This window comes from Eschrichtius robustus, chromosome 8 (assembly GCF_028021215.1).
Source record: "Eschrichtius robustus isolate mEscRob2 chromosome 8, mEscRob2.pri, whole genome shotgun sequence".
NCBI classification, from domain to species: Eukaryota; Metazoa; Chordata; class Mammalia; order Artiodactyla; family Eschrichtiidae; genus Eschrichtius; species Eschrichtius robustus.
In genome coordinates, this window is record NC_090831.1 from 117,742,731 (window position 1) to 117,858,688 (window position 115,958).

The following is a 115,958-nucleotide window of genomic DNA, read 5'->3' on the forward strand; positions in this document are numbered from 1 at the left end:
CTGCAGTGGCTTGAAGCAGGGTCTCAGTTCCCTGACCAGAGATTGAAGTCAGGCCGCGGCAGTGAGAGCGCTGAATCCTAGCCACTAGACCGTGAGGGCCAGTGACCAGTGAGAAGGCCCTGGCTTGTCTGCTTTGTAGAAATAAATTTCAGCAAAGAAATGGAAAATAGTGAAACAAAGTGTTTTTTAGGAGGAAAAATGTACCTGTGAATAGGCGCACACGGGCTGGCTCAGAGAGAGAGTCGTGCCTCCGTGGTGGTTTGAATCACTTATGTGGGCATTTCTTCTGGGTTTCCTCTGGCCAATCATCTTGCTTTGCCTGGCTCTGAGTCCGTATTTGGTTTAACTCCGGGTCCTTCCCTGTGTGCCCGTGCATCTCTTAGCCAAGATGGATTCTAGCACAGAGGCCTATGGGAAGGTTGATACCATCTATTACGGGGTGGCGCCCCCTCCCTTTTTGGCCCCTGAGGAGCCTTTCTGCTCCTGTGTAGTTGGGAAAGTCTCCTTGACCTCAAGAATGGAAATATGTGGTCTCTTTATCTTTTATCTGGGCGGCACTCAAGTCCTCCCTGCCCTTATCTTTATGGCCCCTGCCATTATCTTTATCTTGGAGTATCTGTCCACAGGGGACAGTCTCCAGCTGCTCAGCCTGGGGCCTGTCTATCTCCTGCCTCAGAGGGTTGTCTGAGACCAGTGGGAAAGAACAGGTAAATTGCTCTTAGGAAGCATGGCACCTGAGGATGAGTCTTGTGTCTCTGAACTCCCCAGATAATCAAACTGAAGAGTCATGTAATCCCTCCCATTTTCCCAAGTCAAAGCCAGTTTGTGATCCAGAATCTTCCTGTCATTACTCAACAGCTGCCACGAGGTGGGGCCAGACCACTGTGAGACCTGGAATTCCTGCCCTGCTCTCCGTGCAAGCTCGCCCGTCATTGATTTACTCTTGCAATAATGTGGCCCGTATGTCACAGAAGTGAAATTTTAGACACCATTTATCATGCTATGGCAGCCTGAATATCCTTTAATCTCAGAGTTGCTGTGTGAAGAGTGTAGTGATACTTCCATTTTACTGATGACAAAGTGGAGTTTCAGGAAGGTTAGTTAGATATCTTGGCCAAGGTTACTAAGTGAGGAGTTAGGATGTTGATGCTTTTAGCTGGCATGTAGCCAAGAGTCCCGGGAATTCCCAAATCCAGCTCTGCCAATCACTCCGATTACATGAGAGGAGCAGCAGGGAAATGGGGTGTAGAGTGTGTGTTACTTTATTAACAGCTAGAGCAGCGTCTGAAAGCTCCCAAGGTGGAGCTCTGGTACAGCTTGGTTTGGAGCATGCGGTAGACCTAGGCAGAATCCACGCATCAACTTGCCATTCAGTTCATGGTAGTTATTGCTAATTGCCTGCAGGCTATTAGTTCTCTCCGTTTCATTGCCAACAGAACCCCTCTGTTATTGGGTATGTCAATATTAACTAAAAATAAACTGCATTTCCCATCTTTCTTTCAGATAAGAGTAGCCAGTGAGACACAAGAAGAAGACATTGAGTGGGATTCTTTAGAAAGCCCTTGTCTCCTTTTCTTCCTTCTGTGCCTGAACTAAGATGTTATGGTTGGAGCTCCAACCATGAGCGAAAAGCCAAGAGAATCTCAATCCTGAAGTTTTTGAGTTCGTGAAAGCACACCAGTGACTACTGTGCTCCAGAGAGAGCAGAGAAAGTGAGAAAGGTAATATCTTTCTGTGTTTAAGTCACAATGCTTGGGCCACTGTGACTGGACGCTGAACGCAATAACTAACTGATAACTTACCTGTGAGAAGGGCTCTGAGTCCATCTGCCCATCTGGGGATGTGAAGCGAGGAAGTGGACAGAGGGAAAGGCAGCCTGCCCTGTGTTTAGGTTCGTTTGTCATGAAGAGGCAGAAAACAGGAAGCGCAAGAGAGGAAACAAAAGGAAGGACGTCTCTGCTTCCTGCATTTAAAGCATATCCTGTCCCTTTTGAACTGTCAAAGGGAGGAGGGCAGAGAGGTAATGCCAGGGGAGATGAGGTTAAAGATGGTCTCACACAGCTCTTATTTCTGTTTCTCTACCTTTCAGTTTTGCTCTTGCTACTAACCCATCCTGCTGCAGAGTCTCTGTGCGTTCCATTCAGAAAGAGAATCTGAGTTGTCTGGTGCTCGCACAACAGGCGATGTCTGGAGATGCCAGTCTGTTGAAGGACTGGCTGTCTTGGGTTAGTGCCCAGCCCAGGTCCAGTCAGCACCGGTGCCAGCATGGAATCTTGTGATCAGGGACATACTTGGGTCACTTTCCCCAGCAGGGACCTGTGGGTAGGGATTGCTTTAGAAGGTGCTCGACCCCTTTTTGAGCTTTATTTTGTCCACTAATATGAATTATGGAAGAGGAGGTGTTAAGTGAAAGCTGATAGAGCGGTGAGACATGGGATGACAATCAGCCCTGTTCCGTTTCTCTGTAATGGAAAAAGGAAGAGAACGCTGAGCAGCCGTGACACTTTGAGGGTCACTGTCTGGCAGAGACGGGGGAGATGGTGTGACACGGAGATTCCCAGAGAGCGGAACGGCGAGGGAGTATGTGGGGGAGAGAGGCCAAGCCAGAGAAGAGGGCAACAATGATAGCCAGAGCCTGTGTGTGGCTGTGAGACATTATTGGCGCCTTTAAGACATTCCCTATGGCATTCTTTTCACAGTTTCACCTGGGGTGGGGACCTGGGGGAAGCAGGCTCACAGGAAAATTTCTGTAAATTTAGCGTTTTATGTTGAAAAAAATTATGCATGCCATTACTTTATACTGCCATATTTTTCATAATTCCAAATATTGATTCAAATTGCCTATTCTTCTCCAAGGACTTTGACTAAAGTTGATTTTCCAAGAGGATGTGTTACGTACCTCTCAGTGTGTCACCACATACCCCTAGATTACATGTATCCTGAACTAAAAAGCACAATTCTATAGGGAGGCCAAATAATTCAGAGGGACTTTGTGGGGATTTGAAGGTCCTACAATTGCAAGTGGTTGTAGAAGTCAGCAAAGCGTTGCCAATATGTTGCTTGTAGGTTGGACTGGAGTGGTTAGAAATTTCTGGTGAAGGTATTTACACTGGACAGAGGGAGACAATGAGAGCCTGCCATAGCAGGGCCATCAGAGACTATTTGGTTGCCAGGTATAGAAACTCACAGTACATGGCTGCAGGAAAGGATGATGTTGATGGTGATGGTGATGCTGGTGATGGTGGTGGTGATGGTGGTGGTGATGGTGGTGGTGGTGGTGGTGATGGTGATAATGGTGGTGGTGATGGTGGTGGTGATGATGGTGGTTAGTAGTAGAAGCAGTGGTGGTAGTAATTGTAGAAGTAGTATTTTGGTGAAGAAGCAGGAGAATCACCTGAAATTCTGTTGTGTATTGGTCTTAAAAGAAATAGGAAAAATACTGGTAGCTAGTCTCTTTACTTTTTCTTCCTTGGGTTTGAATAATCTCTTACTCCTGCTTCTTTCTATATGTCTATCCTGTTCTCTTTTGGGCCAACAGGTATTTTCAGTAAAACCTTAATTTCTGCCTCTCAGTAACATGACATGATCCCACAGCCTGAATATGATTCAGACTCTGTGTCTCAAATCCTAATTTCCGGGAGAGAGAATCCAATTGGACCAGGTTGGATCAGCTGTCCAGTGCTGGTCCAGTCAGCTGTAACTAGTGAGTTAGGGCTGTACTGGGGTCCCTTACAGGATTGGGCCCGTGTTCCCTGGGCATGGGGTAGGGGATCCATGGAGGAAATGGTAGAAATCTCTAGGACAAGCTTTGGACTTAAGAGAAGTATCCATCTGTGAGGGGAGGATGGTAGAATTTGATAACAGGTGGGATCTGAGCTTTCCTCTTTGGGACACGTGGTGGAGAGTGAACTTTGAATCTGTTGAATGAATGAACAAGTATTTAGTCTGAAAAAGCAGTTTCTGGATTTACTGACTTCAGACTCTGTGAACACTGGATTACTAGTTTGAAACTAAGTTAGCACTAGTTCGACTTGGCCAGTATTTGAGTGACCTTTAGCAAATCATTTTTCTTAAGTTTGTTTCCTCATTATACATGGGGATTAAAAATTCCTGCTCTATTTCTTTGTATGATCAGAGAGATAATACAGATTAAAGTGCTCTGAAAACTGCAATGTATTATACAAATATAAAGTTTTATTACTAACAGGTGAATACTAAGTAACATATTATTCCTAATAACTCTCTCCTTGGACTCACACCGGTGTTTGCACGTATTCCTGTCTGTGGGGGTGAGAGGTAGGAAAGGATGAAAGGTCATGTAGAACTGCTGAATAATAGGTATTTCACAAGAGAAGGAAATGCTGTAATGCCCAGTATAAGTCTCTTGTATTTTCACCTTTCTTTGAACATTTCTGGGCAGGGAAATTACTCTCACTCTAAGCAACTTCTCCGTTGCCAGATAGCATCTGATGTGAAGAGCTTATTTTGGGAATGAAAGAAGGAACTCGGTCGCAATAAAAAGAAAGAGGTACAATTTATACAATTTTGTAGGCTGTGGAGGCTGTGAGAGATGCTTTGTGACAAGAAGGTGTGGAGACGGCATGTGCTTGGGAGTGGGGGGTGGGGAGAGATGGGGAAGAAGGACTGCTGAGGAGCCATGGAGAGCAAAGTCATGGGCTGGGCTGCTTTTCCCCCTCAGCCCGTGGTTCCCCGTGGGAGGCGCTGATGCTCTGCACTTGCCTGTCGGTGGTCCATGGATGCAAGAGAACGCCTCCTCCGGCCCAGGCTAGTGAGGCTCTTCCTGGGGGTGCATGAACTGAAGGAGAAGTTGTTAACAGAATGTAAGCTAAGGCGACCGCTTGCTGGGTTTTATTTGACCTTATTTTCAGAAAAGACAAGTTAGGGAGGGAGTGGGAAACCGACACTGGATATCAGGTACTTATTATCTCAGCTTAGGTGCAAAATAATATATGTCACACATATTCTCACCCCTAATGTACAGAGAGGTCAATTGAGCTTCAGAGCATTGAAATGACTGCCCAAGGCCTGTGGAAAGTAAGCAGAGAATCCAATATTTAAACCCCAGCTAGTTTGTTTCCAAACCCCATGCTCTTTCTATGACACCATACAGGGAACTACTAAACCACCAGCTGAAGACTTAACATGGAAACAGTGTCCAAGAGATGATTTAACTTGATTTCAATGTTCTATCTACCTGTTTCAGATTAATAAGCTTATTTAGGAATACTTTCAGGATTATCTAACCCACCCACAGTCCATTGCTGGTAAAATCCAGACAGATGAGTATCTTTTCATAAGGATTTTATTCCAAGAGGGGAGAATCCATTGCCATGTTCAGTGCTAGGAGGATGGAGAACACACACTGGGGCTCAGCTGTCCCTTCTCCACTCAGGAGGTCAGAATAGGCTCCTCACGTGGGTCTGGCTTTGGGGAGACTCTGAGGGAACTCAGCCAGCAGGGACTTGATGAGAGGCTAGCTTTCCCCTGAGCACTTTGGGGTATGTTCACCCATAAGACAGAACACTATTCTTGAATGTACTATTACTTCAGTAGTTCAGAAAAGAGGAAACGTCAATGTGAATTGAGTGTTTGGAGAAAATTTCATGACCAAGTGGATTTTAAACTTGGCTTTGCAATAGGAGAGGGGTTTTCACAGAAAACAGAGGACAAGAGGATGTAGACACAGCCCTGGTGGAGGGCTGCCCTCAGGCAAAAATGCAGAAGCAGCCATGAGCCAAGTTGACTGGTGCATAGTGAAAAACACTGGAGTAGTGGAGTCAAAATGACAGTGAGGGCCTTAAAGAGAGAAAGAAAGGCGCGATTTATCGTGAGAACTAGACCATGGCTATTTTAGGTTTTAGAAGCGAAGCCTGAATAAAGTTTTGTTTTGGGAAAGTTGCACAGGGAGAGACGGGTGTTCTCGCCCAGGATTGACTGTGATCCACTGGCTCTTTGGTCTTCAGGGAATGCCCGTGGAGGATCTCAGGGTAGCAGGGTTCCATACTTTTGGGCCACTCCAGTGGACATGCAGCTTGTACAGCTCCCAGTGTTCCCTATGGATATGTCTTGTTCTGTTTGGAGGTGTGGGAAGAAGTAATATTCTGAGTAAAGACTCACAGAGACAGATAATCCTGCACATTGAGTCCTAGGTAGAGAAATCCTAGGCTCAGAAATCTATTTCATGTTTATGACAGCCTGTGCAGTGTCTTGCCTGCGATGGGTCCCTGTTGCTGGTGGAAGTCTTCTTGTTAACAGAATCTCCGTGATGCGGCGGCTCTAGGGTACTTTTCCAATAATGTCCTGACTTTCCCACACTGTCTTCCCTTGTCTTTCTGCTGCAGTTTCTGAAGCAGGTCCCATTCTTTCTTACCTCTGTGCCTTGCTTATGCTGATCCCTTAACCCCCCAAATCTTAACGTCTCTCCTTCTTTCCCACTCCCATCTATCTTGGCCTTTAATTTCTTTCTTTCCTGTCCCTCCCAATTGGGAGTGTTCTTTTTCCAATGACATTTGTCAGTGCTGCCTTGTCTTTTGTAGCGTAGCCATTTGACTTCTTACACGCTCTTGGCTGTGAGGTTACGGAGGCATCACTCACATTTGTGTTCCAGTGTAGGCTCGACCAGACTGCCTGCGCTTGCATTCTGGTTTCACCTCTTGTTAGTTACACAGCCTTCGGGCAGTTGCTCTTTGTGCCTCAGGGTTCTCAGCTGTAAAACTGGGGTGATAACAGTCACTGCCTCATAGTGTAATTATGAGGAGAAATTGAAATCATGCCTGTGACTCATTTAACATAATGCATGGGCCATATAAGTGTTCCATAAATATTGCTGTCATTGCTATTCTGATAGATGCTTGTTTATAGCACACGTATAATAACTAAACATTGAATTGACTTGTGTTTAGGAAGTGGTTATTGTATTTTCAGGGGTTGGAAGGAGGGAGGAGGCCCAGGAGCTACTGCATGATCCAGACATGGGGCCACGGGGTCTGGGGAAGGGGCTTGGCTGGAGAGTTCTGAGGAGGAGGGTTTGTCCTCACATTACTGGTTCTCATAGTTGCACGGCCCCAATGGCTCCCAGACAGACATGTTTTCCTGACATCCTCAGGCTCAAGTAAGGCTGTGTCACCAGGGTCACAAACCACTCTCAGCATCACAGTTCTGTACATTGGTCTGTCCTGAATCATCTCTTTTTTAAATCCAGTGGCTACACTTTTCAAACGCTCTAGTCAGGCAACATCATAGAGTCAGTGAGTAGTACAGGGCCTTGGGCAAAGTATATAGCTGCCAAAAATTTTTCTTTTTTAAATGTTAACACGCATGTACTACATTCCGTTATTAGACTAATGCAAACCTCACAAAATTGCTAGGTCCGAGGCTCCCCGTCTGTTAAGATGAGGGGGCTATATGTGGTGATCTTTGAAGTTCTTTCGGGCTAATACTAAATGGTCTGCGTGGGCGCTGATGCAGAGTGGGCAAGTATCCGCATGGCAGTTCAGACCCTGGCAGCTGTCAGGCCGTTGTGAACACTGGTGAAATAATGTCGGCAAAAGGAATCAGTACCCAACAGGCCTCCATACACCTTAGTTTTCCTTTTCTTCCTCTTTTAGCTCAAAATTCTTTGTCATCGTGATGCCAAACAAACGCAGTAGATCAGGGGTTCCCAATACCTGGTCTGCAGGTCTTACTGGTTCCCAACATTTCTCTTTTTTCTTTTAACATTTTGTTTTATATTGGAGTACAGTTGGTTAACAATGTTGTGTTAGTTTCAGGTGTACAACAAAGTGATTCAGTTATACATACACATGTACCTATTCTTTTTCAAATTCTTTTCCCAATTAGGTTGTTACAGAATATTGAGCAGGGTTCCCTGTGCTATACAGTAGGTCCTTGTTGGTTATCCATTTTAAATATAGCAGTGTGTACATGTCAATCACAAACTCCCTTTTTATTTATTTAAATTTTTTATTGGAGTATAATTGCTTTACAATGTTGTGTTAGTTTCTGCTGTACAATGAAGTGAATTAGCTCTATGTATACCTGTGTCTTCTCCCTCTTGGACCTCCCTCCCACTGCACCCCCCGACCAGTCCCACCCATCTAGGTCGTCACAGAGCACTGAGCTGAGCCTCCTTCTCTGTTGGTCGATGAAATGAGAAAAATAAGGACAAGAAAGTGAACTTTTCAAGAAGATAAATTCATTCCATTTTAATAGTCTGTGTCCACAATGAAATGATAATAGATGGTGACTTTTGTTTAGTTTTTCTGGGTGATACACAGGTTATAAATTTAGGTCCCTTAGCCTAAGTTTTTTGAATTTTCACTGATCCATAAAAGCAAGTGACCAGGAATAACAGTAGTTGAGCAGAGCTTTTAAAATGATCCGTGGTAAAAAATCAGGTTTTTTTTAAAAACAAAAATTTCCATTATGTCACAGACTGAGACTTTTGTAAATTTAAAATAAAAATAAATTACTAGAAAAAGAAAATTAAAAAGCATATACATACACAAACACAAACTCCAGTTTTTAATTATGAGGGTCAATGGACATAAATTACCATGACAAGTGGCAATAGAAGCTTGTAAATATTTATCCTCGGGTTTGGTACTTATTTCCTTGGGACTGGCAGTAATGGGCTCATGGATCACTGGCATCTCTTGGAGTGGCACCCGGGCAAGGACACTGCCTGCTTTGAGGGAGGGTCTGCCTAGCAGTAGAGTGGAGCTCTTAACCCGGGGTTTGTGCATTTAATGCAGAGAGCAGGTGAACTGGGAAGGGGAAAGGGTTTATGTTTTTTTCTTTGCTGAAATACTGACATTCAATATGTCTTTCAAAATATTATAAAGTTAGGCCACAAATCACAGTAGTGTGAGCAGTACCTAAGACTTTGATTCCAAGAGAGGTCACGGATACTTTTATATCATATGTTGAAGATAATCTCAAAATACTGTTTACACTATTTTGAAACTGCAGTAGCTATTAGACCAGCTGCTAGATTTGTTAGCTAATACAATATATCATTAAAGAAGCACATACATTACTACAATTTAAAAAGTATTCTAGTAACTGTAATTCAGTGAAATTGGTTTCTTTTGTATGCTTATTTTGTATTTTTGTATTTTGTCTCATGCATTTAAAAATGTAATTCTAAAAAAATGTAATTCCAAGAGAGGTACCCTAGGAGGTACCGGATGGCCAAAGGGTCTCTTTAACACAAAAAAGCTTAAGGATACCCCTCCTAGAGGCAGGAAAAGAAGAAAACTATTTTGAAAACATTTTCAGAATTATTTCCTTCAAACACAGATCAGTGGATGAGATTAGGGGTCACTGGGAGAGATGGGGCTCTTCTGGGGTACCAGGATCATTTTTTTTTTTTTGCTTTACCTTTATCATCTACACTTTGTGTCAGTCTTGTTCTGCTACCAGACATTCAGTGCCCCAGGGGTCAGGGTGGTTACTTCTTGCCCCAAGGTCTTAGGGATGACTGCCTCAGAAAGACCTTGATTACTAATTAACTAGCAAATCTGATCCTGAAAAAGAGCTGGGCAGTCATTTGCTTTTGAACTCCATTAACATCAGTACAGTGACCAGTCACCAGGGCTGTGGCTGCTTTCTGTGGACGGTGCTCTGCCCTGATTGCCAGCCCATCCTTCAGAGAGCGGGAGCAGCGGGGGGTATGAGGTATGTACCTAAACTGTGTGCTTTCTTACAGCTGCAGATGTGTGTGTGCAAGTGTGCGTGGACTTGTGCTCAGCTCTTTCAATCAAATGCCTTTGTTAATTGGTTAAACACAGACAAAAAAAAAAATCAACAACACACCACAGAATTACACAAACACATGTTAAACAAAATTCAGCTCTTTTTTTCTTGGGATGTATGTGTTTGTGCATGTCTGTGTGGTGATGAATGATTTAATATTCAGGGTGAGGTAACTGGTAGAAATTCTTTCTGATTCTTGAGATGAGGTGGGGGAAGTGAGGGGATGGAGTTAGAATTTGGAAGTTAGATTAGGGCATTTGGGGATGTTCCTTCTAAAAGGATGTGGAGCTGTGACTGAGAAGTGGTATTTAGAGAACCCATCACGGTCAGGAAATTGAGAAATCTATATATTTCTATCCCTGTGAGTTTGGTGCCTTTATTGATCAAATAAAGAATTATTATGGGGAAGAGTCTAAAAGTGTGTGTGTGTGTGTGTGTGTGTGTGTGTGAAGTACTGGGGTGTGTGCACGCTTTGGTGTGTAGTGATTTCCTGTGGGGTCTGGAAGGAGGTTATGAAGGGAAAGACTCGGCATCTGAACTGTCTCCTATCCAGATGGAACGAAAGTGCCTAGGGGAAAGGGAAGGTGACGGATTGTTGCTGGCTCCTCTCTGGTAAAACGAAGTAAGAGAGGGTGGTATCCTCACTAGTGGTTGAGAGTCTAGCTAAACACACGTGGGCATTCCTTTTCTGATGGGCCGTGGAGGTGAGAAGGGAGAGTTGCAACTGGGGAAACAGGAGACCAAGATCAGTCCCCCAGGTCTCACTAGAAAAAGCTTCCATGGGTTCCTGATAGAGGGTCTGAATGGCAGCTTTCATGTGCTAAAAGGACCTCCAGATCTCCAAACTGTCTATTGCTCTTGGTCACGGTGTGGAGCAGTGTGTATGTGTGGTGGGCAGGTAGGAGGAAGAGGGAGGGGTCTTTGGTTTGCTGTGCTGAGAAGGACCAAATGATGGGGAGGACCTTCTGTCCTGTACCCCCAACTGAAGATAGCTCATCGCTGTTTCACTCATGCTTCCGCAGATGCCAGTGATTTTTATTATCCGGCATCCCTCACAAATGGGAGTTTTGATGGGCTAATAACGTTACTCTATAAACTGCTCCCTGAGCATGGAATACTAAGGACTAGATGGCTCTAGAAGAAGAAATTGTCCATCTAAAAATTTCCAAAACTGCAGAACGTGATGGAGCAGATAAGCCTTTGCACACCCTGCTGCTGGGGTCACCGTAGGTCATAGCTGTCTTCTAGACACAATCCCTTTGGATTCAGATGGGGAAAATGAGGCCCAAGTTTTTCCAAGGCCACACAGCTAAGTCGGGTCAAACTGGCTTTTAGATCTTTGCACTTTGGATGTGACCAGACTAGGGAGAAAAAGATCGTTAGCTCCTTTTTTCCTTCCCATTCTCTAAATATCTGGACGACAATGTACAAAGTCAGTAAATTTTGCCCAGGAGTTTTGAGGAATAGCCATGACTTGCTGGGGTCCTCTTTGCAAGTTATTCTCAGCCTCTGTAAAACTAACCCTCTCTTTTCCACGAGAGCTCTTGCCTTGTGTTATCAAAGGATTTTTGAAAGAAAGGCTTAGAATGCATATGTAAATCAGCTAATGGCTATAATTCAGAAAAAAATGAAAATTGATTATCCAGTTTTTCCTAATGAATTCAGATAGCAATCTCAGTAGTTTGGGCCCCACCTGCTTTATCCATCTACTTTGCCTAAATGATTATAACAGTACCAGGAAAATGAGCTTTGGCAATTATTCGTATAACCATTTTAATTCAAGGAAAAAATTACCGTTGGAGTCTGCACAATTTATGTACAGTAATAATTTGCAGCTTTTCCATGAGATTTTCCCTAAGCAGCCTAATTAAAATTGCAACCCTCATTCACGTTCCTCGTCCTTACCCCGCCCAAGCTTTATTTTTCTCCACAGCACTTACCAAAGTCTAACCTATGGATATTCATTTATTTTTTTGTCTCTTTTTTTCTACCCACAGGAATATAAGTCCCATGAGGGCAAGAATTTTTACCTTTTTGTTTGTTGTTGCATAACCAGCTCCTGGAAGAGTGCTTGGCACATTGTAGGAGCTTAATAAATAATTGATGAGTGAATAAATAAACTGCAGTCAGATCTCCTGTTCCTCCAAAGACAAAGGATTGATAAACATGGGGAACTCATTCTCCTGGCTGTCACAGAGAATTTAAAACAGTCCTGTGGGTTGCAAACTTCAAGTGAATTGACTACTACAACAGATGCTTACAAAACAGCTTTGAAACCCCCCAGGGGCTGTGGAGACAGAAATGTTGCAGAATTCTTTCCTTTTCTTTCTGTAAGCTTCCTACCCGGAGGTTGTCTTTGGAAGGACACAGGCATCTCCCATGCATCCTCCATCCTCTTAAATTAAAAACTTTTATCATCACGAATGTGTAAGTTTTCTGTACTTGCATCGTATGTGGCAGTGAGCTTTGGATTCAGACTGCCTGGGCCTCAGGCAATCTGGAGTCTCTGAGGCTCAGTTAGCTCATTTGTCAAATGGCGATAATACAGTCTCAGCTTAGAGGGTGGCTGTGGGGACGAAATGAAATAATGCACCTAAGTGCTTCGCCCAGTGCCACACACGTTCTAAGTACTTGGTTAATGACCCAGATACTATTTTACAAAAGCACAATCTCACTAAAAGCCTAAGCTGGAGTACACTGCGGGCATTATTACATGGAATACAGAGTAGTGCTTACAAGTTCTGGCTGTGAAGTCCAAAGGGCGGGTATTCAAATTGTGGCTTTACTCCTTATCAGCTGTGTGACATCAGGCAGGTTATGTGGGCTTGCTAAAGCTTAACTTCCTCATCTGAAAGCGAAGATGGTAGCAATAACTCACTGGGGGTTATAACAAAGATTACATGCAATGGATTATATAAACCTCTTAGAACATTACTCAATTACTGGTAGCGATTATTATCATTAAAATTGCACAGTTTATGTGTCATATGAAATAGAATATCCAAAGATTGATGACAGACTGCCAAGTAACAGTTTTTTAAAACATTTTTTCTTTGATCTTGATTTTTTTCCAAATTGCATTTCAAATTGAGATTATAGGTTTCACCACTGAGATCCATATAATTTGGGAAGTAAGGTGAATCAGATGATGCTGATGAGGTTTTTTTTTTCCTTAAGGTTTAAGGAAATGTTTCTCTTCTATAGCTAGAAAATAATTATCATTGTTCCATAGAGCCAGTAGCCATATTTGAATATGATGCAAAAGGACTTTTGATAGGAGGCAAACAGATTTTTAAAAATGCAAGTGATATTTTTTCAAAAGTCATATTTACCCATGTATATTAATTATCTATTGCTGCATAGCAAATTACCCCAAAATTTCACAGCTTGAAGCAATGAACATTTATTATCTCACAGTTCCTGTGGGTTAGGAATACTTTGCTAGGTGGTTCTGGTTCAAGGTCTCTCATGAGGTTGCAGCCAGGATGCTGCCCAGGGCTGCTGTCATGTGAAGCCTTCACTGGGGCTGGAGAATCTGCTTCTGAGATGCCTCACTCACATGGCTGTTGGCAGGAGGTCTCAGTTCCTTGCTGGCTGTTGGCCCTTTCTATAGGTCTGCTTGAGCGTCCTTATGGCATGGCAGCTGGCTTCTCCAAGAACTGATCCAAGAGAAAGAGGAAGGAGGAAGATGTAATGCCTTTTGTATCCCAGTCTTGGGAGTCACACACCACCCGCTCTGCTGTATTCTGTTTGTTAGAAGTGAGTCACTAAGTCCAGCCCACTCTCATGGGGTGAGGGATGGGGGGCTTGGCTCCACCTCTTGAATGGAAGAGTATAGAAGAATTTGTGCATCTTTATTTAAAAAAACCCCACCATATCATGATTTTGAATAATATTAAGTTTTATTTTATTTCATAATTTACTCCATCCTCTCTCTATAGATATCTAAACTATTCACAATCTATTGCTGTTATACATCATGTTACAGTGAAGAACCTGTATCTGTACATACATTGCTTTCCACACATGCAAGTGTATTTTTTTTTAACATTTTTATTGGACTGTAATTGCTTTACAATGGTGTGTTAGTTTCTGCTGTATAACAAAGCGAATCAGCTATAAGTATACATATAAACCCATACATATATCCCTCCTGCGTCTCCCTCCCACCCTCCCTATCCCACCCCTCTAGGTGGACACAAAGCACCGAGCTGATCTCCCTGTGCTATGCGGCTGCTTCTCACTAGCTATCTATTTTACATTTGGTAGTGTATATATGTCCATGCCACTCTCTCACTTCATCCCAGCTTACCCTTTACACTCACCGTGTCCTCAAGTCCATTCTCTACGTCTGCGTCTTTATTCCTGTCCTGCTCTTAGGTTCTTCAGAACCTTTTTTTTTTTTTTTTTTTTTAGATTGCATATATATGTGTTAGCATATGGTATTTGTTTTTCTCTTTCTGACTTACTTCACTCTGTATGGCAGACTGTAGGTCCATCCACCTCACTACAAATAACTCAATTTCGCTTCTTTTTATGGATGAGTAATATTCCATTGTTTATATGTGCCACATCTTTATCCATTCATCTGTCGATGGACACTTAGGTGGCTTCCATGTCCTGGCTATTGTAAATAAAACTGCAATGAACATTGTGGTACATGACTGTTTTTGAATTATGGTTTTCTCATGGTATATGCCCAGTAGTGGGATTGCTGGGTCGTATGGTAGTTCTATTTTTAGTTTTTTAAGGAACCACCATACTGTTCTCCATAGTGGCTGTATCAATTTACGTTCCCACCAACAGTACAAGAGGGTTCCCTTTTCTCCACACCCTCTCCAGCATTTATTGTTTGTAGATTTTTTGATGATGGCCATTCTGACTGGTGTGAGGTGATACTTCATTGTAGCTTTGATTTGCATTTCTCTAATGATTAGTGATGTTGAGCATCCTTTCATGTGTTTGTTGGCAATCTGTATATCTTCTTTGGAGAAATGTCTGTTTAGGTCTTCTGCCCATTTCTGGATTGGGTTGTTTGTTTTTTTGATACTGAGCTGCATGAGCTGCTTGTATATTTTGGAGATTAATCCTTTGTCAATTGCTTCATTTGCAAATATTTTCTCCCATTCTGAGGGTTGTCTTTTCATCTTGTTTATGGTTTCCTTTGCTCTGCAAAAGCTTGTAAGTTTCTTTAGGTCCCATTTGTGTATTTTTGTTTTTATTTCCATTTCTCTAGGAGGTGGGTCAAAAATGATCTTGCTGTGATTTATGTCATAGAGTGTTCTGCCTATGTTTTCCTCTAAGAGTTGTATAGTGTCTGGCCTTACATTTAGGTCTTAAATCCATTTTGAGTTTATTTTTGTGTATGGTGTTAGGGAGTGTTCTAATTTCATTCTTTTACATGTACCTGTCCAGTTTTCCCAGCACCACTTATTGAAGAGGCTGTCTTTTCTCCATTGTATATTCTTGCCTCTTTTATCAAAAATAAGGTGACCATATGTGTGTGGGTTTATCTCTGGGTTTTCTATCCTGTTCCATTGATCTATATTTCTGTTTTTGTGCCAGTACCATACTGTCTTGATTACTGTAGCTTTGTAGTATAGTCTGAAATCAGGGACCCTGATTCCTCCAGCTCTGTTTTTCTTTCTCAAGATTGCTTTGGCTCTTCGGGGTCTTTTGTGTTTCCCTACAAATTGTGAAATTTTTTGTTCTAGTTCTGTGAAAAATGCCATTGGTAGTTTGATAGGGAGTGCATTGAATCTGTAGATTGCTTTGGGTCGTATAGTCATTTTCACAATGTTGATTCTTCCGAGCCAAATACATGGTATATCTCTCCATCTGTTTGTATCATCTTTAATTTCTTTCATCAGTGTCTTATAGTTTTCTGCATACAGGTCTTTTGTCTCCTTAGGTAGGTTTATTCCTAGGTATTTTATTCTTTTTGTTGCAATGGTAAATAAGAATGTTTCCTTAATTTCTCTTTCAGATTTTTTGTTGTTAGTGTAGAGGAATGCAAGAGATTTTTGCGCAGTAATTTTGTATCCTGCTACTTTACCAAATTCATTGATTAGTCCTAGTAGTTTTCTGGTAGCATCTTTAGGATTCTGTATGTATAGTATAATGTCATCTGCAAGCAGTGACAGTTTTACTTCTTCTTTTCCTATTTGGATTCCTTTTATTTCTTTTTCTTCTCTAGTTGCTGTGGCTAAAACTTCCAAAGCTATGTTAAATAATAGTGGTGAGAGTGGGAAACCTTGTCTTGTCCCTGATCTTAGTGGAAACGGTTTCAGTTTTTCACCATTGAGAATGATGTTGGCTGTGGGTTTGTTGTATATGGCCTTTATTATGTTAAGGTAAGTTTCCTCTATGCCTACTTTCTGGAGGGTTTTTATCATAAATGGGTGTCGAATTTTGTTGAAAGCTTTTTCTGCATCTATTGAGATGATTATATGGTCTTTTTGCATTCCTGGGATAAACCCCACTTTATCATAGTATATGATCCTTTTAATGTGCTGTTGGATTCTGTTTGCTAGTTGTTGAGGATTTTTGCATTTATGTTCATCAGTGATATTGGCCTGTAGTTTTCTTTTTTGTGACACCTTCGTCAGGTTTTGGTATCAGGGTGATGGTGGCCTTGTAGAATGAGTTTGGGAGTGTTCCTCCTTCTGCTATATTTTGGAAGAGTTTGAGAAGGATAAGCATTAGCTCTTTTCTAAATGTTTGATAGAATTTACCTGTGAAGCCATCTGGTCCTGGGCTTTTGTTTGTTGGAAGATTTTTAATCACAGTTTCAATTTCAGTGCATGTGATTGGTCTGTTCATATTTTCTATTTCTTCCTGGTTCAATCACAGAAGGTTGTGCATTTCTAAGAATGTGTCCATTTCTTTCAGGTTGTCATTTTATTGGCATATAGTTGCTTGTAGTAATCTCTCATGATCCTTTGTATTTCTGCAGTGTCAGTTGTTACTTCTCCTTTTTCATTTCTAATTCTATTGATTTGAGTCTTCTCCCTTTTTTTCTTGATGAGTCTGGCTAATGGTTTATCAGTTTTGTTTATCTTCTCAAAGAACCAGCTTTTAGTTTTATTGATCTTTGCTATCGTTTCCTTCCTTTCTTTTTCACTTACTTCTGATCTGGTCTTTATGATTTCTTTCCTTCTGCTAACTTTGGGGTTTTTTTGTCCTTCTTTCTCTAATTGCTTTCGGTGTAAGGTTTGGTTGTTTATTTGAGATATTTCTTGTTTCTTGAGGTAGGATTGTATGGCTATAAACTTCCCTCTTAGAACTACTTTTGCTGCCCATAGGTTTTGGGTTGTCGTGTTTTCATTGTCATTTGTTTCTAGGTATTTTTTGATTTCCTCTTTGATTTCTTCAATGATCTCTTGGTTATTTAGTAGTGTATTGTTTAGCCTCCATGTGTTTGTATTTTTTACAGATTTTTTCCTGTAATTGATATCTAGTCTTATAGTGTTGTGGTCGGAAAAGATACTTGACACGATTTCAGTTTTTCTAAATTTTCTAAGTCTTGATTTGTGACCCAAGATGTAATCTATCCTGGAGAATGTTCCATGAGCACTTGAGAAGAAAGTGTATTCTGTTGTTTTTGGATGGAATGTCCTATGAATATCAATTAAGTTCATCTTGTTTAATGTATCATTTAAAGCTTGTGTTTCCTTATTTATTCTCATTTTGGATGATCTGTCCATTGGTGAAAGTGGGGTGTTTAAGTCCCTTACTATTATTGTGTTACTGTCGATTTCCCCTTTTATGGCTGTTAACATTTAACTTATGTATTGAGGTGTTCCTCTGTTGGGTGCATAAATATTTACAATTGTTATATCTTCTTCTTGGATTGATCTCTTGATCATTATGTAGTGTCCTTGTCTCTTGTAATAGTCTTTATTTTAAAGTCTATTTTGTGTTATATGTGAATTGCTACTCCAGCTTTCTTTTGATTTCCATTTGCATGGAATATTTTTTTCCATCCCCTTACTTTCAGTCTGTATGTGTCCCTTGGTCTGAAGTGGGTCTCTTGTAGACAGCATATATATGGGTCTTGTTTTTGTATTCTTTTAGCCAGTCTATGTCTTTTGGTTGGAGCATTTAATCCGTTTACATTTAAGGTAGTTATTGATACGTATGTTACTATTACCATTTTCTTAATTGCTTTGGGTTTGTTATTGTAGGTCTTTTCCTTCTCTTGTGTTTCCTGCCTAGAGAAGTTCCTTTAACGTTTGTTGTAAAGCTGGTTTGGGGGTGCTGAATTCTCTTAGCTTTTGCTTGTCTGTAAAGTTTTTAATTTCTCCATCAAATCTGAATGAGATCCTTGCTGGATAGAATAATCTTGGTTGCAGTTTTTTTCCTTTCAACACTTTAAATATGTCCTGCCCCACCCTTCTGGCTTGCAGAGTTTCTGCTGAAAGATCAGCTGTTAACCTTATGGGAATTCCCTTGTGTGTTATTTGTTGCTTTTTCCTTGCTGCTTTTAATATTTTTTCTTTGTATTAAATTTTGGTAGTTTGATTAATATGTGTCTTGGCGTGTTTCTTCTTGGATTTATCCTGTATGAGACTTTTTGCACTTCCTGGACTTAATTGACTATTTCCTTTCCCATATTAGGGAAGCTTTCAACTATAATCTCTTCAAATATTTTCTCAGTCCCTTTCTTTTTCTCTTCTTTTTCTGGGACCCCTGTAATTCAAATGTTAGTGCGTTTAATGTTGCCCCAGCGGTCTCTGAGACTGTCCTCAATTCTTTTCATTCTGTTTTCTTTATTCTGCTCTGTGGTAGTTATTTCCACTATTTTATCTTCTAGGTCATTTATCTGTTCTTCTGCCTCAGTTATTCTGTTATTGATTCCTTCTAGAGAATTTTAAATTTCATTTATTGTGTTGTTCGTCATTGTTTGCTTGCTCTTTAGTTCTTCTAGGTCCTTGTTAAACGTTTCTTGTATTTTCCCCATTCTGTTTTCAAGATTTTGGATCATCTTTACTATCTTTACTGTGAATTCTTTTTCAGGTAGACTGCCTATTTCCTCTTCATTTGTTTGGTCTGATGGGTTTTTCCTTTGCTCCTTCATCTGCTGTGTATTTCTCTGTCTTCTCATTTTGCTTAACATACTGTGTTTGTGGTCTCCTTTTCGCAGGCCGCAGGTTTGTAGTTCCCATTGTTTTTGGTGTCTGCCCCCAGTGGGTAAGGTTGGTTCTGTGGGTTGTGTAGGCTTCCTGGTGGAGGGGACTAGTGCCTGTGTTCTGGTGGATGAGGCTGGATCTTGTCTTTCTGGTGGGCAGAACCATGTCCAGTGGTGTGTTTTGGGGTGTTTGTGAACTTATTATGATTTTAGGCAGCCACTCTGCTAATGGGTGGTGTTGTGTTCCTGTGTTGCTAGTTTTTTGGCATGGGGTATCCAGCACTGGAGCTTGCTAGTTGTTGAGTGGATCTGGGTCTTAGTGTTGAGATGGAGATCTCTGGGAGAGCTCTCGCTGATTGATATTACATGGGTCTGTGAGGTCTGTGGTGGAATAATGTCTTGAACTTGGCTCTCCCACCTACGCGGCTCAGGCCTGACACCTGGCCGGAGCACGAAGACCTTGTCAGCCACATGGCTCAGAAGAAAAGGGAGAAAAAAAAACAGAAAGAAAGAAAAATTAAATAAATAAAGTGAAGTTATTAAAATAAAAAAAAATATTATTAAAATAAAAAAATTAAAAAGTAATTAAAAAAAAAAGAAAGAAGAGAGCAACCAAACCAATAAACAATTCCACCAATGATAACAAGTGCTAAAAAGTATTAAAAAAAAAAGCAAAAACGGACAAACAGAACGCTAGGACAAGCAGTAAAAACAAAGCTATTCAGACAAAATCACAGAAAGAAGCATACACATACACACTCACAAAAAGAGAAAAAGGAAAAATATATATATATATTTTAAAAAAAGAAGAGAGCAGCCAAATTAATAAACAAATCTACCAATGATAATAAGCTCTAAATAGTAAACTAAGATAGACATAAAACCAGAAACAAATTACATGCAGAAAGCAAACCCCAAGTCTACAGTTGCTCCCAGAGTCCACCACCTCGATTTTGGGATGTTTCATTGTCTATTCAGGTATTCCACAGATGCAGGGTACATCAACTTGACTGTGGAGATTTAATCTGCTGCTCCTGAGACTGCTGGGAGAGATTTCCCTTTCTCTTCTGTTTTCGCACAGCTTCTGGGGTTCAGCTTTGGATTTGGCCCCGCCTCTGCATGTAGGTCGCCTGGGGGCGTCTGTTCTTTGACCAGACAGGAGGGGGTTAAAGGAGCAGCTGATTAGGGGGCTCTGGCTCACTCAGGCCGGGGGGAGGGAGGGGTACGGAATGCGGAGCGAGCTTCCAGCGGCGGAGGCCGGTGTGACGTTGCACCAGCATGAGGCGCGCTGTGTGTTCTCCCGGGGACGTTGTCCCTGGTTCACGGGACCCTGGAAGTGGCGGGCTGCACAGGCTCCCGGGAGGGGAGGTGTGGAGAGTGACCTGTGCTTGCACACAGGCTTCTTGGTGGCTGCAGCAGCAGCCTTAGCATTTCATGCCCGTCTCTGGTGTCCGCGGTGATAGCCACGGCTTGGGCCTGTCTTTGGAGCTCGTTTAGGCGGTGCTCTGAATCCCGTCTCCTCGTGCACCGGAAAACAATGGTCTCTTGCCTCTTCGGCAGGTCCAGACTTTTTCCTGGACTCCCTCCTGGCTACCTGTGGTGCACTAGCCCCCTTCAGGCTGTGTTCACACAGCCAACCCCAGTCCTCTCCCTGGGATCTGACCTCCGAAGCCACAAGTATATTTATGGACTAAATTTCTATAAATGGACATCCAGATTACGGGTGTAAATAACTTGAGTAGCTTTTGCCAAGTCTTTATTGAGCATATAGTGTTTACAGTTTGACTAGTAAATGGTGGGTGACTTTTTCTTCATAGCGTGTAGCACAGTATGTTAACAGCCATTTGGGAAAAATTTAAAATTAGTATGAAGAACAGTCTCCTATTTCACAGCTGTCAGCAACCACCAAAGAGAAGGAGACATTGTCACTTCCATAGGCATTCTGATAACTCTGCTCCTTGCCAGTGAACATGAGATCGCTCTTGATCTCATTAGTTAATTTAATTATATCAGGCATGGAAGGCTATTAATATTTATGGAGTTTTACATGCAAGATTAGTATTATGGAATATCTTATAAAGCCTTTGGGAATGTGATGTATTGGGGAAGGACAGGTATGAAAGATTAGAGCTGGGTCATTTACTTTAGAAAAACCAAGGCAATCCTTGTTGTAGAGAAGGGTACAACCCCATTTCCTTTTGCATGTTAAGAGGGTATTATGGTGACAAATAGCGTTTTCTCATCAGTGTGTGAAAAAGCCTTCTTCTGCCTGAGGACCATCTGGAGGTTGTGTGAGGACACATCGATTGGGTGGATAGTGAGGCTGCAAGAAAATATCAAACAACTAAGTTGAGCTGAGGATTTAAGATTCGCGAGCTGGGGAGTTTTGAATGAAGACTTCAGGGAAGAAGAGAAGGGATGTGCTTTTTGAGTAAAAATAGTGTGATTTACAAGGCAGCCCGGGAGAGGAGCTGTGAGTAGGCTGGTGGAGAATCGGACTTTGAATGGGCAAGATTGCTGCTCATAGCTCCTCCTGCTTCCTCCTAGATTTCTGCACCTGTGTCTCAGGTACCATGTGAGTCACCTGACACATGGGGCCATAAAGCACTTAGCAGATAGGAGCTCATATCAGAACAAGTTCATAAGGACAGCTGCCAGGAACGTGCATCTTCCACTTTACAAAGCACTGAGTAAGGTGGGGTGCCACCCTCACGAGAGAGGGATTGACACATTTCTTAGGAACATGCTGTTTCGTACCCAAGAGTATTTTCTCTATGGTAAGTAATAAATAAGGATATGTAATGCTTTATTATTTAAGATGTTTTTATTTGACTCTCACAATAAGAAGATGATGATAGTTAGTAATAGATATTCTTAGTTCCATTTTTACACCTCAGAAAACTGAGATTCAAGAGTGTTAAATAAATTCTTTGGCGACCACAGCAGGAAATGGTAGGGCTAAAAGCAAGCTCAGATCTTCTCAAGCTGTACTTAGCATGCTCTCACACTGAGAAAGAGAACTTGGGCATATAATGAAGAAGGAAAATGCCAGTGATATGTTTAGCACAGGGATCTTCTATGGAAGAGAAGAGTAAAGAAGCAAGCAATTTGGGTGACTCATTCAAACATGACATATAAAAGCTGGTATGAATTTTGTAGATCTTCTCGTTCAACCTCTTTAATTGTAAGTGAGGAAACAGAGAACCAGAAAGCTTAAGTAAATTTCTGAAGGTCATCTGGCTAGTTATTTTCAGAATGAGGAATAAAATTAAGGTCTTCTGATTTTCAAGAAAGAGCACATCCCTTCTCTTCTTCTTTCTACCGTACATTGCCTTTATTGGGTAGAAGGAAATAGTGGTATTGGAATTTAAGTCCACTTAAGGCAGGTACCATCATTGTATCCTCTAAAGTACCTTCACGGTGTACTATAATTAGGAAGTATTCAGGTTATTTTGTAAATATTCAGTCAAGGAATAAAATGTTATTGGTCAGTAAGTATTGATTATGTAGATTCTGCTTGTAGGTATTTAGGAAGGAAATAAAGAGGAAGAAGCAGGCATAATTCTCACACCCTAAGAGCTTACAATTTGAGAAAGAAAAAGGGTGTTGTAAACCTAAGAAAGTAGGCATACCTTTGGGGGAAAAGCCTTAGGAAAACTTATCCTTGGTCACAAATGAGCTGAGGTTAGAGAGGGCGCATTGATATACTGGAGATACTGGAAGAGTTGGGAGGGGTGCTTTGATGGGGTTGAAAACTTTCAAGGAGCCACCCATCCCCCACTACTCCCTCCAAATGTATTTCATTTTTCTTTATTACTGTCTCCTACTTCATTTTTGTCCCTTATTGCACTGTCCTTAATTTACACCTGCTGTTCCCCCTCCCCCTCATAGGATAATGTCATTCAATGTTATTAAATCCACTGAACTCAAGGTTTCCCAAGTGATTCTCAAACAGGAGTGGAGGGGAAGTGAAGATCAAAGTGATCTAGGGAACTTTTAAAACCTACATAGAAGGGTTCCAGATGGTAGACTGTGATCACAGGATTTTACCTTTTTTCCTTTCCAGACTTCCCTTGACATTCTAATAAAGATGTACTAAATGAAATGAGTCTGTAACAGTATGGACGAAGAAAAGCAGACAGAACTATTGTGCTGGGGATTCAGAGCAGAGAGCAGCTCAGCTGATAATCAGCCTGGGAAAGGGGGTCTGCAGTGGAGGTGGGGGCAGTTCTGAGCTGGGAGTAGGTGGGTACAGAGAGCAGGAGAGGGATGTGGGGCTGTGTTCAGCTGTGGTTGGGCTTAAGAAGGGGCTGTGAAGAGTGCTGTTTTCCAGAAAGTGCATTTACTAGGATATATTCTGGTAAAGAATATAAACTATTCATTTATAAAGAGATGGTTTTCAGCTATTTCTTTGTATGTTACAACTCACATGAAGGCTATTACTGGTTATGAGCAATCGTTACAAAGGTCACATGGAGAGGGAAGTAGCTGTATATTCTTAAAAAAAATCTCCCTGGAGATATTGATGTACCTACCACTCCTGCATACTTCAAAGATTGATTTAAAGAAAGCTTGACTTGGATCCTTTTGTAAAATAAATAACTGCCCTCTAACTTATATTATTTTTTAAATCCAAATTTTATTTTTTCTTTCCTTTTCACTAGTGCCCCTATGATTACTGGTGAGGTTCCTGGGATGAAGGCACACTGTTTCCCATTCCTTCCCCACCTTTCCTCTTGGGAAACAGGAACGAGGACCCTGCAGTGCGTGCATGGCCAAAGGATCCTGTGGTGGTGTTTCCACTCAGTCTTGCTCCCCAATCAGCAAACTTAGAGCACCTGCCAGGTAGCGTGCACTGAGGCATGGTGGAGTTCTTGCCAGCGCTGTCCACATCAGAGAGCACAAGGAAAAGGAAAAAAAAAAACAATTATTAAGAAAAAGATACAGTGATAACAGACTTAGAGAATGAACTTATGGTTACTGGGGTGGGGGTAGGGTGGGATAGATTGAGAGATTGGGATGGACATAAATACACTGCTATATTTAAAATAGATAAGCAATAAGGACCTACTCTATAGTACAGGTCTGTAATAACCTAAATGGGAAAAGAACTTGAAAAAAGAAAAGATATATGTATATGTATAACTGAATCACTATGCTGTACACCTGAAACTAACACAACATTGTCAATCAGCTATACTCCAATATAAAGCAAAAATTTTAAAAATGATACAGTGATTAAAAAAAAAGGAAGGTGGCATCACTAGGCTAATTGAAAGGGATCTGGATTTCCAGAGGCGGCAACTGCCAGCAGAAGAATGGCCCTGGACCCTCTGCCCTGGCTCCACTCAGCTGCCCCAGGGCCAAGGGAATCGGTATCTGAGGCTCTCAGGCTGAGAGGGACGACTTGGGGAGGGGTAAGAAACTCGTACTCACTTTCCTCTAGTAGCTTCAAAGTTAGTAGGGAAGACAGATTCTCCTCAGGGTTATAAATCTAGATAGAGTGCTTGGGAGCGAGAGAGGGAGGGTTATTAATTTGAAGTCCTGGGGGAGATATTGTTTGACCTGGTAAGTGGAGAAGGTGCTGTCGGGGAGTGTGTGTTCCGAGAAGCTGGGCCCTGGAGCGCAGACTGGTAGTGAATTTCAGCTCCACCATTTGTCTGTGGTTGCTGACGAGTTTTATACCGTTTTGACCTCTGTTTTCTCGTTTATAAAATGGAGATGAATATCTGCCTTTCAGGGTTATACAGATATCTAATCAAGCTTGGAAAATACCTGGCACATAGAAGACCAGAAACTTAGTGATAATGATTATTAAGAGTCAGATGGTAATAGATGACACGCCATTTAGTCTCATAAGCAATGGAAACCATTTTAAACTTGTGAGGCCTCAAAAGCAGTGGCCCATTAGTGTAGATAATTCTGCTCCTTCCACTCTTCTCTCCTCTTCTTTTTCCTTACACTTTTCAGTATGTCTGATTCTAGATACGGCTAATGTACAATTTTTCATAAGTTGAGGAAATACAAGCAGCTAGTCAGGTCAATGAAACTCACTTTAGGAATCATTCCAATCACACCACTCAACTTGACAACGGATTTGTTTACTTCTTCTTTCGACAAGATATTTCTCCCTCTCTCTGGTTTGTGTATTGATTGTGACTTAGCTGTAGGTTTCACTCCCTATTGAGCAGTGCATTTCTGCATTAAAGTATGGCTCTACATAGTTTCTCATGCTTTTGGAGAAGTGCTATATCTGTGTCCACATTCTTGTACAAAACGTAAAAGACAGTGTGCCCTCCCCTAAGAGACAGTGAGGTCCTTCTAAAGAAGGACAGTAGTGGGGTCAGAGGAAGGAGGTACATGCAGTCATATCTGGGCCATCCAGGGGAAGGACGTGAAGGGAGTGATGGGGGTTTATTTACTTGCTGCCCATGGAGGGTAGAACCACAACTCAGTCCAGAATCAGAATTGATCCAAGCAAAGAACCAAGTCCAAGGATGGAAGCACTGAGGAAGATTTCTAGAAAGGACTGCACATGAGGCATAATCCCCATTTGAGTTTGTGCATGGTGGTCTGTGCCTTCCTGGTCAAAGACTAAGGGAGTCTGCACAGAGGCCCGGGTGACACTGATAATCCCAGTGGTCCCTGCTTTAATAGCTGTCAGGTTTTTCTCTCCTCAAGTCCTGTTTCTGTGTCGATCACAGTACTCACCCTTAGGAACGTGGTATTTTATTTCTTCGTTCAGACATGTGCTGTGTTGCTATGCTCTGTATCTGGACAAATGATATCAGTATTCATCCCTCTGAGCAGTTGAGTTGACCTCTGGGCTCTCTGGGTTTCCCTGTAACCTCCCATAGCATGGAAAGAGTAAATGTGGATGACTTTGCCGAATCTTTCCTCACTAATAAGAAGATACTTCAAAGCCCAATTTATGGTGGATCTTTGAATATAAAGGATAATGTTTTTAGGTTTTGAACTTCATGAATCTTTACTTAAAAGCCAAATTTTGGCTTAAAATACTCTAAATTTAGCATCCCAACAAGATGAGCTTCATGTGTTCGGTCTCAGTTTTCTGTATACTTGAAGAGCACACAGGATTCCTAGCGCATTGCAGAGATACTATAGTTTGTTCGGCAGGGAGCCAACAGCGAACCTATAATAGACGGGTTCACTGCTTTTGAAACATGATTGCATATCAGAATCATCTGTGGAGGTTTTTAAAAAAAATCAGATATCCAGGCCTTAACCCCAGAGATTCTGATTCAGTAGGAGTTGGGCAGGGGCAAGTGCCGAGTGTCTGATTTAAACTTCTTGACAAAATATTCTTATCCCTAGCTAGGGTTCATAATGAGTCTAACATAGATAAATATGTAATTTCTGTATTTTTTTTGAAATTAAAAATCCTCAAGGACCCCTTGGGGCTCCAAAGGCAGCACTGGTCAAGATGATCTATAAGGTCCCTTCAGTTCTAGAATTCTAGGTTAAATTTCACAGACTCTATCCAGATTATAGTTTCTAAATACTATTGCCACTAAAAGGAGCCAGGACTCCGTAGAAATGTTTGATTTGAGACGAGGGGCAGGAAATGTGCAAAAGGAGCCTAGGTTATCATGTTAAACCAGCAAGCGGGGAAAGTACCAAAGAGTACCAAGAGCCAACTTGAAGAGACTGTCAATGGGTAGAGATGGGAAAATATGAGCGTTAATAATAATAATAATAATAATAATAACATCAATGGATTAATACAGATGAAGTGTGTTTAAATCTATGAGTTCATAAAGATATTGGACCAAAAAATCTCATTGATCCCCTTTGGAGGATGCTAGGGAAACTACTCCTTATTTTGAAAACCAGTAAATAAAGAGTCAGACGTTTATCCTGCCTTTCCTATACAAACTGTACCTTTATGAAACAAATGATAGATGAGGGGAAATTTCTTTCTATAGGAATATTTCATTTAATAAGTGAACAAAGAATGATAAAATTACAGTGTCACTGCATCACAACTCCTAATGAAATAATGGATCGAAGAAATGCTCGCCAATGGCTGTGAACATTTTTTTTGAAAAAAGGAGACTGCTAGATTTTATGTGTCTCTTGCTGGAAGATGTTGTACCATCTGTGCAGCATTCATGCTAAAAAGAAACCAACCTGTATCTGTCAAAACTCTAGATCTAATAATTTATAGGAAATACAAGGATAGAGAAACATGTTGGCATGCATGGAGATGCAATCAACAAAATCCAGATTGTGGGCAGATCTACAGAACAAACCTTACGGGTTAAAAAAGACTTAACAGACACAAATCAGTCATATATAAATCTTACTTGTATCCTTATGAGAGTAGAACAAACAAGCTATAAAATACTTATCAGACAATGAGGGAAATTATTTTAAAATACTTTAATTTGATGATTAAAGAATTATTTAAAAAATATTTTAAGTGTGATAACAGTATTTTGCTTGGCTTTTGTGAAATTTCTTATTTTTAAAAAAATATGCTTAAATATTTTCAGATGAAAAGATATGAAATCTGAGATTTGCTTCAAAATAACCCAAGGTTAAGGAGAGACATGAATAAGAATAGACATAAGAAAAATAAAAGTTTTTATGTTACCTTTAAAAAAGAAAAGAATAGACAGAATGAGATTGGCCACTTGATAATTTTTTAGTCTAGTTGATGGGTACCTGGGCGTTTATTATGTTATTCAGTCCTCTTATGTATACATTAGAGCTTTTCTGTTAAAAAAGTTTGCTAACCACATGTTCAATAAAACTCAAACCTAAAATTGTTTTGTCTTTCTTTGTAGATGGCAAGAAAGAAGTTGAAAAAGTTCACTACTTTGGAGCTTATGCTCAGCGTTCTTCTGCTTGGGGTGTTCATCATCACTATTCCTCTCTTTGTGCTTTCAGCCAGAGATTCTTTGGAATCAGAAGGTAAGAAGGAACTCTCTGGTGTTCCCCCCTCCACATATTGCTCTTATCAGAGCAAACACCTCAGAAGTGGCAGGGAAGTGATGCTTTCATCTTCACTGGCGTGAATGTGTGTGTGTGTGCGTGTGTGTACTATATGTGTGTGTTGGGGACCACCTGACTCAAAACTGTGACAGCACAATAGGTATTCATTGTAGGCCTAACTCTGACACTTTCGTTTCCCAGTGTAGCACAGCGCAGGATTCCGCAGCCGGCACTTGAAATATATTTGCTGAATTTCATTGAATAATTGTACTTTTGTTAACAGTAGTAATCAGCAATACCCTCATATGAAATGTAGTCAGATAAGTATATAATCAATTAAAGTACCTGAGGCCCAAGTTTGGTTATTTAAAAAAATAACAGCTACCAGAGTTTTTCTATTACAAGTTTATTGGGAAAAAAAAAAAAAAAAAAGTTTATTGAACTGTTTTATTTTAACAGAAGGGCTGGATTGTGCTGAGTCATCCATGATTTCTTATCTGGGCTTCAACTAGGAGCAGCTTCCTAGGTGGGGCAGCTGAGGAGGGGCCAGTATGTTGCCCGAGGAAAACCTTTGCCCCCTCCCCCTACCTCATTCTCGGTCTCGGTCACGCCATTTCTACTCTTGTGGGAAGTTAGATTAAATAATCTCAAAGGTTGTTCAGTTCTTAAAACTCTGTGATCCTGAAGACGAAACGAAAACCCTTATGCGGAAACTGGCACGAATATAAAGTCCTATTACTCCACCACTTTTGAATTGGAAACCTTTGGTGAAAAGAAAACTTATCAGAAGGCTCATTGTTTTGTCTTAATATTATTAGCTTCTTGCAGAGTGCCCTAAAGAAATCTAACTTCCTTATGTTAGAATGCAATAAATGTGCCTTCTTTATTTTACTGCTTTTTTAAAACATTAATACATTAATTATTTATTATTTTTGGCTGGGTTGGGTCTTCGTTGCTGTGCGCGGGCTTTCTCTAGTTGTGGTGAGCGGGGGCTACTCTTCGCTGCGGTGCGTGGGCTTCTCATTGCGGTGGCTTCTCTTGTTGTGGAGCATGGGCTCTAGGTGTGCGAGCTTCAGTAGTTGTGGCACACGAGCTCAGTAGTTGTGGCTCGTGGGCTCTAGAGCACAGGCTCGGTAGTTGTGGTGCACGGGCTTAGTTGCTCCGCCGCATGTGGGATCCTCCCAGACCAGGGCTCGAACCCGTGTCCCCTGCATCGGCAGGTGGATTCTTAATCACTGCGCCACCAGGGAAGTCCTATTTGACTGATTTTTAAGTCTGAATCCATCAATCAACTGGCATAGATTCTAGCTGCCAGTTTCTAGTTTGGTGGCCTCCCTTTACATTTTTTGTCCTATGAGATTTTACATTTGTATAAGAATGCCATCACTCAGAAGTGTTCCTTGTCAAGGGATTGCCTGTTGACTGAGCAAGGAGAATTGAGGTTACTATGATTAGGGTAACACTCAAGAGAACAACATATACTGCACGTGATCTGTGTGCAAACATTTCGTGAACCAGCTGCCTGGGTGGAAGTACAGGACCAAAGCAGAGTGTACAGACTTCTCTGTAAAGGGCCATATACTTAATACTTCAGATTTTGTGGGCCATACGGTCTCTGTCCTAACTACCTAATTCTGCCTATAATGACAAAAGCAGCTGTAGACAATACATAAAAAATCTGGGTGTGGCTGTGTGACAGCAATATTTTATTTACAAATCAGGCTGTGACCTGGTTTGGTCCACAGGACATAGTTTACCAACCCCTGGAGTAGACAAGGTAGATTTGGAGCTCACTTTGGAAGGTGAGCTTCCAATCTAATGTTGGAGTCCAACTCCTTGCTCTTGTATGCACTGTCTCCTAGGGGAGGGCCTTGCTGGTGGAAGGAGATGGTGCAGGTGTATGTAGAGTTAGATACAGTCAGCAAGAACAAAATGAGGCTTTATAAAGTGAATGTGTACATTTCAAGGTCATAGAGTGAAGCCCGGTCAGTAGTGGAGTCCATAGAATTGGAGGTGTTGAGAACTATGGGGGTATCGAATGCCTGTGATATTAATTCTGTCATCTTATGTTTGCTTTTGGGATTATCCCAGGTCCTGGGATGACAGTTACTCCAGATCCTGGGAAAAGTACCACTCCTGGTCCTGCCAAGTGCCCAGTGGTAAATGAATTGGAGCGGATAAACTGCATCCCTGACCAGTCACCAACAAAGGTTTGAGTTACAGATCTTGTTTTCATTTAAGAGTTTATGCCATTGGATAAGGGTTTGTGTTCTTTTTTTTTTTTTTTTTTCTGTTTGTAGCCCCCAGAGTTGTTTATTGTTTGCATTGCAATTATTGGTGGCTCAGGAAAAGAAATCCTGTATTCATGCTTATATGACAGCTCAGCCTTGGGAGAGGAAGAACTAGAAAATTTCCTTATGTTGACAGATTCAGCAAATAAAAGTACATGCTGTCCATTTAGGTTTGAATTTCAGATAAACAATGAATAAATTTTTAGTATAATTATGTCCCGTGTAAGACTTGGGACTTACTTATACTAAAAGTATATTTGTCTTTTATCTGGCAACACTACTTGGTTACTAGTTCTCTCTGACTCTGTTTCTGACTCTGTTTCTTGCCCTCTCTCTGTCTCTCTTTTTTCCTTACACAATTCTAAAAGGTTATCTAGGATCTACAATAAAAAGTCATCCATAGGCATAAAACAGTATTTCAAATAAGGATAAAGTTTCAAGAGCCAAGTTTTGAAGGAAGAGGTAATAAATACCAGATTAAAGATAGTGCAGGCATCTGGGCATTTACTTTTGGGCAGTGTTTCCTGATCATCACCTGAAGTCCAGCTGAACATATGATTTAAAATGCATTGCACACACCATATCAGTCATGTTTCACGTTGCGAGTGAATAAAAACGAAATGCAGCCTTCTGAGTGAAGTGCACTGACCTGAGATGGCAGATTTGTATCAGACACAGAAAGGATGCTTGCTGCATGCAATTCTTGGGCATGTGGCACTCTCACATTTATCTCTGTAGCCATCCTATTGTTCATGGGCTGGAATAATCTGTGATGTTCTTGAGAGTTACTATTTTGGTTTGTCTAAAGGTCCTAATACCAAAAGACATTTTATTTCTGCATTTTTTTTCTTTCATACTTCTGGAGGCTAGAAGTCCAAAATCAAGGTGTCATTAGGGTTGGTTCCTTTTGAGGGCTCTGAGGAAGAATCTGTTCCATGCCTTTGTCCTAGCTTCTGGTGACGGCCACAATCCTTGGCATTTCTTGGCTTGTAGCTACATTACTCCATTCTCTGCTTCCATCTTCACAAAGCATTCTCTGTGTGTGTCTGTGTTCAAATTTCCCATTTTTATAAGGACACAGGTCACGTTGGATTAAGGGCCCACCCAACTCCAGTATGATCACACCTTAACTAATCACATCTGCAACAATCCTATTTCCAAATAAGATCAAGTTCTGAGGTACTGAGGATTAGGACTTCAACATATCTTTTCTGGGGACACAGTTCAGCCCATAACTTGGACAGAGTCACAGAATGTGAACTGTGGAAAGTGAGAATGGTTACACAATTTGAGCCACAAATTGGCACAATTGTGCCAATACTCACAATTTGAGTATTGACTGAAATAGCATAGGTGCTGAGTCAGAGAGAACCAAGACGGCAAAGAAATAACAGATGAGAAATCAACCGTAGTGATAGACTGGGGTTTTGGGGAAGCTGGAAGTTAAGGCAGAAAAAAAGAACCAGAGCCAGATAAATAGCTTGGAGTAGAGAAAATGCCTGGGAACTGTAGTTAGGAGCAGAGTGTTTGGACAAAACTAGTCAGGAAGCTCAGAGGCTGTGTTGAAGGCAAGAGAGAGCACCAATATGGTAAATAGTCAAGGATCAGGAAATCCCCAGGACAGGACAACGCAGTGAGAGCACAGAAGGGCGGCAGCCTGGGCAGCAAGCCTGCCAGCGCTGGGAGGAACCCCAGTGAGAGCCGTTCATCTTACCAAGACTATTGCAGTATTCAGTCCCCTTCATCTGGCGTCTTACCCTGACGGAATGAAATGCGACTTTCTCTTGGATTAATGAAGAGACATGCCTGCTTGGAGTAGGAAGGAATGTGTCTGAACAGAAAAGGTGGATTCAGATTTTGGAAGACCTTGGATTTCGGGTAGAGGAGGTTGGCTTTTTATGTGATACATAGCAGCTAGGAGCAGCCACTTAGGGCTGAACGAAATCACGAAATGGGAAACCAAGAAGAGAGAGAATAAAAGACAGAAATAAAGGAAAAAAGAAGATAGAAGAGAAAAAGAAAAAAAAGCACTTCAGTATGGGGCCAAATGTCATAAAGTTTGGTATTTTAGAGATAGGTTCAATAGGTAGAGGAGATAAGCTAAGTAAATAAATAACTAGAATATAAAACAAAAATTTATAAGATATAAACAAAATACTGTGTGGATCACAAAGCAGAAGAGATTATTATCAAGGAGAAGGTGACAGTCTGGAATTAATGATAAGCAGGATTTTGACAGAGATGAGACGAATGGAAAGTGAATTCAGGATAGAGGAGACAATGCACACAAAGTGACAGAAGAGGAAATTGTGGGGCACATACATGACATATTGAATGGTCCCATATGGCCAAGATACAGGATCGGTGCCAGAGAGCATATATTGTTTAAGACTATAAGGTAGTTTGGAGCTTGATGATAGAGGACCATTAATTAATGTGCTGCTTTGCCAATAGGAATGGGAAGTCGTGGTCTAGATATGCTGTACCTAAACAGGATGTTTCCAGAAAGTTGATCCACACCCATTTACTTGCCCCTGTCATAGTGTGCTAGGAAACTACTTGCTCAGAAGCCCACCTGGAAGAATAATGCATCCTCAGTCTGTCCACTTTCCTGCAACAGCCCATCTTGTTATTGGCTACGTGAACTTCAAATGTCATTATTGCCTCAGTAATGCTTCTTTGGTTTTATAATAAGACCGTTTAATACTGTGGTATCAAGATTGTAGTTCAATAAACAACCTTTGCCTTTTTTCTAAATGTTATACCCAAGTGAATTAATCTATGACCTTTGCATTCATTCACTGGCCTGCTCCTCTTTAGCTCAGCCAGAAAGAAATACTCTGGGAGCACTTTCAGTGATCTGGTTTTTCATAGAAGGTATTTCTTAGGTATTTTGTTGTGTGTTTTAAGTATCCTGGGTGCCATATGCTGATCTAAAGTGTTGTTGAGAGGCTGTTTCAATGGATAATGTTGTGTGTGTGTGTGTGTGTGTGTGTGTGTGTGTGTGTGTGTGTGTGTGTGTGTGTGTGTATATATATATATATATATATATATATATATATATATATAATGTGTTTGTTGAAGGAAAGTATATGGCTATGTGGAGGAGGGGAGTGGGAAGAAATTATGAATATGACAGCAGGCTAGGCAGAATGTTTTACTGCTGAGGTCATTGCTATATCATTTTATCATTCCTCTCTAGTTCTCTCCTCTGGGATTAAAGAACTAAGAGTATAAATTTCCCTTCAGAGGATTCTTTGTTGTAAATTCCATTGTTTCTTATCCCAGTGAAGGGAGGGAATCCTGTGTCTAAGACAGGACACGTAAAGGCTGTGGAGAGACACTGGACAGTACAGAAAGAACAGGATGGAGGGATACAGGGTTAGAGGAGCCAGCACCCAGACAGGATGGTTGGCAGGGCTGAATGAGCAAGGTCGACTGTGGTCTCATTCCCTCCAGTGGCAGGAGCTGGCTAATTCTGATTCACTCAGGCTGACTCTCACTGCACCTGGGACACTTCCTTTTCACCTGTTTGCATTTGTCCTTGCAACTTTGCTCTCTGTCTTTTATAAATGCTGCAGTTGCTGAGGTCCTGAATTTTTTTTTAATCTTAGATATGCTGCTTCCTAATGACCTACTGATGCACATATTCTAAGGCATATGTAGTCTTATCAGTAAATTATTTTCAACTCACTCTGATTTGTACACATTTCTTGTTTGTGTTATTCTAGATTCTACTTCTTATTTTTATTATACGTGCTGCAAGTATCTTCTGCTGTTATGAGGCTGTTGTGTTCACCTATTTTATGCTGTCTTGATGAACAGATATTTTATATTTTAATGGAGTCAAGCTTATATATTCCTATATTACATCATATCTCAAGGAACAATGCCAGGAAGATTAAAAGCCTAAAGGCAAAAAAGAAAAAGTTTGACTTTAAGAAGAAAATAGAAGATCTAATATAATAATAATTAACTTATTTAGTTTAAATTTATTTCTATAAATTTTCTTGGATTTCTACTTACACAATATTATGTCAGAAAATAATGATAACTTGGCTTCATCCTTTTCAGTTTTACAAATTTTCTTTATTTTCTTGTCTTATTAGTCTTATAGTGTTAGGACCTCCAATATATATTTAATTATAAAACATCATAGACATGGTCACCTACTCTTTCTTCTGATTTTAAAAGGAATGTTTCTAACATTTCACAGTTAGTGAGATGCATATTATAGGCTTTAGGTATCTACCCATTATCCAACTAAGGAACTTACTTTTTATTCCCAGTTTGCTAAGAATTTTATCATGAATAGGTGATTAATTTAAATGATTGTATTGTGTACTTCCTTTAATAAGTTATGAAAAATTATACAGTGGATTTTCTAATAGTAAAGAATCCCTGTGTTTCTGGAAGAAACACTACTCGCTTATTATTTATTTAATGTGTTGCTGATTTCCATTGTTAAAATTGCGTGCTCTTTTCTTTTAGGTTTTTGCATTTGTATTCATGGATAAAACTGGATTCTAGTTTTCCTTTTTCTCTCATGTCTGATTTTGATATAAAATACTTCCTTTTTTGTTTCTTCTCCTCTCTCTCTAAATGTTAAGAAGCATTGGGGGTTGGAGGAGAAAAGGACTCCAGTGGAGCAGAGCTTGACTAGGTCATAAGCAGTGTCTTCAGCATCTGATTTCTCACTATCTCTGAGTTCAATCCAGTCCTTCTCTTTGTGTTGGTGCAGGAGCCTGTATGTATCTATTATGTAAAAAGCAAAATATCTTTACTTTTTTGTCTACTTTATCTATCAATTACTGAGGGAGTTCTTTAAAAATATTGCATTATGTACTTACTACCTTTTTCAATTTTACCTTGTGATTCTTTAAGGTTTTTCTGTAAATATTTTGAGTCTTTATTATCAGGTGTGTATCAGGTTTGAGATGTCATATCTTCCTGGTGAACTGAAGCTTTTGTCATCATGTAGTGACGACTCTATGTCTCTCTAATAATTAATATTTACTTAAAGTCTATTTGTCAGCTATCACTATAGCTGTACTAACCTTTGGTAAGAATTCTTCTCACATAGCTGTTTTCCCCTGTTTTAGTGCTTTTGTGAGCTTAAATTTTGGGTGTGCTGCCTGTAAACAGCTTCAGTTGAATTTATTTCTGTAAATGTAATCTGATTATCCTTGTTTTTTAAATTAAGTATTTAAGCCATATGATAATTGACATGAAAAACTTTTTTCTATGGTCTCATTTTGTGTTTTCCATTTGGTCTGTTTTTTATGTACTGCTCCCCACTCACGCCTACCCCCATATACATGTTTTCTTTCCTTATTTTTTGCATTGAGAATTTTTCCCCTTAGTTTTCCCCTCAATACTGTATTGGAAATTATACACTCTACATTATTTTGGCAGTTTCTCTTAAATTTTAATTCTCATGTTCAACTTCAAAGGCCATTTTGTTGTGTCTCAGGTTTGGGTTTAATTCTTTTTGGTTGCCTTCAGTCCTATTCATGTTGTCATTTTTTTTATAGCTTCTCTCTACAACTCTTTTCTGAGGTTTCACCTACTCTTTACTCTCTTGTCTATTTGCCCCGCTCTCTGCTTCTCCCCACATTGCTCCTCATAACTGCTTGGCTCCGCTGCAGGGCCTGGGATTTCCAGGTGGCCAAGAGGCTGTTCACTTTTCATGCTGCTTTGGCCACTCTTTGATCTTTGCCCTTTCCAGTCCAGTGAAGAAGTTACTGAGCTCTGAGGAGCACGCAGAAGCCGTTCTGCTTAGCGCTCTTTCCAGCACCTTTCTCTTTTCCGGTTATACTGAAGTTTCCTCTGAGTGGGTTTTGAAAAGAAAAAACAAAAACTGCTGATCGGTTGAGTTCACAGTGAAGCCTGATTCCATAACAATAGAAACCACACAGATGGACACTGTTTTTAGATCCTTAATATTGGTTATTAGCAAAAAAATTAGCATTTGATTAAATCTAATTGTTCATATAGCTAAGCAGTTTTTTTTGTCTTACGTTTGTAAAGCATTGCCATATCCTCCTAAAAATATGCTCAGCAGATACTCAACCCAGACTATAGAAAAAAAGAAGCGGATAACAAGAGAACTAAGTTTTGGTCCTTGTCTTCTCAATAGCTAAGTGACCTTTGGCAGATCACTTCACCCCTGTGAACTTTTACCTCTGTGGCCTGAGGTTCTTCATCTGTAAAATAATATAGCAGGGTATGTTAGTTATCTATTGCTGTGTAACAAATTATCCCGAAACTTAATGGCTTAACACAACAAACATTATTTTCTCACAGTTTCTATGGTCAGAAATCTGGCCTTGGTGTATCTGGGTGCTTTTGGCTCATAGGCTTCCAGAAGACTGCAATCAAGGTGTCTTCTGGGACTGAGGGATGATCCTTTTCAAGCTTGTGTATTGTGATTATTAGCAGAATTCAGCTGCTCAAGGATTGTTGGGCTGAGGACCTCAGTTCCTTGCTGGAGACCTCCCTCAGCTCCTCACCATGTGGGTCATCCTGCAGTCCAGCACCTCACTTCTCGCAGAGTGAGAGCTCCAACAGAGCAAGTGAAAGGGAGGGAGCGAGCAAGACAGGAGACACTCTGTAATCTAATCTTGGAAGCCACAACCCGTAATTTTTGCTATAGTATTTTATTAGTTACACTCAAGAGGAGTGGTTTCCTTGTACTTTTTTTGTATTTAACCTGATTGCTTCTTCCAAATTAGTTATATGAGAAAGAGATTGTATCCATTTTAGTCTCCATGTGATTCAGTCATTAATTGTAGTAAAAGGCAGGTACCTTTCTTAAGTAAGAATCAGAATCTATTTGGGTTTCAAGGAACAATTACTTACTGCCTTGGGAGGAGTTAAGAGACTATATATACACACATATATATACACACACACACGTATGTATACACTATGTATATATGTATAATATATATGCATATATGTCACCTATACTATATATACCCATTTGTAATATACACATTTAAAAGTCAAAGCAAAATTGCCTTGATTTCAAAGCTTCTGAATAAAGTTAATTGCAAAGTTTTTTTTAAAGCCCAAAGCCAATATCAGTGAAGCTTCATTTGTCATTTTGGGTTACAGGTGATATAACTATATAGTAGTTTAGAATAGTTAAATAAACTTACCAGGTTTATTGTGATGACAGGTAGAGAATGCATTGTGATCATATACTGTTATATGATAACAACAACAAGGAAGGATGGTGGCCAGAAAAGTGAGTTTTGAGTGCAAGCACTGCATTGACTGGGATGCAGCACAATTTCTTTAAATATCAGGTCCCTTATTTGTAAAACAAGACTCATGAGACCGCATGCTCAAATTAAATTTATCAATGATAGTGTTCTACACATAGTGGAGTTACTCTAACTAATCTCTTATTTCAGGCCACGTGTGACCAGCGTGGGTGCTGCTGGAAACCTCAGGGAACCATAAGTGTGCCCTGGTGCTACTATTCTAAGAGTCATGGCTATCAAGTGGAGGGCAGCCTTGTGAACACACATGCAGGTAAGCCAGACTCAGCCTTGAGGAAGGAGCTCCAGATCCTCTGCAGGTTGGCTCTGTACACTGCAGAAGAGAGCTGTAGCAGCAGGCGGGGTGTTACTCTGTACGGCTACCACAGCGTGTGACAGGAGGTGGGCACTGCCCTTGAGCAAGGACTAGAGTCTATTTTGGCATCAAGGAAAAATATCACTCTCTGTCTTGGGAGTTGGGAGACATGTCCTATTCCTGACTCTGTCATTATGTACCTTTGTAACCTTGTCCAAACATTGTAACTTCTTCGTTCCCCAAGTTTCTAACTTTTAAAGAGAGGGATTTGAACTCAGTAACCTCTGAGACTACTAACAACTCTAATATAATGTAATTTTAATGATATGGAAACAATTCCAATTTTATCCATGCTTTATGAAAGTTAGCTAGCCAGTGTCAGTGTTCATGGACTAAACATCCCCCCTTCTTTCTCCCACCTCAAAATGCAGACATAATAATGGACATGCTGGGGATACTTAGGGAGGCTCTTCGCATAAAGGAAGAGGCATGCTCCTCTTCCAGGGCCTCTTGGCCTGATGGGCTTTTCTAATAAGGTCTCGACTCTCACCTGGCTTGTCACATAACTGGGGAGATGGCATCAGTGCATACGACCACCTGTGGCGTAACATGAAGATAACTGAGAAGGAATAATGGATGTGAACACCTTGAGGGCTCAGAATATAAAGGGTATATGAGTGATGGATGGGCTGGTGTAACGAGAGTTAGGCCTTTGAGGGATGTTTCCATTCAGATTTTGGAGAAGAGAGGCATGGTTTTTGAATAAGGCAATGACAATACCTAGCTTCAGAATCTGGCCGAAGGCAGTATGTGTGTATGATGAGGTACACATCTGTGTCTCCTCTTCTTATGGGAAGTAAAGGCTTTTCGCCAGCCCCTTTGACATAAAGCTTAATTGTATGTGGCTGTTTGTGAATTTACCAGCTATGAAAACTCTTTACCCCCTTCACATTAGGATTCACAGCCCAGTTGAAAAGGTTGCCTTCTCCATCTCTTTTTGGAAATGATGTCAACAATGTCCTTCTCACAGCGGAATACCAGACGTCTAACCGTTTCCACTTCAAGGTTGTAGTTTGTTTCTTTTTTTCTTTTTTTCATATTCTTTTCCATTATAGTTTATTATAAGATACTGAATATAATTTCCTATGCTCTACAGTAGGCCCTTGTTGTTTATCTATTTTATATATGGTAGTTTTTATCTGCTAATCCCAAACTCCCAATTCACCCCTCCCTACCCCCCTTTCCCCTTTGGTAACCCTAATTTTGTTTTCTGTGTCTGTGTGTCTTTCAGTTTTGTGAATAAGTTCATTTGTATCATATTTTAGATTCCACATATAAGTGATAGCATATGATATTTGTTTATTTAAAATTTTTTTGGAGAAGTTCTTGTTCCCAACCTGATGACTGCAGTTACTACAAAGGAGAAAAATTTGCTAATGGAGGTATTTTTCTCTACTGTCATTATTCTTACTTAGCATGTGTATGTTGAAAGCATCTTAGCAGGTGTATGTTGAAAGCCTTCCTTCAGTGTGATAACTTCCTAAATGTATATTATAGAGTTCACTGGTGAGCTTTGGCTTTCATTTATTTTCCCTTTATACCATGTGAAATGATACAGGGAAGGAAAAAAAGAATTATCACAACTTTGAAAATTCTAGAGATAGTTTATGTCTGCAGACTTGTAGTATATATTTCTACCTAAAAGCTAACTTATGTCCAAGTGTTAAACATCTGAATTTGGTGACATAATTTCAGACATAATGTCATTTGCTGCACAGGTTCCTGTACCAGGAGCACAGATGTTGGGAAACGCTGGTGTTGGTAGGCGTGCTTCTGTTTTAGAAAAACAGAGACATTTTCATTTTGACTGTCTTTCCCTAATCTCTCTGGACAGTTAACTGACCAAAACCAGGACAGATACGAAGTGCCCCATGAACATGTGCAACCCTTCAAAGGAAATGCTGCTTCTTCCTTGACCTATAAAGTTGAGATCTCCAAACAGCCATTTAGCATCAAAGTGATCAGAACGAGCAACAATCATGTTCTGTAAGTTTTGCAAACCTATCTGGAGATTTGAGTATGAAGGTTGTGGGGGAGGGAGGTTTGCAAGCCTGGAAAAGGATGCATTTCTACAGTATTCCTGAGGGCTGTGAGCCCACTGTTGGTGACCAGACTCTCCACCTCCAAATGTGTACTTTTTTCCGCCTTCCTTCCTCTTCCTTCCTTCCTCCTCTTCCTCCTCCTCCTCCTCTTCTATTACTAAGCATTTATTGTAGGCCAGGCACTGGGCTGTGTCCTTTTTCTCTTTCTTCCTTCCATTTGGTCATTTTTCCTCCTTATTTTCCCTTTTTTCCCTCCATCCATCTAACACCTATCCAGCAGTAACTCTCTATGGGGCATCTACTATAACGTACGACTAATATTCTGGTCATGTGATAGAGAGTCAAGGGGACAAATCTAAGAAATGTGCCGAATGGTACCTGCCCTCAGGAAATCCTGATCTCTTGATGTCCACGGAAAAGTGTCACAGGAGGGCAAATGAGGCCGATTAAACAGGGAGTATTGAGTCTTTGAGATACAAGAACAGTTTTCTAAGCAGTTGCATACCCTCCACTCCACTTGCCCACCAGTCCCTGTGTTTTCCACCCATGTCTAGGTTTGACTCCAGCATCGGGCCCCTGCTGTTTGCTGATCAGTTCCTGCAGCTCTCCATCCGACTGCCCAGTGCTAACGTGTATGGTCTGGGAGAACACGTGCACCAGCAGTACCGGCATGATATGAATTGGAAGACCTGGCCCATATTTGCCAGGGACACAATCCCAAAAGGGGTAACCTTTCAGGATGGGCCCCTTTTCCACTGAATATCATAGCCTCTTTCATGAAGGTCACTCCTAGCTTTACAGTATAACGGTTGAGAGGCAGGTGCTCAGGTGAGGCTATCTGGGTCTGAATTCTGGCACTGCTACTCACCAGTTTTGTGGTTCTGGACAGGTTTCCTCTCTGTGTCTTTAGTTCCCCATCTATGAAATGGGGGTAATATACTTACTTCATAGGGTTGTGATGGGAATTAAATGAATTGATACATGTAGAGTCTCTAGAAGGGTGTCTGCCACATAGAAAATTCTCAATAAATACCAAGTATTTTTCATCACATTTTCGTTTTGAACTAACTAGTTGTGGAGAAAACTAATACTGATTCTGCACAATATGCTGGTTATGGTTACCATATTTTAGGTTGACCTTTACAAATCACCAACTTACCAGGTTTGTCAGCAAAACAGGATAAAATATCAGCTAACATTCTGTATTAATCATTCTTTGTGTGAAGAATGTTTGGGGCAGTGAAAGAATAGAAGGAGTAGAGTTTTGTTGTTATTATTTTATTTTGTTTTTTCTCTCTTGGTTTTGTTTTGACTGCTAAAACTCAAAGTAGAGGCATTTTCTAGACTCAGCAATACTACATTCAGGTCTTGTTCAGCAACTTTCCCAATTAAGCAGAACTAGTGGCTGGATGAAAGGAAATTAGAGGAATAATTTATTAAGTGAATTTTTAAATATATTATCTCTATTTACCAAAAGGACTCTGAGAAAAATAAGTCTAATTTATTCCATTTAACAGACAAGGAAACTGAGGTTTAGAAAAGCCAAATGAATAGCCCAATGTAAAAAAAAAATAGTTCGTAAGGAACAGAGATAGGATCTAATCCCTGGCCCACGCTCCTCACCATACCATAGGCCTATCAGAAAAACAGGGAAGGTGTTGGGTCCAAGCAGCTCATCTGGGATATGGCTGGTGATGCTTGTTCAATAAGGAGCCTTAGATCCTCGCTGCTTGAAGTGTGCAGTATGGGCACCACCACGTGACAAATTTGGGCTCTCAGCTCCCTCTTCCATCTACTAAATTAGACCCCACACTGAAATGAGGTTCCTTTGTAATTTGTATGCACACCAAATTTTGAGATATGCTGTCCCAGAGCAGTGATTCTCAAACATGATTATACATTGGCATCACCCGGGGAAATTGAACAAACTATCAACGTCTGCTTCTATTCCCAGAGATTCTGTTTTAATTGGGGTGGGATGCAGCCCAGGTTGAAAACTACTGTTCTAAAGTCTAGAAGACCAGCTCAAGTTCTAATGTATGCTGTTGTAAAGACTAGAAGACCATATATCTTAAGTAGAGCTCCATCTAGTTGCAAATTAGAAAGGTGCCTGATTTATATTAGGGCTCGATGGAGTTTTTGCAGATGAGGTTAGGTCAAGACTCTTTGAGTCAAGGTCACGCCTCTTTGAGAGAAGAGCTCTTTTTTTGAAAAAAAATTTTTATTGGAGTATAGTTGCTTTACACTGTTGCGTTAGTTTCAGGTGTACGGCAAAGTGATTCAGTTATACATATACATATATTCATTCTTTTCTCATGTAGATTATCACAGAATATTGAGTAGAGTTCTCTGTGCTATACAGTAGGTCCTTTTTTAGTTATCTGTCTTATATAGTTCACCCCAAGCTCCTGATTTATCCCTACCCCCAACGTGTCCCCTTTGGTAACCATAAGTTTGTTTTTGATATCCGTAGAGAAGAGCTTTTTTGAACTACAGTTTCAAACCTGTTCTCTCACATCCTAACATATCACAGGTTCTCACATTTCTATTAGATAAATGGTCATAGCTGGCTCATTCTATATGAAAATGCTAATTCACTTGATTAACATCAACCAAGTGTAGACCTTACATTAAAAATTTGTGTCTTCTTTGACATGAGTCCCTTGTCAATTCCTCACATGATTAACATCGATTTCCTAAGCTATTTCTGGCCATGTGGGGTTTATTTGTAAATTTTTGGTTTTAAATTATCTTTCTGCAGGATGGAACTAACTTGTATGGTGCACAGACATTCTTCCTATGCCTTGAAGATGCTAGTGGATTGTCCTTTGGAGTGTTTCTGATGAACAGCAATGCCATGGGTAAAAGACTAAAGGAATATTCATACACAAGGATGATTTTCAGTCCCTTTCTTACAGCATTATGATAAAGGAATGGCACCCTTTAGGAATGGCTGAGCCGTAGCTTGGGGCCTTATATGTTCTCTGACTGTGCCATTCATACTTCATTACCTGTTGACTCATGGTAGCCATGAGTAGAGTTTTCTCTCTTAGCTTACGATTTTCTTGAATCTGGTTGCCTCTGTTGGAATATTTACTATTATAGTGTTAAAACAGCTAACCCTTTCCTACAGTCTATTCTAAGGCCGTTTCTACCAATTTGTTCTTCTCCTTCCTCAGACTTTCATCCAGTACAGGGGTTAATAAAAGCTCTGGTAGGAAACAGGTAATTGCTCTAATAGCAGGGTGTAACCGAGGAACTACAACTGAGGTGTGAATGTTACATCGAGACCTCCAGGGGTAGCAAGGTAAAGTGGAGCGTGAGGGTCAGGCAGAGTACAGTCAGATTGTTTAAGACCAAATGGTATAATATCATAGGATTCCAGGAAGTAGCTTGCTTCCTTATCTTTGAAGGTTTTAGATCAGATCAGTGATTCTCAACTGTTCTTCTGCTTGCACCAGTAACAACCAATCCCAGGGCAATGAATCAATCCCTACAGGGAAAGAGGAGTTCTGTCAGAATCTCCCAGGGTTGATGGTCAGCACAGGATATTGATCCCCACCCTCTTCTCAACCGGGACTTGATGGACTAGATCAGTACTCCTTAAAGCGTGACCCATGGAGTGTTCAAAGACTGTTTCAGGTCTACAGTAAGATGAGTATAAAATTAAGAGGAAACATTGCTGTAGCATCCAAGTACATGTATGAAACTTTTTCTAATAATTCATTTTCATGTTATTTTACAAAAGTATCAGTTTGCAAAGAACTGGAAATTTAGAAAATAAAGATCTGATCCTTTACCACAGATTGTTTGAGAATCACTCTAAGTGATCAAAGATGATTCTAAGATACCTGATAGTCAAAGAATAGACTGAGATTATACAAGGATTGTACAGTTTCAGGTGGCTGAAAGGAACCAGAAAACAATCTGTGTCAGGCTTAGAGGGAAAAGCCACAGAATCCTAGATACTCCGTGTGAGTTGTTCTCATGCCTGAAGAGTACATTTTAGTCGATCTTGAGACCTTTTATCCCTAATGCAAATCAAGGCTATGGGGAGACTTCATCTCTGAAAATTGCATTTGGGGCTTAGAGGGATTTTGAATTTATAGTATCATCTCTGACATCTTTTTAGTTTGGCTCTTGCTTGATGTGAGATCTGCTGAGGCTGGTACCTCCGTGTGTCTAGCCAGGTTATGTTCCTGCAATAATGATGGGATATGGGGTGGGAACAGCATATTCTGTAGTTGTGAATGGCAGAGAAGAAAATTTTTTTCTCTGTCCTCTTAGGTTTGGTATTTGAGGGGCTGTGAATCAATCTGACAAAAGACAGGTTAGCAAGAGAAAAAACTAGGTTTATTTACGTGTGCAACCTGCATATACACAAGAGTGCTCAGTGAGTAGCTCAAAGGAGTGGTTAGAATTTGGGACTTACAAACCATCCTAATAGGGGAAGAAATGTACTTAGGATGAAACAAATGGCTTCTTAGAAGGGGTGAGAGGGATAAAGGGCATTTAATGGAACAACAGATGACGTTTTGGAAAGATCAGTGAGCCCTTAGGAGGATAGTGGGGGCTGGGTATTCTTGTGTGCTGCCGATTTATTGTCTCAGAGGAGATTAGTTTTGCTCCAGGGCAGGGGGTTTATGACAACTGAGTTCGTATGGGAGGCTCTTCCTTTAGGTGGATAAGGGATTTCAGAAACTCAAACGTTTTCAGCTTACAACCATTTTTATGCCGCAATGGCTTATTCTGGACCACTTCCTGAAACTGGTTACTTTTTCATGAAATCCTGACACAGCAGTTAAGACACTGCAGTCACCAGTTATGGAAATCTGTCACAGGACAAATGCTTTGGCCTTTCTTGTGCTGTGAGGTTGGACTTTGATTGTCAGAGTTTGTCCCTTTTTATACAAAAACTGAGGCATTAGGATCACTTCATTAGTGTTCAGATGACTGGTGATCCTCTGGTCTAAAGCTTTGTAATTATTACTCTAGAATAAATTCTAATGTTTATTTGCTTCATTTTTAATCTTTCAAGAGGTTTCCCTCCAGCCCACCCCAGCTGTCACTTACCGCACCACTGGGGGCATTCTCGACTTCTACGTGTTCTTGGGAAACACTCCAGAGCAAGTGGTTCAAGAGTATCAAGAGGTAAATTTATAACGTTATGGTTATGACTGAGGAAATTGTAAATAAGAGCAAAGAAATGTAAATTTAATATGCAAGTGTGACTCACAAACATATGCTATTATAAGTAGCTATTATAAATGTGCTATTACATATTGATCCAAACCTTAATGACTTATTAAAGGGGCTAGCATTCCAATATTAAGGAGATAGTGTGTTGGAAAGTGGGGTATGTTTTGTGCCCCCAAACTAATGCGTAGAAAAAGTTTTGTTAAAAATAGAGTATTTGCTAACTTTCATTTCACATCATTCTTTCAGCTCATTGGACGGCCAGCCCTACCCTCATACTGGGCACTTGGGTTTCATCTCAGTCGTTATGACTATGGAACCCTGGGTAACATGAAAGAAGTCATGGAGAGAAACCGTGCCGCACAGCTGCCTTACGTAAGTAAGGCAGCAAAAAATCCTCCAAAAATAAAAGAATTTTCTTGGGGAATAAGAACAATTGTTTATACTCTCTCCTCCTGAGTTTTTTTAAAAAATATACAACAAAAATATTTTTATATATTCAGAACGCTGGACTTTTTTGTTGGGCCAACCATTCCTTGAAGGAACTGGTTTTCTTATACTTACTGTATTGATGACATTCTACACAGTGCATTCTTATTTGTATTCTCAAGGCATTTCTTTCCCTAGTTTAAGGGAACAAAAGAATACAGTTTATACATGTAATAAAATATTTTTATGATTTAAGTGGCTAAATTTGAATGTGTCTATTATATAATGAGTAGCGAGGTCTTACAAGAGATGCAAAGAGAAACGCCCAGTAGTCTCTGGAATAATCCTCTTCTCTCCCTTACCCCACTCCCTTGGAGGCAGACGCTTAGGTCTTGGAGCAAGAGTCAATTTCATTCTGGGCTCCACTGTTTTCATACAAGTAAAATTAGGAAAGAGCAAATGCCAAAGAAGGCTTTAAGTGGAAGAGAAGCAACAATACAAAATGTGGTGCAGTCAAATGCGGGAGAAGTGGGAGAGCCAGTCCCTTCTCTCCTTTATCTTGTGGATGACATAGCATTTAGGTAATGGATGTGTTTTGATAGCCTTAGTGATATTTTTTGTAACTGTTGTGGTTTGTTTGTTAGATTGGTTTTCAAAGCCGGAGCGCCAGGCGACAAGGTAGGGTGATGCAGCTAATCTGATTCCAGGGGTGGGCTCATAAATTGTGGACGTTGTGTATTCTTTCAGGACGTTCAGCATGCTGATATTGATTATATGCACGAGAGGAAGGACTTCACTTATGATCCAGTAAATTTTAAGGGCTTCCCTGAGTTTGTTAAAGAGTTACACAGTAACGGACAAAAATTGGTCATCATTATGGTATGTGCTATCCTCTTATTCCCCCACATCAGGTCCTTGCTCTTCCTTGTCATTACGCCCCCTCCCCCTCCCTCATCCCTCAATCCCCAGTTCCCTTTCAGTGGTTCTAGCTCAAAGCTAGGACCCTCATTGTATTTTTCCCTTTCTTAGGATCCAGCCATCTCCAACAACTCTTCCCCAAGTAATCCCTATGGCCCGTATGACAGGGGTTCAGATATGAAGATATGGGTGAATGCTTCAGATGGAGTGACTCCACTCATTGGGGAGGTATCTTAATGGGGAAGTGGGGGCTGGTGGAGGGGCTGTGGCAGTGTGTGTGTGTGTCTGTAATTGTTTTGTTTTACATTTTCAGGTGCCTTATATATGCTGGGGATCAACTTGCCCTTGTCCTTTCATCCTCAAATACCTACCAGTCATCCCAGTTCTTACATTCCCTTCACAGCAAAGTCCCTTTAAACAATAGACTTAGATACTGAGTGTCCACCTCCTCACCTCACCCCCCATTCACTTTTTTTTTTTAATTTATTCATTTTATTTATTTATGTTTGGCTACGTTGGGTCTTCGTTGCTGTGTGCGGGCTTTCTCTAGTTGCGGCGAGCGGGGGCTACTCTTTGTTGTGGTGCATGGGCTTCTCGTTGCTGTGGCTTCTCTTGTCGCAGAGCATGGGCTCTAGGCGCACGGGCTTCAGTAGTTGTGGCAGGCAGGCTCAGTAGTTGTGGTACACAGGCTTAGTTGCTCCGCGGCATGTGAGATCTTCTTGGACCAGGGCTCGAACCCATGTCCCCTGCATTGGCAGGCGGATTCTTAACCACTGAGCCACAAGGGAAGTACCCCCCATTCACTCTTCAGCTGACTGCAGTCTACTTTCCTCCCCCGTCACTCCACTGATGCTGCTTTGGCACCAGTTACCTCCTAACTGGCAAATCCAATGAAACTATTTCATTCCTCTTCTTACTCAGTTTTTCTGTTATTTGGCAAGTTTGACTAGTTCTTTCTCAAACTTATTTGTCCTTGTTTTCCATGAAGGTGTTATCTGCTGATTCACTTCTAACACCTCTGCTGACCCGAGTGCCTAGTGTCTGAGAAGAAGTGGATAGGAAGAGAATAGAGAAGAGTAATTGATGGTTAGAACCCATAACTTGTCATGGGTCAGTTGAAATTATACAGTACTCTCCCTCATTTACCATTCCTAGGATTGGGAGTAGAGAAAGTGTGAGGGAAGGATGAGGCAGAGTTGAAGATTAGCAAAGACTTAACCATTTTTTTGAAATAAGTTTTTTCTCAAGTGACTATTTGACTCCTCCTATTTATTCTAAATATTTAAAGCACTTTACATTCCTAATTGAAAAGGACCTGTGCCTGGGCACCTCTGTTGCCATGATCATATTAGGAATTTCTTTGTACTCTGTTTTACTCTGTATTCATTTAACTTCCTTTGATCAATATTTTTCTTTTCCTCCTGCAGGTCTGGCCTGGAAAAACTGTGTTTCCCGATTACACCGACCCCAAGTGTACTGCTTGGTGGGCAAATGAGTGTGAGCTTTTCCACAATCAAGTAGAATTTGATGGAATCTGGATTGTGAGTTCTTAACATTTTGATTACTAGGCGGCTAACATTCAGACTGTGTATCTCTATATCATCGAGTCATGGAGCACAGGGGGAAGAGGAGGAGAGGAAAGCAAGTATGGCAATAATTCTAGGTATTCTCTCTCTTACTATTCAAATAATCTTACCAAAACATGTAGCTTAGACTTCAAAATCAGATTGTTAGAAGTGGAAGGAAGTAAACTGAGATATCTGTTTTTTCCGAGCCTAGCTCTCCTTTTACAAATGAATGAGCTGAAGTAAAAATAGGTCATATACTCCTTACGTTGTGACAAAGTACACAAATTGTTCAATTGTCACTTCAGGGCTCTTTCACTTGGACGTGTTGGATAACTGATCAGAGCCAAAGTAATCAAGTGAGCGACAGAACTGTGGCTGCAGAAAGGACAAATGTCTCACATGATGTCAAATGAAAGCAAATGCAAAGCATCAGGGGTCCAGCACAATTTACAGAGCTCTGGAGTTGAACTTTTTTCTATTTATAAGAGAAAGGTAGAAAATGCAAACAATACAGAGAGCTAAACAGATGAGGAGAGCTAAAGTGATATCAACCAAAGACATCTACCATCAATATTTCAGTATGCATCTTTCCAGAGCCCTCACTTGCACAGCTGTGGGTACATGCTTGTTCTCTCACTCTCTCTGCATATGTTTGCATTATATATGTATATGCATTTATATGTGTGTGTATTCATAGCTATATTTGAATATTTAAAGAATGTATAAGTTGATATACATGGGACCATATAAATTGAAATATTTTTCACCTAGTATTTTTGGAAATTCTTCATTTTCAATGATTATATACATACATCATTTTGAAGGGATTTTAAGAAGCTTCTCCACAAAGCCTTCAATGGGTAGAGAAGACAGGACAGGAACATCTATTTCTCTCCTTAACATAAGAACCTCGTTAAAAAAAGAAATATCTAGAATCATTTCTCTGAGTCCTCAAAAAAAAAGAAAGACACCATCAGTACAACATACGAGGACATGTTACTTTTTCTTAATAGTCTTTGTTCTTTGTCTTCTAGGATATGAATGAAGTCTCCAACTTCGTGGATGGTTCAGTTTCAGGATGTTCCACAAGCAATCTAAATTATCCCCCATTCACTCCCAGTAAGTGCTGGTTGGTTTGATTAAAGTGGCAATGCATATCTGGTATTTTAAATTCATAAGGATAGATATGAATAACCTGGCAAGGGATTTTTTACATAAATTGCATAAGGGAAGGAAAATGTGGGTACTGTATAAAGAAAACTAGGAAAGAAAATCAAAACACTCTGTGCTTTCCTAAATGAGGCGTAAATTCAAAAGGGGCAATCAACCTAGTCCTTCTACCTACATCTGAGCTGTTTCTGTTCCAGAGAAGATATGGTGCAGAAGCCAGAGGTTAGTGGTTAGTTCATTTTCCTCTCAAGTGTGTACCCAGATAGGTTAGGGCTAACCAGAGAGAGACCAGGTAACCAGGTTAGGTCTTCATATGAAGGTCAAGTGTGGTGATGTCAAGACAGTGAAGAACAGATTTGGACCATAAAATGAAAGGAAGCCAGAACCCATGGCTTGGTGGGGGTGGGGGGGGGGGCGGGTCAACATCAGAGTCAGTGAATATGATGCTAGTGAGTTCTGATTGAACTTTGAACAACACTGTATCCCAGGGTGTGGCCCTGGAATCACAGCATTTATTGTAGTTTGAAGAAATCTAGAGGCTCACAGACAAATTGTATCTTGATTAAGAAAAGAATGAGCTGCTAGAATTACAGCATCTTATGAAAACTTCCAGTCTGATGGAAAAATAGGAAATTAGGGCAGGTGGGTCAGCATCAAATGCTGAGAGACTCAGATGGGAGGCTTCATTCTTTGGTGATAGAAATTATTTAAGTTTTAGAGGGAAACATGACAGTCAAATGGTTTTGGAAATATTGACCTGGCATTAATGTGTGCTTCTAATATGAATTAGAAGATCAATAGATCAGAGTTAAATAAGCCATTAAGAAAATGATTGCAGGGCTTCCCTGGTGGCGCAGTGGTTGAGAGTCCGCCTGCCAATGCAGGGGACACAGGTTCGAGCCCTGGTCTGGGAAGATCCCACATGCCGCGGAGCAACTGGGCCCATGAGCCATAACTACTGAGCCTGCGCGTCTGCAGCCTGTGCTCTGCAACAAGAGAGGCCGTGATAGTGAGAGGCCCGCGCACCGCAATGAAGAGTGGCCCCCGCTTGCCGCAACTAGAGAAAGCCCTCGCACAGAAACGAAGACCCAACACAGCCAAAAATAAATAAATAAATAAAAATTAAAAAAAAAAAAGAAAATGATTGCAATGGTTAAGACAAAGGTAATTTGGATCTGAACCATAGTGGTGCAAGGGGAGCAGAAAAGATTGGATGAATGAAAGAGAGATTGGTCAATCATCCCGTATAACAGCTTAGAGAAAGGGTGAGAAACTAATTTACACTTTCATCTAATATTTTTATTCTTGGACCACTTAATTTAGCTCAGTTGGAAGACTTCAGATTTAACTTCAAGTCTAACTGGATCCACTTACTTCCAAATACTTGCCTCTGGTCACATGTGCACCCAGGTGGGAGAATGTGTATGGGTCAGCACAATTTTTTTATATATCAGAGAAACTACTGAAAGTATATATCCTTCTGATAGTGAGGAAGCTGTATGATGATTTCCAGGATGGCCACAAAAAATGCCTGCCTAGGGAGCCACAATTTCAGGTGATAGTCGAGAAACAGGGAATATGCATCTCAGGCTCTCATTGACTGATCCCTCTCTTGTCGCAGGAATCCTGGATGGGTACCTGTTCTGCAAGAGTCTCTGCATGGATGCAGTACAGCACTGGGGCAAGCAGTACGATGTCCACAATCTGTACGGCTACTCCATGGCAATTGCCACATCAGAGTAAGGCCATTATTGCTATGGACTTAATATATGATCAGATTTACTCAATACATGATCAAATTCTTAGTCTCACTAGATGCCAGTCGCCAGTGTGTTATTTTTAAGAACTCAGCAAGGGAGATTGGTTCAAGATGGCGGAGTAGAAGGACGTGCGCTCACTTCCTCTTGCAAGAGCACCGGCATCACAACTAACTGCTGAACAATCATTGACAGGAAGACACTGGAGCTCACCAAAAAAGATACCCCACATCCAAAGACAAAGGAGAAGCCTCAATGAGACAGTAGAAGGGGCGCAATCACAATAAAATCAAATCCCATAACTGCTGGGTGGGTGACTCACAAACTGGAGAACATTTATACCACAAAAGTACACCCACTGGAGTGAAGGTTCTGAGCCCCACGTCAGGCTTCCGAAGCTGGGGGTCTGGCAATGGGAGGACAAATTCCCAGAGAATCAGACTTTGAAGGCTAGCGGGATTGGATTGCAGGACTTTGACAGGACTGGGGGAAACAGAGACTCCACTCTTGGAGGGCACACACAAAGTAGTGTGCGTATCAGGACCCAGGGGGAAGGAGCAGTGACCCCATAGGAGACAGAACCAGACCTACCTGCTAGTGTTGGAGGGTTTCCTGCAGAGGTAGGGGGCAGCTGTGGCTCACCACAGGGACAAGGACACTGGCAGGAAAAGTTCTGGGAAGTGCTCCTTGGCGTGGGCCCTCCCAGAGTCCGCCATTAGCCCCACCAAAGAGCCCGGGTAGGCTCCAGTGTTGGGTCGCCTCAGGCCAACAACCAACAAGGAGGGAACTCAGCCCCACCCATCAGCAGACAAACATATTAAAGTTTTACTGAGCTCTGTCCACCATAGCAAAACCCAGCTCTGCCCACCACCAGTCCCTCCCATCAGGAAGCTTGCACAAGCCTCTTAGATAGCCTCATCCACCAGAGGGCATACAGCAGAAGCAAGAAGAACTACAATCCTGCAGCCTGTGGAACGAAAACCACATTCACAGAAAGATAGACAGAATGAAAAGGCAGAGGACCATGTACCAGATGAAGGAACAAGATAAAACCCCAGAAAAACAACTAAATGAAGTGGAGATAGGCAAACTTTCAGAAAAAGAATTCAGAATAATGATAGTGAAGATGATCCAGGACCTCAGAAAAAGAATGGAGGCAAAGGTCGAAAGGTTGCAAGAAATGTTTAAAAAAGACCTAGAAGAATTAAAGAACAAATAAACAGAGATGAACAATACAGTAACTGAAATGAAAAATGCACTAGAAGGAATGAATAGCAGAATAACTGAGGCAGAAGAATGGAAAGTGACCTGGAAGGGAGAATGGTGGAAATCACTGCTGCAGAACAGATTAAAGAAAAAAGAATGAAAAGAAATGAAGACGGCCTAAGAGACCTCTGGGACAACATTAAATGCACCGACATTCGCATTATAGGGGTCCCAGGAGAAGAGAGAGAGAAAGGACCCAAGAAAATATTTGAAGAGATTATAGTCGAAAACTTCCCTAATATGGGAAAGGAAATAGCCACCCAAGTCCAGGAAGTGCAGAGAGTCCCAGGCAGGATAAACCCAAGGAGAAACACACCGAGACACATAGTAATCAAACTGACAAAAATTAAAGACAGAGAAAAATTATTAAAAGCAACAAGGGAAAAACAACAAATAACATACAAGGGAATCCCATTAAGGTTAACAGCTGACTTCCCAGCAGAAACTCTACAAGCCAGAAGGGAGTGGCACGATATGTTTATAGTGATGAAAGGGAAGAACCTGCAACCAAGATTATTCTACCCAGCAAGGGTCTCATTCAGATTCGACAGAGAAATCAAAAGCTTTACAGACAAGCAAAAGCTAAGAGAATTCAGCACCACCAAACCAGCTCTACAACAAATGCTAAAGGAACTTCTCTAAGTGGGAAACACAAGAGAAGGAAAGGACCTACAAAAACAAACTCAAAACAATTAAGAAAATGGTAATAGGAAAATACATATCGCTAATTACCTTACATGTGAATGGATTAAATGCTCCAACCAAAAGAAACAGGCTCCCTGAATGGATACAAAAACAAGACCCATATATATGCTGTCTACAAGAGACGCGCTTCAGACCTAGGGACACATACAGACTGAAAGTGAGGGGATAGAAAATATATTCCATGCAAATGGAAATCAAAAGAAAACTGGAGTAGCAATACTCATATCAGATAAAATAGACTTTAAAATAAGAATGTTACAAGAGAAAAGGAAGGACACTATGTAATGATCAAGGGATCAGTCCAAGAAGAAGATATAACAATTGTAAAAATACATACACCCAAAATAGGAGCACCTCAATAAAAAGGCAACTGCTAAAAGCTATAAAAGAGGAAATTGACAGTAACATAGTCATAGTGGGGGACTTTGACACCTCACTTATACCAATGGACAGATCATCCAGACAGAAAATTAATTAGGAAACACAAGCTTTAAATGACACAACAGACCAGATAGATTTAATCGATATTTATAGGACAGTCCATCCAAAAACAGCAGATTACACTTTCTTCTCAAGTGCACATGGAACATTCTCCAGGATAGATCACATCTGGGGTCATAAATCAAGCCTCAGTAAATTTAAGAAAATTGATATCATATCAAGCATCTTTTCCGACCACAAGGCTATGAGATTAGAAATAAATTACAGGGGAAAAAATGTAAAAAACACAAACACAGGGAGGCTAAACAATACCCTGCTAAATAACCAAGAGATCACTGAGGAAATCAAAGAGGAAATCAAAAAATACCTAGAGACAAATGACAATGAAAACATGACAATCCAAAACCTATGGGATGCAGCAAAAGCAGTTCTAAGAGGGAAGTTTATAACAATACAATCCTACCTCAAGAAACAAGAAAAATCTCAAATAAACAATCTAACTTTGCACCTAAAGGAACTAGAGAAAGAAGAGCAAACAAAACCCAAAGTTAGTAGAAGAAAAGAAATCATACAGATCAGAGCAGAAATAAATGAAATAGAAACAAAGAAAACAATAGCAAGGATCAATAAAACTAAAAGCTGGTTCTTTGAGAAGGTAAACAAAATTGATAAACCATTAGCCAGACTCATCAAGAAAAAGAGGGAGAGGACTCAAATCAATAAAATCAGAAATGAAAAAGGAGGAGTTACAACAGACACCGCAGAAATACAAAGCATCCTAAGAGACTACTACAAGCAACTCTATGCCAATAAAATGGACAACCTGGAAGAAATGGACAAATTCTTAGAAAGGTATAACCTTCCAAGACTGAACCAGGAAGAAATAGAACATATGAACAGACCATTCACAAGTAATGAAATTGAAACTGATTAAAGAAGAAGATTAAAAATCTTCCAGCAAACACAAGTCCAGGCCCAGATGGCTTCACAGGTGAATTCTATCAAACGTTTACAGAAGAGCTAACACCCATCCTTCTCAGATTCTTGCAAAAAATTGCAGAGGAAGGAACACTCCCAAACTCATTCTATGAGGCCACCATAATCCTGATACCAAAACCAGACAAAGATACTACAAAAAAAGAAAATTACAGACCAATATCACTGATGAATATAGAGGCAAAAATCCTCAACAAAATACTAGCAAACAGAATCCAACAACACATTAAAAAGATCATACACCATGATCAAGTGGGATTTATCCCAGGGATGCAAGGATTCTTCAATATATGCAAATCAGTCAATGTGATACACCATATTAACAAATTGAAGGATGAAAACCATATGATCATCTCAATAGATGCAGAAAAAGCTTTTGACAAAATTCAACACCCATTTATGGTAAAAACTCTCCAGAAAATGGGCATAGAGGGAACCTACTTCAACATAATAAAGGCCATATATGACAAACCCACAGCCAACATCATTCTCAGTGGTGAAAAACTGAAACCATTTTCTCTAAGATTAGGAACAAGACAGGGTTGCCCACTCTCACCACTATTATTCAACATAATTTTGGAAGTTTTAGCCACAGCAATCAGAGAAGAAAAAGAAGTAAAAGGAATACAAATTGGAAAAGAAGTAAAACTGTCATTGTTTGCAGATGACAAGATACTATACATACAGTATCCTAAAGATGCTACCAGAAAACTACTAGAGCTAATCAGTGAATTTGGTAAAGTAGCAGGATACAAAATTAATGCACAGAAATCTCTTGCATTCCTGTACACTAACAACAAAAAATCTGAAAGAGAAATTAAGGAAATGTTGACCATTTACCATTGCAACAAAAAGAATAAAATACCTAGGAATAAACCTACCTAAGGAGACAAAAGACCTGTATGCAGAAAACTATAAGACACTGATGAAAGAAATTAAAGATGATACAAACAGATGGAGAGATATACCATGTATTTGGCTCGGAAGAATCAACATTGTGAAAATGACTATACTACCCAAAGCAATCTGCAGATTCAGTGCAATCCCTATCAGACTACCAATGGCATTCTTCACAAAACTAGAACAAAAAATTTCACAATTTGTATGGAAACCAAAAGACCTCGAATAGTCAATGCAATACTGAGAAAGAAAAACAGAGCTGGAGGAATCAGGCTCCCTGACTTCAGACTATACTACAAAGCTACAGTAATGAAGACAGTATGGTACTGGCACAAAAAACAGAAATATAGATCAATGGAACAGGATAGAAAGCCCAGAGATAAACCCACACACCTATGGTCAACTAATTTATGACAAAGGAAGCAAGGATATACAATGGAGAAAAGACAGCCTCTTTAATAAGTGGTGCTGGGAAAACTGGACAGCTACATGTAAAAGAATGAAATTAGAACACTCCCTAACACCATACACAAAAACTCACAATGGGGGCTTCCCTGGTGGCGCAGTGGTTGAGAATCTGCCTGCCAATGCAGGGGACACGGGTTCACACTCTGGTCTGGGAAGATCCCACATGCCGCGGAGCAACTAGACCCGTGAGCCACAACTACTGAGCCTGCGCGTCTGGAACCTGTGCTCCGCAACAAGAGAGGCCAAGATGGTGAGAGGCCCGTGCACCGCGATGAAGAGTGGCCCCCGCTTGCCACAACTAGAGAAAGCCCTAGCACAGAAACGAAGACCCAACATAGCAATCAATCAATCAATCAATCAATCAATCTTTAAGAAAAAAAAAAACAAACTCACAATGGATTAAAGACCTAACTGTAAGACTGGACACTGTAAAAATCTTAGAGGGAAACATAGGAAGAACACTCTATGACATAAATCACAGCAAGATTTTTTTGACCCATCTCCCAGAGTAATGGAAATAAAAACAAAAATAAACAAATAGCACCTAATGAAACTTAAAATCTTTTGCACAACAAAGGAAACTATAAACAAGATGAAAAGACAACCCTCAGAATGGGAGAAAACATTTGCAAACGAGTCAATGGACAAAGGATTAATCTTCAAAATATATAAACAGCTCATGCAGCTCAATATTAAAAAAACAAACAACCCAATCAAAAAATGGGCAGAAGACCTAAATAGACATTTCTCCAAAGAAGACATACAGATGGCCAAGAAGCACATGAAAAGCTGCTCAACATCTCTAATTATTAGAGAAATGCAAATCAAAAAACTACAATGAGGTATCACCTCACACCGGTTAGAATGGACGTCATCAGAAAATCTGCAAACAACAAATGCTGGAGAGGGTGTGGAGAAAAGGGAACCCTCTTGCACTGTTGGTGGGAATGTAAATTGATACAGCCACTATGGAGAACAGTATGGAGTTTCCTTAAAAACCTAAAAATAGAATTACCATATGAGCCAGCAATCCCACTACTGAGCCTTTACCCAGAGAAAACTATAATCCAAAAAGACACATGCACCCCAATGTTCATTGTAGCACTGTTTATGATAGCCAGGTCATGGAAGCAACCTAAATGCCCATCAACAGACAAATGGGTAAAGAAGATGTGGTACATATATACAATGGAATATTACTCAGCCATAAAAAGGAACGAAATTGGGTCATTTGTTGAGACGTGGATGGACCTAGAGATTGTCATACAGAGTGAAGTAAGTCAGAAAGAGAAAAACAGATATCGTATATTAACGCATATATGTTGAATCTAGAAAAATGGTACAGATGAAGACACAGATGTAGAGAACAAACATATGGACACCAAGGGGGGAAGGCGGGGGTGGGGGTGGTGGTGTGATGAATTGGGAGGTTGGGATGGACATGTATACACTGATATGTATAAAATAGGTAACTAATAAGAACCTGCTATATTAAAACAAAATAAACCAGCTATACAGAAAAAGGAATGTAAAAAAAAAATTCGGCAAATAAGTATGGTTGTTATTATTGAATGAATGAAGAAAATCCTGGTCACATAGGGAGGAAGGAATCCAATAAGTATTTGTGTACTGTGTATAATGAAAGAAAGAATGAATAAATGAATGAATGGAAGGTTGGAAGAAAGAAAGAGAAGTAATTTGACCAAGGTCAAACAGCTAATAAAATGTAAGAGCAAAATTTGGACTCATTTCTGCATGAGTCCATGGCCCATGTATTTTCCTCTCTGCCATACTGTTATAGACTGGTGTATGGAGGATTAAGTAACTTATAGACTTCGTGTGCTTTGGGGTTTTAGGTACTGGCTCAGTATCCTTCTACTGAACTTTGAAATTATGGAGTTAATGATGTACATAAAATGCCTAAAACAAAACAAAACGAAATATAAATATACTCAATGGTACAGTCTGCTCCCAACAGCAACTCTAACTCTGCAGGAGAGGGCTAGAAGAGAAGAGTGAGGTATTAACTTGAGATCCTCGATACTATCACTCTATCCTCTGGGCTAAGACACGCTAAGGTCACACATTGACTCCCTAAGTCTCTGTCCCTTTCTAGAGCTGTCAAGACTGTGTTCCCTAACAAGAGAAGCTTCATTTTAACCCGTTCTACCTTTGCGGGGTCTGGCAAGTTTGCAGCCCACTGGTTAGGAGACAACGCAGCCACCTGGAATGACCTTCGGTGGTCCATCCCTGGCATGCTCGAGTTCAACCTTTTTGGTATCCCGATGGTGAGTCCACATCCCAGTCCCCAGAATGCCTCAGGCTAGAAGTTTTTCAAATGATAAAGCTCCCCTCTACTGCCCTCCATGGCTCAGGGATTTAAAGTCTGGAGGGCTATGTGCTTCATCCACATCAGTATGACACTGATACCACGACATTCTTTCCTGTACTGCCTTATAAGGATAGAAGGTGCAAGCTTGAAGTGGTATCGTTGGAATATTTTTTATTAAAGTACAACATACACACAAAAAAGTGCACATGTCCTTAAGGTTACAGTTGGCATCTTTTAGTTAAATTCAGCATATCTATTTATTGAGCTCTTACTTCGAGCAAGGCGTTGAGCTAGGTACGCATGGTGAGGGTGGAGAGAAACATAAATATAGTAACAGAAACACCTTCCTTCCACACACCCCCCCAAAGTCTCTCTCTCTCTCTCTCTCTCTCTCTATATATATATATATATATATATATATACACACACACACACACACACATAATTATGACAAGCTAGGGTAAAAGTGCGAACAGGAACATATAATTTAAATGTTAAAAGAAATCCTGAGAACGGGACTTAGCAATTCTAACAAGATTACAAGGAACAATGGGAGTCACAGGAGGGAGTAAATAGTAAACTCGTGCAAAAGATGGCACTTGAGTTTAACCTTGAAAGTGGGTATGTTTTATCAGACTGATGTGGGGGAGGTCATTTTAAGACTGAGAAATAAACCTGAGCGAGACCAGCAAGGGGCAGAATTTGAGTGTCCCTAAGGATCGGAGTGTAGGACTGAAATGAGAAATGATGCTGGAAAGGTAGGTTGGAACCAGGTTTTGAGGCGCTAGTAGGACAGGCAGCAGGAGACCCTGGGGATTTTTGAATAGATGAATGATCTGATCAGAATTAGGCTTTGGAAAATTAATTCTCCTAGTGCTGTGGTCAAAGTAATAATATCAATGGTATTTCTAGTTGCTATTCACCAAAAAACTATTGTGCATCAAGTGTTTTACTTCCATTATCTCATTTACTAAAACCCTAGAGTGCCCACTTTAACAAAATGAGGAAACTGAGGCACAGAAGGGTTAAGTAATTCATTTGCAGTCACCTGGCAGTAAAGAGTGGACATAGGATTTAGCCCAGTTCCATCACACCGAAGTAGCCTTCTCAGGAAGAGTTTAGCCAAGTACAGCTGGTAGGTCCCTGGTAGAAAGCAAAGCCCAGGAGCAGGGGACGGTAATGGTAGTGAGGTACACGTGCCGTCGCTGTCTGTGTGTCCTTCCAGGTGGGTTCTGACATATGTGGCTTTACATTGGATGCTCCCGAAGAGCTCTGCAGGAGGTGGATGCAGCTGGGAGCATTCTATCCATTTTCCAGGAATCACAATGGCCAAGGCTACAAGGTAGGTCTCTCAGGAGATATGATCAAAATAGACGTGGCATACGTTAGGACTGGATCTACCTGCATCCTGTCCGAGAAATCTGTTGAGCCAACTTCCTACCTGGTGCTTCACTTAGGCTAATTGGGACCACCGTTTGCAATTAACCAGGACTCATGATGCACCATTAAAATGCCCTGCCGACACAACCCCTGCTATTTCTACCGCGGCAGTCAAGGAAATGGCAAGTCTGTGAAGGTTTTTAATCAAACCTCTATACACTTTATTTACATTGCTCATTTTGTAGTGAGAATCAAATGAGGAAATACTTCAAAGTTATTTAAATGGCAGTCTACTGAGAGCACCCATAGAATGAATGAGGGGGGATGCAGTGCAGGGGGAAGAATGGCCACTTAACTTGGTGGAATGATCTCCCTTTGCCCAACCCTACTGCTCAGAGGCAAAGTTTGCAAGGTAGGCCCCAGGTCTTGCAGGAACAAAACTCTTGGTTGTGATGAATGGGGTCTGATATCTCCAGAGGCTTTTCTTATTTGTAACCAGGTGTCAGTTGCAACCTCTTGTTTCTTCCCAGGCCCAGGATCCTGCCTCCTTTGGAGCTGACTCTCTGCTGTTGAATTCCTCCAGACACTACCTTACGATCCGCTATGCTCTATTGCCCTATCTCTACACCCTTTTCTACCGTGCTCACAGCCAGGGGGACACGGTGGCCAGGCCCCTTCTGCATGAGTAAGTTCACCTAGCCCAAAGGAATTTTGTTAATGTAACTGGGTGACATTGACTGTATCATCAAATATAAGAGTGCAGGGACTTCCCTGGTGGTCCAGCGGGTAAGACTCTGCGCTCCCGATGAAGGGGGCCTGGGTTCAATCCCTGGTCGGGGAACTAGATCCTGCATGCATGCCGAAACTAAGAGTTCTCAACTAAGAGTCTGCATGCCTCAACGAAGATCCCGTGAGCTGCAACTAAGACCGGCAGCAGCCTAAATGAATAAACAAATATTTTTTAAAAAAATGAGTGAAAATTAAAACAATCCAAACAGTTACTCAGATATATTTTTTTAACTTGAATAACGAGTTGGTATTTGCAAGGCTATTGCTGCCTATGTACTATTTTAGGTATATTTAAGTATTATAGCCTGTTCCCTTTTGGGGAGAGAACTAGACTAAAAGTTGTGGAATTTGGGGTCTTTGTTCCACCAACTAACTCTATACCTGAGACAAATCGTTTAAGTTCTTTCATCCTTAGTTTCTTTAGCCTTAATTTAAAGGATTTGATAGCTTGAACCTGATGGTCGCTTTTGTCATGCACCATGTTCAGGCTCTAGGTATGAGCCTGTCATTTACATACTAATAAGAATAGTACGGAGGATTTCCTGAATGCAGAATTTTTATTGTCAGCCAATGTGTATCTCTAATTTGACTCTAAAAAAAGAACACTTAAGAGACTTTCCTTAAAGCTGGCCACTTAGTACGAACTGATGCCTCTATATTAGCCAGCAAATAGCTCTGTTGTTTCCAGGCGATCTTGTTTCGGGGCTGGAATCTCGGGGAAGCTGCTGTGAGGCACAGGGGAAATTTAATAAGCTTGGTGGAGATTTGTAGTAGGAGAGGGTGTGTCCTCGCTTCCTAGCTAATGCTGTGGGACCCTCTGGTGGCTGCAGTGAGTAGCTCTGCAGTGGGGTTTGCTTTCTCATGACTGGCCCTGGCAGAATAAGGAGCCAGAAGCCTTGTTTAGAAACCCAAGGATTGAAGATGGTGCTGGGAAGTGTACGGAAGTGGCTTGAGACGGAGGCTCTGATTTAGGCGGGAACCCTGCCCCAGTCCCTCATGCCTTTGGTAGCATTCCTCAGGGTTTGAACAGTGGGAACAGTAATGCTCTGTGTACATGATGCAAAAAAAAAAAAAAAAAAACAAGAAAAAAGCATGAAAATAGAGATATTAGGTTGAACTATGTTTGATACTATGTAGATAAAAGCCTCAATTGGGACATGGAATTCAACCAGTTTTATTGATTGGCTTTTAAGTGAATTCATTCTAACAGTTTTGAGCACAGATATTCTGAAAGCCAGTGCCTGGATATTGGAGGATATACTTGCTGGTCATCAATGGGGACATCTTTGAGGTCTATATTGGTCATATCATAGAAAAAGAAAAAAGTAACCCAGGTCTCGCTTATTAAAAATTAACACAGTAATTTTATGGTCTAGGAAAAAGGAGACTTTTTCTTGTCAAAATCAAAATACAGTTAATCCCCTTCTGTATCTGACATTTTAGGCCCTCAGGCATATATCTCAGGCATATATTATTATAATATATATTATAATATATATTCATTATTGTGGGTAAGTTTTTACTATCTCCCAGAATTCTCTATTAAAAGGTAGGTATCCTAAAAGAGAAAAGAGTAAAGTTTTTGTCTGCTTTTTTTGGGTGATCAGATCTAGTTCCTTTTGGATAGTCAGCTGAGGTTTTAAAATGTCTTGCTTGTTTTACTTATTTTTTTAAGGGGGATATGACAAATACAATTATAGCCTGGAACCTGCCTAGCATAGAGATACTGAAATAGGAACTTCTGTCCAAATTGGGGAAAGAATAGGAGGGTGCAGGGGCTAGGGAAAGTGGATCTGCCTGCAGGAGTAGGGAGACGGGGATTGAATAGGTGTCACGGAATAATTTGGGGAATTTGCCCCAGACAGGGAGCCTGCAAGTTTTAGACAGGCTTGGGGGAGAGCTGCCAGAAAGCACTGGCCCAAATGTCATTGCACATTTCTCTGGTCTCTAGGTTCTACGAGGACAGCAACACTTGGGATGTGCACCAACAGTTTTTATGGGGGCCCGGCCTCCTCATCACGCCGGTTCTGGCTGAGGCAAGTGCTCCCACCGAGACACACTGGTGGTCTCTGCTCTTGCTCCTGCTAACTCCAGACTCCTCTCTTCTTGGAACCATTTGTCCTCTTTCTGTTCCAAACCCATTTCCAACATCTGTGGCTGGGGCAGCCTTGAAGACGGTGTGTTGGAGTTTGGGGAAGATGGATATCTGATGGGTACACATTTTTGTCTCTAGAAGTCTTTTGTCCTTGACCAAGTTTCCAATCAGTATAGAAGCATCTACGGGTGACTCTGGGTTTAAGAATTGTCCTATGTGTTGCCAGATTCTCATAGCAGATCATGACTTCTTCCAGGATGCAGAGGCAGGAGGAGCAGTGACTCAGCACTCACTCTAAGGTCAGGGTGATCTGGGTGTGTTTGTTGTCTCTGCCACTTGGTACCAGTGCCGTCTGGGGGAAATTATGTGCTGCTTCCTCAGCTGTAAGATGAGATAATAATAGTATGTATCACTGGAGACTGTTGGGAAGATTAGATGAGGTACGCAGTGTAAAGCTGGAATTTTTTTTTAATTATTCAAAATCCCACCCTCCAGCCCTGCCCTCTCTGCCAAGCCCAGCTTCACAGCACTGATGTCTCATGGCACTTCTCTTACGTCCTTTCCTCCAAGCAGAACTTGCCTCTCAGCCAGTGAAGGGAGTCCCAGATTTTCCTGGTTCATGTTTCATCACTTCTATGCACCGTCGTGTCCTTCTTCCTGTTTTCCACCTGGCTGCAGTTGACTCTGCTAACTGGTCTGGTTTGTGTCTAGAGAGGCTGTATTAGTTTCCTATCGCTGCTGTAACAAATTACCACAAATGCAGTGGCTCATAGCAACAAAAATCTATTATCTTACATTTCTGGAGGTCGGAAGCCCAAAATGGGTCTCACTGGGCTAAAATCACCATGTTGGTGGGGCCGGTTGCTTCTGGGGCTCTAAGGGAGAAATCCATTTCCTTGCCTTTTCCACCTTCTAGAGGCTGCCCGCCTTCCTTGTTCTGTCTCCCTGCCTCGCTGTCATCACATCTGCTTCTGTGACTCTAAAGCTGGAATTTTTACCACAACACCTATTTCAATATTATGATTATTATTCCTAATACGGTTCCATCTGGGATTTTTCTTTGAGTGGCAAGGTTATTGCCTCTGTTAGAAGAAAAGCACAAGTTGGTAGAGAAAAGAAAGGCCATTTACGCATTCTCAGTATGTGATTAAGAAGTTTTATCCACTTCAGAGGCTGGGCCATAAAGGACAATAGTTTGTTTTAATTTCAGGGTGCAGAGAGAGTGACAGCATATGTGCCTGATGCCGTCTGGTATGACTATGAGACTGTAAGTAGCTCTGACTTTTCTTAAACTCTTCAAGCTGCATAGACAAGATACGTCTGGGTAGACAGAAACATCTATCCATGCACTGAGGAATGTTTCTGTCGTGTTTGCAGTGATTTCATAGCAGAGTCAATAAAGTGAGACTAAGTCACTCGACATCAGTCATGATGAAATCTGAAAAAGATACTTTCATATACTTTATTCAGCAGCAAGATAAAGACGGAAGTAGAATGTCTCATGGGCAAATATTGGGGCCGATGGACAATTTGAGCCTGGTTATAAGTGAGATTCTTGTTCAGAAAACTATCAGTTTGTATAATGTATGTCAAATAGCTTCAGCGTGATACATGTTCCCCAAGCCCCCAGCTGATCACAAAACCCGTTGTTCTTAAATTCTTTCCCTTTTCTTGCTTGATGCCTGACTAGATAGCAATTCAACTAGGTGGGAGAAGGAAAGAGCTGGAGATAACTCCACGTGTGGTTAAGAGGTAGCGGTGATGTGCTCATGCCAATGTGTTTGATTTGTCTACGTGCGTCAGGGGGGCCGAGTGAAATGGAGGAAGCAAAAAGTGGAGATGGAACTTCCTGGAGACAAAATTGGACTTCACCTTCGAGGGGGCTACATCTTCCCCACACAGCAGCCAGCCACAACCACTGTGGCCAGGTATAGCATGGCTGGGAGTTTCCTTTAAGGGGGAGGCTGACAAACCTAGTTGTTCCTGTTCCCATCTGTTGCCCATGGAGACGATGCTGAAGCATTACGTGGAATGTGGGGAGGAAGGGCACGTGTGTGTGTGTGCGTGTGAGTGTGTGTGTGTGTGGTCATCAAACTCTGTTCCCTGGATTTCTGTGGGCCTCTTCTGGGGAAGCTGTGATTTAGAGCTGCATCCAAATGGATTTTGAAAGACCTTAATCCTGTCCTTCCTTAACACCCCCGACTTTCCCCTCGAAACATACTGACTGCGAGGGTGGTGAACCTTCCTAGTTTTCCTAGGAATATGTCAGTTTTAGCCCTGAAAGTCTCATGTTTTGGGAAACATCTCAATTCCAGGCAAACGGGTCTGTTGATCACTCCACCTGCCTTGATCAGACCATCATTCTACCATGCTATGCACTCGACTCTTCATTCTCATTTCTAGGGAGTGGGGTCCACTTTCCACACCCCTATAATCTCAATTTCCTGTTTCTTTCTTCCCACTGAGCCATTTCTTTCTTGTGATGCAAAATGGGGTTCAAAAATTACTTCTGTGCACTTCAAATCTCCTTCATGTCACTCATTTCTCCTTGATAATTCTTTGATGCTCAAATTATAGACTCCATCTGTACTAAAGAGGCACACATTCACATCTGTGTCTCTAAATCTATTAGCTTATTTGCTTTTAATAGATGGAGTTTTTTGGAGGTTAGAAATCTTTTTCTTTTGAACCTTCCTTACTGCCATAATTTTTCAAATTTAAACTTTTGTGATACTGATGGAAAATACTTATATATCCAAATACCACCTGGTTTCTTTTTCTCTAACTAATCAACTTCATGCTGTTCTGCACACTGATACCAAAATTGTCTTTCCAAAGTGAAGATCTCAATTTGTTGCTTCCCAGGTTAAAGTCTAAATTCTATCATTAGTAGGTCGTTCAAGGCCAGTCATAATCTGGTTTCAAGTTAACCTGTGTCTCCTGACACACCTTAATACACACCTGTAGGACAGCCATGCCAAAGATCTTGTTATTCTCCAAACATACTCGTCTGTTTCCCTGCATGTGGCCTTCAGCACCTATTACCCTTTTCAGCATTCTATGCCTGATACATTCTTAATCATCTCCCAAATTACACTCTGATTTCATCTGCGAGAAATCTTCCCCAACAATTCCAGCAGAGGGTGTGCTGCCACTTCCAACTTTCTGGTCATTTTTTAATACTTTTTTTCCTTTAATATTGTTAAGTATTTCAGTCATAGTTATTCTATACTTTGTAACTGAAAATTCTATTATCTAAAATGCTTAGTGGAATCTAAATCTATTGTTAGTTGTTTTTGCCAACTTTCTTTCATGTTGGCTTGTTACCTCGTGTATTTAGTAATTTTTTGGTTTTTCAAATGTGGTGATCTCAAGGATCCAAATAGGTCTCATTCCCCCAGAGATGATTAGCCTGCTCTTTGGTTGTAAGCCAGGACTGCTGTCAACTTGGGTTTCACATTAGCACCCTTCAAGGATCATGTGTTTAATTTATCTAAGGCCAAGTAGTATTTCAGTGGGTGAGTCCTTAAGAGTATGCAGTGTCCTCCGGAATATCTAGGTCACCATACCACTCGAAGTGTCATTGTGGACTCCTGTAAGGATTTTAACTTTTGTGCCACTCTTTACTTTCTGTTTTGACTATTTGGTGAATATGTTTAATCTTTCTTACAATATTTAAGGTCATCAATGTAGTTCTGTTCTCTTTGTTTTTGTATCTCTTAGACTTCCTAGCAATGAAAGCTACTCAGTACATGCATGTTAAGTGAAAGCAGGTGATTTTGTTGACATTGGAACCTGGCTTGCACAGGGCACAGTGGAAGGCTGACCTATGAAAGAATATAATAGGGGGTGTGAGGGATACAACAAGAGTAGGAAATCGGGAGGCGGTCTAGAGGAGGGGCGAAATAAGGAGAGATTTAAATGCAGTTGCTCCTTCTTTCTCTATGTGCATCTATTTCAGCATCTTTTGAGTAGTGTTTTCTGTTTTATATTCTGAGTTATAAAGCAGATAATTAGAATGTTTTCTTTTTCTCTCTCGAAATGAACTAATAATAAATAATCAAATTAGGAAAATGGCCAATATATAGATGGACCTTATTGTATTTTCTTGCTTTCTGAGTCAACGTGGTTCTTAGGCAGGGAACAAATATATCCCCCTGACTGCAGTTAATACTTCTCCTGCATGTATCAGCTGTAAAATGATTAGGCTGAACCAATTACAGTCTCGGATTTCTTTCTCTTCTAATAGTCTGTATTCAAAATAATAATAGCATCAGCAGGTTTTATTGCAGCTATTGCAGTGATTCTGGTGATTAAATTCTTGCCTCCTTCATAGATGTTTATTGCTAATGTTTGGAGTGATGCTCTCGCCTGTGACATTACCCATTCTAGAAAGTGATGCCCCTGTTGATTTTGCCTTTGTGCCTGAAGAAAAGCAGAGCCGTCTGCTGCTAGTAACCTGTCCCATTTGAAATCTGATAGAATCCTTCACAGCTCATTTAGCAAAATTCTTTGAGTCCCAAGTCTTTGCCTCTCACATAAATCTTGTTTCTCACAGTCGAAGGAACCCTCTTGGTCTTATCATTGCCCTGGATGACAACAAAGAAGCAAAAGGCGAACTTTTCTGGGATGATGGGGAAACGAAAGGTGAGCACAATATTGCCGAGTTACTCCTGCTGGTCATTCAGCAGTGGGAGAAATCTCTCCAGGCCCAGTAACATTAATCACTCGAGAGAAGAATTTTGATTTCACTTGTGCTGTTCAGGAATAGTGGTAGTTGGACCACAGGTGGAAGGAAAACACATCTCTACCTCTTAGAATTCTCCCACTGGCCAGCTGCATATATAGGCTCTCATTTTATTATCAAAGGGCACCTGAAAGAAATGTTTGCTAGACTGTTTCTGCCATTCAGTGCACACATCTTCCCTCCAAATACTTATGAACAAACATGGATGATGTGTAAAACCTACCTGTGCTAGTCAGGCAGTGAGAAGACACCTTTCTAGTGCACCGGAATCTAGCCATGCTTCTTAATCTGTCTCCAATACATTAACAATTCTTGTGGCTCAAGCTTAGGAAATAGCTTCACTTGAGGCATATGCCTTGGAAGCACTTGGAAGAGAAACCTTTTCAAGGTTAAGGTAGGAAGGAAAAGGGAAAACAGTGTCTTGGCCTTGGAAACTCTCTCTCTAATCTTGTCATTCTCAACATGTAGCTTCAAGGAGTGCCAGGATGAAATCTGTCTTTCTGTGGTGGGCAGGCCAGAGTCTGACTTGTTTTAATCTCACTTTCAGATACTGTGGCCAATAAAGTTTACCTCTTATGTGAGTTCTCCGTCACCCAAGTGAGTAGTATATTTTTATGAATCTTAAGTGTGAGCTTTTGTCTGACCATTAGCTCATATGTGTTTGTGTATGTGTGTAATTATATTTGTAGCTTCATTTATGACAATAGGTGACCACATTTCAGTTTATGACTTAACACCTAATAATTGAATCATTCATGTTAGTAAAAAAAGGCAATGATATGGATAAATCAAAGCAGTCTTTTTAAATGAAGTTTTAAAAAATTTCTCTCTCTGTATGTATGTTTCTCTCTCTCTCCTTTTTCCACCCCCCTCAGGGGAAAAATAAGTTTGTACTTGAGCACACATTAGTAGAGACAGCTAAGAGCCATTCGGAGCGGTTTTGAGTATCCGGTCTAGGATGAAGTATTGGAGTGATTTGAGAATCTGTGTATTTAAGGCACATCTTTGTACTTAACTGTGTTGCAGAACCGCCTGGATGTGAAGATTTTGCAATCAACCTACACAGACCCCAATAATTTAGCATTTAAAGAGATTAAAATCCTTGGGACCCAGGAACCTACCAATGTTACAGTGAAACACAATGGTGTCGAAATTCAAGTTTCTCCTAATGTCACTTACGATTCTAACCTCCAGGTAAAAGCCCATTTTGTTGAGATAGTTTGTAAAGAATTCTTCATCGCTTATGATGTTCCTTGCTGCCAAGGTTGCATGGGTTTCTGAAGGACCAGAGCACACTCTGAAGACTGGGGTGGGGAGTCAGAGGGTTAGGACAGAAAAAAATAAAGAGTGGGCCAGAGCTGGGATTAACAAAGGAGCTGCTGAGACATGGGAGGAGGTAAACTGGTCCTTTATCTTTATTCCCTTATCTGTCCCTCAGTCTTCTGTCCTCTCTGACTGGAACAGAAGAAGAGCGAAGTCAGGAGTGTCGGGAACAGGATTAGAGGAAAACTGGGTCTGAAAGCTGCTGATTGATTGATGCCAGAATGGTTGAGGTGGGAGGTGGGATTCCCATTAATTAAAATTTCGAGGTGCCTTTTTTTTTTTTTTTTACTGTATTGGGCTATATAGATTCTCACTCCAACACATACATTTTTAGGAAATATTTTAAGTCAAAGAATTGGATAAGCTTAGCTAATGGCTGCTCACTTGGTTAGGTGATAATAATAAAATATTTTTTCCTCAGTTTTAATGAGGCCTGAAGTTCCTGGATAGGCTGTAATCAGCTCCTCTGAAATCTTAGTGTTATGAGGAATCCTTTCCCCCAACACTCCTTGCTACAGGTGCTCCAAATGATCCGGGTTTGGCAGCTGCTGGGTCAGCGTGGTTTGTGAGGGACTGTCCAAATTTGGAGAAAATAAGTAAATTTAATCTTCTACTATAATGATATATTGGTTGCATTTGACATTTTGTCCTCACAACATACATTGAGGATGCATACATTATAAAGTTAGAAATAAAGCATTATATGGCTAGTTGTGTGTACAGCAAAGTGCAAGCCATTTGAAAGATGCACATATAAAAATAAACTAATTAAATGTTTGATAAATATATTAATAAATATACAACCAAAGGAACTCTTTTATTGTTTGAATTTAGGTGGTGGAGAAACACATGAAACTATTGGGAAGGGGACAGTCAACCCAACCCTACCTCTAGGAAATTTTAATGTATATTCTGCCCAATTTCATGTTCAAAGCTTAATGGAGTCATTGAGCAAACCTTTGGAGACATCAGGGCTAGAGCTGGACCTTGAAAGATGGTACATCTGATAGAGATTTGTTCAGCTGCAAGTGACAGGAAACTCAGCAAAATGGTAGTTTAAACAGATTGGGATTTTTTTCCGTTATGGGATTGGAAGTTTAGGAAGTGGTCAGTTGCTGGCACTGGTTCAGTGGCTCAAGGTTGTCAGGGTTGAGGTCTTTTCTTCTCTTGTGATTGGAAATGGTGGCTTAATTCCAGTCACTCTAGCCTTGTTAGAGAACAAATAAAAATAAACAAAGAAGAAGAAGCTGGAAGAAAAAGGGAAAGGGGAAGGTGAAGGGAAGGGAGGGGCAGGCCCTTAAATCAAGAAAGAAATACTTGGCCAGTGGACTTGCACTTAGCTATTAATGGCCACAGCTGTGTTACATGGCTTCAAAAAAATAGTTCTTATTCGAGAACTTTAGTGCTCTAAACTGAAATAGTAAGAAGGGAATTTTACAGAGGGCAGGCAGCTAGCAGTAAATTCCACAGATAAGCACCATTTTCCTAGAAAGGGCATTTGCTTAGATAAAGCAGTCAAGGTTGAGGTATCAGAATAAGCCAGTCTTGGGACTAAGAATAGCCTTTTGTTGGTCTGTGAGTAGTGAACTAGAATAGGTAGGATCCACTTTTGGAAGCGGATCAGTTTGGACAGATTAACTTGTGGTCAGATTTTGGAGGGTTTTAGGTGCCAAAATAAGAAGGCTCTGATCTAATTCTCAAAGGGTCTCATGTTGATCCTTGAATCAATATGTGCCATTGTGAGAGCGTTGTTCTGGGGTGGGGTTTGAGGTGCAGGGAAGTGCAAGATGAATGTAGACTGGGGAGAGACTGGAAGAAGGGTGATAATCCTTAGCATGAGATTTTATACCTTGGGACAAATGAGAACTTTCACTATGGAAATTACTAATTAAAGAGGAGATGACCATAAGAAAACACATAGAAAAATATTAAATGTTTGAATTAGTGAATGGGACTCAAAGAAAATTTCAAGTCTTGAGGCTCTGGGCTTGGGGAAATGAAGAGGTTGGGATCTTAGAAATGGAAGGAAATGTAATGATTTTGCCAACTCACCAATTTTGCAGTTGGTGAAACTGAGACCCAAGGAACTGAAATAGTTTGTCTAAGTTTCCACAGTGGAATGGAGGGGAGAACCCAGGCCCCATGATTCTTATTTCTGTGTTCTTGCCCCTGCTCCAGACCAATGGGGAATGCTGTTTGGGGGATGGAGGACAAAAAGATGAGCTCAGTATGGGGTGATACCACGTGCTTGTGTGTGCTGTGCTACAAGGGGGCTGCAGAAGAGAGCCTTCCTGACAAAATAAGGAACAGAAGAGGAGGCAGGGGAGGAAAGAAAGGGGTGATTACACAAGGCTGTAGTTGACCTGATTCTTTTCAAAATGTTATGTACAAATTCTGATAGAATTGTGCCATTTGCCCTGTGGTTACTGGTTAGATCTCTGCCCTCTCTCTCTTTGTGTAAGCTCCAGTGCTATGTTGCTTAGATTGTTGAGAGTCTGGTCTGATTTCTATTTTCTTTCCTAAAAGAAGTTTCAGACCTTACAAGGTCTTTGTCCTGAGGATACATTTGCTTGATACTTTCCCATTCTTACAGGTGGCCCTTATCACAGAAATTGATCTTGTCCTGGGAGGAATATACACGGTGGAGTGGGATGTGAAGATAAGGGATGCAGAAAAAATAGACTGTTATCCTGATGAGAACGGTGCTTCTGCAGAAAACTGTACTGCCCGTGGCTGTGTCTGGGAGGTAACCATAGTGACAGTGTTAATGTACATTAAAATCCTCTACTCTTTTTTGTTTAAATTGAAGTATAGTTGATTTACAATGTTGTGTTAATTTCTGCTATACAGAAAAGCGATTCAGTTATACATATATACAATCTTTTTTATATTCTTTTCCATTATGGTTTATCACAGGATATTGAATATAGTTCCCTGTGCTATAGAGTAGGACCTTATTGTTTATCCATCTTCTATATAACAGCTTGCATCTGCTAACCCCAAACTCCCAGTCCATCCCTCCGCCACCCCCCTCCCCCTTGGCAACCGCAAGTCTGTTCTTTATGTCTGTGAGTCTGTTTCTGTTTTGTAGATAGGTTTGTTTGTGTCATAGTTTAGATTCCACATATAAGTGATATCATATGGTATTCGTCTTTCTCTGTCTGACTTACTTCACTCAGTACGATAATCCCTGGGTGCATCCATGTTGCTGCAAATGGCATTATTTCAGTCGTTTTTATGTCTGCGTAGTATTCCATTGTATATATGTGCCACATCTTTTTTATCTATTCATCTGTTGATGGACATTTAGGCTGTTTCTGTGTCTTGGCTATTGTGAATAGTACAGCTATGAACATAGAGGTGCATGTATCTTTTTGAATTGTAGTTTCATCTGGGTATTTGCCCAGGAGTGGGATTACTGGATCATATGTCAACTCTATTTTTAGTTTTTTGAGGAAACTCCATACTGTTTTCCACAGTGGCCGCACCAATTTACATTCCCACCAACAGTGTAGGAGGGTTCCTTTTTCTTCATACCCTCTCCAGCATTTGTTATTTGTAGACTTTTTAATGATGGCCATTCCTAACAGTGTGAGGTGGTACCTCATTGCAATTTTGTAAAATCCTCTACACTTAATCTACAATTTCACAAGCATAGCACCAGTCCCTATATCACTACTTAAAATCCATAGAAAGGACAGGCTTCCAAAGTAACCTGAGTTTTTATCTGGATGTGAAGAATAGGTAGGGATGGGAGTGGGACTTTTTTTTACAAATATTTTACATGGAGACCAGGAATGAAAACTTATGTTACTACCAAAGAGTATATAAGAAAATGACTGGTTTTATCTTTATCTCCCTGCAAATTGCCTTTTCTAGCCCCTTTATATTTGATAATCTTAGAACTCATGCTGAGCTGGATTTGACCTTACTTTTCAGGTATCCGGTTCTCCTGGAGTCCCTTTTTGCTATTTTGTCAATGATCTATACTCTGTCAGTGATGTTCAGTATGACTTACATGGGGCCACAGCTGTCCTCTCCTTAAAGTCTTCTCCGTATGCCTACTCTTTGCCCTCCGTACCCGTGAACTCCCTCCGTCTGAACGTGACCTACCATAAGGATAACATGCTGCAGTTTAAGGTATGTGTTTACAGTATACGTGTCAAGTACCTACTTGGCACTTTTCACTTCCATTATTTTTTGCTAGTCAAGGTTACAGAACCCTGAAATCAGTCTGCTCTTCTAAGTTAGCCATGCTACAATATACTAGATCATTATCCTAAGAGTAATTGGAGACCATTGATGGAACAGTGACACCTGTTCTGAATTGCACTTTGAAACGATTACTGTGTCAACTGTAAGGAAGGTGGTTGGGAGGACAAGAGTGAAAAAGGAGAGACAAGTTAGGAGGCTACCAGTTAGGAAATCCAGATGAGGGACTGAGCTTAAACCAGGTACAGAAAGGAGATGGAGAAGTGGACATCTTCGAGAGAATGAGAAGTAGCATTATGGGATCTGGTGATTAATTACAAGTAGTCTATGAGGGAGAGAGAAGCATCAAGACAATTACCATGTTTCTAGCTTGTGTCTCCATATGGATGGTGGTGACATTAACTGGGATGGGAAAACTGAAAAGGTTTGAGCTTAGGCAAAATAAAATGATGAGTTCAGTTCTGAACCCTGAATTTGGGATATATGAAATACCTACACGAGTGCACTGATCTCTTTCTCTCCCATGATTTAATTACACCTCAGGACAAGCGATGGGCTGTTTTTGGTATCTTTTTCACTATTGAATTGTAAGTTTCTCAAGGACAGGAATTTGTCCCTTCATCTCTGTGATCCTGAAATATAACACAAAGCTTAGGAGATAGATAGTAAGTTCTCAAAAGTTTATTGAGAGAATAAATGAAAGACTCAGGCCAGTGTGGCATTGCTTGAAATGTTCTTGACAATCTGATATCAACCTGGACGATGAGCTCTTTCACATCTTCTAATGTCGGGATGATACTCTTTTATCTTTCTATCCTCACTGTAACACTGGCATGTGGTAGGCGCCTAATGGGTTTGAAATAAATGAACTTGATCAAGTTTCCAGGTTTAATTCTTTCCTATTCTACCTCCTGATTATATAGTAGCCTCTCCAAAATATTTGCCTCTTTCTTTTAATTCTCTGTGCCTTTGCATTTATATCTCTGCCAGGAAGCACTTGATTTTCATTCTGTGCTTGTTTAATGACTGAAAAGCTTTTTAAGACTCAGCCTTTTCCTTCATGAAACTGTCTCAGTCTTCCAGAAACATGGTTAGGCATTTCCTTTCATATAACCTCACATTACTTCTGTATAGCTCTACATTAACACGTATCACTCAGGTAGTGTGGGCACCTCTCTTTCACTTTCCATTAGTATGTGGACTTCTTAAAAGCAATAACTGTGTCTTACTCAGTTTAGTAATCCTTGTGTCTAGTACAGTATCAGGTAAGAATATAGTAGGTACTCAGTGAATCAATTTAGACCCCATTTTTAACAAGGACATTTATGATTATTTTAATCAAGTAGAGTGCATGTTTTTTGGGGGGGATTTTTTTTTCAGTTCAGAAATGTTTTCAGGTATTCACATACAGTCACACACCCACACACCACACACAAAGTAATAAAGAATATATTCATAAATTCTAGACTGATTTCCCAAGGTAGAACCAATATCAAAGGGATGTGTTTATGTAATACAGGCTTTAAAAATGAGATATGACAGACTCAGATCAAAATGGTAAATGTGACATTGTTCTTTGATTTGTTAATTAAATTTCCAGTATCATGAGCTTAAAGGAGACAAATGTAGCGTTCAGACTCTTTGTCAAAGACATCAAGTTTCTGCTAAGAGTATAGGTTTCAAGACAACTATACTTGCCTAAAATCTATTTCCTCTGGTCCTAGATTTATGATCCCAACAACAACCGGTATGAAGTTCCAGTCCCTCTCAACATACCCAGGGTTCCATCCAGCACCTCTGAGAGTCGACTCTATGATGTCCTCATTAAGAAGAATCCTTTTGGGATTGAAATTCGCCGGAAGAGTACAGGCACTGTAATGTAAATGGCTCTTAGTCTGACTTGGAATTGATGGTTACCTGTATCATTGCCAGGTCCATTGTCCTTGGAGATACCCTGCTCAAAGCAACACACTGTCCATTTCCAGATTCATGAACAAGTTATTTCCTTCTGTTCTTATGAGAAATCTTTAGTGCCCTGGGAATAATTCCTGAGGCAGCTGCAGGTACCTAGGGATTCATTCAACAAATGTTTATGGGGTGCCTTCTCCATAGTACGTGGTTATAGAAGATGAGGTCTCTCTTTTTATGACAAAAAATACTAAGGAAATAACAAAAATAATTTAAGTTAAAATATGTAGAGGTTTAGATAGTGACAACTGCTATGCAGGAAAAAGAACAGGGTAATTGATAATTGTGGGGCGGTTACTGCTTTTGATACTGTGGTCAGAGGTGGTCTCTCCAAGGAGGTGACATTTGAAGTAGGACCTGGATGAGCAGATGCAGCCTCCCCCATGGAGATGGGGGAGGAGTGAGAGCACTTCAAGCAAATTGAGTAGTCAGTGCACAGACCAAGAAACAGGAGCAAACTTGCCTTATTAAGGGGAAAAAAGTCCAGTGTGGTGGCAGTAGTATCGTAAGTAAGGAGGTGAGTGGGGGGAGATGAGGCTGGGGTCCAGGTGGCTTGAGATCAGGAGTGGCCTTGAAGACGTCACAAGATGTTTCAGTGAGAATCACTGAAGAATTGCAAACAGGGCTTGACATGATGTGAGATGCTTAAAAAATAATCATTCTGGATGCTGTGTAGAAAGTGGACTATAGTGGGGCAAGGGTGGAAACTAGGCCTGCTGTGAAGTGGTGGCAGCTGAGATGGTGAGACAGATTGGTTTTGGCATTCTGGAGGGACCACTAGAAGGAGGTAGTGATAGAGGAAAACAGAAGAAAGAACTGGCTGCTGGGCTTGGATAGCAAGGGAGTCTATGATTATTTTAATCGTATAGACTTTATGTTTTGTGTGGGAGGTCAACAGGGGGGTTCTGGGTGGGAGGAGGAAATCAAGAGTTCAATTTCCCTGAGAAGTCAGTTGCTTGAAGCTATTAGAACAGCCCGTTTCTTTTGCACACGTTCCCTTTTGTGTTGCAGTTGGGACTCTCAGCTCCTTGGCTTCACCTTCAACGACATGTTCATCCGCATCTCCACGCGCCTCCCCTCCCAGTACCTCTATGGCTTTGGGGAAACTGAGCACACAGCCTTTCGAAGAGACTTGAACTGGAACACGTGGGGAATGTTTTCCCGAGACCAACCCCCGGGGGTAAGGGCAGAGCATTTGGGATCTGTGTCTTTGCCTCTGTCCACCCACACTGTGTATGCTTCATGTTTCATCTTTCCAGCACTCAACTTGGATGGTCACATTCTGCTTTTAGGCAAGTGGGCCAATTCTTGGGTTTCTTTGTTTCTTATGTGTTTATTTCACAGAGAAGACTAGACACGCCTTACCAATCAATTTGTTGAGTTTCATTCTCAATCTCTGTCTTTTTTCACCCTTTGTCTTCTAACCTCCTGCCACTTCTCCCCATGACTCTCCCAGTACAAGAAGAATTCCTATGGTGTCCACCCATACTACATGGCACTGGAGGAGGATGGCAATGCCCATGGGGTGCTCCTGCTAAACAGCAACGCCATGGGTAAGATGATGCTCTCATCTCCCCTTATTTTTGTGAATCAGTCATCCTTGAGGAACTTTAGAATGTGTTTGATCATGTTGCCCCTGAAGTCAAAATTATTATCTTGTGGAGAGTGCTTTTTATTTTTTTTCTTCATTCTCTTTAGCCTTTCTGTTTATTTCAGTTCAGTAACGTGTAGTAATAAGAATTAACTCTTATTTGGCATAAACAACGTAAGAAGGGGTAGCAAAACCAAGCAAGTCCCAAGTATCCTGGAGGTCAGCCAGTGGGAGCCACTAATATAATTTGAATTAGTGATGAAGCCGTGGGTCAGAGCACTCGCTCTGGGGGTACGAGGGTGTAAAGAAAATTTGCATGGTATATTGGAAAGGGGGTGGAAAATCAGGAAGTGGGGTTAAAAAGCATGCTTGTGAAAACTGGTGAAATCTGAATATGGCCTCTACCTGAGCTAATAGTATTGTATCAACATCAGTTTCCTGGTTTTGACAATGTACAATGGTTACGTAAGAAGTTGTCATTGGGGGAGGCTGGGTGAATTGTCCAAGAGAACTCTTAGTGCTACTTTTGCAACTTCTTGTAAGTTTTAAACTATTCTGAAATAAAAATGATAATAACAATTTTTAAAGAGCAGAAGGACAAAACATATAATAAGGTAATAAGTGCATGAAAGGGAAGAAAATCCAGGCGCAGATTACCCTGCAGACCTTCACTTAACTTTTTAAATTCTGTGTAGGTATAGTACAAAATACCTTCTCTCAGTACGCTACAATAAGGAGGCATAGGAAGAGGGAGAATGTATGAATTTCAGGGGTAATTTCTCACTTGAAGGGTTCCATATTGATTGGTATTTTCCTACATTTCCAGATGTGACATTCCAGCCCTTGCCTGCCTTGACATACCGAACCACAGGAGGAATTCTGGACTTCTATGTCTTCTTGGGGCCAACTCCAGAGCTTGTCACTCAGCAGTACACTGAGGTAGGAGGGAATTCAACTGGTTACCAAGTATTTATACAGCACATTCTGTAGTTCTTAGATGATAACTAGAATTTTTGGTCTTTCTGGGAGACAGGTAGGCTATAGAATAAGGAACAATAACTACATCCTGATAACCGTTATATTCGCAGCCTCTCAGGGCATTGCAGAATAGCAGAAGTATCAATAGTAGTGGTGCCACTGGTGGTAGTTGGCAGTGACAGTGGTAATAGTGGCGATGGTGGTGATGGTGGTGGTGGTGATGATGGTGGTGATGATGGTGGTGGCAGTGAGGGTGGTGATTGTGGCAATGGTGGTGATGGTGGTGGTGGTGATGATGGTGGTGGCAGTGAGGGTGGTGATTGTGGTGGTGAGGGTTGTTGTGGTGATGATGGCGATGGTAGTAATGGTGGTGGTGATGATGGTGATGGTAGTAATGGTGGTGGTGGCAGTGAGGGTGGTGGCAGTGACAGTGGTAATAGTGGCGATGGTGGTGATGGTGGTGGTGGTGATGATGGCGGTGATGATGGTGGTGGCAGTGAGGGTGGTGGCAGTGAGGGTGGTGATTGTGGTGGTGAGGGTTGTGGTAGTGGTTGTGGTCATAGTGGTCCCAACAGTTGCTTTGGCAGCAGCAACAAACACAGACATAAAACTTACTATATGTCACTGATTATTACTTGTTGCATGTCAGAGCACTTTACATACGTTAACTCATTCAGTCTTCACAAAAACACTATGAAACAAATATATTATTATCCTCAATTTACAAGTGAAGAAACAGATATAGAAGAGGTTATTTCACTTTTGCCCAGAGTCACGTAGCCAGCAGAGACTGGATCCCGTATGGTTACCCAGGCATTTTGGTATTTTGCTTCTGAATTTCGTGTTCTTAACCAGTAAGCTGGTCTGCCACTAGGAATCAGAGTAAAATCAGATTTTCCAAAACTCCTAGGGAGAGAGGTCAAGTCCGGCAGGAAGCTTTCTCCAAGTTATCTCAGTGGCTCTGCATCCTCTTAGTTTCTCTCTGGATTTGAATTTGTTGATTATCTGACTGGGGACACTGGAAAAATATTCTTATTACTTTGTGTACAACTTTAACCCAGATTCTTCTTTTTAAGGACTAAATTTTCTGTTTATTTTCTAGTTGATTGGTCGGCCAGTGATGGTTCCTTACTGGTCCTTGGGGTTTCAGCTGTGTCGCTATGGATACAAGAACGACGCTGAGATTGGTAGCTTGTATGATGAGATGGTGGCTGCCCAGATCCCCTATGTGCGTTTTCAGTCTGCGGGGTACTGGCTCTGGGGCCGCATGGCCAACCCTTGTCTCTGTATCTGGATTAGATTGTCTGATTTTTATCAGGTTCTATAAAATTACAAAGTACTTTCTCATACAGTATCACACTCAGCCTCACCCCTGCCCAGTAGTAATATAAGGGGGGTGGGTGTCATTGTCCCCAACTTGAAGAGTCACAGTGATTTGCCAAAGGAGGAGGGCAATGCGTCAGCCTGAGGGCTCTTTCTGCTAGATCATGCTTCCGTTTCTTTCACATGACTTCACAACATCTAGTCAAAAACATTCTTGCTACCGTAAAAATGTTGCCCAGAGAGTAGCTTTGCTTAGTTAAAAGAAATTGACCCAAATTCAGTCAGACCACTGTGTGTGTAGATATAACCTCAGTTCCAACGCTTTGCTGGCACTGCAGCCCAGTGTTCCCACAGCTTTGAGCTAATTCCTGGTTGAATGTAGGGATCTTGGGACTGGTTTCCAGAGGAAATAATTATGGAAACAAACTCCGCCTTCACTTGAAGATGAGAGAGGTCCACTAATCAGAGAATTGGTCCCATAAACCATTTACATACTTAATTTTATTCTATTGATTTTTCTATTGTTTACGATTGTTCCTACTAATGGAAAGTATAGCATGCAATATTTTATTCTTAATAAGAAAGCTGTGTCTGATAACCCCCAGGATTAGTTATTCCAAAGCAATTACAGGTGCTTTTGTTTGTTTTGTTTTAATGGGCTTACTATCCATGTTGTATTAGTACGGGGTAGTTTACATTATGTTATTTTTTCTGAGCCACTGATACCAGGGGCAGCCTCTGGGGATGGGGGTGGTAACCACAGTCGCTCCTTATACTGGCCCTTCACAAAGCACTTTCATCTGCTGCTTTCATTTATCTCCACAGCCTTGCCAGTTCGGCATTATCATCCTATTTTGTGCAAATTTAGTTTTTTTCTATTTTACGACTCAAAATTTGAAAATTAGGTGAATTTCCCAGAACCTAATACTTAACAAATCACAGAGGTGGGATTTGAAAGAATCAAAAAGATGCCGACTGAAATTCACCATTGGTTAGTGGAGTGTTGTTCTCACGTGGAGCCTGGGCTTTTGCAAGGTTCCTTTGTCCTCCTCCAGGACGTGCAGTATGCGGACATCGACTACCTGGAGCGGCAGCTGGACTTCACCCTCAGCCCCAAGTTTAAGGGGCTTCCAGCTCTGATTGCTCGAATGAAGGCCGACGGGATGCGGGTCATCCTCATTCTGGTCAGTCCCCGTGTGAATGGGTGGAGTCTGTTTGGAAGAGTGAATGGGATTTGGTGGAGAAAGCTTTGTACTTGTGTTTTCTTCCATGCTATGAGTAGAGAAGTTGAGGTTCAATAAGAAAAGTGTATTTCCCTGGATTCACAGAAGCTCTACAGCTCAGGTGGAAGCTGATGCCTCCGCTTTTGAAGAGTTCTCCATTTTTCTACCCTGGCTTTGGTTTTCTCAGCTGACCTGTGCTTTGATTTCAGGACCCAGCCATTTCTGGCAACGAGACAAAGCCCTATCCCCCTTTCACGCGGGGTGTGGAGGACGACGTCTTCATCAAAGATCCGAATGATGGAAGCATTGTCTGGGGAAAGGTATGCTCTGAGCAGTGATCCACTAATCCCCACACTGTTAGTGTGTTTGTACATTTTTTTTTTTTTTCTTTTCTGTTTGGACTCTGAGGTCAGAAGTTGTCATTTTCTCCATCAGTATTTGTCACCACTGTTAAGGAATTTTAAAGGAATGTATGTGCATTGTGAGATCCACTTTTCTTTAGATCAACCCTACAAGAAAATCAAATTATCACCTCTAGGGCATAGTTTATAGTTTCTTAGGAGATGCTATATAAGATAAATTATCTAGTGCATTGCTTTTAAACATTTTTCTCTTCACAGGTCTGGCCTGATTTTCCTGATATTGTTATCAACAGTTCTCTAGACTGGGAAAGTCAAGTGGAGGTAAAGGGCCTGTATGGATGTTGGGTGAAATCAGGGTTGCCAGGAAGGTGCAGCCATACTTAGGATACTGGACATCCCCATGGCATGGGCATGGGCGCGAGATGAGGAAACTTACGTAGGGAACATGTCCTGTGTGTCTGTCTGTGTGCCAGTCACTTTACATGCAATATTTTGCCCCAGTTGGGAGGTAGATATTATTATACTTTGCATAACTAAGACTCAGAGAGCTTAAATTACTTGTGTCCATGGTTTTAGGTGACAGAGTGGTGATTTCCAATCCAAGGCTGTCAGATTGCAAACATCCATGAAATTTCCGCTGAATGATACCTCGAAGAAACAGTGCCTTTTGTCTGAATTAGTGTATTTATTGTTGTTTTCATTATTGTTGTATTTGCCTTGTGTATCTCTTTTAAACAGTCTCCCACCCCTGTCTTTAGTGATTGGGTAATTTTCTCTGTACCTCTTTTTTTTCATGGACAGGCTTTTCCATCTTCTCTCTTATAAATCCCCCCATCTTTCCTTGGGTTTCCCAACTTTGATCTTATCTTCCAGTTTCCAGCCATATGTTAAAACTTGCACTCTCCTGGGAACAGGTTCTTACTTGTAATGGATCTCAGATGAGGACCCAAGGGAGAGAACCTAGCTTGCTGTGATCTCTGTTGCTTCTCACAGAAGATCACTTGAAGTTTCATGGTCCAGGCAGCCCACATGGACATAGGAATCCGCCAGAGAAGTTCAGGGTCATGGGCTCCTTGACTTTCTTTATTTAGTTTTTAGTATTTTCCGCCAGCTTAACGGCATATAATTGACAAATAAAATTGTATATATGTAAAGTGTACAATGTGATAATTTGATATACATATATATCATGAAATGATTATGAGAATCAGGTTAAGTAATGCATCCATCATTTCACATAGTTGCCATTTGTGTACTGTGTGGTGAGAATGTTTAAGATCTACTCTCTTAGCAACTTTTAAGTATACGATACAGTATTATTAACGACAATCACCATGTTGTACATTAGTCTCAGAAACGTATTCATCTTATAAATGAAGGCTTGCAACCTTTGACCAGCATCTCCTCATTTCCCCCACCCCCTGGCACCCGGTAATCACCACTCTACTCTCTGTTTCTATGAGTTCAACTTTTTTTTTTTTTTCCTCAGATTCCACATATAAGTGAGATCATACAGAATTTGTCGTTCTCTGTCTGGCTTATTTCACTTAGAATAATGCCTTCTAGGCTTATCCATGTTGTTGCAAATGGCAGGTTTTCCTTCTTTCTCATAGCTGAATAATATTCCATCGTATGTATAGACACCACACGTTCTTTATCCATTCATCTGTGGACAGACACTTAGGTTACTTCAACATCTTGGCTATTGTGAATAAATGCTGCAATGAACATGGGAGTACAGATATCTCTTCAAGATGCTAGTTTCACTTCCTTCAGGATATATACCCAGAAGTAGAATTGCTGGATCATACAGTAGTTCTATTTTTAATTTTTTGAGGGAATGCCATACTATTGGGTTAGCCAAAAAGTTTGTTCTGGTTTTTCCATAACATCTTATGGAAAAACCCTAACGAAGTTTTTGCTAACCCAGTATTTTCTGTAGTGGCTGTACCAATTTATATTCCCCCCAGCGGTGCACAAGGGTTCCCTTTTCTTCACATGCTTGCCAACACTTGTTATCTCTCATCTTTTTCATAAAAGCTGTCCTAACAGATTATCATTGTGGTTTTTCTTTTTTTTTTTTTAATTTTTATTTATTTCTTTATTCATTTATGGCTGTGTTGGGTCTTCGTTTCTGTGCGAGGGCCTTCTCCAGTTGTGGCAAGCGGGGGGCCACTCTTCATCGCGATGCGCGGGCCTCTCACTATCGCGGCCTCTCTTGTTGCGGGGCACAGGCTCCAGACGCGCAGGCTCAGTAATTGTGGCTCACGGGCCCAGCTGCTCCGCGGCATGTGGGATCTTCCCAGACCAGGGTTCGAACCCGTGTCCCCTGCATTGGCAGGCAGATTCTCAACCACTGTGCCACCAGGGAAGCCCATCATTGTGGTTTTGATTTGCATTTCCTTGATGATTAGTGATGCTGAGAACCTTTTCATGTACCTGTTGGCCGTTTGTATGCCTTCTTTGGAAATATGTCTGTTCAGGTCCTTTGTCCATTTTTAAATCAATAGATTTGTGGGTTGTTTTTTTGTTTGTTTGTTTTTTTGCTATTGAGTTGTATAAGCTCCTTATATACTTCTGATATTAACTCATCAGGTATTTGATTTACAAATATTTTCTCCCATTCTGTAAGTTGCCTTTTCATTTTGTTGATTGTTTCCTTAACTGTGGAGAAGCTTTTTAGTTTGATGTAATCCCACTTGTTTATTTTTGCTTTTGTTGCTTGTGTTTTTGGTGTCAAATCCAAAAAAATCATTGCCAAGACCAATGTCAAGGAGCTTTTTCCTGTGTTTTCTTCTAGGAGTTTTATGGTTTCAGGTTTTACATTTAAGTCTTTAATTCATTTTGAATTAATTTTTGTGAGCAGTGTAAGATAGGAGTCCAGTTTCATTCTTTTGCGTGTGGATATCCACGTTTTTCTTTTTTCTTAGATTCACCACCCCCCCACCCCCCACCGCTTTCCCCCCTTGGTGTCCATACGTTGTTCTCTACATATCCACATTTTTCTAACACTGTTAACAGAAGATTATCCTTTCCCCATTTGTGTTCTTGGCACCCTTGTCAAAGATTAATTGACTGCATGTGTGTGGGTTTATTTCTGGGCTTTCTATTATGTTCCACTGGTCTATGTGTCTGTTTTTATGGCAGTACCATGACTTTTAAATCAGTATGCTGGGGAGAGGGCCACTTCAGCAATCAAGAAGTTGGCTACCACTGTGTGAGCCCCGCAGTACATCGGCCGTTAGAGGCAATACTGCCACCTTGAGGGCATTTGGAAATCTGTGGGACAGTTTTGATTATTGCAAGGGGAGCACCAAGTGACATTTTGTAGGCAGTGACCAGGGATGCCCCAATTGCAGGGGATTTTCCACCAAGAATTCTCCTGCCCTAAATGCCAATTGTGCCCCTGATGAGAAATACTTCATTAGGGGGTCGCAGTGTTTGTTAGGTAGCACATAAGACATTCTCAATAGATAGAATGATTTTAACTATTTATATTAATAAGACCCACTTGATGAGATTAGTGGGCCTGAGGCTACTGGATCTGAAGCTTAGATGTTTAATACAGTAAGCCTGGCATGGGGCCTAGGAATTGCATTTTGGTAGCACACAATGGATTGTGATAAGTAATCCTGGGACCAGACATGCAAGTGGGTACATCATGAGTTGAGGACTAGGGAAAGTGAGGACAGAAGCAATGAGGCAAGAGTGGAATACAGACAGGAGTGAGGCAGAGCCAGTACCTTGGAGAACAGCAGAACATTTTAAATTTCATGGGTAAGGGTCAGAGTACCTTTTAGTGGGGTTAATAAATCAAAGTTAGTCAAGTTTCTCACTTGTATCTCATTTGGGATTCAGTTATCACTTGGACGCGGCTGGTGTTGACTCTGTTTATTCCAATTCTCCACTTCCCTCCTCTACCCCATGTTTCTAACCCTGCCTGAGCTGGAGTTCTCTGTTTCTGGTGAAAGGTTCTATTTTGTTGGGTCCATGTTTCTATGTCCATTTTCTAACAAAAAGGCAACCTTGGCATGCCTCCCTTTCACGAGATGCTCAGTGGTCTGGCTCACTACCTCGGAAGCTCTCTGTGAGCTGGATCCCTGCACACTGATCCATTTCTGGTTTTTTCTGTGTGTTCTTTTTGGCCTTTTTTCTAGACATTTGGGATTCCACTTGCCTTTTGCCTATCATGTATAGGTACTGGAGGTTCCCTAGACCAAGTCCTTTTTCTGTTGTTTCCTCCCCACCCACACTCTTGCCACCAGCATTATTTAGCTTTTTAACTCTTGAAATACACTGATGAACACAGAGGAACCAATTTACTGAGACATACAAAGGACCATAAAGCTCCATAACAAGCATCATAGCTATATAGAAATTTAAGAATATTTGCTATTGCTAAGTGGCGTGAACTTACAATTATGCTCTGAACATTTATCTTATGTCAGCTTCTAAGCTAAGCATGGTTGGGGAATACAAAAGTCAACAAGGGCCTTGATCTCAAAAGGGTTATAGTTCAGGAGTTATACCTTGGGTCCATTTTTCAGGTTAAAATAAAGACACAGTTTTTTATTATTTGAAGAAGATAAGAGAAAGGGGAGTTGAAACTTCCTCTTTTAAGTCCTCCCAATTTAGTTGACACACAACTGCACTATTCAAGTGATTCTGAAACCATAGAAAACCCAGATACATATCAGTTAGATAGTCTTATGTAATAAAATGCAGTCTTATCTCTCACCCTTTTTTCCTACTGGGAATGAGATAGGAGAGGATCAGCTGGATGTTTCTTTTCAACCTGTTGACAATGCATCTGCTGTCTGCCCCTTTCAAGCTGCAGTCTCCCTGGCTCATGCTTTGTCTTTGAGGAGTGCTTAGGAAATTGCAGGACAGAAGTTGAGGGGTGGGTATCTGACGGTGGAAAAAGTGAGTTCAGGGTGTTGATGGCTACCATTCATGTTGATACAAAGAGGAAAACAGTCCATGGATGCTTTCCAAATGATAAGAAGGTGTCTCATTTGTGCTCATTTCTGTTCTTTGAGCTCATTGTATTTCAAATAAGCCAAGAACATTACTTAAGCTCATAACTTTGGATTAACTATCACCACACAGTGTAGGCTTTGCATGAGTTAAGCTTTCAGGAAATGCCTGTTTTCTGTCTAATATATTTGTTTGGGACAAATAAATTGTATTTACTTTTTACAGCAATACCGAGCTTATGTGGCCTTCCCGGACTTTTTCCGTAATTCAACCATCACGTGGTGGAAAAGGGAGTTGAGAGAAATGTACACCAATCCACGGGATCCAGAGAAGAGCTTGAAGTTTGATGGCCTGTGGATTGTAAGTGTGTGTGTTTGTGTCTGTGTGCATGGGAATAGGTGTGTTTCTATCTCTGTGTGCCTAAGCATATGTATTACTGACCTTTAATCAAAAGGTGTAATAGTCATCCAAGAAAGACCTTGGACATATCAGACTGCGGTTCCTCCAATCTGGAGTGGACCATTCTGATACTCCTCATACCTTGTACCTTGTCTGAAGTTCTTGCTGTAGAATTCCAAGCTGATTACCAGGAATTCCTTGGAACTGAGCCTGCCTCACACCCTGAGTGAGAATTTTTTTCAAATCCTCCAGCCAGTCATTCTGTAGGGCTTAATTGATCTTTTTCAGGCTGGATTTGATGAATCTCCCTGGGCTGGTATCTATGGAATTACTGGATGGTGAACAATTATTCTCTACTTCCTTGTCTCTGAGTTGACAGTATATAATTCTTTTTAAAAGTAAAGTATTCCTGTGTTTGACATTTCCAGGATATGAATGAACCGGCGAGCTTCGTGAGTGGGGCAGTCCCTCCAGGCTGCAAGGATGCCTATCTGAACCACCCTCCCTACATGCCACGTAAGGACCCTTGGCCCCCTCTACTGGCAGTGCCATGGCTGCAGGGAGTGAGCTGCAAGAGTCCAGCAGCCAGACATTTATCCTGATGTTCAGGGACATCCTGACTGACACTCTGGTTTTGGGGGGACCAAAGACAAACACACTCCAAGAACTTTACCCAGTTGGGTGTGGGCAAGTTATTGGTCCCTTTGGGTAAGTTTCTCAAATTTTTTTCAAAAAACACTTAACTGTGGTGATGTCTCTAAAGGATCCCACGGCTAGGTGTCTTACTTCTTCAGGCTCATGTTAATCCCTCCACAGGAATTTATTGTGTCACCAGTGGGTGGAAAGTAATGGCCTTGCCTTATCATGGAGTCAGTGACTTTGGCGTTGTACTTGTGTTCATGTCTTGGCTCCGGAAATTATACTCGCTATGAGCTGTGTGACCTTTAGCAGATTACTTGCTATTTTCTGATCTCAGTTTTTTAAACTGTAAAAGGAAGATAATGATATCTTCTCCAAAGAACTATGATAAGAATTACATAAGATAACGTACATGTTAAAAGCCTAGGTTGGAGCCTGTCACGCAGTAAGTGTTTGACAACTGCGTTCTTCCCCATGCCCCTGCTTTCTCCTGGGGAACCCTCTGGGGCCCTGGATGTTGAAAACACCTGCGAGTGCCATTGTAGCTCAGAGCCGGGCATGTTTCCATGCCCCTGGGGAGGAGAGGCACCCATTGCAGGGGTCAAGTTAGTCTTATGATCCAGAGTCCAATCCCATGAGGAGAGGTCAAGGATAAACAGGATCAGGCAGGGGTGGATTTCACATCACTAGATCTTTCTCCTCAGATTTGGAGTCCAGGGACAGGGGCCTGAGCAGCAAGACCCTGTGCATGGAGAGCCAGCAGCTCCTGCCTGATGGCTCCCCGGTGCGGCACTACGACGTGCACAGCCTGTACGGATGGGCTCAGACCAGACCCACGTACGAGTGAGTCATCAACTACCTTCTCCAGTCGGGACAGCCTGCAGGGACAGCCAGGGACTGATGAAGCTACACTGCTCGTCCTTTCATTCCCTCTTCCAAGAGTTAAGAAGGCTTTAATTATAGCTCTGTCGCAATTCTCGTTTATTAAATACTCATGAGCACGGAGCCAGACCCTGTGATCCTAGTTAGCAGGACAGATTTAAATAAGGCATGGTCCTTATTTAAGTAAGAGACTGATAGTCCTAGTGGAGGAAATACACGTGGAGACATAAGTAAGTTTATCACGCAGCGTGGATGATGCTATAATAACTTTAGTTATTGTAAGGGAACACAGAGGACTGGATATCTCTTTCCTTTTTTTCAAAAGTGACTCATCTCTATTAGAATTTATTTTTTGTCATTCTTTTTGGGTAGCCAACTGGTGTTCTACTTAATTATCACTGTCCCATTTTGTGTGCTCATTCAGTGCTTAATAAGAAGTATCCTAAGGAAAGCCTTATAAAGGAATTCATCTTCTTCTTTCCCAAATATATAAACTAAGTATTGAGTAAATAGCAAAATTTAGTGATTACCTATTATTTTTAGGTGATCTGGTGAGTTTATTACATTGTGAAGTTTTTTTTTTATATGAAACACTATAAAACACAATGTAAAGATACAACTTTTAATATTATCACCATCATATGGAGTCAGTCAGTGAGGAACCTCATGGCTCAGATTTCCATATTCCCTTCTGTGACCCAGGAGATATTTTGTCACCATGCCCTAGGCTCAGGAGCTCTGGGAGGAGAAGGTTTGTGGCCTTTCCTCGCCTGCTGTGCCCTAAATCACCCCCTTGTTCCCCTCCGAGCAGAGCTGTGCAGGAGGTGACGGGACAGCGAGGGATCATCATCACTCGCTCCACTTTTCCCTCTTCTGGCCGCTGGGGAGGACACTGGCTGGGTGACAACACGGCTGCGTGGGACCAGCTGAAGAAATCTATCATTGGTGTGTGGGCTGCTGGGAGAGGAGAGGAGTTGGGGTCTTCGATCAAGGCTTCTCCAAGGAGGGAAGAGGAGGCAGGTCCTGAGTGCCTTGTCTGACACAGCTGTGGTTCTCGTTGCAGGCATGATGGAGTTTAGCCTCTTCGGCATATCCTTTGTAAGTGTCCTTTGGATTACTCCTAATCACCAAGCAGATGGTGACATCTTTCAGAAATCATTAACGGGCCCATTTTATTCTACCCTGTTTCAGACAGGAGCAGATATTTGTGGATTCTTTCAAGATGCTGAATATGAAATGTGTGCTCGCTGGATGCAGCTGGGGGCCTTTTACCCCTTCTCGAGGAACCACAACAGCATTGGGGCCAGGGTAGGACATTTGAGCTCAGAGCTCAAAAGTTCTGTGTCACCAGGAACACAGACTCCCTTTTTGAACTACAAGTAATGTAGTCTGTATTCCCCAAGGACATCTTCAAAACCATTAAACCCTCATGTTTCTTTTTTTAAAATTTGATATACATATATATCGTGAAATGATTATCACAGTAGGGTCAGTTAACACCTCCATCATGTCACATAATTACCATTTCTTTTTTGTTGTGAGAACGTTTAATATCTACGCTCTTAGCAACTTTCAAGTATATAATACAGTATTGTTAACTATGGACACCATGCTATACATTATATCACCAGAAATATTTAATTTATAACAAGAAGTTTTTACTCTTTGACCAACATCTCCCCATTTCTCTCACCTCCCAGCCCCTGATAACTACCATTCCAAGTCCTAAGAGGGAAGTTTATAGAAAAAGGAAAGATATCAAATAAGCAACCTAACTTTACACCTCAAGGAACTAGCAAAAGAAGAACAAACTAAGCCCAAAGTTAGCAGAAGAATGGAAATAACGAAGATCAGAGCAGAAATAAATAAAATAGAGACCAGAAAATAGAAAAGATCAATGAAACTAAGAGCTGGTTCTTTGAAAAGATAAACAAAATTGACAAACCTTTAGCTAGATTTCTTAAGACAAAAAGAGAGGAAGCTCAAATATAAATAAAATTGTAAATGAAAAAGGGGACATTATAACTGATACCACAGAAATATAAAAGATCATAAGAGACTACTATGAACAATTATATACTGACAAATTGGACAACCTGGTTGAAATGGGTAAATTTCTAGAAACATGAATCTACCAAGACTGAATCATGAAGAGATAGAAAATCTGAACAGACTAGTAATGAGTAAGGAGATCAGTAATCAAAAATCTCCCAACAAAGAAAAGCCCAGGACCAGATGGTTTCCTTGGTGAAGTCTATAAAACATTTAAAGACGAATTAATGCCAATACTTCTCACCTCCAAAAAATTAAAGGTTTGGGAACACTGCCAAACTAATTTTACAAGACCAGCATTACCCTGATACTTAAGCAGATAAGGACACTACAAGAAAAGAAAAAGAGGCCAATATACTGCAAGAAAAGAAAAACAGGCCAATATCCCTGATGAATATAGTTCTAAAAAGTTTTAACAAAATATTAGTACAATGAATTTGACAGCACACTGAAAGAATGATGCATCATGATCAAGTGGGATTTAACCTTGGGATGCAAGGATGGTTCAATATATGCAAATCATGTGATATACCACATTAATAGAATAAAAGATAAAAATCATATGATCATCTTAATAGGTGCAGGGAAAAAAAAGACTTGACAAATACAACATCTTTTCATGATTAAAAACTCTCAACAAATTGAGTATAGAAGGAATGTACCTCAACATAATAAAGGCCGTATATGACAAGCTCATGGCTAATATTATACTCAACAGTGAAAAGTTGAAAGCTTTTTCTCTAAGATCAGGACAAAGACAAGGGTTCCCACTCTCACTACTCCTAGTCAACATAGTACTGGAAGTCCTAGTCAGAGCCATCAGATGAGAAAAAAAAAGCATTCAAATCAGAAAGGAAGAAGTAAAATGGTCTCTGTTTACAGTTTATATGATCTTATATACAGAAAATCCTAAAGATGTCACCAAAAAACTATTAGAAACTAATCAATGAATTCAGTGAAGTTGCACAATATAAAATCAACATACAGAAATCGATTGCCTTTCTATACAATAACAGTGAAATATCTGAAAAAGGAATAAAGAAAACAATCCCATTCACAATAGCATCAGAACACAATAAAGTACTTAGCAATAAACTTAACCAGGCAGGTGAAAGATCTGTACACTGAAAACTGTAAGACACTGATGAAAGAGACAAGTGGAAAAATATTCTGTGTTCATGGATCAGAAGAATTAACATTGTTAAAATGTCCGTACTAAAACCATCTATGAAGTCAATGTAATTCCAATCAAAATTCTAATGGGATTTTTCACAGAAATAGAAAAAAATATCCTAAAAGTTGTAAGGAATTACAAAAGACCACGGACAGCTAAAGCAGTCCTGAGAAAGAACAAAGCTAGAGGCATCAGGCGTCCTGATTTCAAACTATATTACAAAGCTATAATAATCAAAACCATATGGTCTAGTAATCAAAACAGTATGGTATTGGCATAAAAAATAGACTCATAGACCAATGGAACAGAATCGGAGCCCAGAAATAAACCTTTGCGTGTACTGTCAACTAATATTTGACAAGAGAGCCAAAAATACTCTGTGGAGAAAACATAGTCTCTTTAATGCATGATGTTGGTAAAACTAGATAATCACAGGCACACTCACAAAAATAAATCTTACCACACTCACAAAAATTAACTCAAAATGGATTAAGACCTGAAACCATAAAACTCCTAGAAGAAAACAGGGAAAAATCTACTTGACATTGTTCTTGGCAATTTTTTTTTTTTGATATGACACCAAAAGCACAAAGAACAGAAGCAAAATTAAAGAAGTGGAACTACATCACACTAAAAAGCTTCTGCATGGAATCAACAAAATGAAAAGACAACCCACAGAATGGGAGAAAATACTTGCAAACTATGTATCTGATAAAGGGTTAATATCCAAAATATATAAGGCACTCATACAACTCAATAGCAAAAAAAAAAAAAAAAAAAATCTGATTTAAAAATGGGCAGAGGAACTGAATAGACATTTTTCCAAAGAAGATATACAAATAGCCAACAAGTACATGAAAAAATCCTCATGTTTCAATGAATCAATATTCTTTCAGTTTGGGCATTGTACCAAATATATACCCCACCCCCCATTTCTTATGGGGAATTTTTTTCAACTGTCCTGGGAAAGCTTCAGTGACCTCTTTTGGTCTATTAAAAATATTCTTTGAGTCTCATCTATAGTCATTGTTGGTTTAGCTCTGTTTGATCTTCATTTGGAATAAATGTTCAGTGATCTCCTTACATCCCCCAGGTCCCCTAAGTTGAGCCCTGAACACTTTCTTTTCTCCTTAGAGGCAAGACCCTGTGTCCTGGGATTCTACCTTTGTGACTATCTCCAGAAGTGTCCTGCAGACCAGATACGCCCTGTTGCCATATCTGTACACCCTGATGCACAGGGCCAACACAGAGGGCAGCACTGTTGTGCGGCCTCTTCTCCATGAGTGAGTGTCTAGCGAGGATACCAATGACTAAGTGATAACTTTATTCTATATGGTGGCAGTTGAAGAAAACAATTCTTCCAAATTAAAGGCATGACTGCTTTTGCCAAAAGCTCTCTAGGCACAGACTGTACGTTATGACTCCTCTTAGCATGGTGTCAGTCACACCTTAGCTCTTTGGTAAAAGACTACTGATTTTTTTTGAAAAATTTCAAAATGATATACAATACAACACGAATAATTTCTTTCTAATTTGGGCCTGTAAAGACCTACCTATCCTTTATAGTAGCTCAGGTCACAAAAGAAGGCATTCCAGGGGCATATCTGAGGAATGGAGGCCATTCTTGCGTTAAAATGTGCTGTGGTTAAGAAACGTGTGGAGATATTGTTAGGTGAGAACGTGTCTAAATCCAGCCGTTTCTGGGGTTTGAAGAACATGACATGTAGAAAGTGAGCATGCATCTAATTAAGGTTGACCTAGGGCAAGAATAAAGGATGGCATAGGATGCGGCTGGATTTCCAACTTGGGTCTGAACTTGCGGAGTTTCTTCAAGGCCTCGATCTGGAGTCCTGTAGGGGTCCTAATTGTGGTACCTTGGTTTCCCTCTCCAGGTTTGTGTCAGACCAGGTGACCTGGGATGTAGACAGTCAGTTCCTTCTGGGCCCAGCCTTCCTGGTCAGCCCTGTCCTAGAGCCTGTGAGTATGGAGGCCTCTGATGAATAGAGGATCCCAGCTATGAGGCCGGTGACTAGTCGAGGAGAAGAGGCCTCATCTGATGGGGTCCTGAGATGTGGTTTCTTATTCTACCTCTGTCTCTTCCTCTCCCTCTGAGCTGAAGTTCATCACTTAGGTGTTCTGGTCCTCAGCTCCCTCATCTTTAAAATCAGTATAATGAATTCTGATTCATTGGATAATCAAGAAGGAAAAAACCCTTTGATATATTTGAAGATATAATCATTTCTTCTTTAATTGAAATAAGGAGTATGAGTCAGGTGGGGACAGTACTATAAGGAAATCCTTGCTATCCTCTATCACCATTAAAACAAAACTTTTCAGAAGGATCATTTGTAGCAATGTGTATAATTTTGTTGCTGGCTAGCTCTTCCCTTCCTCCAAAAGAGGTCCTCAGGCAGCCATTTCTTTACTTCATTTATCAATGATTAGGCTTCTGATTAAAATAACAGTTAACCGGATCTTCTCCAAAACTTACTGCACTAATCATAATTTCTGAAGTATTGGTGCCGTAAACCTACAAATTTTTTTTCTGCTCTAGACCCAACCTCAGTTTGTCTCTTTAGAGAGGATATGGGATAAGTCTATAAGTAAATGATGATTTTTTTTTTTCCCCCTTAAATCCCGGATCCCAAAGGGTTTTACAGAAACCACCATTTTTGGTCAGGCAAATCTCCCCAGTTTGAGACGGGATCAGAGAAGGGAGCCTTTCCCAACACTGGTGACCTCTAGAGAGAAGAGGCCTGTGGGTTCAAGGCCATTGCTTTGTTTTGACCCCTGTACTCTGCAAACGGGTTACTCTGCCCTAGAGGGCTGAGCCCACTGCTCATGCCTTGTTTTTTTTTGTTTAATTTTAGAACGCCAGAAATCTCACTGCATATTTCCCTAGAGCCCGCTGGTATGATTACTACACGGTAAGTTTTTCTGATTGTTTCTATACAACCTGGGGAAATGATAGCATGCACAGGCTTTAGAATCTGACAGACCTCAGGTCAAATTCTGGCTCCGTAACCCACTTGTTGTGTGTTCTTGGACATGTCCCTTTTAACCTTGTAGCCTCATGTTTCTCACCTCCACATGGGGAAAGAACGCTTCCCTCACAGAATTGTTCTGAAATGCGTAAAAGCATCTCCTGTAGTGCCTGGCTTTTTGTGGGTGTTCTTTATGTGTTAGTTTTTATCTTTCCTTATACCGCCACTATTCACAGTGGTGTATAATGGCAGACACTGGTAAATGCTTGAAGTTGTGCTGGAAACTATGGTTTTTGTTTATATTCTCCCTGCTAGACTGGAAGTTCATAAGTATTAGGAGCCTTTTCCCCTCTGTCTTTTTACATAATACCTTCTTTTATAGCATAGATGCCCAAAGTGGAGTTGTTAAATGTACTTTCCTAAGGTAAGCAAGGTCCTAGGCAGTATGTAAAATGTACACAGAGGTATGAGGCCCGACTTTTGTGAGCTGGTGCAATGCAAATGCATTTAGAAATGGGGAAGGAACACAGCCTTCTCTGTCATATGACTTTTCTGGGCTAGTCTAAACCCCAGAGACTCAGTTGGGAAAACAGTCTTTCACAGAAGCTTCAAGCAGTGTTCTTTTTTTTTTTTTAATTTTTATTGGAGTACAGTTGATTTATAATGTTGTGTTAGTTTCAGGTGTACGGCAAAGTGAGTCAGTTATACATATACATATATCCACTCTTTTTAATATTTTATATATTTGTCATATTATTTTTTTTTTTTTTAAACTTTTTTGGGTTTATTTATTTAATTTTGGCTGTGTTGAGTCTTCGTTTCTGTGCGAGGGCTTTCTCTAGTTGCGGCAAGTGGGGGCCACTCTTCATCGTGGTGCGCGGGCCTCTCATTATCGCGGCCTCTCTTGTTGCGGAGCACAGGCTCCAGACGCGCAGGCTTAGTAATTGTGGCTCACGGGCATAGTTGCTCCGCGGCATGTGGGATATTCCCAGACCAGGGCTCGAACCCGTGTCCCCTGCATTGGCAGGCAGACTCTCAACCACTGCGCCACCAGGGAAGCCCTCCACTCTTTTTTAGAGTCTTTTCCCGTATAGGCCATTACAGAGTATTGAGTAGAGTTCCCTGTGCTATACAGTAGGTCCTTATTAGTTATCTATTGTATATATAGTAGTTTATTTATGTCAATTCCAATCTTCCAATTTATTGCTCCCCTCCCTTACCCCCTGATAACCAAAAGTTTATTTTCTACATCTGTAACTCTATTTCTGTTTTGTAGATAAGTTAATTTGTAGCCTTTTTTTAGACTCCACGTACAAACGATATCATATATTTGTCTTTCTCAGTCTGACTTACTTCACTCAGTATGACAATCTCTAGGTCCATCCATGTTGCTGCAAATGGCATTATTTTGTTCTTTTTTATGATTGAGTAATATTCCATTGTATATATGTACCACATCTTCTTTATCCATTCCTCTGTTGATGGACATTTAGGTTGCTTCTATGTCCTGGCTATTGTGAATAGTGCTGCAGTGAACACTGGGGTTCATGTATCCTTCCGAATTATGGTTTTCTCTGGTATATGCCTAGGAGTGGGATTCCTGGTCATATGGTAGTTCTATTTTTAGTTTTTTAAGAAACCCCCATACTGTTTTCCATAGTGGCTGTACCAATTACTAGAGAAATGCAACTCAAAACTACAATGAGGTATCACCTCACACCGGTCAGAATGGCCATCATCAAAAAATCTACAAACAACAAATGCTGGAGAGGATGTGGAGAAAAGGGAACCCTCCTACACTGTTGGTGGGAATGTAAATTTGTACAAGCAGTGTTCTTTTGCAGGGACACAGACAAATCAGAGTTTGATTTTTTTTTTATAAATTTATTAATTTAATTCATTTTTGACTGCGTTGGGACTTCATTGCTGTGCACAGGCTTTCTCTAGTTGCGGCGAGCGGGGGCTACTCTTCGTTGCGGTGTGTGGGCTTCGTATTGCGGTGGCTTCTCTTGTTGTGGAGCACGGGCTCTAGGCACACGGGCTTCAGTAGTTGTGGCACGCAGGCTCAGTAGTGGCTCGTGGGCTCTAGAGCGCAGGCTCAGTAGCTGTGGCTCACAGGCTTAGTTGCTCCGTGGCATGTGGGATCTTCCCGGGCCAGGGATTGAACGTGTGTCCCCTGCATTGGCAGGCGGATTTTTAACCACTGCACCACCAGGGAAGTCCAGAGTTTGATTCTTGAGGAAGAATCAACGGTAGTGTCTCCTCTCTCTCTAACTAGTCCTCCTCTCCTGACTTCTGAGCAGAGCAAAGCAGCAAACTAGAAATACAACAAAAGGATAACAGCAGGAGGACAAGAGGCAGAGCATGCTCTGGGCCCTTTCAGCCAAGCCATTTGTAGTGGGATTGGGTGAAAACCCTGCAAGGACAATGGAAATTTTGTTCCTTTTCTTCTCTGTCTTATGGAGCCCTGAGTCCTCCCTGACACGCCCTTTTTTCCTGAGCTGGATCTGTCCTCTGGTTGGCAGTAGGTTAAGACTGCTGTGTGCTTCCCAAAGAGGGCCTTTCTGGGAGGGAGCAGCCAACTTCCTTTAAGTGAGTGTAGCCTTTGTCCTGAGCTTGCATGTTGACTGGCTTATTCACTAACAGGCAGTCATTCTGAGTACACTGAGGCTCCTGGGTGCAGGGCCAGGGCCAGGGTGAAGCAAGTAAGGTGCCTAGGGCACACGGTTTAAGGAGGCACTCCTTTTTAAGGCGGCCCCTGTGTTTGCAGGACCCTGAGAGTAAGTGCCTTCTTAAATGGTGCATCCTAGGCACCTTACACATCTCACTCTAGTCCCAACCTTGCCCAGGTGCAAACCACCTTACTGAGCTCTGGGTGTGGTATATACTGGAAAAGTTTCCCTATGGAGTTCACCATCTAATCTGGAGCTAATATTTGCATGTTATAAACACTAATACATATATACATAATTATATATACCATATAAAAGAAAGTGAAGTGTGAGGGCTATCAACGAAGAGAAAAGTTTCCTGGAATTGCTGGTTTTATACATGGCTTTTAAATAGAAAATAGCTTTTTTTTTTTTTTAACATCTTTATTGGAGTATAATTGCTTTACAATGGTGTGTTAGTTTCTGCTTTATAACAAAGTGAATCAGTTATACATATACATATATCCCCATATCACTTCCCTCTTGTGTCTCCCTCCCTCCCACCTTCCCTATCCCACCCCTCTAGGTGGTCACAAAGCACTGAGCTGATCTCCCTGTGCTATGCGGCTGCTTCTCACTAGCTATCTATTTTACATTTGGTAGTGTACATATGTCCATGCCACTCTTTCACTTTGTCCCAGCTTACCCTTCCCCCTCCCCATATCCTCAAGTCCATTCTCTTGTAGGTCTGCATATTTATTCCCATCTTGCCCCTAGGTTCTTCATGACAATTTTTGTTTGTTTGTTTTTAAGATTCCATATATATGTGTTAGCATATGGTATTTGTTTTTCTCTTTTTGACTTACTTCACTCTGTATGACAGACTCTAGGCCCATCCACCTCACTACAAATAACTCAATTTCGTTTCTTTTTATGGCTGAGTAATATTCCATTGTATATATGTGCCACATCTTCTTTATCCATTCATCTGTTGATGGACACTTAGGTTGCTTCCATGTCCTGGCTATTGTAAATAGAGCTGCAATGAACATTGTGGTACATGACTCTTTTTGAATTATGGTTTTCGCAGGATATATGCCCAGTAGTGGGATTGCTGGGTCGTATGGTAGTTCTGTTTTGAGTTTTTTAAGGAACCTCCATACTGTTCTCCATAGTGGCTGTATCGATTTAAATTCCCACCAACAGTGCAAGAGTGTTCCCTTTAAATAGAAAATAGTTTTGATTGAGTCTTTCAACTTTTTTTGTTTCTTTTTGAGACAAAACTAAACATAGGAAGCCAAATGTTGATGGAACAAGCCATTTAGAAAAAAATAAAATTTTGATGTTTAATTAGAATCAAGTAGTTTTGAGTAGTTTCATCAGAGGCTATCTGGCCCACAAAGTGTAAAATATATCCTATCTGACCCTTTAAAGGTGAAATTTGTTAATCCCTATTCTAGAGGATACACAAAGTGTATGAGACCTATTTCACCATCTGGTCATGTGAAAAGGAACAAGTTAAGGAACCTACTGTATAGCACAGGGAACTCTGCTTAATACTCTGTAATAACCTAAATGGGAAAAGAATTTGGAAAAGGAATAGATACATGTATATGTATAACTGAATCACTTTGCTGTATACCTGAAACTAACAGAACATTGTTAATTAACTATACTCCAATATAAAATAAAAATTTAAAAAATCATTCGATATAAGGAACACTGTGGAATATTAAAATATAGTGTAGAAATTTAGAGGAAGAATAAATGCAGGTATACTGGTTAAAGGATGGAAGATATCAGAGGAATATGGACTGGAAAGGTACCCTGAAAGACATACGGGATGCCAAGAAATTAGGAAAGTAAAAATCCCTCCACTGGTAAAAATTCAAACATTGGAAAAGGGAAAACATTGGAAAATGGAAAGTAAAATTCACCATTCTCCCTGTCTCCCAATCCTTGGTCCCCCTTCTAAAGCTAACCCCCATTAACAATCTGTTATATATCTTTGCTGATAAAAATTTGTGCATAGATTAGCATATGTGTATTCTTTTTTTATTTGCACAAATAGTATCTTACTCTACATACTATTGGACCTTGATTAATTCACCTAATAACATATCTTGAAGATCTTTGTATGTCAGCACTTGAAGCTCTTCCCCATTCTTTTTAGGAGCTGTGTTATGTTCCATTGTATGGAATCATTTAGCAAAGCACCTCTGTGGATGGACAGTTAGGATTTTAGTTTGTTTTCTTTTTTTCTTTTTATAAGTAATGGTGCAATTCTGTAGGAAATATCGCTGTACATATATGTTGGTGTAAGTTTTGGTCAGTGAATTTGCTGGGGTAAAGTATTTGACATTTTGACAGATGCTGGCAGATTGCTTTCCAAAAGGTTTTATCAGCACCCAGTCCCACTGACAGTTTACAGAAGTGTCAGTAAAATATACTCAGTACTTTAAAAGATGAAGAGGAAGGATGTATTTCAGATGTTAGCAAAAGCATGGAAAAATTTGCACCTGGTAAATAGAATGGAAACTTAGGCTCTCCACTTGGAGCAGATGATTCAATCAGATCCTGTTTCTGAACTGGGTTTCTTTGTTGTCACACAGGTTATTATATGCTTAAGTGAGGTAGGAATTTATGTATAGTTCATATAATTCCTGTTTCTACAGTACCTAAATTTTCACCTCTTCCATTCAACAGAACATTGTTAACCTAAATTTCCATCTTGTCTGTTCAAGAAAGCATGTCTTTCATGTGCTCCACTCCCACCCATCACCCAGTGGTTTTCTGAATTTCTAGCCAGAGAAGATGCTTAACACAAGAATCCTTAATAAAAGTTGGTAAAATACCAGAAACAACTTACATTCCCATCAGCACTTGATAAGAGTGTTCATTTCCCTAAGTCATTGTCAGCTTTGAATATTTGTGTTTTTTTTGTTTTTTTAAATATTTATTTATTTATTTATTTTTGGCTGTGTTGGGTCTTCATTTCTGCGCGAGGGCTTTCTCTAGTTGCGGCAAGCGGGGCCCACTCTTCATCGCGGTGCGCGGGCCTCTCACTATCGCGGCCTCTCTTATTGTGGAGCACAGGCTCCAGACGCGCAGGCTCAGTAGTTGTGGCTCACGGGCCTAGTTGCTCCGTGGCATGTGGGATCTTCCCAGACCAGGGCTCGAACCCGTGTCCCCTGCATTGGCAGGCAGATTCTCAACCAGTGCGCCACCAGGGAAGCCCCAATATTTGTTTTTTAAAATATTTATATTCATCTTTGTATCACTCTTAAAGGCAATATGGTTCCTAATGCTCACCATTGATTTGATTTGTGATCATCTTTGACAGCCCATGTATACTTCTGTGACCTTTCTATTCTTTTGCCAGTTTCCTATTAAGATAAAGTAATTGTACTGATTTTTAAAGGATAGTTACACACTTAAGTTGGTAACACTTTGCCATGTTTACTGGAAGTATTTTTCCACTTTGTCATTTGCTTTTAAATTTTTTATAATTTTAGATAGATATTTTAACTTTTATATAGTCAAATTAATGTTTTTTCAGTCACTGGAATGCATTTGGTGAATAGCGAAATGTCAGGATACAGCCTTTTTTTGGTCAAATTTCCCAATACTTTTGCTTTGCTAAACTTCTGTTATTATGTACTGTTTTTACATATGGTAGAATTTGTCTGAAAGGTCTCTTTTTTCCTTTCTATTTTTGATTTGTTAATCTATGAATTATGTATTCTGTCAGTTCTGAACATTTTAGTGATTACTTATTTATAATACAGTTTAATGTATGATAGACCAATGTGTCATCATCTTTTTTCAGAAATATGATTGTTATTTTTTATTTATTTATTTATTTATTTATTTATTTATTTATTTATTTTTTGGCTGTGTTGGGTCTTTGTTTTGTGCGAGGGCTCTCTCCAGTTGCGGCGAGCTGGGGCCACTCTTCATCGCGCTGCGCGGGCCTCTCGCCACCGCGGCCTCTCTTGTTGCGGAGCACAGGCTCCAGACGCGCAGGCTCAGTAGTTGTGGCGCACGGGCTTAGCTGCTCCGCGGCATATGGGATCCTCCCAGACCAGGGCTCGAACCCGTGTCCCCTGCATTGGCAGGCAGACTCTCAACCACTGTGCCACCAGGGAAGCCCCATGATTGTTATTTTTATATCTTCTCCCAGATTACATTAAAATATTGTCAATCCAGAAAATAAAAACAAGCTTGTACTAGAATTTTCATTGTGTTTAATATATATTGTATATCATATTTTATCACTTTATGTTATATATATATTATGTCAATGTACATCTGGGAAGAAATGATAGTGTTATAGATTTATTCCTCAAGTGTATATATTTTCACCAAAAAAGTCCAAGAATGTCTCATAGCAGCACTATTTGTAAAATAGCAAAAAAAACTGGAAATAAGACAAATGTCCATAAACGGTGAACTCGATAAATAGATCATGTTCTATTTTTAAAAATGAATACTATAGGACAATGAAAATAATAAACTGTTGCTACACAGACAAAGATAATGAACATCACAAACGTAATCTTGAGCACAAATAGCCAGATTCAAGACAGTAAAGAATGTAGGATTCCATTTATGAAATACAAGTTCGAAAACAGGCAAAAGTGATAGAAATCAGAATAGTTGCCGCCTCTGGTGTGGTGATTATTATGAGAGGGGATGAGAGAGCCTTCTGGGATGCTGGTAATAGTCACTTCTTGATTTAGGTGGTGGTTTCATGGGTGTGTTCACTTGGTAAAACTTTATTGAGCTGTGCATTTTCTATTTGTATAATTTTCTGCACATATGTTATTAAGAAGTTAGCTAGAAAATTTTTATCTCCTCAGGAAGATAAGAAGGTATACTTAAAATAAGAAAACATGCTTTAAACAAAGCATACTCACAAAGCAATCCTTGGAAATTAAACGCATGATGCAGGAATTAAAAAATTTTGTTTAAAAAGAAATTGTAAGGTACAATCTAGGAAATTACCCAGAAAGTGGAACAGAAAGGCAAAGAGATAGAAAGCAGGAGAGGGAAAAATAAGAAAGTCCTACTTGTCTTGAGAGCTACCACTTCTGCCCAGTTTCTCTGTTGCTTGTCCAGTGGAGCTGGAAATGAGCAAATGCCTGAGTGAAGGGTGGGTGAAGAAGGTAAGACTCCTATCTCCCTGTCTCTGTGGTTCCCACTTCCCAGGGATCATGACTTCTCCTACCGTTGCCACCTTAGTAGCTGTGGACTCCCATCCCACACTGTCCCTCCTGTGCTCATCCGACTGCAGAAGCAACAAGCCATCCTTATTGCTTGGCGTTTAGACTGCGCTTGTTTGATGAAGGGGCAGGTGCCTTGAGGCAGGACAGGCTGATGTGCTTCTGGCAAGGCTGGATCTTCATCTGCTCAGGCTCTCAAGCTGCAAAATCAGCAGTTGATAGCTCTTTGACGAGCTTTCGTCTGTCTCCATCATGCCTATGCGACTGAACACGCCATGAAGTTGTTTTCTATCCATCCCTCTCTCCTTTCTGTCATATCGGGCATTATAGCTTGTAGACTGTTTGGGAGAGGGAGAGGCATGGAATTACTCTGACTTGTCTTATTGATTACCTACTTTAGTGTAGATTAAGAGCAGACAGTGTGTGTGAATTAAAGTTTTTATCTACTTCACTCATGGCCATTTTGTTTATTTGTTTACAGGGTAGAATATATATTGGATTTTTAAAACAGTGCTTCTCAGTCATATTCAGTGACTATGCAGTTGATGAAAATTCCCCTTTACAAAGTCACATTAGGTTGTCATTTCTTATTTTAATAATGCTGCTTTTAGATTTGATCTTATAGTCATGTCTTTATGGATATTTTAACAGGAATTTTTTAGGCTAGCCTGGTCAGAAACTATTTAAAGGAAAGGAAACAAGCCTGTGACTCATTAGGTACTAGAAAGGAAATCATGAGAAGGTAGCATATCATATTTAGCCACAATGTGTAGTAGAATGAAAAAAAAAACATTGAGAGAAAGAATTTGGTAGAAATATAACTGACGGTTTTACGTGTATCAAATTTCACTTGAAGGTAGGACAATCAATGGAGGAAAAGTCCAGCATTCGTAAGATACTAGAATAAAGTGTCATTAAAAAGCACATAATTCAGTTTTCTCATGATATCAGTAAGAAAACTGAAGAAGCCCAGAGATGTGGGCTGGAATTTGTATTCAGTCCTGTAGACTCTGGGGTCCTGAGGCAGGCACGAAGCAGAGTCCACCCCGGCGAATGTGATGTAGATCGAATCTGCATAAGATGAACGTTGGGGACCAAAAGTGAAGAAATGTGGTGGTAGCTGTGCTCCTTACCTCTAAAGTGGTGATTCTCAAAAGGAGGGACCTGCCTATCAGGGGACATTGGCCGAGTCTGGAGACATTTTTGGTTGTCACAATGTGGTGGGAAGTGGGGGAGATGCATCTAGTGGATGGACACTGGACAGCATCTAGAAAGCACAGAACAGTGCCCACAGCACAGGGTTATCTGGCCCAGAACGTCCACAGTGCTGAATTCGAGACGCCTTGCTCTAGGCTGAGAACATGTGGGAGGATGGTTTCTTAGGAATCGAGGTTTATGGCCTGGGGTGAGAGATGCTTCTCCCTGTAACAGGCAAGATCAAGATGTGAAACATAAAGGAAGATATAATGAGTTAAAGATAAGGATTTGTGAAGTAAGGCAGTTCACTTTAATTATTTCTGTCAAGTAGGAGTCAAAGGTGTTAGTGAAGTTGGTGAGGGTGGGGTGGGGGGCAGTGGAGGGAGACGGAGGTGGAGTGGGGACAAAACAAAGGGAAGGTCTGGACGTGTCTTTGGGGGAGTGAATCAGGAGCCGAACAGAAAGAAAGAAGGCTCGCTCAGCCTCCTTTAGCAGTACTTCCTACGCAGAAACAGGATGTGGGGTAAGGGTAGGGTGAGAGGCAGCTGTGATCTCATGGGGTGTGTACAGCAGAAGCCCCCAAAGACAAGAGATCCTGACATGATGCCCTGGCAGCAACTCAAGATCCCATAGAGCAGCTGGGCGAGCGTGGAAAAGTGTGATAACAGGTCCTGAACAGGCAGCAGTTTCCGAGCGTGGACAAGATGTCTGGTAAATGTGTCATTCGGGCAGATGTGTTCTCTCCATCACCTTCTTCTGGCCCATAGGGTGTGGACATTCAAGCCCGGGGAGAGTGGAAGTCCTTGCCAGCGCCTCTTGACCATATTAATCTTCATGTCCGTGGGGGCTACATCCTGCCCTGGCAAGAGCCTGCTCAGAACACCCACTTAAGGTGAGTGAGGGTGCCACATTTCTCCCTTCCACGCCAGGCAGCTCAGATCCTGGTGAAGCCCACCAATCTGTAAACCGCACCCTCAGGCCCCAGAGCACTTTTACTAAACAGTTTTGTTTGTTTGCTTGCTTACTTGTTTGTATTTTAGCCTTTTTTGGATTCTGTACTCTGAACAATTCTTAATTAACAGCTATTTTAGATCTAAGTGGGTGTGATATTAGGTCTAATTAGTGACATTTGAAGTGGAAGTCAAACAGGAGCAACCATGGTTCATGCTAGTTTTAAAAGACTGGATCATAATTGACTCTTTGCTAAGAAAATTACTGCTGAAAAATTGTGTAAGCCATATGACAACTGAGGCTGAGATCCCTTACATGCAAGATTCTAAAATTCTAGACCTAATATATAGCCTTTGTATTCTAGACCTATATAATAATTGATAATAGCTGACAGCAGGTGAATGCTTGCTCTGTGCCTAGAACTGTACTAATATGGAGATTTCTATTTGGAGATTATCTGTTTTTCCTAACAAAAGGAAAAATAAGCCCTATGGTGTAAGTACTGTTATCATCCCCATTTCTCAGATGAGCAAAGAGAGGCTTCAGGAGGCTAAGCGATTAACTCAGAGTCACACAGTTAGTGAGGAGTTGAGCAGGGACTAAAATCCATGTATGTCTGATGTCAAACTAAAATTCTTGGAGCCCTACTCATTTTATTGCAAAAATTCTGTTGAAAACTGAAGAACTTAGGACATCTGTAAACAGAACTCACTGTACATGTGGACATTAGGTCATGAAAGAAGAAAGATTGAAGCACTAGGCTTTTCCTCACAGTGGAGAAAGGAAGGAAGCCAGTGAGTTTGCTTATAGCTTTTTGTAGAGATTGTAGAGCTCCTATGAGCTTATACAGCCTTAAAGGGAAATTCCCTTTGATTCATTCATTCATTCCTGACATGAAGTCATAGAGCTTATGGAGACAGAACTAGAACTAGATCCCAAGTCTCCGGAATCCCAGTACCCAGTCTTTATATCATGAAGCACTTCCTTTATGTTTTTATGAAAACGCTTGGTTTGTGGCTGTGGCTTTGTTTTTACCCAATGTCTCTTTCCTCCATCACTGCAGCCGCCAGAAATTCACAGGCTTCAAGGTTGCCTTGGATGATGAGGGGACTGCTGAAGGTTGGCTCTTCTGGGATGATGGGCAAAGCATTGGTGAGTAAGGGCCACCTCGGATTCATTCATGTCAATACCACTGGCTAGGTTCCTGGATATCTTATAGGGCTGCTGTTTCCTTTTCTGTGTTAAGACAGTCGTGCACATCTGTTACTTTTAAGTGTATGATACATGATCCTTGTGCCTCATGCATATGAAGCTTAACTCTGAATCTCTCACCGTTATCCAGCTGTCCTAATCCACTGTGGAAAACAGCAGTATAGGAGCCGTAGGGAGAGTTTCTTTGTAGCCAACTGAGCTATACTTCCATATATGGTTTATGTTCAAGGGCACATTCCCTAATTACATGTCCCAGTAAGAGAGGCAATGCCTCTATCAACTATGCTATTTATTGGGGGGAATTTTCCAGTAGGAGTTTACAGGAATTAGTAACCTCTCAGGAGGATGTCTCAAGTACCATTAGTAATTTCTAGGCCCAGTGATATCCAATAGAACTTTCTGCAGTGATGGAAATGTTCTATATCTGTGTTGTCCAATATGCTAGCAAGTAGGCATATGTGGCTATTGAGCACTTGAAACATGACAAGTGCATCTGAGCAACGAGTTTAAATTTTATTTAATTTTATTTAATTTAAATTTAATTTTTAAATTTAAATAGCTACGTTTGGCTAGTGGCTACTATCTCAGACAGCACAGCTCTAGAGGATAGCCAATGCCTTCTGACCAAGTGATCAGCAACTTAGAAAGAGGCAAGTGTATGGGGAAGAGTGAGAAAGCCACCGAGGTAGGGTGTGGGGCGGGAGTACCTGTAACAAAGCTCTGGCTAGTCCACCTTTAAGGATGTTCTCCTTGGACCTGCGGCATAAATTAAGGATAAAGGACAAAGAAGTCTATTCTCTGGAGATGGCATTTAAAAAATTGCCTAAAATCTCTCAAGATAAACTGACCAGTTATACACCAGTCTTGGTGTTTGTGATGTGGTTGTGTGTGCAGATATGTGTGTCTCTAGCAGGAGGAATCTGGAGATTCTGAGGTGACTGCCAAGATGTTGGGAATCACAGGCCACAAGAAAGAGAAGTGGACTAAGTGTGGTGTTAGAAAACTATACTATATGAGGCGACTCTCTTAGACACTCATTTCAAACATTTTGTGTAAACTGAGGTTGGAGCCAGAGTCTGACTAAATCTCCCAAAACGGAACTCTGTAAAGAAGAAAAATAAGATAAAAAACCCAAACAAAAATCATCCCTACTTTCTCAACCAAGACAGGTAAGCAATTAGAACTCTACAGCATGTTCCAGATCATGCTTACTTTGTTCTTTGTTTGCAGATACCTATGGGAAAGGACTCTACTACCTGGCCCACTTTTCTGTCAGCCGGGTGAGTGTGACTGGGCCTGTGAAGGGAGAATATAGAGTTCTACTAGCTTGCTAAGATGCTGGGAATCATGACATAAATCCACCTAGAATTCCTTCACTGTTCATCTTACTAGTTTGCAACTGCCCCATCCTCTAGACTTCAGATAGAGATATAATATGCTCCCCGGAAGTTTTCTGTGATTAAGCCCATTCATATTTCATCAGTAGCTTATTCCAATTCACCAAGCACGGATGGACAGGCTGTTTCGATGTTTTGTAGCCCTTATTCCTATGTCGCCTTGGAATGGTGAGCATATTTTGTGACTTCTCCACATGTGGAATATAAGGTTCCTGATAGCTGAGATTCTTCGTCTTCTTAGAGTTGGTGTGATTCTAGAGACCCTGCCAGTGCTTAACCAATGCCAGTTTGAATGGTAGTTGGCAATAGGAGATAGAATGCTAAAATCATGGTCTCACTATCCAAGGTCACAAGGGGGGGCTCTTAAGTTATCTTACTTCATGGTCTACATTTGTGCCTAAAAAGAGGTGGTGAAAACTTTGAACAAATTTTGCTATTTTTTCCCCCTCTGGTTTCTTTTATCCCAATTGACAGAATACGATGCACAGTCATGTAATTTTCAACAAATACATCAGCGATACAAACCCTTTGAAACTGGGCTACATTGAGATCTGGGGAGTGGGCAGTGTCTCCGTTTCCAGTGTCAGCATCTCTGTGAGCGGCGTGGTTATAACACCCACCTTCTCCTACAACTCTACAACACAGGTTTGTGACCAGTGAAAAGTCCAGATGGTATTTCCCAACCCTGAGCTACCTAGGGCAGTTCCGTCCTGCTTCCCTTCCAGATGATACCCTCTCCTGCAAAGCCCTTCCCGAATCCCTCTGTGTTCCGTGTGTCAGAGCGGACAGCACAGAGATGAAGGGAAAATTCAGGGTTTATCATCATTTGGAATTGATGGTCTGGATCCTTACTTGTCATGTATGTCTTCTTGTCTGCAAACCTATGTAAAACTTTGTCTTTGCCTCAGAGATCTACTTCTCAAACAGCTTGCACTACCATATTTCATCAATTATAAGACACCATCAGTTAAAATTTGCTCCTTTATTTCCCATGCCACAAAGAAAGAAAAAGTCTTACAGAAGTATGATGCTATGCTTTCCTATCACTTAAAACTTCTAGTTTAAAAATATAGAAAGCTTTACAAAATTTCTTTAACCAAAGATTTTTATCATTTTACTATGATACTACAGAGGAAAATGTTGGGTGGAGATACATGGACATTGATAAATCTGCATCAAGGTAATTTAGAAGAGGGAAACTCTGAATGTGAAGAAATATTAGAAATATCTTATTAACCACTTTATATCATTTAAGTTTTTCTTTTATTATTTAAATTTCTAGGTAAATATTTTAAATTATTTTATTTGATTTATTATTATTTAGAAGAAAAATATGTGGCCTGAATTGGTTAAGATATTTCCTCTGAACTATCAGAGGTGTTGGTGATACATCATTTCATAAAAATTCTTTCACTGCTGTCTATGCAATTTACTCCAAAGCCACTAAGATCCTTTATACAAGTTTTCATCGTAGCATTTTTTTGATTTTACTGTCAGCCAAGATTCATATTCCTTTCTAAAATAATTCTTAAGTGGTTTACAGTCCATCCATTCATAACACCAGTAGTAACAATGAAGTTCACACGTGTACAGACAGTTGTCAGGAGGGCTACTTGTTCACAGTAATTCCAAGCCTGTTGATTGTAAGACACATTCTGATTTCATGAACGTTAAATATGTGAAAAATCTGCACCTTGGATTTAATGCAGTGTTGTGGTTCCAATACCTAGCCTCATGGTAAATGGGCTCTTTTCTTGTGTGCTTACTTCTTGCTTTTTTCAGAACTTTCTTTTTTCATAATCCTTCCTGATTACAAAGCCTGAAATGAAAGTTTTCCTTCAGTTTGTATTTTTTATTTGTTTCCTCATTTTTGTGGTTTTCTTGTCAACCAACTTCCCCAACTCGACCAAGAGCTTATAAAGGACGTTGCCCAATTTTGTTGCTGACAAACAAGCTAACTACTGCACATGCGGTGAAACTTTATGGAAGGTATTTGCCTAGAAAAAAACACTGAAATATCAGACTCTTACTGGGCAATCATCAAGGCGCCATAAGGGAACAGGAGAAGCAGGAAATAAAAGGAGGGCTCCGAGGACATTTTCTCCAATTTGCGCAGTTGTTTCTCTGCAGTGGTTGTGTATTTCATTATTTAGGGTCTTGTCGTCTTTTCCCTACATACTGAATGATTTTTATACTCTAAGGGATTAAGAAACACCCTTCTCACCTGAAAATCTTAGGGCAGTCTGGAAGCTAGGCAATGACTTGTGAAAGTGTATATGGACCACTGGCTTGTATCTGATTTGTTTGACTGTAGGAAACTTCAATCACCAGTTGCCCAATGCTTTTTCTTTGGTTCCCAACAGGTGTTAAACATTGATGTGACCAGCAGAAACCTCAGCTTACATAATTTCACTTCATTGACATGGAGAGCACTGTGAATTTTTAGAGCAAGATCCTAACTACGAATGGCTTTGATACTACTTATACTTCATGCTCATAAAATTATTGTGTGTTGCCAATCAGTTCATGCCCAGTACAGCTAAAATATTTTCTTCGTTTTGTTTTATGTTCTGTCTGTGTTTTAGCCCTGTGCTATAGGCAGTAGGGAGGTGTGGAAAACTGTGGGTTACCTTGATGTCTCTCTGTGATTAGTATGGTACTGATGGCTAATCACACATATACTGAAGACGCACTGGGTCCATGATGAAGCATGTGTGCGTGTATATGTGTGTGTGATTAGGGGATGGGCCCACTCTTGCTAAATATACAAGCTACAGCTTTCCAGGATAGTTCGGATCCTAGAGCTAACTAGCGCCTCAAGAAAGTATCCAGAAAGAACATCTGCCAGATAGTTATAGGGAGATGGGATAATTTGCTGAGAGCATGATATAAGGGGAAGAAAAGGCAAACGCAGGGAAGGTAAGCAGGAAAGATGAGAGAGAACAGATGATGCGGATAAAAGTGACCATGACAAGTAAGAAGATAACATACAAATATTAGGAATAGTAGCCTCATGGGAAGGAAAAAGGAAGAGCTAGCTCATTTGAAAACAAGAGGAGGGGCTAGGGGAAATCCTTAGCCTATGGGAATAGGGCTGGGGTGAGATTTAAGCAGGCAAAGTTGAAGGAAGGAATTTGAATGTAAAAAATAACTTATTTTTGCTGTGGTATGCTTTGAAATGTGTAAATCTTATTTCTCTGCTCTGTGCCTAATGTATATAACCACAGTTCACACAAATGCATGCAACTCATGTGCCAACTAAAAATAGGCAAGCAGATTTACGAAAGGTTTTGAATTTTGTGGTAATTTGACTGTGGGTAATCTCACTTAGGCATTAAAACTTCTTTTTATTCAGCAAACTCTTGTGAATTGGTCTTGTTCTCTTCAGAATCAGAGTTCCTGCAGGCTAATCCACCAAAGAAATGATCAGATTTATGGTTATTCACCCTTTTTCTTATGCCTCTGGCATGGGTTTTTCTTAGATTTAGGTTTGTGGGAGAGTGTGCTTGGATGTTTGTTGTTTTTTTAATCATCAGAGAAGTTACTATACTTGGTAACATAACTCTGGCAAAAACAGAATTTGCAACATTATTGGTTAAAACACTAGATGGTTAGATTTTGGGATAAAGAAATTATATACTAATGTTCAACAGGGATATTTACTTTTAGTATTACTTGAAAATGAGTGTATTAGAGATGAATGTGTTTACTTTCCTATGTCTTTTTCTATCTTTCCCTTTTTTTATTGAAGTATAGTTGATTTACAATTTTGTGTTAGTTTCAGGTATACAGTGAAGTGATTCAGTTTTATATATATATGTGTATATATATAATTTTTTCAGTTTACTTTCCATTATAGGTTATTATAAGATAGTGAATATTGTTTCCTGTGTTATACAGTAAATCCTTGTTGCTTATCTATTTTATATATAGTAGTGTGTATGGGTTGATCCCATACTTCTAATTTATCCCCCCTCCCTTTCTCCTCCCTTCCTTCCTCCCTTCCTTCCTCCCTCCCTCCCTCCCTCCCTCCCTCTCTCCCTCTCTCTCTCCCTCTCTTTCTTTCTTTCTCTCCCTCCCTCTCTCTCTCTTTCTTTCTTTCTCTCTCTTTCTTTCTCTCCCTTCCTTCCTCCCTCCCTCCCTCCCTCCCTTCCTTCCCTCCTTCCTTCCTTCCTTCCTTCTTTCCTTCCTTCCTTCCTTCCTTCCTTTCTTCCTTTCTCTCTTTCTTTCTTATACCAGGGAGTCAGATTCTACTTGTTTACTCATGTGTCAGTGCCTCCATAAGGCTACATAAAAATAATATAGGTAAGTTAGCTTAGTATTTCTAATTATCAAAATAAGAGGCTTTTGGATGAGAGGTTGCACTAACTAGGCAACTAGTGAAACATGGAAAAACAACCACAGGGATCCCTTGATCAAAAAGATGGGAAACTTGTCAGCTATCCTTTGATAAACCCAGGAAGGCTACCAGGAGAAAAGAATTATTTACTTGATATATGAGAAATATGTTATCATCAAGGACATATTGCTAGAAGTTGGCTCTGGTTGCTACAGAATGCTCAAGGAGAAGATTTCTGACTAGAGAATCCTGATTGCCAAGTCTCTGAGTGAAGCATGAAAGGGTTTGCAACATTTGTAGTGTCAGGGGCCCTACTGACAGTCTAGTGGCATCTATGGAACCCCTCCTAAGAATGATGTTCTTAAATGCATAAAGTAAAATGCATACTATTGTAAAGGAATCCTATTATATTAAAATACAGTTATGCAAATATTTAAAAAATTTAATATAGTAATACATAAGGTGTTTTTAAAAATTATCACATTAAATAACAAGATCTAGCAAGTGGAACTAATGTCATAACGTCAGTGTGATGAGCAGCATAAACAATATTTTGAGATATCTACAATTTTTTTTTACACTTTATTTTTTTAATCGACGTATAGTTGATTCACAATGTTCTGCCAATAGCTAACTTCACTGTTCCTTCTCACTAATAAAAAATGGGAAGATACTGGCTCACAAGCTTGTCTCTTCCCTTCAAAATGTCTCTGTTACTTTTTCATTGGTCAACACAAGCATGTGACCTAATATCTTCCAGGTGCTGGTTAACAAGAAGGGATGGTGAAGCTAGCTGTTTTCTGCACTTTAGGAAACAGATTATAGCTGGGATTGTCAGTTAGCATTTAATGTGAATGATGTCACAAGTGCACACAGGGTGTGGGGAGTTAAGAGTAAACTATCACACAAAGAATAGAAAGATTTGTGTAACAATAAATCTCCTTTCTTGATCTTTTGCCAACATATTGTCCCAATTTGAAATGAGATCCAGGTGCACTTTCCCTTTTAACAAAGGCTCTCTTGTACTAAAGCAAAAGATACGGTGTCTATGTCATTCTAGGAGTTTATAGAGGCAGAAACCAAGTTTCTGTGCGTGTGTGTGTGTGTGTGTATACTGGCCATGCACTGAACATTTGAAGCAAACATGGACTACTATGGGTACTATATTACTTAGATGCCATCAAAAGATGGCATACCCTCATATATTGCTATGTATAGAATATGCAATATCCTACATATACTATGTACCTTCATATATTGCTGATGGGAAGGTAAAATGTTGCCACTGCTTTGGAAAACAGTTCTGCAGTTCTTCAAAAAGTTAAAGCTAGAGTTACCATATGACCCATAAATTCCACTCCTAAGTATATCCCCAAGAGAATTGAAAATATATGTCCACACAAAAGCTTGTATATGCATTTTCATAGCAACATTGCTCATAATAGCTAAAAAGTGTAACCAACCCAAATATACCATCAACTGATGAGTGGATAAACAAAATGTGATATATCAATACAATTGATATCATCCAGCCATAAAAAGAAATAATAGACTGATACCTGCAGGTACCTGATACCTGCAACAACATGAATAAACTTTGAAAACATTCCGCTAAGTGAAAGAAGCCAGACACAAATGGCCACTTACTGTATGATTCCACTTACATGAAATATTCAGAATAGGCAAATCCATCAAAAGAGAAAGTAGATTAGTGGTTGCAGGAACACAGGAGAGGCAAGCACACGGCTTCTTTTTGGGATGATGCAAACGTTCTGGAATTAGATAGTGGTGATGATTGCGCAACTTTGTGAATATACTAAAAACCACTGAACTGTACACTTTAAAAGGATGAATGTCATGGTATGCAAATTATATTTCAATTAGAAAACCCTACTTTAGCTAGGTTAAGAAGAAGAAATTTTTTTAAAAAGATATTAGTGACTCACTGAAGCTCCAGGAGGGCAAGAGCATCAGGTTTGTAAGCTACGCGGTCAGGGACCAGACATGATTACCCAGTGGGATACTCCATTTGCCACGTCCATTAGTGCATGTCTGGCAACTTGCACCCCAATACTGAGCATAGGGTGCTACTTGGTCCCCTGTTCCTGCTGCCTCTGAAATGATGCCCCTCCAATGTCCTGGAATCCACGTGGCACTTCCTCCTTCCCTCCACTTTCTTCCGGATCTCAGGCATATCTCATTGGCCATGCCCAGGCTCCTTGCCTCTACCTTGGCTAAAAGGAAGACTGTGAAAGAGAATGTCTAGCCTCTTCCTTGGAGAGGCGGAATTCTCAAGGTGGGAAGATGCTGAGCAGTCAGAAAGCATGACAAATATCCAGTAGAGGTGTCTTCCCACTTTAAGATAATACAATTTCCATTTTAATGGTGTTTCTCTTATTAGGATACTTGGTGGGGATGCTTATTTGAATTAATGAAAAACTGAGTTATACCAAGAGAACTTGGGGAAATAAAAATGGAGAAAGAAACAGTGTGATGAACCAAGCATTACTCATTCTTTCACTTACTTATTCAACAAAGAGCTATGTATTTAAAAACATCAATGGACATTGGGTCGAGTACTAAACACAGGAGATACAGAGGTGAAGAAAATGGCTAAGACCCTGGCTCTTGAGCTCCTTAGGCTACATGGACAGACAAGCAAGCATAATACAGTGTGACAAGCAAAGTAATCAGGTATGAACAGGAACACAGAAAAGGCACAACTATTAGACAAAACCCCACCTTCCCCTTTTATTAGCAAATGGAGCTTTCCTCATGCCACTAGGAAAGTAAGGGCCCTTTTATGGTCTTTTGGAAACTGCGCTCCTCTCCTCCAATTGCCACCCACTTTGTAGGGCAATAAATCAACCCTGGCAGAAGCTGACTACATCCACCCAGTTACCTTTGCTCAGTGCTCCTCCAGAACCAGCGAAGGACAGACACAGCACGTAAAAGGACATGGCTATGAGGTGAGTACTTTTCCCCATGTGCATGGTTCTGTGAACAAGGAGTGTCCCTTTCTTCTTGTAAATGCCTCTGTCTCCTCTGCTTAGTGATCTGGACAACCTGTACTGTGTTTCTGGACCTGAACCTGATTCTTCTTCCCTTTCCACGATGAGGAGTGGGGATGAGATAGTGCATGGAGGCACAAGCTGACTGGAGAGGAGAGGGGTGTGTGTGTGTGTGTGTGTGTGTGTGTTTGGGGGAGGGTCTCAAGTGCGATGTTCCTTTCCCAAGGAGAGAAACCAAGGAAAGAATAAACAGATGGGCTTCTTCTGGTAGCTAGCTGAATGTGGCATGGGTTGGAAGAAAGGTGAACTTGTCTCTTTTGGCAGAGAGGGAGATGGTTATCCAGTCCTTAAGGTTTTTGAATAATAACCAGGATTTTCATTATGCTAAAATTTTGTTTGACACAGAAAAGCAGCTTTGGGCAGGGAGGGTTTCTAAGTAGGGAAGACTTTCTGCCTTCAGTAATCCCCACTCCTACCCTCTGCGTGGATGACAATAGTTCCAATGGCAGGAAAATGCCCGGGGTTGTCCCTGGAGTGTCCTGAACATCTGGAGTTCCAGGTGCTGAACCTGCTTCCCCAGGAGGATTAAGGAGCTATGGAAGAGGTGCTTACTTTTGGTTTGTAGAGGCTGGAGAGAAATGTCTCCCCATGGAGAGAGAGAGTATTTGGAGGAGGAGGCTAACTGATGGACAGCGTGTTTACTGTGGTAGTGAGTCATGGGCTGCATGTACAAGAAACTAGCCAGGTACTGCGAGCATACAGAGTGGGTCCCTCAGGTTGCTTTCACTGCCTGAAATTCCAGCATCGGAGAGTTAGTCTCTAGGTCTCTAAGCTCTTGAGTCTAGGAGACATGGTGGAGAGAGTGAGAATATTCAAGTACCAATTTATTTTTTATTTTTTAACATCTTTATTGGAGTATAATTGCTTTACAATGGTGTGTTAGTTTCTGCTTTATAACAAAGTGAATCAGTTATACATATACGTATGTTCCCATATCTCTTCCATCTTGCATCTCCCTCCCTCCCACCCTCCCTATCCCACCCCTCTAGGTGGTCACAAAGCACCGAGCTGATCTCCCTGTGCTATGCGGCTGCTTCCCACTAGCTATCTATTTTACGTTTGGTAGTGTATATATGTCCATGCCACTCTCTCACTTTGTCACAGCTTACCCTTTCCCCTCCCCATATCCTCAAGTCCATTCTCTAGTAGGTCTGTGTCTTTATTCCCAAGTACCAATTTAAGAAGGAGGGCCTGTCAGTTTTTGCCTCAGTTCCATGACTAACCGTGGTTAGACAAAATGCCTTAACATTCATTTATAAAATGTGAAGCATGACATCTGCCTGATCAACCTTGATACAGGGATTTTATGGAAACATAATCATATGAGATGTATCTTCTGGGGATTAGAGTAAACTTTTGGATAATTTAGGCCAGTGGAGAGACGCCTGATAGATTTAGGCAAATAGGAAAGAATAGTTAGAAAACTCCAACTTCAAAGCCAAACCCCAATCCTAAACTCCATGTTGGCAAATTGGCTGTAGATCTTTGCTCCTCACCCCCATTTCACAATTAAGGTGCTTCTTTTCTTGGCTTGTTAAATATTAACCTGAAGGCAGCCTCAGTTGAAAAGTGAAGCTATACACATATGAAAGTGCTTGTAGAAATGGTCATGGCATTGGGCTGGGGTTGAGAAGAGCAGAGGTGCAGGGAATGGAAAATTAAAGGAAAGGCAAAGTTAAAAAAAAGAGAGAGAGAAAATTCTTTGTCCCTATCAGTTTATAGATTGTCACTGCATAATTGTTGGTTTGGTACAGCTGAAACCCAGAGGGAGAAGAGGCTGAGCAGCTGGGCATGGGAGGTGTCATGACGACCTTTGGTTACACAGCTAAAGAGTTTATGTTCTGTCTGGAGAACCACCGAAGACTAGAATATAAGAGAATGAAACGATCTTGTTCGTGCTGTAGAAAGATCAATCCAGCTGCAATGTGCAGTGGATTTTGGGAACAGGAAGAATGGAAGCAGAGGGCCAGTGGGGAAGCTGTGGTGACAGTTCAGGCTAGAAATGATGGCCTGACTAAAGCATTTCCAGTAGGAATGGAGAGGAAGGAACAAATTTGGAAGATATTGGTAAAGTATCTGACTGAACTTGTAGCTGGCTGTGAGAACTAAGAGGAGAAGAGTCAAAAAAGATACCTAGATTTTTGAAGAAATTGTGATTCTCTTCCTCAAGGTATTAATTATTTGAGAAGGAGCCAATTTGGCACAATTGGTAGAAGCTGGGATGGGGTTCTGGGGAGAGATGATTTCATGTTGAAACAGGTTGAATTTGGTTAAGTCTGTGGGAAATCCAAGGGAGATATCTAATAGGCGGTTGAATATATGAATCCAAATCTATGAGCTAGAAATACAGGTTGGATTGTCCTCAGATATTATATGAAGTCATATGAGTGGTGGAGATGGCTAAAGGAGAGTGAGCAGTGGACCTGGGATGAAATACAGGGAATGTCAACATTTCACGAAATAGGAGACTACAAAGAAAGTTGAAGAGGAGCCAGAAAAGTAGGTGGAAAATTAAGATCGAATGATAGCAAATGATACAAACCAGAATTTTAAAGAGGAGGGAGTGGTTGATAGGGCTATCACTAAGCCAGTGCTCATCGTATTCAGCAGCTAAACCACTAGTGACCTCGGCAGGAGCAGTTTAAGTGGAGTGCAAGAAACAGAATCCATGCCAGTAATAGGTGAGGAAGGTAATGCAGACAGTGTGGAATTATCTTTTTGGAAAGTTACCAAGAAAGGAAAAAGAAAATTATAATGGTCTAGAGAAGAATACAAAGTCATCAACAGAGTTTAGGGTGACTTGGGCGAAAGAGCAAATTCAAAGGGAGA

The 115,958-nt window shown here is 40.7% G+C and overlaps 1 protein-coding gene across 4 annotated transcripts; it reads left to right on the forward strand.

Moving 5' to 3' along the window:
* The first annotated feature begins 1,701 nt into the window (after positions 1-1,701).
* On the forward strand, positions 1,702-109,070 carry MGAM (maltase-glucoamylase). Of its 4 annotated transcripts, none has more exons than XM_068549592.1 (48): positions 1,702-1,721; positions 27,718-27,844; positions 29,957-30,075; positions 37,578-37,698; positions 38,696-38,805; positions 39,635-39,786; positions 40,397-40,568; positions 42,604-42,703; positions 44,881-44,993; positions 45,288-45,413; positions 46,215-46,346; positions 46,497-46,613; positions 47,813-47,926; positions 48,988-49,072; positions 50,745-50,862; positions 57,773-57,944; positions 59,214-59,330; positions 59,899-60,053; positions 62,109-62,193; positions 63,463-63,519; positions 64,056-64,180; positions 66,811-66,899; positions 67,547-67,596; positions 68,026-68,193; positions 70,916-71,068; positions 72,262-72,462; positions 74,259-74,413; positions 75,514-75,682; positions 75,959-76,055; positions 76,920-77,032; positions 78,174-78,299; positions 79,450-79,578; positions 79,827-79,937; positions 80,238-80,300; positions 85,182-85,316; positions 85,784-85,871; positions 86,699-86,837; positions 87,688-87,821; positions 87,940-87,974; positions 88,068-88,184; positions 91,237-91,385; positions 91,995-92,079; positions 92,973-93,029; positions 102,927-103,051; positions 104,174-104,262; positions 105,553-105,602; positions 106,194-106,364; positions 108,083-109,070. In XM_068549592.1, the coding sequence occupies exons 2-48, from the start codon at positions 27,718-27,720 to the stop codon at positions 108,155-108,157; spliced, it is 5,490 nt and encodes a 1,829-aa protein (XP_068405693.1). In that variant the 5' UTR covers positions 1,702-1,721; the 3' UTR covers positions 108,158-109,070. The 4 variants fall into 4 exon arrangements, with proteins under 4 accessions (XP_068405693.1, XP_068405690.1, XP_068405689.1 ...); XM_068549589.1 differs by lacking the exon at positions 1,702-1,721 and adding an exon at positions 4,490-4,528; XM_068549588.1 differs by lacking the exon at positions 1,702-1,721 and adding an exon at positions 9,593-9,699.
* The last annotated feature ends 6,888 nt before the right edge of the window (positions 109,071-115,958 follow it).

Bases quoted from the DNA above. Each gene is read 5' to 3' on its own strand.
- MGAM (XM_068549592.1), top strand. From the start codon at position 27,718: ATGGCAAGAAAGAAGTTGAAAAAGTTCACTACTTTGGAGCTTATGCTC. The intron at 77,033-78,173 runs GTAGGAGGGAAT...TTTATTTTCTAG, and splicing joins TCACTCAGCAGTACACTGAG to TTGATTGGTCGGCCAGTGAT. The intron at 105,603-106,193 runs GTGAGTGTGACT...CCCAATTGACAG, and splicing joins CCCACTTTTCTGTCAGCCGG to AATACGATGCACAGTCATGT.